At 37.4% G+C, this 144,179-nt stretch overlaps 5 protein-coding genes and 2 long non-coding RNA genes across 13 annotated transcripts; 4 read left to right on the plus strand and 3 right to left on the minus strand.

Annotated features, from left to right (window-relative positions):
- Positions 1 to 679: 679 nt before the first annotated feature.
- LOC119555453 (transcriptional activator cubitus interruptus) lies at positions 680 to 33,323 on the plus strand. 4 transcript variants are annotated; one of them, XM_037868932.1, is made up of 7 exons: positions 680 to 1,015; positions 1,369 to 1,509; positions 28,611 to 28,993; positions 29,066 to 29,718; positions 29,778 to 30,290; positions 30,356 to 30,520; positions 30,574 to 33,323. In XM_037868932.1, the coding sequence occupies exons 2-7, from the start codon at positions 1,484 to 1,486 to the stop codon at positions 33,046 to 33,048; spliced, it is 4,215 nt and encodes a 1,404-aa protein (XP_037724860.1). In that variant the 5' UTR covers positions 680 to 1,015; positions 1,369 to 1,483; the 3' UTR covers positions 33,049 to 33,323. The 4 variants fall into 4 exon arrangements, with proteins under 4 accessions (XP_037724860.1, XP_037723994.1, XP_037725665.1 ...); XM_037868066.1 differs by lacking the exon at positions 680 to 1,015 and adding an exon at positions 1,077 to 1,196; XM_037869737.1 differs by lacking the exons at positions 680 to 1,015; positions 1,369 to 1,509 and adding an exon at positions 16,896 to 17,415 and having other exon boundaries at positions 30,423 to 30,520; positions 30,574 to 30,843.
- Positions 29,564 to 40,632, minus strand: LOC119563015. The gene is made up of 3 exons (XR_005222095.1): positions 40,544 to 40,632; positions 29,757 to 30,063; positions 29,564 to 29,700 (listed from the first exon to the last, which is right to left on the minus strand). It is a non-coding gene; the product is annotated as an uncharacterized LOC119563015 (long non-coding RNA).
- Positions 40,633 to 48,436: 7,804 nt separating this feature from the next.
- On the plus strand, positions 48,437 to 49,669 carry LOC119560216. The gene is made up of 4 exons (XM_037873977.1): positions 48,437 to 48,499; positions 48,568 to 48,731; positions 49,218 to 49,487; positions 49,543 to 49,669. The coding sequence occupies exons 2-3, from the start codon at positions 48,595 to 48,597 to the stop codon at positions 49,444 to 49,446; spliced, it is 366 nt and encodes a 121-aa protein (XP_037729905.1). The 5' UTR covers positions 48,437 to 48,499; positions 48,568 to 48,594; the 3' UTR covers positions 49,447 to 49,487; positions 49,543 to 49,669.
- Positions 49,670 to 50,144: 475 nt separating this feature from the next.
- LOC119557675 lies at positions 50,145 to 83,453 on the minus strand. Of its 4 annotated transcripts, none has more exons than XM_037872196.1 (7): positions 83,219 to 83,453; positions 82,909 to 83,055; positions 82,724 to 82,843; positions 50,876 to 51,388; positions 50,623 to 50,806; positions 50,427 to 50,568; positions 50,145 to 50,363 (listed from the first exon to the last, which is right to left on the minus strand). In XM_037872196.1, exons 4-7 carry the CDS (start codon positions 51,147 to 51,149, stop codon positions 50,169 to 50,171), a joined length of 795 nt encoding a protein of 264 aa, XP_037728124.1. In that variant the 5' UTR covers positions 51,150 to 51,388; positions 82,724 to 82,843; positions 82,909 to 83,055; positions 83,219 to 83,453; the 3' UTR covers positions 50,145 to 50,168. The 4 variants fall into 4 exon arrangements, with proteins under 4 accessions (XP_037728124.1, XP_037727747.1, XP_037728705.1 ...); XM_037871819.1 differs by having other exon boundaries at positions 82,909 to 83,152; XM_037872777.1 differs by having other exon boundaries at positions 50,427 to 50,565; positions 82,909 to 83,453.
- A 2,442-nt stretch (positions 83,454 to 85,895) lies between these two features.
- On the plus strand, positions 85,896 to 115,824 carry LOC119562948 (plexin-B). Its single transcript, XM_037876113.1, has 5 exons — positions 85,896 to 86,712; positions 96,781 to 101,553; positions 101,612 to 102,198; positions 114,595 to 114,777; positions 114,846 to 115,824. Exons 1-5 carry the CDS (start codon positions 86,148 to 86,150, stop codon positions 114,951 to 114,953), a joined length of 6,216 nt encoding a protein of 2,071 aa, XP_037732041.1. The 5' UTR covers positions 85,896 to 86,147; the 3' UTR covers positions 114,954 to 115,824.
- Positions 115,825 to 117,356: 1,532 nt separating this feature from the next.
- On the plus strand, positions 117,357 to 120,039 carry LOC119562959. Its single transcript, XR_005222089.1, has 3 exons — positions 117,357 to 117,545; positions 117,850 to 118,187; positions 118,248 to 120,039. It is a non-coding gene; the product is annotated as an uncharacterized LOC119562959 (long non-coding RNA).
- Positions 120,040 to 125,024: 4,985 nt separating this feature from the next.
- LOC119555073 lies at positions 125,025 to 127,107 on the minus strand. Its single transcript, XM_037866318.1, has 4 exons — positions 126,393 to 127,107; positions 126,111 to 126,338; positions 125,609 to 126,046; positions 125,025 to 125,457 (listed from the first exon to the last, which is right to left on the minus strand). Exons 3-4 carry the CDS (start codon positions 125,896 to 125,898, stop codon positions 125,439 to 125,441), a joined length of 309 nt encoding a protein of 102 aa, XP_037722246.1. The 5' UTR covers positions 125,899 to 126,046; positions 126,111 to 126,338; positions 126,393 to 127,107; the 3' UTR covers positions 125,025 to 125,438.
- Between the last annotated feature and the right edge of the window lie 17,072 nt (positions 127,108 to 144,179).

The following is a 144,179-nucleotide window of genomic DNA, read 5'->3' on the forward strand; positions in this document are numbered from 1 at the left end:
ACAAACCCGTTCCCAATCCATCTCCCACTTTCTCAAGGCCAATGTTGGCGAATTGCGAGTCGGAACTGGACCGCAGGTGGCTCAGAGATCATGACAAAGCATCAGCGACACGAGAAGGAAGCCTTAAACTACTAACTAACATAAATAAAAACATCCTATAAACATACCATTTATTTTTATTTATTTGTGCACCAGCAGATTTGTATTTTAAAATTGGTCAAATTGTTCGTTTGCTAACAAAACAAACCCAGCTGCGTAACAGTAAGACTACATGGATTCGGGTGAACTTTAAATACTGCGGTCACACTACAAGGAATACGATTTTTCGACTAGTGAAACTCTAAGCCGACCTGAGTACTAGGTTTTATAACAGCTGGCTTGGGCTACTGCAGTGAAAATGCACTGTAAGCTTGTAAAAATACTGATTAAAAGTACCGAAATACTGCTTATGAGGTTCAACTTTCCTCTAGCCTCTTTCCTACACGCGTATTTTTTATGGAGAAAAAAGTCGATGAAGCGGAATTTGGTTGCGTTAATCTCTTTTGTGTGAATAGGGTATTACACAGACACTATCATAAGAATAAATGTTCAGGGTATTCCCTTAACTGTTTAATTTCTGAGTATAGGTCAGCTGTCTTTTAAGCTTATCTATACAAAATATTGCTAAAAATTTTAACAATTTTGGAACTTGTTAAATTGTTGAAAGCCAACGTTTGTCAAAATTCATTGAAAAAATTGACAAAAACAATAGGGTCTCTCCCTCTACTGGTTTAATTTTCTGATGCATTTTTAACATGTAAAGGAATATCCACTTGATACCTCTATATTTAAACCGTTGCGTTGCTGCTTTGACACCAATAATGTACACCGTACATTATAAATAAATTATGCTATTAAATAAAACTGAGGTCCGCCCTAATGCGAACACATGTACACCATTATGTACATATGTATGTATGTATGAGCATATGGTCGTCTTGCTTGGTCGTCTTTTCAAGAATGCATATGTATGAAGGTATGTATATGAATGTGTAAATTCATTCTGCTTATGAAAATACATACGTACATATGTATGTGTATGTTTGCAACATCCACTTTAAAGGCTTTTGCCTTCAAGGCTTTTACCCCAATTGAGGAGAAAACAACGTCTTCATTAGCAAAAGTAGATAAAAGCAAATAATTGAAGTTGGTAGCAAGTATGTAAATATGTGTGTAGTTTCTGTTATTGTGAAATTATTAAAATAAGTCGCATATATACATATGTATGTTTGTATCTATGAATACATTACTATATGTATATACATTAATATATATGTATATAAATGTGTAACTAACCTAAAAACACTTCCCTTAATTTTGTTATTTCAGCAGTTTGTATTTTTCCTTTTATTTTATGTTTCGATTGACAACATAATTTCAAAGGCCAACTTGGCTCAATTCTTGATAATGATGATGCTTCAATCTGTGCCTGCTCTGTCGCTTAATGGAGAAAGAAACTGGATTTTATGGGTAGGTATATATGTATGTATTTGTGTACCAGTACGTGTATGTATATGTAGACATGTACGCCGCTAAAGACGAACATTTTTTCCCTTTTGGGTTTCGATCCGCTGACTAATTAAGCCTTTAAAATTTGTACTGGACCAAGAAAAGGAGAAGAAAATAAAGTCATTGGGCTCCGCAGCGCTAAAGAGCTGTGATAGGAAAGCTGGAGGGGGAAGGAAAAATAAAATGAACTTATATATGTACATATGTGTACATACATACGTGTGTACGTACATACATATGTACGAATGAATGAATATTTATTGGTACATAAATGCCTTTTTGAGGTTACCTGAGTTTCTAAAGACGTTTGTAATCTAGTGTTACAATTTATAAGCCTGGTGTCTTATATTAAGTTATTTTGTATATTGAACAAGATAACAACTTTATTCGTCAGGGCAATTTTGTATCAGACTATAAGATAGTTAACTATTTAATGTACATGCATACATACATATGTATGTGCGTGTGTGTGTTTCGGACACACATATGTAATTACGAACGCTCCGCTGAATTTTAAGTATTGTCAAATAAAAAAAAACGTATAATTTTTCCCATTGTGTGAAAAAGATACAAATTTAATGTTTAGATATTTGCGTATATTTAGATGTCAAATTTTAGTTACATTTTAACTCAACAAGTCTGCAAGGGTAATTAAAATTGGTATTGTCAATCCCCGATTCCGTACTAGTTATACCCGTTACTCGTAGAGTAAAAGGGTATACTAGATCCGTCTGTCCGTATGAACGCAGAGATCTCGGAAACTATGAGCTAGGGTATTGAGACTTGGCATGCAGATTCCTGAGCTTCTTACGCGGCGCAAGTTTGTTTCAGCAGGATGCCACGCCCACTCTAACGCCCACAAACCGCTCACAAACTTCAAAAAATCGTAAATATGAACGCGGATATCTCGGAAACTATCAAAGAAAGGGGAGTTGGATTTCAGACTTAGATTCCGTAGCCTTGAGCGCTGCGCAAGTTTGTTACGCGAATATGCCACGCCCACTGTAACGCCGAAAAAAAGAAACAAAACTGTGGCGCCCACAATGTTTATGCTAGATACAACATTTTAACTGAAATGTATTATTCTCGTCAATACCTGTCGATAGATCTAAAAAAAAGTTTGCCACGCGCACTCTAACGCCCACAAACCGCCTAAGCCTGTGGCGCCCACAATTTCCCTGCTAGAAAAAAAATTTTAACTGAAATGTATTAGTCTCGTCAACACCTATCGATTAACTTACATTTTTTGATGCAAAAAGTTTCTCCAAACAAAAATATTAGTAACTACAAAAATAATTTTTTAAAAAATCAGCTTGCTTACATTTTTTATGATTTTTTGAAAATGTTTAGAAACATGCATTTGAGCCATATTTTTCTATTTGCCATGCAAATATTTTCCACATAGTAACCTTCATAAAATCATAAAAAATATAAGCAAAAAGATTTTTGAAAAATTCTTTTTGCAGTTACTATTATTTTTTTTTGAACAAACGTTTTGCATCAAAAATTTAAGTTTTCAAGAGATTGCAAAGCGCTATTTACACACGGTTTCAATATACGGTTATGTGGGCGGCAGACAGATGTAAGTGTTATGGGCGTTGGGGTGGGCGTGGCAAACTTTTTTGGGTATATATTTATGAAACCAATACATTTAGTTTAGCATAAAACTGAAAGCGCCACAGTTTTGGGCGGTTTGTGGGCGTTAGAGTGGGCGTGGCAAACTTTTTTTAGATCTATCGATAGGTATTGACGAGAATAATACATTTCAGTTAAAATTTAACGCCCACAAACCGCGCAAAACTGTGGCGCTCACATTTTTATACCCTTGCAGAGGGTATATTGATTTCAGTCAGAAGTTTGCAACGCAGTGAAGGAGACGTTTCCGACCCCATAACGTATATATATTCTTGATCAGCATGACTAGAAGAGTCGATCTAGCCATGTCCGTCTGTCCGTCCGTTTCTACGCAAACTATTCTCTCAGTTTTAAAGCTATCGGGCTGAAAGTTTCCCAAAAGTCTTATATCTTTTGCAGGTAGTATACAGGGGTGGTCAAAAGTATTTTTACAAAACATGATTTGAATATACTCATAATTTAAACTTACATCTTGTTAACTTTGGCATCAATGGAAAGGTAATTTAAATGCCGTTTGAATGATACAATACATTTCTTAACCCATTCAGTACTTATTGAAAAGGACGAATTTGTGTGAAAATGTCTTTTTTGAACTTTTTTCCTCGACTTGAAAACTTAAATTTTTATATGCAAAAAGTTTCTTTAAACAAAAATAATAGTAACTGCAAAAAGAATTTTTCAAAAATCATTTTGCTTATATTTTTTATGATTTTTTGAAAATGCTTAGAAACATGCATTTGAGCCATATTTTTCTCTTTTTCATACAAATTTTTTCCGACATTGTCACCTTCAAAAAATCATAAAAAATATAAGCAAAATAATTTTTGAAAAATTCTTTTTGCAGTTACTATTATTTTTGTTTGAAGAAACTTTTTGCATTAAAACATTTAAGTTTTCAAGTCGAGGAAAAAAGTTCAAAAAGGACATTTTCACTCAAATTCGTCCTTTTCAAAAAGTACTGAATGGGTTAAAAAATGTATTGTATCATTCAAACGGCATTTTAATTACCTTTCCATTGATGCCAAAGTTAACAAGATGTAAGTTCAAATTGTGAAAATACTTTTGACCACCCTTGTATAAGTTGGAACCAGCCGGATCGGACAACTATATCCTATAGCTCCCATAGGAGTAATCGGAAAAAAAAATTTTAAAAAATTATATCTTTGGTGTTTTTTAGCATATAACCTCCTGAGCTTGAAAATAACATTTTTTTAATTAGTTTTAAATTTTGAATTAAATTTTATCGAACTCGGACGACTATATCATATAGCTGCCATAGGAACATTCGGAAAATTGGTGGAAAAGTAATATGAATCAAATTAGAGCTTCGGTGTTTTTCAACATATAACCTCCTACGCTTGAATATAACATTTTTTAATTAGTTCTGAATTTCGAATTTAATTTTATCAAAATCGGACGACCATATCATATAGCTGCCATAGGAACAATCGGAAAATTGGTGGAAAAATAATATGAAAAAAATTATAGCTTCGGTGTTTTTAACATATAACCTCCTACGTTCGGAAATAACATTTTTTAATTAGTTCTGAATTTCGAATTTAATTTTATCAAAATCGGACGACTATATCATATAGCTGCCATAGGAACGATCGGAAAATTGGTGGGAAAATAATATGAAACAAATTATAGCTTCGGAGTTTTTTGACATATTATCTTATACTATTGGGAATATCATTTTTTGTATTTTTAAATTTAATAATTATAGCTGCAAGGGTATACAAACTTCGGCTTACCGAAGTTAACTTCCTTTCTTGTTAAATATTCAAATTTAAAATAAATGTATTTATTTATTTTAATTCGCGTGTTAATTCCTACCGGTACCCCGAAAATTGTTAGAACCAGACCACTAGTTCGTAATTAATAATTTTACACCGATATCTAGCAAGAACATCGTCACAGCCAGTAAATAAAATGTAAAAAGTATATTTATTGAGTAACGGGTATCTGTTAGTCAAGGCACTCGAAAACATTTATAGAAATATAATTTTCCTTTTTATTTTATACACAGAAGAATGTTAGACAAATTTTACAAGATTTAACAAGCTTTTTATATAGAAGGTCATTCCGATATTTTGTGAATAAAGTTGCGTTGTGATCTACGGATACGTTTTTTTTCGCGTGAGTAGAACCCAGAAATTTTCTTCGTGGAATAATATACATATGCATGTATGATATGTAAACAATTTTACTTGCTCAATGAGAGATTTTTTTTTAGTCATATTAACTTCTACTCTTGGGAATTTCATTCCTTAAATATTTCAGAATTATCATATATGTATGTAGCTGCCATAGAAAAGATCGAAAAAAACAATACAAAGAACAGTTTATTTCGTTTTCGGTAAGGATATACGGTAGTAAATGGAGAAGGAACCTTATCTTAATATTTTTCTAGTTAGTTTTTAGATTTCTAAATTCGAAAAGCTCTATACATACAATGCTTCCTCGGGAATGACCTGCAAGCTTATAGAATCTTTGCGAAGTAATGTTGCTTCCTTTCTTGTTATTTCTGATTTATAAATACAAGTAATAAAACCACAGTATAAAAGTCCTTTTTTTAAATAATAACTGTGCTGGGCTCGGATGTTATTCGCCACCTCCTGCTTACCAACAAAGTTATAAAAACGCAATTTAGAAATTAAAAATACATACATATGAACATAGGTACATATGTACATATGTACATACATATGTAGAGAGTTCTTGATCCACGCACTCCTTAGTCATTTACATATCACGCATGTATCTAAACATGTGCCGATAATGCAAAGTAAAAATCGTTGAGAAGTGTATATAGGTATTTATGGAATAAAGTACATATTTATATATGTATGTATAAATACATATACGTAAGCCTTTGTATGTAAATACATACATACGTACATACATAAGTATTATAAAATATCTGGTTTTGTTGTTTCTGAGAACCGACAAAACGTTTCTCATAAAAAGGAGTGGGTATAGGCTTGTGCGTACGGGCACATACAAATGTGCATACATATGTACATATGCACGCTTGTATATCTGTAGGAGAATGTGCGGATATTAATACATACAAAGGTCCGAACGTATTCACACAAATGCACGATCAACCACATACAGACATGTGTATGTATGTATGTATGTATGTATGTATAAACTACAGCCGCACAGCATGTGCTCGCTCCTTTCATAGAAAGAAGACTTGAGTAAGACGTTAAATTACAAAGGGCACATACAAAATACGAACGTAGAAGCGCACAGCAAGAGAAAAGTTTCAGATCCCAGATTCAATCCTGCTGTGCACTTGCAGGCAAAAAAGGTATTTTGCTTGTTTTCAGTCGGCTTGGAACATACATATGTACATATGTAGTTGTTTGTGACTCTTAGAATCGTATTGCCCCAGGTTAGCAAGAGGTTCTTTTATTATACACATTATGACCGCCCCTATTTTGACAAATTTCACAGGCGAAAGAGCAGGTATACAGAGTATAACTAACTTAGACTGTACATATGTATGTATGTAGTTTGTGTATAAACGGACTGGCCACAGAGATCGCTTTGGCGTTAAATTCGAGTAGAATTTATATATGTACATATATGTATTATATTAACAAACTTACGCTGCATACGAAGAAAAGACATCTAAATATGAAATTTCAACACCCTAGTTCTTTATAGTTTCCGAGATCACAACGATCAGACATACAGACAGGCGGACATGGCTAGATCGACTCCGCTAGTGACTCTGATTTTATGGGGTCGGAACCGCTTCCTTCTACCTGTTGCATACTTTCCCCAAATACATACACCCTTTTACTCTACGCGTAAGGGGTGTAAAAACGATTATTTTGTTTCTTAAAAAAATAAAGATTCAAACAATTTTCTTTAAATGTGTGAATCACAAAAATATTACTTGTAAATTAGCGTTTAATGCTCTTAATTATAATCTTTAAAAGGATTTTTATTTTACGATATCATTTACATATGTATTGAAAAACTGGGGCATCTATTCCCACGTCCCGCACAGACCCCATGTTCTTAATATTAACTTTTTCTGCTCTGGGTATGCATCCTTTCAGTTTTTGCGATACCTTTTGATTGGTCTGCCCCTCGTTAAGACCGGACCATCACAGCAGATTTGTATTTTTTCTGTATTTGTATGTATATAGTAGTTGCCTATGCACACTCTCGGCGTCGTCACTACGTGGACTGCCGTCCACAGCACTCTTTGAGTAAAAGGGTATACTAGATTAGTCGAAAAGTATGTAACAAGTAGAAGGAAGCGTTTCCGACCCCATAAAGTAATAATATAAATGTATTATAACAATAATAATATATATGATCAGGATCATCAGCCGTTTGTTCATGTGAACGCCGTGATCTCGGAAACTATAGGAGCTATAGAGTTGAGATTTCAGATTTACATATGTAGATTCCTTAGCTTCGAATGCAGTGCAAGTTTGTAACGCGTATGTGCCACGCTTATAACGTTTAAATCTGTCTGTCGTCCACATTTCCATATATTTACAATCTCGCTTTGATGCTGGTAGCTAAGTAACGAGTATTTTATAGTCGAGGCAGTCAATTGTAGCGTTTTTTCCTATTTATACCCTTGGAGAGGGTCAATTGATTTCAGTCAGAAGTTTGCAACGCCGTGAAGGAGACGCTTCAGACCCCATAAAGTAGACGAGTGTATCTAGCCATGTCCGTCTGTCCGCCCGTTTCTATGAAAACTGGTTTCTCAGTTTTAAAGCTATCGGGATGAAACCTTCCCAAAAGTCTTATTTCTATTGCAGGAAGTATATACGTCAGAACAAGCCGAATCGGACAACTTCATCAAATAACTTCCATATGAATGATTAAGAAACAAGGAAGTTAACTTCGGCAAGCTGAAGTTTGTATACCCTTGCAGTTATACGAAATAATCAATGTTAGTAACACAATGTTGCATTTTTAAGGATTGTTGCTAGCTTCAGTGATATTTGTGTAAAATTAAATTCGTATTGCTGAAGAGTTAAAATGTTCTATATCTCAGAGTAAAAGAAAATACGATGAAAATCAACAAAGCACAATTTTGTAAGAAATAATTATTTCATTAATTCTCTGACCGTTTTTTCGACAGCTATGTATATGTTAGAGTCGTTCGATTTTTGTTAAATTTAATTCGAAATTCTTTAAAATACAAAAAATGTTATTTCCAATAGTATAAAATAATATATCAAAAAACACCGAATGAATGATTATTTTCACTCCAATTTTCCGATCGTTCCTATGGCAGCTTTACGATATAGTCGGCCGATTTTGGAAAAATTAAATTCAAAATTCAAAACTTATTAAGAAACGTTATTTCCAAGCGTAAGAGGTTATATGTTAAAAGCACCAAAGATATACATTTTTAAATGTTGTTTTCCAATTATTCCTATGGGAGCTATAAGATATAGTTGTCCGATCCGGCTGGTTCCGACTTATATACTACCTGCAAAAGAAAAACGACTTTCGGGAAAGTTTTAGCCTGATAGCTTTAAAACTGAGAGACTAGTTTGCGTAGAAACGGACGGACAGAGGGACAGACGGACATGGCTAGATCAACTCGGCTAGTGATGCCGATCAAGAATATATATACTTTATGGGGTCGGAAACGTCTTGTTCACTGCGTTGCAATCTTCTGACTGAAATCATAATACCCTCTGCAAGTGTATAAATATATTGTTTTTGATTATTGGCATATCAAACAAAAACACCTCTTAGCGAGGTAAAAACTTAGTGACGATCGCACCTTCAGCAAACAAATGTTCTGATATCAACTTTTGTAACGAAAATGTATTATACGATCTACTAAATAAATAAAATGTCTTAATATCTGTACATTGGGCATGCTTTATCAAAATCGTACAGCTAAACCCAACGATATTGAATAGCAGCGTGCCGAATGTAAAAAAAATCGAAATAAAAAAAAACTTTGGCGCATCATTTTTAAACGGTGGTATCTATGTTAGAAACCTTTCTACCGACATAGGGCACAAACCGGTAGCTTCAGTTCACAAGTTACAGGAGTGCAAAATTGAGCTATTTATAGCTGTTTTTTCGCCAAAATAGCTAGCTTTTTTCAAAAGTGGTAGAACTAATTTTTCTAATATTGACCTGTTCAACACGTCCGGAATTTGAGGACTCTAAAGTAAGGGTTAGGTACAAACTAACAAAGAAAAAAATTTTCAAATTGGGAAGTCCCCCAAAATCTTGTTTTACGTATTACTTTTGAACGGAGCGTCTGATTTTGACAGTTGAGGTGTCATTCGACGCGGATTTTAAGTGAAAATACAGGTAGGTTAATAATTGGGGTATTTATGCCCACCGTCCCCAACCGATCAAATTTTCTACATTTTCACTTTTACACTTTCCCCGCTCTTTCTCCCAATCTAATTTATTTTTTTTAATTCTTTGTATGCAATCCTTTAAGTTTTTGAAATAGCTTTCGATTGATGTATCACTTCAAAAACTCGGACGATTACAGTAGATTTTCATTTCTTCGTGTATATATAGTACTCGCATTCGCACAACCTCTTGGTGCGCTTCGTCACTACGTGGACTGCCGTGATAAACTTCTACGCTGGGGAATGGCACTTTTTCAATATTTCATCATTTGTAATAAAAAAATTTTTTAATCGGACGAACACATCATATCTGCAATAGGAACGATCGGATACCACCGGTTTACAACCAAAATACCCCAAGAAAGGTGATGGAAGACCCTGGTACACTTGGATCTCGCGTTGCGCCCAACCAATTTAGGTGATATATGTTTTAGCTTACAACTATACTTTCACCCTTTAATGTTTCTGAATATATGAATAGGCTACATTGAGTATATTGCGGGCTACAACTAGGCAAACTTTGAAAATGTGAAATTTTTTTAACAACTTCGTGAACATAGGGCGTCTGTTGATATCGTAAGAAATTAAAAAGAATCCTACCACTAATTGAGACGTGTGCACCACCTTAAGCTTACCGTCCATGCGTACTAAGCAAGCCATATTTGGACCAACTCCATGGTATTTTATTTGTCACTAGCAAGGTCGCCTGCAGCTTCGCCTGTGGAATTTTCGTTAAAAGATCGTTATATAATCTTTTACTTCTTACTTGCTTTTATCTTTGCCACTTAAAGTAAATTTAAAACATTCCTCATATCCACACCACCATATAGGAAGAGGTTTTGGCCGGTTTTGTGATGTTCCCAAGGAACTTTTCCACAATGCAAATATTTTACTGAACTCTTACCTTTATTCTTCAAAATTTTTAAATTTTTGCAAGACATTTCTATTAACGACATTTTTAGAATCATTTTGTTTAAACACATATTTATTTGTTTAAATAGGAATGCAATTTCATTTTGAGAATAACAAAATTAGTTTGTAATTTGATATTGAAGGAAATGTGTTAAAGCTGTTTAATATTTACAATTGAAAGATTTGTTTACAAAGGGATATCAGTGGGTACTGTAAATAATTTATTTTTAAACTATTTATTACTTTGTAGGCTAGTGTTATTAATTATTATATTTATTAATTTTTGATTTTATTCTCTTCTACTTCGGTATATAATTTCATTTAATATTTCAAAATTACAATTTAATAAAAATGGGACTACTATTTCATATACAGCTGCGGCAACAAAAATAGCACCAATGTGTAGGCAATTTTTCGTTGTGCTACAAAATGGTCACTTTTTGCAATATTTTTATTCTGTTTGTAAGGGTAAGTAGGGTTACATATCTACTAACTAAAATAAAAGTGGTTACGCCCACAATGCGGATGGTTTTTAAAATTTCCATACATTTATCAAAAAAGTAGCAAAGTTATGCGGCAACAAAAATAGCACCACATAAAGAAAAGGCTTAAAAAACTTAAAAATAACGCGATTTCAAAATTTTTTTTATTGAAATGTATGATTTTATACATCTTAAGGTAAAAAAATATTGTTCTAAAGCTTGGGCTGCAACAACAACAACAAAAACGACCGACCTTGATGTCACTAGACACCAGAATCTTTCCTTGACAAATTTGTTGTGTGACTCTTTCGAAATAGCTCGAGGGCAGTTTTTTTTCTACGGTTTTGCATTAAAAACATAGTTTTTTAACATTTCTGCAGCGGCTTTCTTTGGTGTTCCTGTTTTAGATACCTACTAATCATTATTTTAAAAAATTCGACGATTCAACTTAACTTATCTTTTGCATTGCCTTTATAACTTGGCTTTTTGAATGTCCTTCTATTTTTACGATTACAGTGCGCTTAATGACCCATTGGGAACACTATTTTATTCATTATTTTACCAATTCACTTAGTAGTACTTATTCTTAATACAAAAAAACGAAAAACAACCGAAAAATCTGAGCAAATTAAGTTTTAAGCCGAAAGCCGTTAGTAGTGCTATTTTTGTTGCCGCATAATTTTCCTACTTTTTTGATAAATGCATGGAAGTTTTAAAATCCATCCGCATTGTGGGCGTAACCACTTTTTTTTTAGTTAGTAGATATGTAACCCTACTTACCCTTACAAACAGAATAAAAATATTGCAAAAAGTGACCATTTTGTAGCAAAAAGAAGAGTTGCCTACACATTGGTGCTATTTTTTTTGCCGCAACTGTAGCTGCCATAGGAAGGATCGGAAAGTTAATGTCAAAATATTTTAAAGACTATTATATTTCGTTTTCGGTAAACGCATACGGTAATAAATTTAAATGGAACATTTTCTTAATAAATCTGTAATTATTTTTTAGTTTTCTAAAAATCGGAAAGCTTTGTACATACAATGCTCCATGGGAACGAACTGCAAGGGTATAGGAACTTCGGCTTGCCGAAGCTAGCTTCCTTTCTTGTTAAAATTATAATCGTTAAGGTCCCTAATATTATTTAATGTGTTACATAGGGTTTTCAAAAAATGTTCTTTTTGTTTTTTTAAATTATTTAAGTTGTCTAAAGCTCACTCCAAAAACACCATTTCGATTAGACCTATACTTTGAAGGAGATGTAGTTTTTGAAAGTTATGTTCCTCAGGTCGTTTGGGCTGACGTAACGTATTTCAGTTTTTCTCGAAACCACTACTTGAAAGCCGGTGGACACGACAACTCAAAAAGTTATGTTTTCAGATTTCAAAAGCTAATGCTTGAACGAAAGGTTTTAAGATATTTTAATTTTTACTAAATTTAAAAATTATAAAACCAAAAAATATTTGTCGAAAATTCGTTAAAATGTATAATATAGTTTTCTGATGATCCTGTCTCCAGTTATCATGTCTAGCAGATCGCTACTACTATGAATGGTGGATTCTTAACAATTTCTTGGCCGTCAGCCATGGTTCTCTTTCAATCGAATTTTAAAGTAGCGGGACTTGAAAAAAAAAATGGATTTTCTATAACATGCTATAAAAAACATATATGCTTTTTATTCATTAAAAAATTCGAGAAATCTGATATATTGTGTTTTTTAGCAACCACGCCACAAACCCGCGAATAAAAATCCTCGATGGACAGAGTTTACGTGACCACGGATGATCAACATATAAACTTTTCAAGGCGAATCCTAGGAAATCGCGGTCCAAGGAGGTCCCTTATTTGCTTCTCTACGATATGGGCCGTTACACTTGCTATTGTGTATATTTTTTACAGCAGTGGAGGAATTTTATAATCCGGAGATCTATGATGAGAATCCTAAGGAGAAAAATTGCTAGGTGTGCCAAAATACAAATTTTTTTTAATTAGCGCGATTAAAAAACTGTAACTGTAAACTGTTTTTTGTATTTTAAAGAATTTCGAATTAAATTAATAATAATAACTGCAAGGGTATACAAACATCGGATTGCCGAAGAAACCTTCCTTTCTTGTTTTCATACCTCGTATACTTGTGTTTTGTTTGTTTAATTAATTAATTTATTATACCCGTTACTCGTAGAATAAAAGGGTACAGTAGATTCGTCGGAAAGTATGTAACAGGCAGAACGAAGCGGTTCCGAACCCATAAGTATATATATTCTTGATCAGAATCACTAGCCGAGTCTATCTAGCCATGTCCGTCTGTCTGTCCGTCCGGATGAACGCTGAGATCTCGGAAACTATAAGAGCTATAAGAGCGTGCCACGCCCACTCTAACGCCCACAAACCGCCCAAAACTGGGAACGGAATCTAAGTCTGAGATCCCAATTCTCTATCTTTAATAGTTTCCGAGATATCCACGTTCATATTTACGATTTTTTTAAGTTGGGGGCGGCTTGTGGGCGATAAAGTGGGCGTGGCAAATTTTTTTTTTGGTTCAATCGATAGGTATTGATGAGAACAATACATTTCAGTTAAAATCTTTATTCTAGCATCAAAACTGTAGGAGCCACAGTTTTGCGCGGTTTGTGGGCGTTAGAGTGGGCGTGGCACTCTGCTGAAACAAACTTGCGCTGCGTAAGAAGCTCAGGAATCTGCACGCCAAATCAATAGCCAAGCTCTTATAGTTTCCGAGATCTCAGCGTTCATCCGGACAGACAGACGGACATGTCTAGATCGACTCGGTTAGTGGTTCTGATCAAGAATATATATACTTTATGGGGTCGGAAACGGTTCCTTCTGCCTGTTACATACTTTCTGACGAATCTAGTATACCCTTTTACTCTACTTGTAACGGGTATAACTATATGGCAAAAAAAAAATAGTTCAGCAAGAAAACAGCTGTACAGCTGTAAGCAGACTTGTGCTTTATGCCATTGAAAAGGTATTTTAAATTCCTAAGCAATCCTTTTTAATGTAATTTGTCTTAATACCGTAGTTTAAAAGTACGTGCAAAAGTTTTTAAAACCTGTTTCTACCGCGTTTTGGTTGATTTCACAATAACGCGTTCTCAATTCATAACTTTATGAAGAATACTCATATTTATATATATTTCATATTTATCATTATTTATTTATATTTAATCATTCTTTATTTATTAATTAAAGATGATAGTAAAGTTTGCTAAAACTAAGACTAACATTATGGAGTAGTACTACCTGCGGTGCCTTCCACTATTTTTTTTTTAGTAGATTGCCTTAATTTTACAATGCTTATTAGTTTTGATTTTAGATTTTATTGTAATAATGGCTTTTCTTAAGGAAATTTATAATTGCTATGAGGGGGCTGGGCGATTTTTAAGAAAATATTGCTTGTCCTGTGTAATTGCTGGACATCCGTCTAGGTTGTGTTCCATGTTATTATTACCACAATATTATCGGCTTTAAAAATGAATTTTCCTGCAAAAGCCTATTTTGTAGGCAGAGTGAAAAAACGAAATTTGTGATAAGAAGTTCGCTCTAGCTCCCACTTGCTTGATGATTTTTTTCACTGAAAATTGAATTACTTTGTTTGAATAAATCTTAAGATTTATCAATATTTACGTTTTAGTTTTAGTGTGAAATTCATACCAGTTACTTGTAAGGTAAAGGTTAATATCACTAGCTGAGTCGATCTAGCCATATTTCCGAGCAGACACTGTGGTCCTGAAAACTAAAAAGCTAAAGATATGACATGTAAACTCCTGAACTTCTAATAAAGCGCATGTACCACGCCCACCCCAACGACACAGACTTAAGCATAAATAAGTGTAAATGGGATTTTGTTTTGCTTATTAATACTTATATACATACAATAATATGTGCACATTTGTAAAGCTATAAAGACACAATTTAAGCACATTAAATTATCATTTTATAGCTTTTTCCCGGCTAAACTATAGAGTTTTTAGAAGGGGTAAAACTAAAGCTTTATATATCGAGCAGCTTAACACAATTTCAATGACTCAAGGGCCCTAAAGAAGCGTTTGGATACGTACAAACGGCAATGAGAAACAAATATTCATTTTGAAAATTCTTCCAAAATCTTGTTTTTGATATAATTTTTAAAGGTGTCACTAGACGCGTATAGAATACAAGATTAGACGCAAGAATATACACATGCTGGGACATTTCTCCCACCATCCTTAACAGCTACAATTATCTACATTTTTAGTTGCTTACTTTCACCGCTCCTTCTTTTGAACATTTCATTTTACTAAAGTATTGGTATTAAATCCTTTTAGTGTGGAACCATCGCAACCGGTTATCAATTCTGGGGGTATTTGTAACAGTTGCCTTCGTAGCTATTTGACTATTATTACCTTTTTCTAAGGAAATGTATAAAATATCTGATATCAAATGTTGTTTTAAGCTTCCTACAATTTTCGTTTAAGGTTTTTAGTTGTTTTGCCTTTACAGGCATTTTCTATAATCACAGTGTGAGCAAGGAACACCAAAAGGGGACTCGTTTTAATGACTTCTTTCAGATTTTGAAATTCAACATGCAGCATCCTTAAGCGTGACAAATAGGTTCTTAAAATCTTAGTCGATGACGATTAAATCTTTTTTTATTTTTTTTTTTAAATCGATCTAGCCATGTTCGTCTGTCCGTATGAACGCTGAGATCTCGGAAACTATAAGAGCTATAGTGTTGGGACTTGGCATGTAGGTTCTTGGGGGATTTTTTCGAAACACAAGTTGTTTCAGAAATCAATTTAAAAAAATCGCCAGTAACGCTAAAACTCGTCTAGCGACCACATTTTTTTAATATTTTGTACATACCAAAATCTTTTCAAGTCGGACCATTCATTAAAAAGTTATACCCTAACAATAATATATAGTTAGCAATCTCAATAGAGTGCGGGAGGGATGGAGATATATTCATACAGAAAATCGGCTGCTTACGAAATTTCATTAGCGCCATCTAGGTTTCACGTTATGTGGCGTGTTAGTGAAATCTCGTAAACAGTCGATAGGAATAAACGATAGGTGGCGCTTATTTGTTAGCTGAGTTTCGGGTATCTGATAGTCGAGGCCGTCGACTATAGCGTTTTCTCTTTTTTTTAATTTCCTACAACCCACCTACCTTAAAAGGCCTATGCTTTGTGTCAAAGTTATCCGACTCCACAGCCTTTTATACTTGTGCCCTAACTCAAAAAAAACATGTGCAACGGATTCAACCAGTCAAAAGTGCGGGACTATAACAGACTTGCTTTTATCGGTGGTGATCGAGTATCCCCTTTGCAAAGGTATAATTAAGAAATCCGACGAACTCTATACAAATACTTGTTTATATACTTATGTACATTAATACGTATACACATACATAAGCCTACAAACCCTCTCCAAAACAATGGCAGAGGAGAGAACTGAGAACTGAAATAAGAAGTGAGAGATAAAATGTAGTGAGAGAAAAGGAGTGTAGTGTAAGTGACTGTGAGCGTAAGTGTTGTTCGTTGTAGGTGCGGCTAATAACTTGTACGCTTTCTGCATATCAAAAAATTGTCGAGTGGGGACGTCGAGGCAAAAATTTACCTTCCTCCTAAAACTAAAATCAAAATAAACGTGTAAAATAGTAACACCTTCGCCTTAATATACTAAAACTGGAAAATAGCTAAATTGTCAACACTGTAACAGAAATGTATCTTTGCTCATGTTTGTGTATTGTGTAGCCATCTTCGATCTGCCCGCCTTCGTCGACTGTTCGTGATCTGTAGGTACACACAGACACTGGAATCAGCATTACACTTGTTACTGTATTGTTTTTATGATGGTGTTTGTAATTCAATACGTATCTATGTTAGCATCTGTACCTGTATTTGTGCTCGGAAAAAGATATTTGTGAGAGGAGAGAAGATCCGAACTGCTCCATCTAAACTAACGAAGCATTGCAAGAGCTAGTGTTAATATCGCTCAGTCCACTCGCAAGAAACACAGCATTAAGACGCAGCATACACACGTTATTGACTTTGTCATACATAATTTATTTTTATTATTCGCTACTTGAAATTGGCTGATAAAAGTATAAATTTGCGACCTTTAATGTGAAAGATGAAATTTTATAATCAAATTTGTGGTGAAGAAAGTCGAGCGCATACACAGTAACAGTTAAAACTAGAAAATATACTTACGTATTAAAGGATTCAATGTTTACCATAGTTTTAAAAATATTTGCTAAAAATTCTAATAAAAAGTGAAAATTCGTATGATATATTAAAAATATTTGCGACAGTGCCATTAAACGTGCCCATAAAAATGTTTGATTCTCCGACGGTGAATCCAAAATAAAAGGATTTAAGTTACACGTAAAATTTAATCGGTCTTCAATATTTGGGGACAAACCCTAATGAAATGGACGCCTACGCACTGCCAACATATTTTCCCCTTGCGTAAGTTTTCATTTTGTATATTCTAAATATTACTCTTGGTCTTTAGTTGGACCATAAAGAGATCAATATTTAAACTATAATTAAAGAGACCGTATCGATAGTCTGTCCGTACGCCTACGCTAACTAGTCTTTAAGGCTTAAAATTAATTTCCGAACAAATTTTCATCTAACGCAGCTGGTAGGATCTAAAAATTAAGAGGAATACCTATACATATATAACATAAGATTGAATTGGGGTGGGTTTCTAATGTTCATCAATGTAATTTCTAGACGAAATCAATGCAAAGCGATTTAAGTGGCACCCCCAGAAAGCCTTTTTAAAAGTAAACATTTAACCAAGGCTAGTAACGGAAACCGACTTCGGTATATAACGACTGCTAATGGGACTAAATAGAAAATAAATAAATAAAATACAAATCTTTAAGAACAAAAAACTAGGCATATTGTACTATATTTGTCTTAGGGATATAGTCGCCCGAACGTGAAGAATTTCAACCTTTATCAGGTTTGATATAAATAATACAATTTTTTAAGACTAAGTTTATTACACTGCGCAAAACTTCTTTAAAAAATGAATTTTTTAAGTCTGATCGGATTGTTCCTAGGTATGTCCCAATCGGGGCCTTTTTATAGTCGTTACTCGTAGAGTAAAAGTGTATATTGTATTCGGAGAAAAGTGTATTACAGATATTAGAAAGATTTCCGGCCCTATGCAGTATCAAACAAAAAAAATATTAACGAGGTAAAGAAACTAGTGATGATTGCACATTCAACATACAATAGTTCTGATGTCAATGTATGTCCAACTGTGGCTTTTAATGGTAATAAAAATAAGTAATGGTAAATAAAATAAAGAATGATATATAAATATTAACTGAAATGTCTCCACTTCCACCCACAAACCGCCAAAAAATTGAAGAGTTGAAATTTAATATAAATTTTTATTATTCCGCCTATCAATCTCTACCGCCACGCCGATAATTATACCCATTACTCGTAGAGTAAAACGGTATACTAGATTCGTCGGAAAGTATGTAACAGGCAGAAGGAAGCGTCTCCGACCCCATAAAGTATATATATTCTTGATCAGGATCACTAGCCGAGTCGATCTAGCCATGTCCGTCTGTCCGTCTGTCCGGATGAACGCTGAGATCTCGGAAACTATAAGAGTTAGGCTACTGAGATTTGGCGTGCAGATTCCTGAGCATCTTACGCAGCGCAATTTTGTTTCAGTAGAGTGCCACGCCCACTCCAACGCCCACAAACCGCCCAAAAATGTGGCTCCTACAGTTTTGATGCTAGAGAAAAAATTTTAACTGAAATGTATTGCTCTCGTCAATACCTATCGATTGATACCGCCCACAAACTTCAAAAAATCGTGAATTTGAACGTGGATATCTCGGAACCTATTAAGGACGGATAATTGGGATTTTAGATTAAGATTTCGTAGCCTTGTACGCAGCGCAAGTTTGTTATGCGAATATGCCACACCCACTCTAACGCCCATAAACCGCCCAATCCTGTGGCGTCCACAATTTTCATGCTAGATAAAAAATTTAAATTGAAATGTATTGGTCTCGTCAATACCTATCGATTGATCCAAAAAAAAATTTGCCACTCCCACTCTAATGCCCTTAACGCTTACATCTGTCTACCGCCGGTAGGTTGCGCATTTCAATCTCGCTTTGCTGCTTGCATATCTCCATTTCCCTTTGGTCCCTTTAGCTGAGTAACGAGTATCTAATAGTCGAGGTACTCGACTATAGCGTTCTCCCTTCTTATACCCGTTACTCGTAGAGTAAAAGGGTATACTAGATTCGTCGGAAAGTATGTAACAGGCAGAAGGAAGCGTTTCCGACCCCATAAAGTATATATATTCTTGATCAGGATCACTAGCCGAGTCGATCTAGCTGTGTCCGTCTGTCCGTCTGTCCGTCTGTCCGTCTGTCCGTATGAACGCCGAGATCTCGGAAACTATAAGAGCTACAATACTGGGATTAGGCATGCAGATTCCTGAGAATCCTGCGCAGCGCAAGTTTGTTTCAGAAGAGTGCCACGCCCACTCTAACGCCCACAAACCGCCCAAAACTGTGGCTCCTACAGTTTTGATGCTAGAAAAAAAATTTTAACTGAAATGTATTGTCCTCATCAATACCTACCGATTGCCCTAAAAAAAAAAAAGTTTGCCACGCCGACTTTAACGCCCACAAAGCGCCCACAAACTTCAAAAAATCGTAAATATGAACGCGGATATCTCGGAAAATATCAAAGATAGAGAAACAGGATTTCAGATTTAGATTCCGTAGGCTTGAGCGCAGCGCATGTTTGCTACGCGAATATGCTCTAACGCCCACAAACCGCCCAAATCTGTGGCGCCCACAATTTTCATGCTAGATAAAAAATTTTAACTGAAATGTATTGGTCTCGTCAATACCTATCTATTGATTTAAAAAGAACTTTGCCACGCCCACTCTAACGCCCACAACGCTTAAATCTGTCTACCGCCGGTAGGTGACGCATTTGCTGCTTGCATATCTCCATTTTCCTTTGGCCCCTTTAGCTGAGTAACGGGTATCTGATAGTCGAGGTACTCGACTATAGCGTTCTTCCTTGTTTTTAAAATAGAACCATTGGATAATAAGTAAAGTATTATTTTTCTGAAAATGGTTAGCTGAGTAACGGATATTTGATAGTCGAGGAAGTCGACTGTAACGTTCTCTCTTAATTTATCTTGATCTGTATGTACATTTTTATGTTTTTAAATGGAAAGCGCAGTTTAGATTTCAATGTCATAACTAGTTCCTTTAGCTTAGATCCTGTTTGGATATCATGCCAATAATATTAAGAAATAATTGGCATTATCTTAATGGGCGATTGTAATGTTATTATTAATATCATAAGGAGTATTATATATACATATAAGGAATTAAAATGCAAAGTATAAAGTATATATATTCTCGATCAGCATCTTTAGACGAGTCAATCTAGCTATGTTCGTCAGTCCGTCTGTATGTACGTCTGTCGGATTCTACGCAAACTGCTCTCTCAGTTTTCAAGCTATCGGGATGAAACCTTCTCAAAAGTCATATTTCTGTAGTAAGTGTAGTATGTAAGTGAAAACGAGCCGGATCGGACAACTATATCCTATAGTTCCCATAGGAATAATCATAAAAATATTTTTTTTTTAAAAAAGGCAAACAATTTTAACTTTTGTGTTTTTGACATGTTAACTTCTACTCTTTGGAATATTATTCTTTTAATATTTAAGAATTTAGCTGCAATAGGAACGATCGAATAATTAATATCAAAATAATACAAAGACCGTTATATTTAGTTTTCGGTCAACATATACGATTGTAAATTGATTTTTAGTTTTCTAAATATTGGATAGCTCTATACATACAATGCTCCCAAGGGAACGGCCTGCAAGGGCCGGCTTGCCGAAGTGAGCTTCCTTTCTTGTTAATTATACTTGTGATCCAAAGAGACTCTTTTAAAACTGTTATAGCGAAGTCTCTTTATGTTATTGTGACGATCGCACCTAAAATATACAAAAATGATTTTACATGCGACAAAATATATAAACTATATATAAAATTAACTCATCCGGCCCTCTTCACCAAAATATTTAAGCTTCTACGACCACAAGCAATGCAAAGTAGCGTGCCGAACAAGCAAATTTTAGATAGTGTGTTTATTTTAACTGGGGAATTTCTTGTGGCATCCTTTTAGTTACGTAATACGATTCTACTGGTGTATTACCCACTACGATCGGACCATCACTGCAGATTTTCAATTCTGCGGGATTATCCTACGACAACCTATCACAGGGTTGGCCTCACATTTTAAGTTCCGATCATACCCAACTTTTCTGATTTCCACAGTAACTTCTATCGGGCAGATGAAGTACCTTTAAGGAAATGTTTCTTGAGCGACAATTTAAGAGTTAGCTCTAATAAGAACCCTTATTCGGCTCGGTAAAATTACACATAAATGAACATAATAAACAAAAACAAAAACCAAATATAACTTCTTAACTCTGTGATTAACAGCACTTTGACATTGTTACTTGTTCAGTTATATTAAAGGATACGAGAAATCTGATTCATTTTTACATTTTTATCTGACCCCGAACTTTTTCGGACAGATGTGACTTTTAAAGTGACTCGAGATACCGGCCGTAACGCTTGTAACCTAGTAATGGGCAATAGTAAGTTCTCAGTAGACTCTTTGGTATGGTTTGGTATATTTAGTTCATTTTTTCCAGTCGTCTGTTACTTATCACCACAGAATCTGGTTACTTATTTACATTTTTATACCCTTGCAGAGGGTATATTGATTTCAGTCAGAAGTTTGCAACGCAGTGAAGGAGACGTTTCCGACCCCATAAAGTATATATATTCTTGATCAGCATGACTAGACGAGTCGATCTAGCCATGTCCGTCTGTCCGTCCGTCTGTCTGTCCGTCTGTCCGTCTGTCCGTCCGTTTCTACGAAAACTAGTCTCTCAGTTTTAAAGCTATCGGGCTGAAACTTTCCCAAAAGTCTTATATCTTTTGCAGGTAGTATATAAGTCGGAACCAGCCGGATCGGACAACTATATCTTATAGCTCCCATAGGAATAATCGGAAAAAAAATGTTTACAAAATTATATCTTTGGTGTTTTTTGGCATATAACCTCCTAAGCTTGGAAGTAACATTTTTTAATTAGTATTGAATTTCGAATTAAATTTTATCGAAATCGGAAGACTATATCATATAGCTGCCATAGGAACGATCGGACAATTGGTGGAAAAATAATATGACACAAATTATAGCTTCGGTGTTTTTCAACATATAACCTACAACGCTTGGAAATAACATTTTTTAATTAGTTCTGAATTTCGAATTTAATTTTATCAAAATCGGACGACTATATCATATAGTTGCCATAGTAACGATCGGAAAATTGGTAGGAAAATAATATGAAACAAATTATAGCTTCGGTGTTTTTTGACATATTATCTTATACTATTGGGAATATCATTTTTTGTGTTTTTAAATTTAATAATTATAGCTGCAAGGGTATATAAGCTTCGGCTTGCCGAAGCTACTTCCTTTCTTGTTTTTTTTTGTTTTAGGACATGTTTATATGTGTGTTTGTCGGATTGTCTGTTTAGCGAATTTGTATACCGGTTACATGTAGAGTAAAAGGGTATATAAGATTCGTCGAAAAGTATGTAACAGGTAGAAGGTAGCGTTTCCAACCCTGTAACGTATATATATTCTCGATCAGGATCCCTAGCTAAGTCGATCTGGTCGACTCTTACGTCTACAAACCGTACAAAACTGTTGAGTCCACAGTTTTGTTGCTAGAACAAAGTTTAAACATAAATGAATTGGTTACGATTATACGTATAGACTGACCTAAAACAGTTTGCCCCGTTCAATGTAACGCCCTTTAGTCACCTTGCATTAAAAAACAAGGATAGTCGAGAACCTCGACTATCAGATATCCGTTTCCTAATCAGACTTTTTTACTAAAGTTGGTCTTAACATTTGAAGGACTGGTTGTCTTTTAAATCGCTAGCGCAAAATAATGTATACCATATTTTTGTGGTACTCAAAATCAAAGGAAAACCACCAATTACAAAAAAAGGTTTGAAAATGTAACTTCTATAGCAAATAACTTAGATAATTACTCGCATTATTTAGGTTTCCATGACTTATTTCAAATTTGAGCCTGTGCCCTTTTTGGGCGAATTGTTTCATGCAAACGACGCATAACGCTTAAATAATATTCCTTACTAGCAGTTTGGCCGGGTGGAAGGAATTCTAGCGCACCACTCCACGAAAATCGAAAGAAAAACAAATTCACCTTACTTTTTGCCCACAGAAGTATAGGATTAGATAATAAACAAAAACAATAAACAAAGTTCAACTTTGAGTTCTTGTGTTTTCCTTTTTTTCCTCATTAATTATCCGTATAGTCGTCCGTTACATGTAAACATTTTTTAAAACGTATTGCGACATATTTTTATATAAAAGCACGTATATTTAATGTCTTTTATTGATAACTTCAATAAATACAAATTAGGAAGCTATTGGATAAACTTGTAAGTCACATAAAATCCGAAGTATAGTTAATAAAACTTTTCTGGTAAATTAAAATTTTTTTAGGTTAATTTAATCAAACAACAAGAAAGGATGTTAACTTCGGCAAGCCGAAGTTTGTATACCCTTGCAGATATAATTATTTTATTTAAAAATACAAAAAATGATATTCCCAATAGTATAAGATAATATGTCAAAAAACACAATAGCTATAATTTGTTTCAAATTATTTTCCCACCAATTTTCCGATCGTTCCTATGGCAGCCATATGATATAGTCGTTCGCTTTTGATAAAACTAAATTCGAAATACAGAACTAATTAAAAAATGTTATTTCCAAGCGTAGGAGGTTATATGATAAAAACACCGAAGCTATAATTTGTTTCATATTATTATCCCACTAATTTTCCGATCGTTCCTATGGCAGCTATATGATATAGTCGTCGTTTTTTTATAAAATTTAACTCGAAATTCAAAACTTGTTAAAACATGTTATTTCCAAGCTTAGGAGGTTATATGTTAAAAAACACCAAAGATATAATTTAAAAAAATTGTTTTTTCCGATTATTTCTATAGGAGCTATAAGATATAGTTGCAAAAGATATAAGACTTTTGGGAAAGTTTCAGCCCGATAGCTTTAAAACTGAGAGACTAGTTTGCGTAGAAACGGACGGACAGACGGACAGATGGACATGGCTAGATCGACTCGTCTAGTCATGCTGATCAAGAATATATATACTTTATGGGTTGAATTGATCCAAAAAAAATTTGCCACGCCCACTATAACGCCCATAACGCTTAAGTCTGTCTACCGCCGGTAGGTGGCGCATTTCAATCTCGCTTTGCTGCTTGCACATCTCCATTTCTCTTTGGTCCCTTAAGCTGAGTAACGGGTATCTGATAGTCGAGGTACTCGAATATAGCGTTCTTCCTTGTTGATTTTATTCCCTTCTACTTGGGTATATAAATTAGATTAATATTTCAGAATTACGAAATCTTTTTAATAAAAATCTGACTACTATATCATATAGCTGCCATAGGAAGAACCGGAAAGTTAAAGTCAAACTTTTTAATTTTGAGTGAGAATAGAGGTAGGTTAATAGCGGGGGGTATTTATCCCCACCGGCCCCAATAGATCAAATTTTATAAATTTTCACTTTTACACTTTCATTGCTTTTTATACAAAATTAATTAAAACTTTAATGTCTTGGTATGTAATCCTTTTAGTTTTTGCAATACCTTTCGATTGATGTATCATTCGAAACAATCGGACGATTACAGTAGATTTGCATTCGTGTATATATAGTGGTCTCCTTTGCACACCCTTCTGGTGCGCTTCGTCACTACGTGAACTGCCGCCCAAAGTGATAACCTAAAAAAAGCTGCAGGTGGGGCGGGAAAGATAGCGAACCATCGGTGAAACGAGAAGGAAGCTTTAAGCTACTAATTTACATTACTAAATACATTCGTTGAACATTCCATTTATTTTAATTTTAATTTCATTGTGCATCAGCAGAGTCTTCTTTTTTATATTGCTCTAATTAATTTGTTTTCCGGTTGTCAACAAACCCAGCTGCTTGACAGTCAGACCATGCTACGTGAATTGCGGATAAGCTTCAAAATCTTCAGACACACTTCAAAGAAAACAAAAAAGGAAGTTACTTCGACAAGCCGAAGTTTGTATACCCTTGCAGTTATAATTAGTAAATTTAATTCGAAATTCTTAAAAATACAAAAAATTAAATCACCAATAGTATAAGATAATATGTCAAAAAACAGCCACCAATTTTCCGATCGATCCTATGGCAGCTATATGATATAGTCGTCCGATTTTGATAATATAAAACTCGAAATTCAGAACTAACTAAAAATGTTATTTCCAACCGTAGGAGGTTATATGTTAAACAAGAAAGGAAGTTACCTTCGGCAAGCAGAAGTTTGTATGCCCTTGCAGTTATAATTATTAAATTTAAAAATAAAAAAAAATGATTTTCCCAATAGTATAAGACAATATGTCAAAAAACACCGAGGCTATAATTTGTTTCATATTATTTTCCCACCAATTTTCCGATCGTTCCTATGGCAGCTATGTGATATAGTCGACCGAATTTGACAAAATTAAATTCAAAATTTAGAACTAATTAAAAAATGTTATTTCCAAGAGTAGGAGATTATATGTTAAAAAACACCGAAGCTATAATTTGTTTCATGTTATTTTCCCAACAATTTTCCGGTCGTTCCTATGGCAGCTATTTGATATAGTCGTCTGATTTTGATAAAATTAAATCCGAAATTTAGAACTAATTAAAAAATGTTATTTCCAAGCGTAAGAGTTTATATGTTAATAAACACCAAAGAAATATTTTTTTCCGATTATTTCTATTAGAGCTATAAGATGTAGATGTCCGATCCGGCTGGTTCCGACTTCTATACTACCTGCAAAACAAAGAAGACTTTTGCGAAAGTTTCAGCCCGATAGCTTTAAAATTGAGAGACTAGTTTGCGAATATACGGACGGACAACGGACATGGCTAGATCGACTCGTCTAGTGATGCTGATGAAGAATATACATACTTTATGGGGTCGGAAACGTCTCCTTCACTGCGTTGCAAACTTCTGACTGAAACCAATATATCCTCTGCAAAGGTATAAAAACACCAAAAATGTTTTTTACGATTATTCTTATGGGAGCTATAAGATATAGTTGTCCGATCCGGCTGGTTCCGACTTATATACTACCTGCAAAAAAAGAAGACTTGGGAATGTTTCAGCCCGACAGCTTTTCCGACCCCATAAAGTATATATATTCTTGATCAGGATCACTAGCCGAGTCGATCTAGCCATGTCCGTCTGTCCGTCCGGATGATTGCTGAGATCTCGGAAACTATAAGAGCTACAATACTGGGATTAGACATGCAGATACTACTATATACTATACTTATCGATTGACCCAAAACAAAGTTTGCCACGCCTACTTTAACACCCACAAACCGCCCACAAACTTCAAAAAATCGTAAGTATGAACGTGGATATCTCGGAAACTATCAAAGATAGAGAATCGGGATCTCAGATTTAGATTCCGTAGCTTTTTACGCAGCGCAATTTTGTCACGCGAATATGCCACGCCCACTATAACGCCCACAAGCCGCCCAAACCTGTGGCGCCCACAATTTTATGCTAGATGAAAAATTTTAACTGAAATGTATTGGTCTCGTCAATACCTATCGATTGATCCAAAAAAAAATTTGCCACTCCCACTCTAACGCCCATAATGCTTAAATCTGTCTTCCGCCGGTAGGTGGCGCATTTAAATCTCGCTTTGCTGCTTGCATATCTCCATTTCCCGTTGGTCCCTTAAGTTGAGTAGCGGGTATCTGATAGTCGAGGTACTCGTCTATAGCGTTCTGTCTTGTTTTCATGTATTGTGTTGGTGATTCATAACAAGGCGCCAACAAAGAATGTGACGTTTGTCTAGAGATGTACAATTTATTCGCATGAGCCAGCGAGTCAAGAATATTTCTAACACTATCCAAGCTAAAAAAAATAATTCAATGACGTTAACGCCGTAAACACTTTTTCTGAGTACACTTGTATATATTCTCCTTAAAAAGTGGAGTTCGTACCAACGTAAAAGGTGCATCTGCAATATGGCGTTAACTGTTATGCCGATCATCCGGAATTTGAAAACTTTTTGGCGTCGTCTGCCGTTGTCAAGGTCGGCAGAAAACAAACAAAAGGATTTAATCATAGATTGCCCTATCTTCGTCTCGCGTATAAATATAATTCCCGGATAATTCCATCACACAAAATGTCATGAGTGCCACAATTACCTGATGAATGTCTAGGGATTTTTGGAACTGCGGGGATCTAGTGTTTAAATGTAGATGCGTCAAATCGACGAAATAAGTTTTTAGCTATAAGAAGGCGAGAGGCAAATATGTGACGGACCCTTTTGTTGAGAACTTATCTCCTGGTACTTAGATTGACGAATTTGAATATATATTTAAATGGCTCATTATGATATTTTATAAATTGATAGTTTGAAATTATAAGAGTTTTGAGGAGAATATTTATACACGTTACTCGTAGAGTAAAAGCGTATACTAGATTCGTCGGAAAGTATGTAACAGGCAGAAGGAAGCATTTCCGACCCCATAAAGTATATATATTGTTGATCAGGAACACTAGCCAAGTCGATCTAGCCATGTCTATCTGTCCGTCTATCCGTCAGTCTGTCCGTCCGGATGAACGCTGAGATCTCCGAAACTAAAAGAGCTAGGCTATTGAGATTTGGTGTGCAGATTCCTCTAATTCTTACGCAGCGCAAGTTTGTTTCAGCAGCGTGCCAGGCCCACTCTAACGCCCACAAACCACCCAAATCTGTGGCTTATACAGTTTTGATGTTAGAATACAAATTTTAACTGAAATGTATTGTTCTCATCAATTGACCTAAAAAAGTTTGCCACGCCCACTTTAACGCCCACAAACTTCAAAAAATCGTAGGTATGAACGCGGATATCTCGGAATCTATCAAAGATAGAGAATTGGGATTTCAGGCTTAGATTCCGTAGCCTTGAGCGCAGCGCAAGTTTGTTTCGCGAATATGCCACTCCCACTTTAACGCCCACAAACCGCCCAAGCCTGTGGCGCCCACAATTTTCATGCAAGAAAACAAATTTACTGAAATGTATTAGTCTCGTCAATACCTATCGGTTGACCAAAAATTGACGCCCAGTCTAACGCCCATAACGCTTAAATCTGTCTACCGCCCACATAACCATATATTGAGATCAGGGTTAGGTGGTGACGCATTTCAGTCTCGCTTTCTGCTTGCATATCTCCATTTCCCTTTTGTCCCTTTGAGGGTAACGGGTATCTGATAGTCGAGGTACTCGACTATAGCGTTCTTCCTTGTTTTGAACTTTACTATCCTCTTGCAAGACTAATGTCAACATGCTTTTACAACGTTTTTTGAGATTTTTTAATGTAAACTATGCAATAATGATATATTCAAAAATGGCAATGGAACTAGTTTTAAGTAAATAAAATAATATTTACAAATGAATAATTAGTAATTTAAAAACTAAATGTACCTTTTTGTAGATATTCTGAACTGCAGTTTCTAGCATCCAGGCGAGCTGCTGCCGTGGCTGCCGCGGCAACAGTTTTACCAGTATCTCCATGCATTAACCACGTACACACAACAGACGTTTCCAGCTCAGTTGGAGTTTCATCTATGATTCAAACGGTTGAAGCTTCCGATTCCCATAAAACAGCAACGTCAGTTCAACCACCCATATGTAATGGAAACACTCTTCTTGCTAATACTTCTGGTCACCATCAAAATCATCAGCATCAACACGTTCATAGTTTAAATGTTACTGGACAGCCTCATGCACATGAGTTTCACCCAGCCTATAGAATCCCCGGATATATGGAACAATTGTATTCTCTTCAACGAAATAGTTCAACTACATCATTTCATGGTATTGCTTTTATTATATCTCTACACAGTATACTTATTAAACATTTTCAAATTAATACTTTTAAACTTCTAGATCCTTACGTCAATTGTGCGTCAGCTTTCCACCTTGCGGGACTAGGTTTGGGATCAGGAGATTTTTTGGGCTCCCGAGGATTGGGCTCCCTAGGTGACCTCCATCATGCGGCTGTAGCAGCAGCGGCTGCGGGATCTCTCGCCAGTACAGATTTTCACTTTAGCATTGATGGCAACAGGCGATTAAGTAGTCCTCGGCCGCCAGGCGGTAGTATTCGTGCAAGCATCAGCCGCAAACGAGCCCTTTCCTCATCGCCTTATTCGGATTCGTTTGACATCAATTCAATGATTAGATTTTCACCAAACTCCTTGGCCACAATTATGAATGGCTCTCGAGGAAGCAGCGCGGCAAGTGGTTCATATGGTCACATTTCAGCTAGTGCCATTAATCCCATGTCTCATGCACATTCAACATTGGCACCACGTCTACAACAGATACAAGCTCATTTGTTGCGTGCAAGTGCAGGTCTTTTAAACCCGATGACTACACAACAAGCAGCTGCCACCGGGTTTACTATGAGCCACGCTGCAAGCGCTGCCGCCTTAAGCCTAAATGACGTTCATGCTAATCTAAACGATTTACCTGGACAAATAACACCATCGTCAACAGCAAGAGTAGTTACTGGTGAACATAAACTGGGGGCAGCACTCTCGGTAATTTTGAATTGTTTAATAAAATTATACATACTTACATATTTATTTAATGTTTCTAGCAAAACAACTTTGATGACGGAAACCATAGAAATCGACAGCAGAAAAACACTGTGTCTGAGCAGCCCTCATCAACATCGGGTAGCGTGGCCCAAGTGGAAGCGGACAGTGCATCATCGCATTTGTCTGACCGTTGTTATAACCACACAGCAAACAAAACCAGAAGTATTGCTGGAGATGTAAAAACAAGCAGCCGCTGTGAAGAGTTTATTAATTGTGGATCAGCGTCGACTCCATTGAATGAATATGATTGTGCCAACGCTGATACGACGGATATTAAGGATGAACCTGGAGATTTTATAGAAACAAATTGTCATTGGCGAAGCTGTTGCATTGAATTTATTACGCAAGATGAACTTGTTAAACATATAAATAACGACCATATCCAAACCAATAAAAAAGCTTTTGTCTGTCGATGGGAAAATTGTACCCGTGGTGAAAAACCATTTAAAGCGCAGTACATGTTAGTTGTGCATATGCGTCGTCATACCGGCGAAAAGCCACATAAATGCACAGTAAGATTAATTTTATTTAATATTGTTGATTCTTGTATGCCTTATGGTTTGTGTTTATATTTTAGTTTGAAGGCTGTTTTAAGGCATACTCACGCTTGGAAAACCTAAAAACTCATTTACGGTCGCATACAGGCGAGAAACCCTATACGTGCGAATATCCGGGTTGCAGCAAGGCGTTTAGTAATGCGAGCGATCGAGCAAAGCACCAAAATCGTACTCACAGCAATGAGGTAAGAGCACAACCGTCCTCAAATAATAATAATTTAAGGTTGAAATCTTTTAGAAACCGTACATTTGTAAAGCTCCTGGCTGCACGAAACGTTACACCGACCCAAGTTCTTTGCGTAAACATGTTAAAACAGTTCATGGTGCTGAGTTCTATGCAAATAAAAAACATAAGGGCTTGCCACTAAACGATGCCAACTCTCGGTTCCACAGAGACAGTGGTCAAGGTCGGCATAACCTCCAAGAGCATAATATTGACTCAAGCCCTTGCAGCGAAGACCTGCAGATGGGAAAACTTATAGGCATGTCTAGTCCCAGCATTAAATCTGAATCTGATGGAAGTTCGCCACATCACCAGTTGGTAAATGGAGTACGAGCTTCAGACTGTTTTTTAACATATTCACCCGATGGTGCCGCCGAACATATAGCTTTAGATGACGGCTGGAATTGTGACGATGACGTAGACGTGGCTGACCTACCAATTGTCTTGCGTGCTATGGTAAATATTGGCACCGGAAATTCGTCGGCCTCGACTGTTGGAGGTGGTGTTGTTTCAAGGCAACGATTCAGGAGTCGTTTGCAAACTAAAGGTATAAACTCTAGTACGGTTATGCTTGGTAACATTCCCGAAAGCAATCGCACCATTGGAATTAGTGAACTTAACCAGCGTATAACAGAACTCAAGATGGAGCCTGGTACCACTTGTGATATTACAGTTCCAATGCCCCTGAATACGGGTATGGGAGGGTTTCCAGAAGACCTATCACAAAATCAATCAAATATAACATTCAATAAGCAAAGCTTTCCCACCGCATCCGGTTTTCTGCAAGGACATTTTCGTCGCGATAGTCAAAACTCCACTGCAAGCACATATTATGGTAGTATGCAAAGTCGCCGTAGTAGTCAATCATCACAGGTGTCTTCAATATCTACAATGCGCCCAGGCCCTTCGTACAACACAGCCACAGCTTCCTTCTATGATCCAATTTCCCCAGGATGCTCACGACGCTCTAGCCAAATGTCAAATGCAGCCAACTCCTACGCCCTTACTTCAACATCAGGATTGACTCCAATAAACAAGGACTCGAACGCACACTGCAGCCCAAATGCTTCTATTAATAAACCGAGTTTTGGTTTTTACAATAACAGTCTTCCTCCACCTCCATCGTCTCATTTAATTGCCACCAATTTGAAGCACCTGCAGGCGACAGACTCTGGGAGTTGTTATCAGAACCCAACTGGCGGCCGATTTTCCATTCCCAGTTTTATGCAATCTCTACATTTAGGCAACAACGGACCGGTTGAGGAGGTTGAAATTGATAAAGGAATGCCTAACAATATATTACGACGTCAATCTGAGCCATTGCCAAACATAAGTTTGAATACAGTAGCTAATGTTCCTCGCTTAAATAGCCCACTTCAAAATTTGCAAATTCCCATTGGAAAGACTAGGAACATAAATATAACATACTCTAGTAACGAGAATAGTTTAAGAAAAGGACCATGCCATGTTCCAATGAAGGCTGAAATGACTATGACCAGTGAGCAGCATCCAAATGAGAGAATAAATTTGGATGAAGTTGAAGAGCTTATACTTCCTGATGAGATGCTTCAGTACTTAAATTTGGTGAAGGACGATCAAAATTATATGGAGAAAGAAGATGCAGGTATCAAGTCAATTGTACCTGAAATCATAACATCAAACGACAACCGATTACTTTTAAAGTCAAATTCAAATCCAATAAATAAACAAATTATACTACCGACTTCCAACTTTGATGTCTCAATAGATATACAACCAAATACATCAAACTTGTCAACGCATAAAGGGCATACAATGACAACAACTGGGGGCTTAATTAGCCAGAGAGATACGAGTATGGGAGCTGTGCCACACCAGCAGGAGCAAACTAAATGCAGTTCCTTTCCCCAAGAGACAGATAAAACTTTAAATATTGATATTGGTTTCAAGCAACAGCAGACCCCATTATCAACCTATCACCGACAGATAACTAAATCAAATCAGAATGAAATCATTGACTCATCAATGACAAGCTTGCCAGATCTAAATGTAGTTCCAACATTTTCAAGAATAGACTCAGGAAATGTTTCCAAACTAAATAGAGACCAAAATAACGAGATTCAATGTGGCATCATAAGCCAGTCTCAAATGTCTCCTTCTATAAACATAAATAATGATGGCAAGATTTCCACATTAGAGAATCAACCCTTAACTTATTCAAATTCAAACACACAAAAAACAGTTGGTGCGAGTAATACGAGTTCAATGCAGTCAGATACATACCAGCGTACTTTAGAATACGTACAAAGTTGTCAAAACTGGGTGGAGACAAACAATACATCTGCTGATCAAATTCAAGGATTGTCTGGAGTGCAATCAAATAATATATTGTGGCCTGATGTTAGCAGTTCTACACATCCATATTCCGGGACAAATATGGTGATCAACGATATGACAACATCCCTGACATCTTTGTTGGAGGAGAATAGGTATCTTCAAATGATGCAGTAGAAAATTCCAAGAAAAGAAACTAATCTATATGCGAAAGTCAGTTACAATGTTAACCTTATTTTTATAACAACAAGACTACGAATTATAAACCGTGTCGAAAGTTCTTATGTTTGTATCTGCAATTCTAAAATTGTCTAATTTTCTTATATAAAATTGATGTTAAACGGAATTTTTATCGACCGAAATTTGTAATAGTGTACTCAATAATTTCGCCAGTAAATATTTCAGTGTCATCCCAAAAGAGATATGAGCAATAAATATGTCTTCCGAACTATCATTAATTCCTAAAATTCCATCTAAGTAATTAAATATGTTAGAGAATGGATATGTTTTTTATTTAAGTTAACTTCTTAATGTATTGCTATACTAGCGTACGTGGCAACTTAAATGTAAACGATTTAATAATAAAAAGCTAAGCCGACTTCCACTATTAGAATATCCGCTACTTAGCCCTAATGCTATCCGCAACAAGTATACGATTTTTATATCTGTTGCTTATAGAGTAAAGGTGTATATTAGATTCGACGGAAAGTATGTAACAGGTAGAGCATAAAATTTATACATCCTTGATCAGTATCACCAGCCGAGTTGGTCTAACTATGTCCGTCTGTCTGCTGTTCGTCCGTATGAACGCTGAGATCACGGAAACTAATAAAGAATGTTGGGGTAAAGCATGTACATAGAATCAAGAGCATCTTTCGCAGCGCAAGCTTATTTCAGCACTCCACTCAAACGCCTACAAACCCGCATAACGCTATAACTTGTCTAGCGCCCACATTTTTGAAGATTTTGTAAAAGTAATAGCCTCTTCTCTTGTTCACATAGAGAATCGCTGAAGACGTACAAATTACATTTTTCCGATAAAATGGAAAACAACGCAAAACTAAATATAATTTAAGCGCTACCATGTGGAATGTATTCAGCGCCACATGATATTTTCATTGCTAATAACAAATTGATCAAGGGTGAGATTTTACTCAGGCAAGAGTATTGAAAATTGAATAGCGACTATTGTGGTCCAACAGTGAAGCCACGATAATTTTCATAAGCTAGAACCGTTCTGACGCTTTTAGTATTTATAACACCTTTGATGACTATAATTTTTTTAAGCAACCATTTTGGGAGGTGGGTTAGCCTTCAAATGGCTTTTTTTAGACAACAAGAAAAAAAAGTTAGCTTCGGCAAGCCGAAGCTTATATACCCTTGCAGCTATAATTATTACATCTAAAAACACAAAAAATTATATTCCCAATAGTTAAAGATAATATGTCAAAAAACACCGAAGCTATAATTTGTTTAATATTATTTTCCTACCAATTTTCCGATCGTTCCTATGGCAGCTATATGATATAGTCGTCCGATTTTGTTAAAATTAAATTCAGAACTAATTAAAAAATTTTATTTCCAAGCGAAGGAGGTTATATGTTAAAAAACACCGAAGCTATAATTTGTTTCATATTATTTTCCTACCGATTTTCCGATCGTTCCTATGGCAGCTATATGATATAGTTGTCCGATTTTGATAAAATTAAATTCGAAATTCAGAACTAATTAAAAAAGGATATTTCCAAGCGTTGGAGGTTATATGTTGGAAAACACCGAAGCTATAATTTGTTTCATATTATTTTTCCACAAATTTTCCGATCATTCCTATGGCAGCTATATGATATAGTCGTCCGATTTTGATAAAATTAAACTAAAAATTCAGAACTAATTAAAAAATGTTAGTTTTAAGCGTAGGAGGTTATATGTTGAAAAACACCGAAGCTATAATTTGTTTCATATTATTTTCCCACCAATTTTACGACCGTTCCTATGGCAGCTATATGATATAGTCGTCCGATTTTGATAAAATTAAATTCGAAATTCAGAACTAATTAAAAAATGTTATTTCCAAGCGTAGGATGTTATATGCTAAAAAACACCGAAGCTAGAATTTGTTTCATATTATTTTCCCACCAATTTAACGACCCTTCCTATGGCAGCTATATGATATAGTCTTCCGATTTTGATAAAATTTAATTCGAAATTCAAAACTAATTAAAAAAGGTTATTTCCAAGCTTAGGAGGTTATATGCTACAAAACACCAAAGATATAATTTTTTTAAAATGTTTTTCTTATTATTCCTATGGGAGCTATAAGATATAGTTGTCCGATCCGGCTGGTTTCGACTTATATACTACCTGTAAAAGATATAAGACTTTTGGGAAAGTTTCAGCCCGATAGCTTTAAAACTGAGAGACTAGCTTGCGTAGAAACGGACGGACAGACGGACATGGCTAGATCGACTCGTCTAGTCATGCTGATCAAGAATATATATACTTTATGGGGTCGGAAACGTCTCCTTCACTGCGTTGCAAACTTCTGACTGAAATCATTATACCCTCTGCAAGTATAAAAATTGTACGCTTGTGTGCGATAGGTGCCAGGTGTTGCCAAGAAGGACACAGGTCATTTCCTTAAAGAAATCATAGCAATACTGCTTTTCAAGATGAGATCGAATTCTGGGTTCCGAGCCGATGGGAGGCTCCTTGCACCTGGACCAACAACCATTTCCTTATAACGGCGCCATTACAGTCCAAAAGCATTTCGTTCCCAAAAGAATCCCGAAACGCCAAGTACAAACTGGAATACTAGATCGATTAAAAAGACAAGCCTGCTGGTCTAATGGTTAAATAGCATGGTAGTTTATGGTAGAGTTGGACCCTAGATCACAAAAAAAAGAAGACTATAAAATGTTAAATAGATAAGTTTTTTTTAAAGATATTTTTAAAGACATTTTTTTTGGTATCTCCGTGTTTTTAATTAAATCCCAAGTTGGGATTAACTGATTTAGGTTATACATGTTTAAGTTTACAACTATAATGCCACCCTTAAATTATGCCGAATAAATGAATAGGCTACATTGAGTATATTGTGAGCTTTAAGTCGGCAAACTTTGAAATTGTAGAACATGTTAACTCAGTTGCGAGTTAGACAGCAACAGAGTCGGATGTGCGAGTGCGATTGTAGAGCAAGTGGAAGCTTTTTTGATTTTTTTTTTTTTTTGGTGCCAACTTCAGGAATATCGGGAATTCCAAGAAATAGTTATTTTTCCTAGAAGCACTGTACCAGTTCCTGAAACTTTGGGACTTCTTGAGCCATTTGGAGCTAGTTTGCCTCCAACATTTATGTGCAAACTCTGGGAAAGTTTGGATATCCAAGAAGCAGACGCTTCTCTCCAATTCACCGTGCCAATTCCTAGAACGTTGGGATTTATCAAGCCATTAGGAGTTAGTTTGCCGCCAATTTTTTTCGGATCATTTCCAGGAAAGTCGGGGATTTCAAGACGCACCTATTATACTCGGAAGCATCGTGCTAATTCCTGGAACGTTGGAATTTCTGGAGCCATTGGAGGCTAGTTTTTCCGCCAATTTCTTTGTTTTTTCTTGCCGGTTCCAGGAACTTTCGGGAATTCCAAGAAACAGATAGTTCTCTTGTAAGCACCATATCAATTCCTGGTACATTTTCGTGCAAATTCCAGGAGCGACGGGACTTCCAAGAAGAAGTCGCTTCTCTCCAGTTCGCCGTGCCAATTCCTGGATTGGGATTAATTCCAGGAAATTCCAGGAAATAGTTATAGTTCTTGGAAACACCAACGCACCAAATGGTTTCTAAAACGAGTCTAGCTGCAAAAAGCGGAAAGCCATCAATGAGTGGCACCAACCAGAAAGCAAAGAAACCAATACTCGCAACGTCTTCAATACAATACAACGGACAAGAAAAAGGTAAAGGTCAAGCTGCCAGCCAAGGAAAATATTCAGGTGAAGTCCAACAAACAAACTGTAAGTGCTATACAAAATAAATATGACTGCATCGACAAAGGCCCATTTATTGTCTGCAAAGACCAAAAAACGAACCAGCCTAAGCAAGCTTAATATCGGCGGGATATATGGGCTATGGGAAGGTCACGTGTAGCTCGGCGGATAGGGCGAATGAGTTGACAATCAAAAAAGATCGAACAGAAGGCTACATTCCGAAATTTTTTAAACACTTCATTAGCACGGCAGGCATAATTTTTAATATTCCAACTCACCTCTCAAAAGAAGAAATCTTACAGAACTTAAAATCAGACATCCCCATTATTGACATTAATAGAATCATGAAGAAAAACAGAAATAACAAAACAGAACTTGTTGCGACAGGAAGGTTTATCATATACTTCAAAGGGCAGCAACTCCCAAAAGAAATAAAATTCCTGTACTTCAAGGTCGATGTTCAGCTGTATGTGCACTTTACGCAATGTTACAGATGCTTCAGATTCGGTTACACTGCAAAACACAGTAAAGGACAAAATAAGTGTTTCAAATGCCGGCTAGAGCACAACGAGGAAGGGGAATGCACCTCTCAGGTATGACCAGCCAGAAAAAAAGCATACGCCAAGCATACAAAAAACAAAAACCTTAGAAAATCTAACTATTCAAGAGGTACGTAAGAAGCATCCTACCCTGTTCACCAGGGATGCGCCAATGATTGACGATCAACATCCCTTCCCTTCCACATGTTGGGCAAGCCAGCACGGTAATAGCACTCTAAACAGCTCGGTTGCATCAGTTAAGTCAATCCACTCCATTATCACCTATGCCAAGATAACAAAGAGAGCCCCAAATCCTGAACAAGCTCATGCCATCTTAGCCTCGGACAAATTAAATGTTATAGGAAAGAAAATCACTGAGTTTATTTTAAACAACAATAACAACTCAGCAACAAACTTAACAGTACTACATTTTCTAGGTGAGATTAGGGATTACATTAACCAAAGCAACGCAGATCTAGATGCACAGCAGAATTCGAGAACCATAGAAACTTTCTTTCAACCGATACTATCACAAGAAAAGTCTTACATATAAAAGTTTGAACAAGCTAAACAATAAACACCTACTAAATATGTATCTGGTAAATAACGATATCGATATAGCGTTCCTTTCAGACCGCTTTCAATGATTATAGCGACTGTTGTATCCCATATTATATATTTTTCTAGGGAGGACGGATATGGAGGTGTTGGAGTTTATATCAGATGCAAAATAAAGTTCAGAATACTAAAATTAGTAGATCTCATAGAAAATATAGGAGTACAGACCTTAAGCCTTAAGAAAAACATAAATATTTTTAGCGTACAACTCTCTATATTAATGAGCAGCATTTAAGAGAGCACTATATAATTTTTAAAGAAGCCATGAAGCTTTAAAAGCAAGAGCCGTTTTCTCTCGCAGAGGCCTTGTTCATGTCCGCTGCGGTGACAATATGTTGTACCGCATCGAACGCATAGATGAGCTTTCAGCGCTCTCTCGTGATCTGGGCGTACAAACACAAACCGCTCTACCCCTTTCTTCATTATCTACATCGGATAAATCTTCTGCTGCTTCATCTGGATCGCATGATAGGGCTGGTGCTCTTAACAGTGAGAGCTTTCGCCCCTAAAATTGTATCTTTATATTTATTTATATATTTATCCGTAGTGTTTATGCCTTTATTATACCCGTTACTCGTAGAGTAAGAGGGTGTACTAGATTCGTCGGAAAGTATGTAAGAGGCAGAAGAAAGCGTATCCGACCCCATAAAGTACATATATTCTTGATCAGGATCACTAGCCGAGTCGATCTAGCCATGTCCGTCTGTCCGTCTGTCCGTCTGTCCGTCTGACCGTCTGTCCGTCTGTCCGTATGAACGTTGAGATCTCGGAAACTATAAGAGCTACAATACTGGGATTAGGCATGCAGATTCCTGCGCAGCGCAAGTTTGATTGAGCAGAGTGCCACGCCCACTCTAACTCCCACAAACCGCCCAAAACTGTGGCTCCTACAGTTTTGATGCTAGAATAAAGATTTTAGCTGAAATGTATTGTACCCAAAAAAAAGTTTGCCACGCCCACTTTAGCGCCCACAAACCGCCCCCAAACTTCAAAACTTCGGAACCAGCCGGATCGGACAACTATATCTTATAGCTCCCATAGGAATAATCGGACAAAAAAATGAAAAAAAATTATATCTTTGGTGTTTTTTAGCATATAAACTCCTAAGCTTGGAATTAAAATTTTTAAATAATTTTGAATCTTGAATTAAATTTTATCGAAATCGGAAGACTATATCATATAGCTGCCATAGGAACGATCGGAAAATTTGTGGAAAAATAATATGAAAAAAATTATAGCTTCGGTGTTTTTCAACATATAACCTCCAACGCTTGGAAATAACATTTTTTAATTAGTTCTGAATTTCGAATTAAATTTTATCAAAATCGGACGACTATGTCATATAGCTGCCATAGGAACGATCGCAAAATTGGTAGGAAAATAATATGAAACAAATTAAAGCTTCGGTGTTTTTTAACATATAACCTCCTACGCTTGGAAATAACATTTTTTAATTAGTTCTGAGTTTCGTATTTAATTTTATCAAAATCGGACGACTATATCATATAGCTGCCATAGGAACGATCGGAAAATTGGTAGGAAAATAATATGAAACAAATTATAGCTTCGGTGTTTTTTGACATATTATCTTATACTAATGGGAATATAATTTTTTAATTTGTAAGAATTTCGAATTTAATTTAATTATTATAACAGCAAGGATATACAAACTTCGGCTTGCCGAATTTAACTTCCTTTCTTGTTTCTTTAAGTATCAAAGATACGGCAAATGGGCAAGATTTCGTGATTATGATACATATCAACCCAGTCACACCGGAATACTACAAAACTATCTCGTGGACCAGGCCGCCAAAAACGCCCCAACACACGGAACTTTTATAGTACTGGGATGGAGCATTAAAAATGCCACTGCCGAAATCCACCGGCCAATACAAAACGACTGGGAAAAGGATTACGCCAACTTTGTTGCAGAAAAGCAGCGGATTTACTGTGACGTCTTTGTGACAACAACGAAAAAGCCATGGTTTAATAAGCCAAATGGCAAACTAAAGCCAAACAGCAGTAAACCAATAAACAGATTACTCAGCGGCAACGCTTTCGCATCAAAAAATGAACGTAGTTCATAACAACAGATGTGACAGTTGTAACGACTTTGACAATGCATTGGATATTATCATACCTCGCAAATAACTGTTGACCGTTTTTCTTCTTGCGCTCTCGTTGCGAGCACAACCGCAAAAGTTCATACTCTCTCGCTCTCGCTCTGAGCAAGAGACTCTTGCTGTCTTCATTTATGTTTTCTGTTGAGCGCTTTTCGTTGAGCTCTTTATGTGTCGCTCTTTCAATGAGCAGTGCATAAAGAGCGGAACGAGAAACGCTTGCACAATGACATTCAGCAAATGACCGATTGACCGAAAAACTCAACGCAAACGGTCTTCACATTTACTTTCGTTGTTGTGAAATGGAAATAATATAATAATGTAAAAGAATATCAATTAAAATTTATTTTCAAATATTTCAATTCACGATCGTAATAAATATATTTCGTCTGCAAAACAGACGCTTAACGATTTGCTTACATACGCAAAAGACCTTTTGCTTCACTGAACACGACAAAACGGTCTTGGAACAACCAGAACAAAACAGAATAGAAAAAAATGGTTTCGCTGTAAGCGCGAGCGAGCTCATTCAAGAACCCATAAATCGGTTGCTCTCTGAGTCTTTTCGTAAAGTCAGGAAAAGGCACTTATTTGTAGACAACGAGAAACGGTCGACAGATATTTGCGAGCTCTGCATATTATCCCTTCAGTTCTGCAGCAGGGACGCGGTGAGATGGCTCAAGGCAAAAAGCTTTTTATTTTTTTTGTGCCTAAAATGAGGCATATATTCGGAAGTTCTCTCTCTTTTTCTTGTCTTATAATCTCCGCGCTCGCAGAGACAAATTTCGGCCGGTCCGTTATTTTTTTTGCGTCTCTCCGTTATGTTCGGCTAGCGACTAATATTTCGGCGAAAAAATTTTCGTTGAGCAGCGACATGTAAATGCCCTAATATTTTAGGAGCATTATTGTATATCGAAAAAAAAACCACTAATATTGTTTTATAAAATTAAATGTCTTCGTATGGAGATTTTGTTAGTAGAATCCTCCGGCGAACCTCAAGTGTTGGCTTTTCAGCAGTGATTGGGGTAGGCCAGTCAGCTTTGGGGCCACAGAGGAATTTTGGTCCGTGTGCCCAGAGAGGAGACTCGTTGAGCTCAGCAGGAAAAGCACCTCGGGAGAGAATGTCAGCTGGATTTAAAGAAGTTGGAACATATCGCCACTCCACTGACTCAGTTAGCTCTTGAATGGCTGCACAACAGCAGAGTCGCTCCAGCAGTAAAACTTTCCATCAAATGCACTCGTCCCAGCCACTTCTGCGATGAGCCTAGACAGGAGTTCCGCCCCACATAGCTCCAGCTTGGGCACAGTGAGTGTTTTCAAGGGGGCTACCCTTGACTTTGAGCAAAGTAGTTGAGATCGACCGTTGCAAACGATGTAGACACAGGCACCATATGCTTCTATGCTGGCATCACAAAATCCATGAATTTCACTCTCAGAGTTTGGAGAACGAACCAGCCGAGGAAATGACGCATGTCTAATCTGCCCAAAACTCGTACATATAGCACTCCATTCTGTATTCTGTGATTCAGGAAGGCTTTCATCCCAGGATAACTTTTCCTTGCACAGTTGTTGAAGGAAAATTTTCGATTTGGTGATCACAGGTCCAACCAACCCGAGAGGATCGTAAAAATGCGCTATTGCAGACAGGACAGATCGCCTGCAGGGGCTTGATGTTGACTGTAAGACCGAAAAGGAAAACAATAGTTGGTCAGAAACTGGATCCCAAGCGAGACCTAAGGTTTTTGCAAAATCAGTGCCATCATCAAACTTCAAATAGGACTCCTTATCCTTGTCTGCAACTCCATCCAAAACAGCTGACACATTTGAGCACCACTTTCTAAGCTTAAATTTTCCCTTGGCTAGAAGTTTTGATGCCTGATCCATAATGATGACTGCCTCTTCCTTGGACTTGGCTCCAGATATCAAATCATCCACATAAAAATCGCGACGTATGACCTCAGCCCCAAGCGGAAACGCTGTATGCTCGTCTGCTGCCAACTGATGCATAGCTCGCAGAGCCAGAAATAATGCTGGCTTCTTGCCATAAGTAACGGTGTCTAGCTTAAACACCCGCAATTGATCCGGGGGGGAATCCCACCACAAAATGCATTGCAAATGGCTGTCCTCAGGCTGAACCCTAACGCAACGGTACATTTTGCAAACGTCTCCTGTGATTGCTACTGGGTGTGAACGAAACCGTAGAAGAATCTGGAACAGCTTAGACTGAATAACAGGGCCTGCCATAAGAACATCGTTGAAAGAATAGCCTGAGGAACTGGCTGCCGATCCATCAAAAACTACGCGAAGCTTTGTAGTAGAGCTATCTTTCTTTATGACGCAATGATGATGCAAGAAGTATCGGCACAACCCGATGTCAGCGGCAGAAACTGATGACATATGTCCTAGATCGAGGTATTCTTTTATGAATGCTGCATATTGAGCCTTCAAAGATGGCTGACGATTCAACTTTCTCTCTAGGGACAAGAATCTTCGATAAGCTTGCTGGTAGGACTCTCCCAAAAGATCTAGATTGAACTTGGCAGGCAGCCGAACAGAATAATCGCCAGCTGGCAAACGAACGACGTGTCTTACGAAATGTGCTTCACAGTCCAATTCGGCTTGGCGCAGCTTTCCACTTCCCAAAATCGTCGAAGAAGATCATCTAACCGATCGAAACTATTCTCTCTACTATCGAGAAGTACATCTTGAGACGACATAAAAGCCGAGCCATTGGAAAGGCCATAGCCTCCGGAAACAACCCAACCCAGACGCGTCTTTTGAATTAGGGGTAATCCAGGTGGGACCTTGATTTGGCCAACGCACAATATCTCGAAAAAGAGGCTGGCTCCGATTAAAAGATCCACCCGCTGGGGAGCATGAAACCTTGGGTCAGCTAACTGTATATTTTTGGGTATGTTCCAGCTGCCAATGTCGACGTTGAAGCTAGGCTGTCGCTCTGTTATGCTCGGAGCAATCACCGCGATAATGTTGGCCGAGTATTCGGAAGTTCGGGACTGAATCGTAATATTGACCGAGTGACCGTCCGTCACAAAACTGGAATCTCCTATTCCAGTTACAGATGCTGAGGATTTTATTTTCTTTACTTGAAGCTGATTTGCGAATCTGGACGTTATTAGATGCAGTTGGGAGCCCGAATCGAGTAGAGCTCGACAGGGAACGAAAACCCCAGAACGGTTTTTTACCGAAATGCTAGCCGTTGCCAAGAGCACAATATCATTACTAAACTCCTGTGCAATAAGAGCAGTCGAAGTGGAAGGCAGTGCAGAGGGTGAAGCAGAGGGAAGTGCTTCTTGAAGCTGTGCTTCTTCTTGTGAAGGAAAAGAAGGTGAGTTTCCAAGGTGAAGCAGGGTGTGGTGTTTAGATCCGCATGAACGACAACTACTAGAGTTGCATTGCCGAACTTGATGACCAACCTTAAGACAATTTATGCAAAGACCGAGCCGCTTCGCTTCTTGAAGCCTATTCGCAGGAGACAGGATTTTAAAATTCTGACAATAAGGAATGGAATGCCCCGTATCATTACAGAATATACAAATCCAAGGGTTAGCATTCGAAGCAACAAATGCTGATCTACGCGCATTGGGTATTCTGTTACTTCCCACCTGATTGCCCGGCGCATAGTTTGCCATGGCGAAATCCATAGTCTCCAACGTCCTGCATCGCTGCTCCAGAAATTATGCCATTGACTCCCACGTAGGAATTAAATTGACGAAGGCAGGGTCCTCTAAACGCTCTGCCCACTTTGCCTGACTTGCCGGATCCAACCTTTGGAACAGGACTTGGACGATGATGCATCCTGCGATTTGTTCCGTCGTGCCCAGTCCTTTGAGAGCACGAATATGAGCGTTGAATTTATCGGACAGCTCCCGAAGTGTCGAGACGGAACCACTCTGCACCGCCTTTAGTCCCAGGATCTCAGTAATGTGTGTCTGAAAAACCAAACGTCGATTATCAAATCTATTTTTCAGCAAATCTAAAGCAGTTGCGTAGTTGCCATCCGAAATTTCCAATGAGCGAATAGTTTCCAACGCTGCGTCCCTCAGACATGATCGTAAATGCTGCAGCTTTTCTACGTTGGTGAGGTCCGGATGATTAAGTTAAGTCCTTCCCGAGGGGCCTCGGATGTCCCCGGGAAGGACCGACTCAATACCTAGCCATTCCGGTTACTCGTGCAGCTCCCAAGCGTAGCTCGCTCTTCGCGATCGGTGGAGTTGTCCTTTATGTGTCTCAGTGCTCCTCCCAATGATAAGCGTCGGCCTTTAGAGTTCGTTATAATTCTTTATTTGATAAACCTAATTTGATACGTCGTCTTGGTCTGCCGGTCCAATTGGCTCTGCCTCCAGTCTTCTGCGTCGACACCTGCTAGAGCCCGGTGAGTCCGGTCCCGGCGTCGACGTCGGCGTCAGCGTCAGCGGCCGGCTGAAGTTTTGCCGACCTTGCAGTTCTCACCGTGCTCCACTTGCACGGCGAACGGTCAGCGTTCCCGACCCAGGCCAGCGGATGTCGTTGTGCTGACTTGGCACGGGGTGCGGGGGGCAGTTAGGTCAGCGCCCGGCCGGCGCATGTTTCCGCGCTGCGTCGGCATCGCGGCGGGGGGAAGGTGAAGCCGGCCGGCCAGCCCGCTGCTGCTCCATCGCTGCTGGTACCATAACTTAGCGGCTGCAGCCACTCGAATGTTTTGAGGGTGAAGGGAAGGGGGCGTTTGGCCGGTGTTAACTTCTATGATCGTGGTAAGCATAGAATAAAAGTCAGACTAATTTGCATAACCTCCAGCGAATTTTGGAAGCTCCAGTGGCGGCAGCAATGCTGCCCTATGTCGAGGCTGACGCTGCTGGGGGCCGAAAACTCCCGGAGTGATGCCGTCAGCAAAGGTTGAATGCGAAAGAAGCTGTGAGGCGCGTTTTGAAATTTCGGATCGAACCGATGACTTCAGAGTTACGAGAATGTCATCAAATTTCTCACTTAAATCACTTTCAATTTCCTCGAAATCCAATCCTTCGAGCTCACCGAGCACCTTTTTAAATGACTCTTGAAGCTCATCGATCAACTCTAACCTCACATGAAGACCGGATTCGTCGCATGAAGTTAACGCCGCACTTGATAGGGAATCCACTAAGCGCTCCACTCTATTAAATAAAGCCGTTGCCTTGCGCTTTAAAAATGTTGCCCTGTTTGCATCAGCGGTAACATCTCCAAAAGTTCCCGTAGGCATGGCTACAACAACAACAGCAGACGAAATGCCCGAAATTCGGCTCCAGCGGGAAGATGAGCGCAAAGCAAACGAAGGAATAACAGCCCGTTACTTGGCTATGTACGCTTCTATGTATAGCTGATTTTGCGCCTTATATGTAAGTTTCCGCAATCACCAATCACTGCATTTAAGGCCTTATGATTGTTGCTCCGCCAATGCACCGCAGCAGCAAGAATGAAAAAGTCAATAAATAGACTTATATGATTTGCACTTAGTATTATTTATGCACAAATCACGTCGGGGTCACCAATGTTGAACTAATAAGCCTTTTTATTTGTTATTGCTAAATTATAAAATACGAATTTCAGGTTGCTTTAGCTTTATGCTTGCTAACAATTTATTAGCGAAAAAGAGTACAGCAGGCGAGACGAGAGTGCATTTAATGTCGAGATCAGAATTCGTACTGATTTACAAAGGGACGGCCAGCCGAATGCTGGGCCCAAGAATGCAAGTACACAAAAAACGAGAGAGCTAGAATGGCAAGAGCTACCTTTCGCGATGCAATTAATATAAGAGATCGAATTAAGACGTTAATTAGCTGCTGCGGCTGCGTGACCCGACATTATGTTTACTTATTATACATTTTTATTACAATATAATTTTTTAGTTTAGTTATAGAAGTTTAGTCCTTTAAAATTGATTTAAATATTTAAAACATTTTAGAATTAACATTTTTAAAAAAATTAACATTGTGTTTTTTACTCAAGAAGTAAAAATGTCGGATATTTTTCGCTTTAGAAAGGGTTTAGGTGCAGTGGCACGCGCCAACAACGAAGATAAAACAAAAGAAATCAAGTAAAGGGGTGAGCAAAAAAGACTTGGTGCATTCTGTTTGAGTGATTGAAAGGGAAGCATCCATTTTAATTGTGCGCAGCAGAGTTACTTAAATCGTTTATCTAAGTTAATATAATAAAGTCAGGTGAGGGCTACGTTAAGTTTAAGATGTTGTGCATTGGTCTTAGTTTAAAGTACGTACATTTTGAAGGTATTCAATGGGTTCCGTTAGCCGAAAGTGGATGACGAAATGTTTTGTGGCAAAAAAAAATCCCGCAAAGGGTTTATACACAGCTCTAAAAGGTAAATATACAAATAAGCAAGTAAAACGCATTTTTTAATCATATGCCCATAAATTTTTTTAGGAGCGTTGGCCAAGGATTCGGAGGACCCGGACAAAGGTTTAAGGAAAGCGATGACTTGCAAGTGATTTCATAGTGAAAACTCATGGAAAAATTCGGATTTTCACAAGTGATTTCACTTGGGACGTGTCACCGACACGTGACAGGCCAAACGAAACATTTTCATTTGAATTTTCACTTGTGAAAATTTTCTATATGGAGCGTCACTTGTTCTTCACTTGTGCAAGAGGACGTGCCCCACGTGATTCACAAGGTGATTCACAAGTGAAACTTTTTTTTTTGGAACTGAAGGAATATTATATTAAGCTGTTCCAAATACAACCTTACCCGACATCGCTTTCCAGCCCTGGATAAATACCAAGACATAACAAGTTTTCTCAAAGAAATAGACATAAACATATAAAAAGCAGCCTTATAACCGAAGTAAAAATAAAGATTGGCAATTTCCACGTTTGCGAGGGCGGCCAAATAATCCCGCGGCATTTACAAGTAGTAGTTTTAACAAACAAAAAAAATTGTGCTGGTCAAATTGTTAATTGGCATGGCGAAAAAAAAAACTAAAATATGTTAAATAGATAATTTTTATTTTAAATATTTTTAAAGACTTTGTTTGGTATATCCGTGTTTTTAATTAAATCCCAAGTTGCGTTTAATTGATTTAGGTTATACATGTTTAAGTTTACAACTATAATGCCACGCTTAAATTTTGCCAAATAAATGAATAGGCTACACATATAGTGAGCTTTACATAGGCAAACTTTGAATTTGTGGAATATTTTAACAATGTAGTAACTGTGAGGCGTCTGTTGATATCTGTATTGAAAACTAAAATCTTAACTCATTTTCTTCAGTCTTAGTTTCTTTTTCGTCTGTTTCGTCTTAATTTGATCTATGTACCTTCCTCGCAAACCGTATCGCCCTTCACAGCCTACAACTCTATAGAGCTCTATATAAAATTCAAAAGATTTCACAGCTTTACTAATATCATTTCATGAATTTGTCTGTGTTGTATAAATAGGGGCTATTATAATTTCATGTGTTGGAGAATGCATGATATTCATAGCATAAACATAGTAATATATAATATCACACCAACACACATAGGTATCGAAGTGTAGTATTTGTGAAAAAAAAGGTGAAAATGTAATTCAAATATTTTATTCAAGTAAAAATAGATAGAGGTGCGACTATTCTAAGAAGAGCAAGTGTTAAACACAAGAAAGAATGTTATGAAAAGGAATACAAAAAGTATAAATTCTGTGCACATGAAAATAAGTCTGAAATCCCATGGCGTGTTTTTCAGATTTATTAACGATTCGAAATTCATGGCGAATTTTTTATCGTTTGTTTCACAAAAGAAAAAGGGAAAGTAAGGAAAAGAAAGAAAGAAAATTCGTGCAAATAGTGAAATAAATCTAAAATCTAATAGCTAATAGCTAATAATTCAATTTATGGCAAATTTTAATTATTTATTTTTACTTTAAAGAAATAGAAGCTAGAGGAAAGAAATTAAAAAGATATATTCTAAAATATAAATGAAATAAAGTATCGTCTGCACAAACAAAGTAGAAGAAAACTCTTGACAAAGTGAGTGATAAATAAAGACGGTGGAGTGTTTTAGAGTTAAGCCTAGTACTCAGATCGATTAAGAGTTTCACTAGTCGAAAAATCTTATTCTTTGTAGTGTGACCGAAGTTTTAAGAGTTCATCCGCAAAGCATATTGCATGGTCTTGCTGTCAATCAGCTGGGTTTGTTGACAAACAAAAATCAAACAAATTGAACATTTGAAATTTAAAAGTTACAAAACGTGGAACACCAAGGACGCAAGCTTTACCTTTGCAGTTGGCATGGCGATGTGCATTGCCGCAGGAGAGCAGGAGGAGGCGAAAAGAAGGACACAGAGGCGGAAATATTGGGTGAGCCCGTATATCAAGGAACGCTCCTACAAAGGCCGCTATGCTTCAGACGTAAGTAATATTGTTGAAAAATAAAGTAATACTCTTTGCACCTGTGAGCATTTTCTTCTATTTTAAAGTTTCAGAACTTGGTTAAAACCCCATCCATGTTCTTCGAAAACTTCCACATGCCGGAGAGCACCTTCAACGCACTCTTTGGATTGGTGGAGCAGTACCTTATCCCGAAACGGAACACCCGGCCAGATGCCAAACCGCTAAAAGCGAAGTTGGCCATCGTTTTGGAGTAAATAGAATAAATATACATATGTCGGGTTATGGGTATGATTTTCCATATTTTTGCGCAGATTGTATACGGCGAAAATCCTTGAGCACACCACAGCCGATTTGAGAATGCGCGCCAGCCTTCTTGCATACCGGAAAAGTCCTCCCGAAAATGCTGCAACGAGCATACTTGTGTGTCTGTCTCTCGCAGTGGCTTAAGGATACACGCACAACAATCGTAGTGCGCATCTCTCTCTCAAACCTCTAACCTCTCACAACTTTCTTTCTCATGTTCGTATCAAACTATACTGACCATCTGGCGAATAGACGGAACAAAGCGTACTAACAAACAACCGTTAGAGTGCAGAGACGAGAATTGCCACTTGGTTCACGCATTTGATTTAATGCTTTTACACTGACTACCATAATTTGAGATCCGACACATATATGTTTAGACTTTGATACCATTATTGTATTTTAATATTGTGATTTAATATTCTTTTGTTAGATTTCTTGCTTCTGGAAATCTGCAACGCCATGTTGGATCTACTTATCGGATCAGCAAACAACACTTCGGAATCGTCCTCGACCAGGTTTGTACAGCAATTTGGACTGCGTTGCAAGGGGAATTTCCGAAGTGGACAACCGACAACATGCTGAGGTGGGCGAAAGACTTCGAAGACGAATGGAACTTTCCAAACTGTCTTGGGGCCGTCGACGGGAAGCATGGGCGATAAAGGCCCCCACTAATAGCGGAAGCCTTTTTTACAATTCGAAGGTATGTATTTTTAAATTTCAAAGAAAATCTAATAAGTAAATCTATTATAATGTAGGGATTTCATTCGATTGTTCTTATTGCAATCTGAGACGTTCACTACCGGTTCACTTATATAGAGGCCGGGGCGTTCGGAGCGAGGGTGACATGAACGCATTTTCCCACAGTACGCTTGGAAAACGCCTACGTATGGATGAGCTGCCGTTTCCCGATGACAAAGTGATAAACGGGCATAGAACTCCCTACTTCATATTCGGCGATGATGCATTTCCCCCTTCACAAACGCATTATGAAGCCATACAGTGGCAAGGACCTGCATCGGAAGGAGCGAATATTCAACTATAGGTTGAGTCGTGCTCGTCGTTGCATTGAGAATGCATTTGTATTCTTAGTGCACGGTGGATGGCTGTGCAACGTACTTTGCTGAGCAACGAAGTACCGAGCAACGTGCTTGTCGACCTGCGAGCCTGCCGACGAGGTCGCCCCCAGGATTTCAGTAAGGAAGTTCGAAACAACTTGATGGAATACCTGAATGGTAGTGCTGGGTATTCTCAAGTACCTTGGCAAGACGATTCTGTTGGTGTATGAAGAAAATAAAATAAAAATAATTGAAATGTTCAACAAATGTTTTTATTAATCTAAATTAGTAGTATAGGGATTCTTTCTCGTCCCACAGAAGCTGCGTCATCTTCTTCTGGCAGCATCTTCCGGACGCATGGAGTTCAGCTCCCCATTCCAATAGGTCAATATGGGCCTTGAAAGAGTGGTGTTGTTCCCCTCATGCTGCAGGAATTCCCCCAGCATGTTACACATGGCCACGGCTGGAGAGCCATCACCATCCAGCTTTCGCTTCTTTGGGGGTGGCTTTTTTCCTCCTCCCTATGAAAGTAAAAGTAAAATCATATAAATGTTACAAAATTAAACACGAGTAGAGCAACTTACGTAGGTATATAATTCCTCGGGTACCTCATCCTGTATCGCGGCCTCCAGCTCCGCTTCAGTTGCAGAGTAGCTGATTGTCGTGGAGTCCAGTGTCCAGTCTTCAATGGAGATCTCGTCTGAGATCACACTACTGGTGGTTCTGCTACAATTGAAATGATTAGTAAAACGTAACCAAATTCATTTGTCCAGAAGCTACCTTCTTTGCGAGGACACGTCCGGCAAGAAGTCCATGTACGGAGCGAATTCCCACTCGGCACACTCCTTTCCACTGGGCTTCTCCAGTAGATCTCCTCTAGCACTTCCACTCTTCTGCTTTCTGACCTTGTTGTGATACTTAAGGCTGTCCCGCAGGGACTTCCAAGCCAGCTTGCAACTATTATCTAAGCATAATAAGTATATATTATATACTTATGTTCACAAATATTTAATAACGCAAAATTATAACCTACAATCTTTGCCCATGACCAGCGCAATCTCCTCCCAGGTTCTCTTCATAAACACAGCATCGAAATGCTCTTTGTGGACCAAGTCCCACAACACTGGGCGCTCCTCCACAGCTTGGATTAAGCGCGCTTTTTCCTTAGAACTAAACTCTTGAAGGTGTTTTTGGCGTGGATTTTGAGTTTTATTTCCATTTTTGAATTTTGGTTTCCACCCGCATCTGCACGAACACAGCCAAAGATTAAATTTCTTATTCTTTGGGCCGCGGCTAACGGCGTTCATCGAAAAGTCACTCGCAAAATCTGGTATTTTTTCTGGTATTTCCTTAGCTTATCTGAGTACCGCGCTGAAAAACAGACCCGACGAAAAGCTTTAGCCGCCTGTTTGCCTCTCGCCCACTCCTATGGTTAGCTCGCGGTTTTCGTCGATGTGAGTACTAGGCTTAATCACGAAAATCCATAGCGCAATTTCGAGATAACTGACCACTTCAATGCGAATTTTCGGTGCAGTAACACGGCCCGCTACGAACGTGGAATAAATGAAAAAGAAAAGAACTTTTAAATTATATATGTTTGAAGGCGCATGTACTAATTTTACTTTTGATTGAATGTACTAAAAACAGTAGCTCCACAGGTAATGAACAACCATATGTTGGACTAACCTGAAGAACTTAATTTTACCTGAAAAGAATTTCGACAACGAAACACAGAGAGAAACGACGCAAATATTACTCTTACACTTACCCGTCACTCGGGGGATCCTCAAACACGTCTACACAAACAATTAAGTATACAATAAATTAAGATTTTGCCAAAAACTATTATTTATAAAGATAGAAGAAAATAAGTTACTATCTTACGAGTATCTAAACACTATTAAAGCCAACAAAAAGATAACAGATAATTTTAATGCCTAATCTCACCAAAGTAAAGAAGTAACACAAGGACACTGGCTAATAACGTTCAAGAAATACAACCTAATTCTCTTGTAATTCGATCGGAGGTAAGACCCTCAACAACAAACATTAATTCTAGTAGTAGCTCTTTTACACCGATCCCTAATGTAATTACTAACCTTACTGAACTTTTTGACTCTATGAGAATTCCAGACGTTATCCGTTTTACGCCTCCTTATTGCGGGGAACCGTTCATTTTACAAGAGCTTAGCAGTAATTTTGAAGAAGTGATGTTGATGATAAGGAAAACCAATAAGGGCGATCCGTCAAAAGATTCAGGGTAAAGCCAACGAGGCAGTCATTCCGTCTGGAACAGGTTTAAATTGGGATGAAATTAAGGCAGCCTTAATTTTACATTGTACAGATAGGAGGGACGAAGACACCCGATTGCGGAGCTATATAAGCAGTAGTAGGGAAACGCGGGTTCTGGGACAATTAGCATATTAATGGCCCCAAGCCCCCCCCTCCCCCTCATTAACCTATGCGGGTTCTGGGACAATTAGCATAATCCAATAAATTAAGTGATTTTAATGGATTTTGAACTCATAAAAATGTCACGATCATGTCTATAAATAGTATACTTAATTGCCCCCCCATCGCCCCCACATCCCCATGTGACAATATTGATCATGTATCCTCCCCCTCATTATGTGCAATTAATAGTCAGGTGAGAAAGGTGCACGTGAGAAAGGTCGCACAACCATAGTATCCAAAGGTTGTTATCTTACAGGAACATATCCGATCATGTTGGGGAAAGGTGTCATCACGTACCCTTTTGCCTCATTATCACAGGTGTTGCTGTGCACGTGTGAAAGGTCGCACACCCAAAGTATTCAAAGATGGTTATCTTAGAGGAACATGTCCGATCATGTTGGGGAATAATGTTTTCTATGATTGTAAAACTAATTAAGAAATCAAAAGAACCTCAATAAAATAAATCTCACAAGTTAATGATTCTCAGATGTGAAATATTTTCAAACACACATTTTTGTTTCCGCCCCAGAACGTTTAACTGGTAAATTCTCTAAGATTCTCTCCTTTCCACAAATGGGTCATAAACATGTCATAAAAGGGATTCAAGCAAGAGCTACCCGAACATGCGCACCTGTCCATTACCTGACCGCAATAAAAGGGACACATGCACAAGCCTGAAGGCGCACGCTCATTGACCAGCGCAATAAAAGGGACACATGCACAAGCCTAAAGGCGCACGCTCATTGACAAGATCATGGGCCTCACGCCAACGACCTCACGGCTGACTGCTAGCTCTAATACGTTCCCATAATAGGGGTTGAAATCACGACCGCGCAACAACTCGCAAGTAGCCGACATATCTCAGTCAAGGAAATATTTTCCATTCTCCATACCTGTAAATTTAACTCGAAATAAAGAGTCAGAAGTGTACTTTGTAGCATAATAATACATTTATTCATTTAATTTGGTATTGCGAACGTGTTGTTTACGTTATTTAATATTTTTCATTCTTTTTTCAAGATTATAGTATATATTCATAATGTTGAGTGCTTCCTTTTTGTAATCCGAAATTCGATGGCATACACAAGTATCAACTCCCTCGGTGGCTGCATTATTGCTCCACACGCAGGTGTTCATATGATTTCCATGAATAGATATTTTCATATTACCTCCATCACATTCAAAGAGTTTTGATTGTATGAACTGGAGCCGTACATAGTGTGCATTGAACAGAACTCCGTCAAATGCGTTCAGAAAATTATTTATTTTAACTGAATGCATGTTGTCTATCTAAGTCATCAATCTCGTCTTACACTTTTAAATATGGTTACAGAGATTATAAGGAAATTTTATATAGGTTTTCATCTTCATCTTTTTACCCAAAGATATGCATTCTCGAAATTCAACACATGAAAATCTTTGATTTTTCCCAAACTCGAAATGTTTTTTACCAAACTGTCCCCTATTGGCTACCTGAGTATGATTGTGTGTATAAATTGACAAGATCTTTCATTTCCCACCTGCAGCAAAGTATTTGCGACCTCCTGACCGCAATAAAAGGGACACATGCACAACTCAGAAGGCGCACGCTTATTGACAAGATCATAGGTCTCACGCCAACGACCTCATGGCTGACTTCTAGCTCTAATACGTTCCCATAATAGGGGTTGAAACCACGACCGCACAACAACTAGCCGACAAATCTCAGTCAAGGAAATATTTTCCATTCTCCATACCTGTAAATTTAACTCGAAATAAAAAGTCAGAAGTTTATTTTGTAGCATAATAATATATTTATTCATTTATTTTCGTATTGTGAACATTTTTATTATATATAGAAATTAATTTTCTGCTTTGATTCAAGCGATTTGCATAGAAGAAGCAGGCGCACGTTTCCGACGTCATTTCTGGATTACAAAATGTAAAGTGTTCACCATAATTCGTAGTTTTGAGATCATGTCCACCTCGATTCATGAACATAGTTTTTGTGTTTAGAAGGTATTGAAAATGCTGACCAATTATCTGTCCTTTAAATTGTTCAATAAATTGGTCAATTTCCTCATGAAATTTCATTTTGTTAATTTTATTTTCTTGTAGGTCTTTACACATCTAGTCTCAACTTTAAAATGATGTATAAAAATTATTTTATTGTTTTGGAGCTACTTTTAAAAAATGTCAAAATAATGTATGCATTGTTAAGAGCACAAACCCCGCCCTTAAGGTGTGTTTCACAATAGGGAAACCGGTTTCCTTTAAACCTGTTTAATGACGGACAGACCATTTCCTCGATATTAATGAGCTGACGACTCCCAAAAAACTTCTGTAGAAATCGTTTCTTTTCCACACCTTTACAAATAATTTGTTTTCCGCTAGTAATTGTCCTTAGATACTTTCGAGTTTGTGAAAAATTATTTTCTCCATCGTTCCAAAAAATTTTGTGATGTGTATTGGTTAACCAAATTGCAGTCTTTCGAGATTTTGTATTTAGCAAAGTAAAATCATATGGTGATTCTATTAAAAAACTATTATTCAAGTTTGGTTCTTTTTCGAATACGATTCCGATTTCCTTTAGAATAAAATTATTATTATTATCAAAGAAACCTTGAACATCAATCGAAACAGTATCTTTCAACATTTTTCTAATGTTAAACAACTCATTGTACTAGTCCGTTTAATGGGTTATATTCAACTAAGCGGTCATGTATAAGGAGACAGTAAGCTTGGGTATTTTCATGACTTGGTGTCTTCAGTTCTATTGAAATTCTCACATCAATAGGACCAGTTTTCACTGATTCGTTTAGATATGAAAGATCAACCACAACAATAGGGACCTTCAATTAAAATTCATTTGGGGTCAAAAATGGTTTTGATTCACGATTATAGTAACTAGATTGAAATCTTGTATACATTTCATATAGGTGAGCATACTAATTCTTACTAAAATCGACATTCAGATTATTATGGAAATGACTCAGAATTCATGTGAACTTTCAAGTTTGATAAGTTGTTTGTGATAAGTTCTCCATTTAGTGTAAATCCAATTATGGCAAATCTTGGTTTTTTTCAAGGTTAACCGACAATTTCACATTTCAGCTCTATTGATTCCCATACCCCAATTTGGGGTTAACATATAAATCCCAACTCTGGAATGCGATTGGTAGGTTTACACAACTTTTATTAACATCGTACATCTAAATTTTTGCAAAATAGCTCAGAGTTACATGGGGAACTTTCCAGGTTTTTTTCGTAATTTTCAGTTTAAAAGTTTTTTCATTTCTGGTTTGTTCATTCATGTTCATTCATTCACCACAATTCTTAGTTAGCATCAACACTAGTTCGTGTTTACAATTTAACAAAACTTTTTTATAAACCTCAGCCAATCCCAACAAAATTTGATTGGTACAGAAAAGATGAAGTTGGGTCCTGTAGAAATTTCATCTCCACTGCTCCATCCAGAATTTAATAGGTATTGACTTTGAAGATTATCCAGAGATATATAATTTTTTAGGGTAGTACTCATATTGACATGGACTTGACACGTTGAACACGTTGTATTTAGTTGTTACCTAGCAGTATTTTGATGGTTACTTTCTGTTTAGTCTTGTTTTTGGATGGTTACTTTTTGTATAGTACCTGTACAGTACTTGGTTTTGGATGGTTACTATCTGTATAGTATCTGTAAAGTACTTGGTTTTAGATGGTTACTAAATGTTAACAAGTATTATGAGATGCTATAGTCTCTTATTAAGAATTATCAAAGAACACAAGTTAAAGTTTCTAAGATGTGTTAGCCAAACACACTTTCAGTGAACTATCATTACCTGACCGTCATCAAAGTCACATGCCCAAGACCCAAGGACATTGAATAAAATACTTCCCCTTCATTTGTACCTGTCGTTTTAACTACAGTCAGAAGCAAAATTTGTAGGATAATTCAATATTTTGTTATATATTTAATTATTGTAAACATATTTCATTAAATTCATAATTAATTATATTTGATGTATATTTGTATATAATTAATTTTCTTACTCAATCCCTCTGTAAGAAACATGCCGGTTATTCCAAACGCAGATTTTCGCTTGGTTCCCATAGATAGATGTAAAATAGGTCTCACAATGTAATCTTTCTCAGATGTTGGATTATTTTTAAAGCATTCATTTGTTCTAACCCATAATAATATTATATCATATTTCGAAAGCATCATTAGCTAGCATAGGAGCGTCTTTCAATTTAATTTCTGATTCAAGTTTATGATAGAGGTGTTGGGACCTGGTAATATCGGTTTTTGTTGTCAACTATTTTTCTAGTTCTAGTTTTCTAGTTCTATTCTAATTGTATACTATTTGTATGAGTAAGGCATCATTGTGTAAGATTCTGAATAAGTTTAATAAACTCTTTTATTACAATACTCATCTCGTTTTCGTGATTCATGATGGCGGTTGAGCTGCTTGGACTTTGATTACTAGCTATTATTAGATGGTTACTATCTGCTTGGTAGATGTCTATTAGTTGCTTACTAGTTTTTATTAGCTGGTTACTATATGTTTAGTAGATGTATACAAGTTGTTTAGTAGATGTATACAAGTTGTTTACTAGATGTATACAAGTTGTTTACTAGATGTATACAAGTTGTTTTTAGCTGTTTAGTATCTGGTTTTATATGTTTAGTAGATGTATACAAGTTGTTTAGTAGATGTATACAAGTTGTTTAGTATCGGGTTTCTATATGTTTAGTATCTGTTTACTTGATATTTACTAATTATTATTAGCTGGTTACTAGTTGTTGTTAACGTCTACGAGCTTTTATAGTCTTTTGTTAAGAATGATCAAAAATTCTTGATCACTAGACGACTTTCGATGTGAAGTAAAAACTTACACTCTGATTTTCAATGTGTTTGCTATGTACATGAGAAAGATCGCAAAGCCAAAATATCTCAGGACTGATATATAAATCTTAGAGGAACATATCCGATTATGTTGGGGGAAGATGTATCCTGTGATTGTAAAACTAATTAAGAAATAAATTGTTCACAAGCTGTCTAAAAACTGTTTAGAAGCTCTTTTGATAAACAATTTTGATTCATAATGACAGATACTAAGAATATATAATAATATCATCCACTTTAACTAGTATATTGTTAAAATAAAACATTTTCATTTTTCATGTTCTTTCATCTTATGTAGGTTTAATAAATGTAATCTTAACTAGCTAGCCTTACATCCCATAACTATAGTTATAAGCTACAATAAAATGTCTAGAAAGAACAAAATATATGAATGTCAAAAACGATTTAAAACTAACTATAATTGGGAAAGTAATTGAAATCACTCCGGCGTAATACAGTAAAAAGAAAAAACACTGTGATTATCCCATTTTCTATCACCATAACAAATGTGTATACCCACACCTATATGACCAATTGTATCCTTTGTCCAAAAATGTCTGTGACTTTCACTTATAAATTTGTCACCGATAATTTAAATCCCATTAAGCAAACCACCCATTGCTAACCGTACCATAACCCCAGAGTAAAGTTGGTTACCTTCAATAAAGTCAGGTGATGGTGTAAGGGATTGCTAAAATACCTCGACGCAGGCGCAAAGGTCAAGGTAATGGAACAAATTCATAGAAATATTATCCCTTCATAAAAAAGGTCATAAAAAATATAATTGGGAAAGTATTTTTTATTTGCGAACCATTTATAACTGTTACCAACAACACAAATAGTTATGTTACAAAGGATTGCGAAAAGGTACACAGCGAAGGTGCAAGGGCCAAGGTAATATCTGTTTCCTTTATTTATTTATTTATTTATTTTTTTTTGTACTTATTATATATTTCTTTATTTGTTATATTTCTTATTTTTATAATTATTTTATTTATTTATTTATTTATTTTTTTTTTTTTTTTCTTTTGCTAAGTTACTTAATTTTCCTTAGAACGAAAATCGCCGAAATGTGCCTTCTCCCGGGAAGAGTGGCTCCTCCGCCTCTCTCTCAGCCGCCTGCTGTCTCCGCTCCTCGGTCGGGAATAAGGCCATACCTGGGCGGATGCTCCTCCGCCTGGTGACGGGAAAGATCGGGAACAATGGGTTGCGGAACAGGCCCTGGTACACTGCGGTATACCATTCCGTCTCTTCCTTCATCCTGTCGTGGGTCGCCATCCATACTTCATAGTTCAGCATGTTTTGCTCCTGGCGATCTAGCAGCGCAAGCAACCTATCCTCGTTTACCGGATGATTCGAGAGAACCCTCCGGAGCTGGAACGCAGTGGTCCTCAGCGCGTCTATAAGTGGGAGTTCCTCCCAATACTGTTGCTCTGCTTCATCCTGCAGAGCTTCCGCCTGTTGGCGTGCCCATTCTTCCGTCGGGTAAGGCTCTCCTTTCGCGGCCCACTCGCGCCTTTGCTCGCTCAGGCGAGCGCGCATTTCAGTGATGTCGCTAGGAATTTCGCTCATCCTTCTGCTGTGTTGTCTTCTGGTGTTCTGCCTGGGTTATCAAGCAGCGAACAGCTCTTTAAATATTGTTAGTGCTGGCGAAAAATTTATGACTAACCCTTGTATTAGTTTTGAGACTGTTATACCACTTAAATTTAAAATTTTGTTTTTTCCAATCTTCCAAGGATTTTTTATTGTTTGTGTTTACTTTTGCACCTTCGCTGTGTACCTTTTCGCAATCCTTTGTAACATAACTATTTGTGTTGTTGGTAACAGTTATAAATGGTTCGCAAATAAAAAATACTTTCCCAATTATATTTTTTATGACCTTTTTTATGAAGGGATAATATTTCTATGAATTTGTTCCATTACCTTGACCTTTGCGCCTGCGTCGAGGTATTTCAGCAATCCTTTGCATCACAACTATTTGTGTTGTTGGTAACAGTTATAAATGGTTCGCAAATAAAAAAATACTTTCCCAATTATATTTTTATGACCTTTTTTATGAAGGGATAATATTCCATGAATTTTTTCGATTACCTTGACCTTTGCGCCTGCGTCGAGGTATTTCAGCAATCCTTTGTAACATAACTATTTGTGTTGTTGGTAACAGTTATAAATGGTTCGCAAATAAAAAATACTTTCCCAATTATATTTTTTATGACCTTTTTTATGAAGGGATAATATTTCTATGAATTTGTTCCATTACCTTGACCTTTGCGCCTGCGTCGAGGTATTTTAGCAATCCCTTACACCATCACCTGACTTTATTGAAGGTAACCAACTTTACTCTGGGGTTATGGTACGGTTAGCAATGGGTGGTTTGCTTAATGGGATTTAAATTATCGGTGACAAATTTATAAGTGAAAGTCACAGACATTTTTGGACAAAGGATACAATTGGTCATATAGGTGTGGGTATACACATTTGTTATGGTGATAGAAAATGGGATAATCACAGTGTTTTTTCTTTTTACTGTATTACGCCGGAGTGATTTCAATTACTTTCCCAATTATAGTTAGTTTTAAATCGTTTTTGACATTCATATATTTTGTTCTTTCTAGACATTTTATTGTAGCTTATAACTATAGTTATGGGATGTAAGGCTAGCTAGTTAAGATTACATTTATTAAACCTACATAAGATGAAAGAACATGAAAAATGAAAATGTTTTATTTTAACAATATACTAGTTAAAGTGGATGATATTATTATATATTCTTAGTATCTGTCATTATGAATCAAAATTGTTTATCAAAAGAGCTTCTAAACAGTTTTTAGACAGCTTGTGAACAATTTATTTCTTAATTAGTTTTACAATCACAGGATACATCTTCCCCCAACATAATCGGATATGTTCCTCTAAGATTTATATATCAGTCCTGAGATATTTTGGCTTTGCGATCTTTCTCATGTACATAGCAAACACATTGAAAATCAGAGTGTAAGTTTTTACTTCACATCGAAAGTCGTCTAGTGATCAAGAATTTTTGATCATTCTTAACAAAAGACTATAAAAGCTCGTAGACGTTAATAACAACTAGTAACCAGCTAATAATAATTAGTAAATATCAAGTAAACAGATACTAAACATATAGAAACCCGATACTAAACAACTTGTATACATCTACTAAACAACTTGTATACATCTACTAAACATATAAAACCAGATACTAAACAGCTAAAAACAACTTGTATACATCTAGTAAACAACTTGTATACATCTAGTAAACAACTTGTATACATCTACTAAACAACTTGTATACATCTACTAAACATATAGTAACCAGCTAATAAAAACTAGTAAGCAACTAATAGACATCTACCAAGCAGATAGTAACCATCTAATAATAGCTAGTAATCAAAGTCCAAGCAGCTCAACCGCCATCATGAATCACGAAAACGAGATGAGTATTGTAATAAAAGAGTTTATTAAACTTATTCAGAATCTTACACAATGATGCCTTACTCATACAAATAGTATACAATTAGAATAGAACTAGAAAACTAGAACTAGAAAAATAGTTGACAACAAAAACCGATATTACCAGGTCCCAACACCTCTATCATAAACTTGAATCAGAAATTAAATTGAAAGACGCTCCTATGCTAGCTAATGATGCTTTCGAAATATGATATAATATTATTATGGGTTAGAACAAATGAATGCTTTAAAAATAATCCAACATCTGAGAAAGATTACATTGTGAGACCTATTTTACATCTATCTATGGGAACCAAGCGAAAATCTGCGTTTGGAATAACCGGCATGTTTCTTACAGAGGGATTGAGTAAGAAAATTAATTATATACAAATATACATCAAATATAATTAATTATGAATTTAATGAAATATGTTTACAATAATTAAATATATAACAAAATATTGAATTATCCTACAAATTTTGCTTCTGACTGTAATTAAAACGACAGGTACAAATGAAGGGGAAGTATTTTATTCAATGTCCTTGGGTCTTGGGCATGTGACTTTGATGACGGTCAGGTAATGATAGTTCACTGAAAGTGTGTTTGGCTAACACATCTTAGAAACTTTAACTTGTGTTCTTTGATAATTCTTAATAAGAGACTATAGCATCTCATAATACTTGTTAACATTTAGTAACCATCTAAAACCAAGTACTTTACAGATACTATACAGATAGTAACCATCCAAAACCAAGTACTGTACAGGTACTATACAAAAAGTAACCATCTAAAAACAAGACTAAACAGAAAGTAACCATCAAAATACTGCTAGGTAACAACTAAATACAACGTGTTCAACGTGTCAAGTCCATGTCAATATGAGTACTACCCTAAAAAATTATATATCTCTGGATAATCTTCAAAGTCAATACCTATTAAATTCTGGATGGAGCAGTGGAGATGAAATTTCTACAGGACCCAACTTCATCTTTTCTGTACCAATCAAATTTTGTTGGGATTGGCTGAGGTTTATAAAAAAGTTTTGTTAAATTGTAAACACGAACTAGTGTTGATGCTAACTAAGAATTGTGGTGAATGAATGAACATGAATGAACAAACCAGAAATGAAAAAACTTTTAAACTGAAAATTACGAAAAAAACCTGGAAAGTTCCCCATGTAACTCTGAGCTATTTTGCAAAAATTTAGATGTACGATGTTAATAAAAGTTGTGTAAACCTACCAATCGCATTCCAGAGTTGGGATTTATATGTTAACCCCAAATTGGGGTATGGGAATCAATAGAGCTGAAATGTGAAATTGTCGGTTAACCTTGAAAAAAACCAAGATTTGCCATAATTGGATTTACACTAAATGGAGAACTTATCACAAACAACTTATCAAACTTGAAAGTTCACATGAATTCTGAGTCATTTCCATAATAATCTGAATGTCGATTTTAGTAAGAATTAGTATGCTCACCTATATGAAATGTATACAAGATTTCAATCTAGTTACTATAATCGTGAATCAAAACCATTTTTGACCCCAAATGAATTTTAATTGAAGGTCCCTATTGTTGTGGTTGATCTTTCATATCTAAACGAATCAGTGAAAACTGGTCCTATTGATGTGAGAATTTCAATAGAACTGAAGACACCAAGTCATGAAAATACCCAAGCTTACTGTCTCCTTATACATGACCGCTTAGTTGAATATAACCCATTAAACGGACTAGTACAATGAGTTGTTTAACATTAGAAAAATGTTGAAAGATACTGTTTCGATTGATGTTCAAGGTTTCTTTGATAATAATAATAATTTTATTCTAAAGGAAATCGGAATCGTATTCGAAAAAGAACCAAACTTGAATAATAGTTTTTTAATAGAATCACCATATGATTTTACTTTGCTAAATACAAAATCTCGAAAGACTGCAATTTGGTTAACCAATACACATCACAAAATTTTTTGGAACGATGGAGAAAATAATTTTTCACAAACTCGAAAGTATCTAAGGACAATTACTAGCGGAAAACAAATTATTTGTAAAGGTGTGGAAAAGAAACGATTTCTACAGAAGTTTTTTGGGAGTCGTCAGCTCATTAATATCGAGGAAATGGTCTGTCCGTCATTAAACAGGTTTAAAGGAAACCGGTTTCCCTATTGTGAAACACACCTTAAGGGCGGGGTTTGTGCTCTTAACAATGCATACATTATTTTGACATTTTTTAAAAGTAGCTCCAAAACAATAAAATAATTTTTATACATCATTTTAAAGTTGAGACTAGATGTGTAAAGACCTACAAGAAAATAAAATTAACAAAATGAAATTTCATGAGGAAATTGACCAATTTATTGAACAATTTAAAGGACAGATAATTGGTCAGCATTTTCAATACCTTCTAAACACAAAAACTATGTTCATGAATCGAGGTGGACATGATCTCAAAACTACGAATTATGGTGAACACTTTACATTTTGTAATCCAGAAATGACGTCGGAAACGTGCGCCTGCTTCTTCTATGCAAATCGCTTGAATCAAAGCAGAAAATTAATTTCTATATATAATAAAAATGTTCACAATACGAAAATAAATGAATAAATATATTATTATGCTACAAAATAAACTTCTGACTTTTTATTTCGAGTTAAATTTACAGGTATGGAGAATGGAAAATATTTCCTTGACTGAGATTTGTCGGCTAGTTGTTGTGCGGTCGTGGTTTCAACCCCTATTATGGGAACGTATTAGAGCTAGAAGTCAGCCATGAGGTCGTTGGCGTGAGACCTATGATCTTGTCAATAAGCGTGCGCCTTCTGAGTTGTGCATGTGTCCCTTTTATTGCGGTCAGGAGGTCGCAAATACTTTGCTGCAGGTGGGAAATGAAAGATCTTGTCAATTTATACACACAATCATACTCAGGTAGCCAATAGGGGACAGTTTGGTAAAAAACATTTCGAGTTTGGGAAAAATCAAAGATTTTCATGTGTTGAATTTCGAGAATGCATATCTTTGGGTAAAAAGATGAAGATGAAAACCTATATAAAATTTCCTTATAATCTCTGTAACCATATTTAAAAGTGTAAGACGAGATTGATGACTTAGATAGACAACATGCATTCAGTTAAAATAAATAATTTTCTGAACGCATTTGACGGAGTTCTGTTCAATGCACACTATGTACGGCTCCAGTTCATACAATCAAAACTCTTTGAATGTGATGGAGGTAATATGAAAATATCTATTCATGGAAATCATATGAACACCTGCGTGTGGAGCAATAATGCAGCCACCGAGGGAGTCGATACTTGTGTATGCCATCGAATTTCGGATTACAAAAAGGAAGCACTCAACATTATGAATATATACTATAATCTTGAAAAAAGAATGAAAAATATTAAATAACGTAAACAACACGTTCGCAATACCAAATTAAATGAATAAATGTATTATTATGCTACAAAGTACACTTCTGACTCTTTATTTCGAGTTAAATTTACAGGTATGGAGAATGGAAAATATTTCCTTGACTGAGATATGTCGGCTACTTGCGAGTTGTTGCGCGGTCGTGATTTCAACCCCTATTATGGGAACGTATTAGAGCTAGCAGTCAGCCGTGAGGTCGTTGGCGTGAGGCCCATGATCTTGTCAATGAGCGTGCGCCTTTAGGCTTGTGCATGTGTCCCTTTTATTGCGCTGGTCAATGAGCGTGCGCCTTCAGGCTTGTGCATGTGTCCCTTTTATTGCGGTCAGGTAATGGACAGGTGCGCATGTTCGGGTAGCTCTTGCTTGAATCCCTTTTATGACATGTTTATGACCCATTTGTGGAAAGGAGAGAATCTTAGAGAATTTACCAGTTAAACGTTCTGGGGCGGAAACAAAAATGTGTGTTTGAAAATATTTCACATCTGAGAATCATTAACTTGTGAGATTTATTTTATTGAGGTTCTTTTGATTTCTTAATTAGTTTTACAATCATAGAAAACATTATTCCCCAACATGATCGGACATGTTCCTCTAAGATAACCATCTTTGAATACTTTGGGTGTGCGACCTTTCACACGTGCACAGCAACACCTGTGATAATGAGGCAAAAGGGTACGTGATGACACCTTTCCCCAACATGATCGGATATGTTCCTGTAAGATAACAACCTTTGGATACTATGGTTGTGCGACCTTTCTCACGTGCACCTTTCTCACCTGACTATTAATTGCACATAATGAGGGGGAGGATACATGATCAATATTGTCACATGGGGATGTGGGGGCGATGGGGGGGCAATTAAGTATACTATTTATAGACATGATCGTGACATTTTTATGAGTTCAAAATCCATTAAAATCACTTAATTTATTGGATTATGCTAATTGTCCCAGAACCCGCATAGGTTAATGAGGGGGAGGGGGGGGCTTGGGGCCATTAATATGCTAATTGTCCCAGAACCCGCGTTTCCCTACTACTATAAGCTACTGCAAAAATAGTACTCAGTGCAGAGACTCTATGAACAAGTTACTTAAATAAGGATCGCTCTATTTAGACTTTTCGAAACAGAAGAAACGAAACTAATAGCTATATCAGTAAGAAAGAGGTTTCTGCGAAATCGGTGCTAAAGCATTTGTAACGAGCCTAAGGGGAACCTTAAGTAGCACCGTCAGGGCTATGAAGCCGGAGACTTTAAAGGACGCCCATGACGAGGCAATTTAGGAAAGAAATATCTATCTGTCAGAAACTAACTCAGGCAGAACCCAAAACAGGTCACAGGCCGCTTTAGGAAATACCCAAATCAAGGTCAAAACAACCAGAATAGATATGTTAATCGCCAAGAGCTTTAAAATCCTTCACTGCGCTGCAAACTTCTGACTGAAATCATAATACCCTATACCATATACCCAAGGTTATAATTATGCTTGCATGAACATCCAATATAACAGATGGCAATAATGCCCAATTTTCAGAATAGGTAATTTTTATTTTTGCTATTCAAATTTTATAATTTTTTTGACGGCTTGAGAGGTATGAATATTCTAAATCAAATAGAAGCAATTATCAATATTCCAAATCTCACAGTCAGCACGTCATACAATAAATTTCCCCTATTGCTGGAACCTCATAATTTTTCGGAAATTCAAATAGTGGAAGAAGAATCGAAAGCCTTGGTAAAGGTCCTTGCCAACATTAAGAATGGGCCATTTACTTAAATAGGGATATCTATAACGCCTATGGTAATTATTGATTTCTCGAAACTAATAATTTTTCATCCAAACCAAAAAAGTACTTCTAGATGCGAGCTTGGAAGTGAACAAATTTAATGAGGATGACTTCGCTCTCATTCACGTTGTAACTGATTATCCCGAATACAAGGAAAAATACCTAAACTCAATCTTCAAATCGTTCTGTACCGAACACTTAAACACAGAGGAAAAGGAACAACTGTTCCAGCTGTGTTAGAAATTCACGAACGTGATACTCTTCGAAGGGGATAAACTGTCCTTTACTAACAACGTAAAACACAAGATCAATATTATTGATGATAAATCTGTATTTTGTAGACCGTTTAGATTTAGCCCCACGGAGGGGGCGGAAATTCAACGTCAAATTAACAACCTACTTAACCAAAATATTATAAAACATAGTTATTCCCCTTGGACTTCTCCAGTTTGTCTTGTATCAAAGAAAATAGACGCATCAAAAAACAAGAAGTAGAGAATGCTAGTGAATTTTAGAAAATTAAACGAAAAGACAGGTACCCTATGCCTAATTTCAATGATGTTCTGATAGAATCGGGACCTAGGGACAAACCAAAGACAGCCTTCACGGTACAAGGAGGGCCGTTTGGGGTCACAAACGACCCGGCGACATTTCAAAGAGGTATGGACAATCCGACTTAAATGGTAAATGTTGTCATATATCACAGATCTAAACACAGTTTTCTCAAGATTAAAGCAAGCAAATTTAAAGATTCAACCGGATAAATCCGGTTTTTCTTATGCAAAGGGATTGAATATTTAGGTCACATTGTTACGGAAAAAGGAATCAAACCTAATCCCAAAAAGATCACGGCAATAAAATCATTTCCAATAACCACCACAAAAAAGGTACTACAGAAAATTCACTAGGGGTTTTGCTAAAATCACAAAGCGGTTGTACAGATTAACGAAAAGTATAAAAAAAACGTTTAAAGTATGTAAAACAATACTGTATAACGACCAGATACTAAAATACCCGGATTTTAAAAATCCTTTCATATTAACAACAGACGCTAGCACCGGGCAATAGGGGCGGTGCTGTCACAAGGAACGCGAGGTTCCGACAGACCAGTATCATTTACTAGTACCGTCGAAAAGGAGATGTTAGCGATTATTTGGGCAACCAAATACTTTCGTCCATATCTATTTGCGCAAAAATCCGAAATAGTCACAGACCATAGGCCGGCCGCTGACTTGGTTAATGAACTTCAAAGAACCGAACTCAAAACAAGGGAGAACGCTATAGTCGAGTACCTCGACTATCGGATACCCGTTACTTAGCTTAAGGGACCAAAGGGAAATGGAGATGTGCAAGCAGCAAAGCGAGATTTAAATGCTCCGCCTACCGGCGGTAGACAGATTTAAGCGTTATGGGCGTTAGAGAGAGCGTGGCAAATTTTTTTTTGGAACAATCGATAGGTATTGACGAGACCAATACATTTCAGTTAAAATGTATTATTATCTAGCATAAAAATTGTGGGCGCCACAGGTTTTGCCGGCTTGTGGGCGTGGCATATGCGTAATCTGCATGCCTAATCCCAGAATTGTAGCTCTTACAGTTTCCGAGATCTCAGCGTTCATACGGACAGACGGACATGGCTAGATCGACTCGGCTAGTGATCCTGATCAAGAATATATATACTTTATGGGGTCGGAAACGGTTCCTTCTGCCTGTTACATACTTTCTGACGAATCTAGTATACCCTTTTACTCTATAACTATAAGGCAAAAAAAAATAGTTCAGCAAGAAAACAGCTGTACAGCTGTAAGCAGACTTGTGCTGTATGCCATTGAAAAGGTATTTTAAATTCCTCCTTTTTAATGTAATTTGTCTTAATACCGTAGTTTAAAAGTACGTGCAAAAGTTTTAAAAACCTGTTTCTACCGCGTTTTGGTTGATTTCACAATAACGCGATCTTAATTCATAACTTTATGAGGAATACTTATATTTATATATATTTCATATTTATCATTATTTATTTATATTTAATCATTATTTATTTATTAATTAAAGATGATAGTAAAGTTTGCTAAAACTAAGAGTAGTGCCTTCCACTATTTTTATACCCGTTACTCGTAGAGTAAAAGGGTATACTAGATTCGTCGGAAAGTATGTAACAGGCAGAAGGAAGCGTTTCCGACCCCATAAAGTATATATATTCTTGATCAGGATCACTAGCCGAGTCGATCTAGCCATGTCCGTCTGTCCGTCTGTCCGTCTGTCTGTCCGGATGAACGCTGAGATCTTGGAAACTATGAGAGCTAGGCTATTGAGATTTGGCATGCAGATTCCTGAGCTTCTTACGCAGCGCAAGTTTGTTTCAGTAGAGTGCCACGCCCACTTTTACGCCCACAAACCGCCCAAAACTGTGGCTCCTACAGTTTTGATGCTAGAATAAAAATTTTAACTGAAATGTATTGTTCTCATCAATACCTATCGATTGACTTAAAAAAAAGTTTGCCACGCCCACTTTATCGCCCACAAACCGCCCCCAAACTTCAAAAAATCGTAAGTATGAACGTGGATATCTCGGAAACTATCAAAGATATAGAATCAGGATTTCAGATTTAGATTCCGTAGCTTTGTACGCAGCGCAATTTTGATACGCGAATATGCCACGCCCACTCTAACGCCCACAAACCGCCCACGCCCACCCTAACGCCCATAACGCTTAAATCTGTCTACCGCCGGTAGGTGGCGCATTTCAGTCTTGCTTTGCTGCTTGCTTATTTCCATTTCCCTTTGGTCCCTTTAGCTGAGTAACGCGTATCTGATAGTCGAGGCACTCGACTATAGCGTTCTTTCTTGTTTTTTAGTAGGTTGCCTAAATTTAACAATGCTTATTAGTTTTGATTTTAGATTTTATTGTAATAATGGCTTTTCTTAAGGAAATTTATAATTGCTATGATAATTTCAGATATTGGGTTCTTAAGATATTCGGGGTCTGGGCGATTCTTAAGAAAATGTTGCTTGTCCTGTGTAATTGCTGGACATCCGTCTAGGACGTGTTCCATGTTATTATTACCACAATGAATTTTCCTGCAAAAGCCTATTTTGTAGGCGGAGTGAAAAAACGAAATTTGTGATAAGAAGTTCGCTCTAGCCCCACTTGCTTGATGATTTTTTCACTGAAAATTGAATTACTTTGTTTGAACAAATCTTACGATTTATTAATATTTACGTTTTAGTTTTAGTGTGAAATTCATACCAGTTACTTGTAAGGTAAAGGTTAATATCACTAGCTGAGTCGATCTAGCCGTATTTCCGAGCAGACACTGTGGTCCTGAAAACTTAAAAGCTTAAGATATGACATGTGAACTCCTGAACTTCTAATAAAGCGCAAGTACCACGCCCACCCCAACGACACAGACTTAAGCATAAATAAGTGTAAATGGGATTTTGTTTTGCTTATTATTACTCTACGAGTAATGGTTATAACTAGTACGTTGGATACTCCAACTACTAGAATACGACTACGAGGTAATATATAAAAAGGGATCTCAGAACGTGGTGTCGACGTAAACTGTATCGCCAACCTCCAGCAGGCCGAACCTTCAAGTCCAAGAGACATTATTATATCGAACAGACCACTAAACGAATTTACTTCTCAATACATTTTTGAAATTGGAAGTGAAAGAAAAATTAAAAGCTATATTTTATTCAAAATGAAGTTAAGGCAAACAATTTCGGGACAGTCCTTTGACGCTGAAAAAATCGGTCAAGTACTAAAGGAGCGACTATAACAAAATAAACTACATGCCATTATGGCCAACGACCAAATACTTGAATCTATAAATGCTGCTTATGAAAAATATTTCACAGATAGCAATAAGTAAAAATTAATCAAATTTAAATTTATGCTAAATGATATGCTGATATGATACCGATCGGGGTATTGAGGAAACCTTAAATCACCTCAAAAGAACGTTTTATTTTCCTTATAGAATGAGAAAATAACTTAAATAATAAATAAATGTGAAACATTTCAGATATTAAAGTACTATAGAAATCCACCAAACCCATGATACCAAAAGACAGAATTTCCCGATGCACACATGCAAATGGAGCATATCGATATCTACACGATCAATGGACAGACAATTCTAACCATAATTGACAAGTTTACAAGTTTGCTTGAGCGTACACAATTCCAGCGAGAAGTTGTGTGAACGTAGTGGGGTCTTTAAAGAACTATTTCAGTCTGTTTGCCATTCCTATAAAGCTTGTTTGCGGCAAAGTATTTGTCGACTTCTGCAAGCAGTACGACATAACAACGCACGTAACCTCCTTCCAGCAATCCTCAAGTAATTCGCCAGCAGAGAGACTTTATTCGTCTTTGACTTAAATTTACAGGATCATTCTGTAAAACAGGAAGGGCCAAAAGCTTGACTGTACTCACGAGGAAATATTATCCGAAACATTAACCACTTACAACAATGCCATAAATTCTACCACAAAACATAAATCTTTCTTGCTATTTTCAGGAAGAACATACATTTTTTCTAGGGAAGTAGAGTTCAACACAGAATACGACTACTTACACAAATTAAATTAGTTCCAAAGCGTACTATATCCCAAGATCAAGGCTCAGTTGGAGGGAAAGATGAGCGCTGGAATTGATAAGTTAATGGAAGACAGAACAGACCCAATACCGGTGGAAGCTGGTGCGATAATTTACAGAAAAGAAAATCGTAGAAATAAAGTAACACCTCGATTTTCAAAACATAAAGTGTTGGTAGATAGCGACATTACACTCACTTCGACAAGAAAACAAATGCTACAAAAAGCCAAGATCAAGAAGAATATTAAGAAGAGAAGTAATAATATCCCTATTAACTTTGCAGATGTACCACCATTGCAACCCAGTGCTTCAACGTACAACCGTTGCATAACAATAATTCCCTGGTTAGAATTAAGCTAGGTCTAGCTAAAATAATACAATCTCCCAAAATTCTTACACACCAAATCAATTTACAGGATTTTATTGAATCTGTTGGTTCTGAACAAGCTATTGAAGAACTCAACAAGATATTTTATGCCATTGTCGCCATTGAGGCATTGATACCAAACAGTCGACAAAGGAGAGTTTTAGGTCTAGGTCAACAGGGAACTTATAAGAATCAGACGGACAAAAATTTAATAACCATTTTATAGCTATTGCGGATAATGAAAAGGAAATCAAACAAACAACTGATTTTCAATTATAACGTTAAAACTAGTTTTAAAAATATAACGAATCACATCAATAAAAAGCAAAAAATTATAAGTAACTTTATAAATGATTATAAAGACAAAGTATACAAAAAAATTAACTGAGAACACAAATTATTACACGCTATATACAATACATTACTAGAATAAGTATGAATGTCGATATCTTATCAAATTATTTTATCAATATCGAAAAGAGTATTTTTTTATCCCGACTAAAAATTGTACCAACCTTTAAATTATCACAGGAAGAAATTTTCCATATAAGACAAGAGATAGAGGATGTAGAAATAAGAGAAATGTCAGACGACAACATTTTTAAACTATTAGAATTTTAAACATTCATTGTAAGTGTAAAAATTGTTATTAGGATCAGGGTCCCAACATTTAACAAACTTTATTATGAGTTTTTACACGTTGTTCCGCTACCTATTAATCAAACAAAATTTTTATAAAAAAATGGGTAAGGGATGTGGGTAAAATGGAAACTATTACGGAGGTCGAACCAGCACATGTCTTGATTATTAACACAGTCAGCACTACAATAGAATCAAACTGTTCCGACACACTCTCTTTAAAAGGATCAGCATTGGTAACGTTTGAGAACTGTTTAATCGCCATCAAAGAAATCCCTTACGATAAAGAGCTACCAGCACTGCAGAACAAGATGGAAGTTTCCGTGTCTAACGGTTTTAAAATAAATATCAAGACAAACCTATTAAAGTGCAGGAGTCAATAACCAGTCAGAGAAACATTACAACAACCAATTTCACAGCTGTATACTTCTTACTACTTGTTGGTGTACTAATCGCATCCATAACAATTGCCAGAAAAAGGAGGAGACTTGTTTCGTGTCGTCCACACCGTCGTTCCGGCCGTCACTGCAATCTAAGGGGGGAGGAGTTACCGTACTGGCACAACACTGCGAGTCACCGGTCCACAGTGGTTGCGCCCATAGGCCAAATATAAAAAAAGTCATAACAACAAAGATTTATGAAAAGTAAACATATCGTTTCTAAAATGTCCAAGCTTCTTTATGGCAAGCTAGATTTTTCTGGAAATCAAACGGTTCTTTCTAAAAATAGAATTTAAGTTGTGAGCAGGTGTTAATTTGCACAGCGCCGTTTGCGCGCATCGCGAATATTTCACAACAAAACCGAAGTGGTCAGTTCATTTATTACGTACCCAAACTTAAAATATTTGTATTTGATTTTGAAGTCGAAGGTATTTTCTAAAATGAGATATAAACAAGAAAGGAAGTTAGCTTCGGCAAGCCGAAGCTTATATACCCTTGCAGCTATAATTATTAAATTTAAAAACACAAAAAATGATATTCCCAATAGTATAAGATAATATGTCAAAAAACACCGAAGCTATAATTTGTTTCATATTATTTTCCTACCAGTTTCCCAATCGTTCCTATGGCAGCTATATGACATAGTCGTCCGATTTTGATAAAATTTAATTCGAAATTCAGAACTAAATAAAAAATGTTATTTCCAAGCGTTAGAGGTTATATGTTGAAAAACACCGAAGCTATAATTTTTTTCATATTATTTTTCCACAAATTTTCCGATCGTTCCTATGGCAGCTATATGATATAGTCGTCCGATTTCGATAAAATTTAATTCAAAATTCAAAATTATTTAAAAATTGTTATTTCCAAGCTTAGGAGGTTATATGCTAAAAAACACCAAAGATATAATTTTTTTTCATTTATTTGTCCGATTATTCCTATGGGAGCTATAAGTTATAGTTGCCCGATCCGGCTGGTTCCGACTTATATACTACCTGCAAAAGATATAAGACTTTTGGGAAAGTTTCAGCCCGATAGCTTTAAAACTGAGAGACTAGTTTGCGTAGAAACGGACGGACAGACGGACAGACGGACAGACGGACATGGCTAGATCGACTCGTCTAGTCATGCTGATCAAGAATATATATACTTTATGGGGTCGGAAACGTCTCCTTCACTGCGTTGCAAACTTCTGACTGAAATCAATATACCCTCTGCAAGGGTATAAAAAACGTACTTGTTAAACGGTTCTTGTTATATTAATTTGAAATAATACATGTTTTTTGTCTATATTTTGAACGTCTTTTTTATGTTTAGCTAATGATTTAGTAGTGACCCCACAATAAATCCACAATTAAGTTGTATACCTATGTGTTTGCCTGGCTCTAAAAGTAATAAATGTGTAAAAAAAATTTCCAGAAATTTGCAGATATGCATAAAATTGTAAAAATTCTAACACCGTCCTAACTCTTTCAGGGTCTGTTTTGCACTACAAAAATTTGTTTTCGCTAGTGCTTGTTGTGCTGTTGCTCTGTCTTCGTCTTTTGAGTTTGTGTTTATTAATAATTTTTCGTTTATTATTAGTTTTGATTTCTTTTTTGTTTATTCCCTTGCTTTAAACTTTAATAGGTTCTTCTTATAAGTGTGTATTCTCACGTATATATGTTTTTAATGTATGGTGCAGCGAAGAGGGTAGCGCCATTGAAAGACGAACAAAATTGATTGAAGGTATAGAAGCGAATATTATTAAAAACGGCTTTATTGTTGACAAGAGTGAAGTGACAAAGTGAATTGGATACGATTGTAAAGGATTGTTACGTTTTGGGTAAATTACAATTACAAAAAAATCATGACCGTGGACGACCCAAAGCAGATTTTAAAGAAGCTTCTGGCAGGACAAAATGACGTAAAATTGTTGAGCTGTCAAAAACCGACGAGTCTATTGCTACTATATTACGCTCATCCAATTCATCTCAACCAACAGTTACAGAATTTAATGTTGATGAAGTCTTATCACTCTTTCTTGATACAAATATGAGTAAACACGTAGTTTGGTTAATAGTAAGACTTCCTTCAATTTACTACCAAGTTACGAAAAACTTCTGGCGGCCAAAGAATCATCTTTTTTTATTTATTTATTTTTTTTTTTATTTGTTGAACGTTGATGTACTAAGAGCAGTGCAAACAAGTGGCCCAAACGACACCAAGCACGTGCTTGTTACGCGCGGGCCCATTTTTTATTTCGGGCAAATACGGTTCGCGAGGAAGGTACATAGAACAAACAAAGACAGGACAAAACATAGATCAACAAGACTAATCTTATCCCGAAAATATCAGTGTCAGCGAATCCCAAGCAGAAGTTGAGCTGCAAAGCTTATTGGATCACACGGCGTTACGAATTGTAAAACTTTAAGCTAATGTCCTTGAGTCCATTAGTGATGAAAGCGTGGCCGACTTGATTTTAATTGGCAAGTGGAGAGTTGACGGCAGTACTGGTCATACCGAATATAAACAGAAAACATTGAACAATAATATTGATGATTCGAGTTTGTTTGTGACTTACTTTAGAGACAAAATTTCTGCGCTGGAGCCATATACATGTAAAGTACTTACCAAATCTATAACAATTTCACATTGTTTGCAATTAACAATGGTTGACGGAAGTCTGTAGTGCTATAAGTGAAACATCTACTTGTAAATGCTACAAATGTGACGCAAAGCCGAGCAAAATAAATGATTTGGAAAAATGCTTAAAAAAAAAATTCACAAAAAACATTTCGAATTTGGGTTGTCTCCATTGCACTCGTATATAAAAAATTATTTAGGGATAGGAAAACTCAAATTCAAGCAGTTTTGCGCGCCCAAATGGGATTACATGTCGGCCAACCAAGAAGTAGAGGTAGTGGAACTTCTAATGATGGTAATACGGCGAGAACATTTTTTAGCGATTCGAAATTGTCTGCTGATATTACATGATTGGATGAAAATGTTATAATTAGTTGTGCGACATTACTGCAATGCATGGCATCTGGCTATAAAATCAATTCGGAAAAATTTGGATGCTTTGCACTTGACACCGAAAAAATGCTTATTAAATTGTATCCATGGTACTACCTCCGCCATCCGTTCACAAAGTTCTAGTCCACGGTTCTAAAATTATAAGCTATGCCCTTGTTTCGATAGGAGAGTTGTCGGAAGAAGCTGCCGAATCTAAAAACAAGGATATAAAAAATGTCGAGAGTTTAACACTGGAAAAATGTTTCGAGTAGATACAAATAGGGATTTGTTTAATAGATTGCTGTTAACCTCAGACCCATTAATAAGTGGGCAAAGAAATTTACAATGCACAAAAAAAACAAAATTATTAAGCGGTGTGCATTTGTTGCTCTATTAATAAAATAAGTGTTAAATGTGAATTTATGATTGTTTTACTTTTGGGGATTACGATTTAACCAACGTTTGTATTAAGAGGCCAAATGTTTAATTTAGTCTTGGAAAAAAATTATTTTATGAAAAGTCGCGCCATCCGTTTGTATGGAAGCTATACGATACGATTTTTTTATTTTATTTTTTTTTTTTTTTTAGTATAACAAATTCATTTATTTAACGTTGATCAGCCAACCTAATGGCTATAAAACGTTGTGTACGAAGAGAAATAAAAACGTGGATACATAACAGAAAAGGTGATTAACAATATTTACAATAATTGAACAAAAACAATTTTATTGCTTTAGGACTCGAGAGACCTGACGTCCTCTTGTCCAGAGATCACCGGGGTGCCTTCGCTTTAATCATCTTCTAGTCCTTGGGTGGGCCAAGGAAGCTGCTAGGTGGTTTTCGTGTGCAGTGAGGCGATCATTGTACCGACTAGAGTGCCGGTTTATCTGCTCCCTGACTGAGGGAACATGAAGGTCATTTGTTAGGGCGTCATTCCTGATGTACCACGGCGCGTCTGCAATCATGCGCAGCGCACGGTTTTGGACCCTTTGCACTTTCATGACGTTCGAGTCTGAAGCCATGCCCCACAGTTGGATGCACGTCATTGAGGGCACACAATTGCTTTGAACAGCAAAACTTTGTTGCCAAGGCTGAGTTTGCTTGTTGGCTTAAGCAACCAGTTCAGTTTTCTCAGCTTAGCTCTACATGAAGCTGCTATTTTGGTAGTGTGCTGCTTCCAGGTGAGTCGCTTGTCCAGGATCAAACCCAAATATTGCGCATGGGGTGATTGTGGTATGGTGATATCCAGGAGCTCTACTCTGGGAAGGATCTTTCCTCTCAAGGTGAAATTGCAGTGTTGCGACTTTCTTCCATTTATGGATATGTTCCACCTATTTGTTCACTTCCCGTAAGAGTCGAGGAATTCCTGGGTAATCCTTGACGCTTCGATTGGGCAAGAGGAGTTCGCAATAAAGGCCGTGTCGTCAGCGTATGTAGCCAGAATCGTGCCCGGCTTGTTAGGAGACGGCAGATCTGAAGTGAACAGAGTGTACAAAACAGGGCCCAGAACGCTTCCCTGAGGAACGCCAGCTCGAACGATTCTGATTGTTGACCTTTCCCCTCTCACCTCGACCATGAAACTTCGGTCAAGCAGGTATGATTTTAGTAGGAGGAAATGGCTAGTCGGGAGTAGGGACTTCAACTTATAAAGTAAGCCATCGTGCCACACGCGGTCGAAAGCTTCCTTAACATCGAGAAAAATTGCAGAGTTGTATTGCTTGTTTTCAAAAGCATCTAAAATGTGCTGGACAACTCGATGTGCTTGCTCTGGGGTTCCATGATGATGCCTAAAACCAAACTGATGGTCGGGAATGGCATCCTGCACGCTTCTTACTCCCATGATTCTGCTAAAAAAAATATTCTTTCGAATATTTTAGAGAATGTGGGTAGCAAGCTTATCGGTCGGTAAGACTGGACAAGGTTCTCCGGTTTTCCTGGTTTTGGTATCATCGTTATCACATCACACTTCCATTGAGAGGGAAAGTGGTGGATACGTAGCATTGAGTTAAACAAGAGAACAAGGAACAGGATTCCCTTTTTAGGCAAGGCCTTGGCGATTCTGCTATCAATGCCATCAAAGCCCGGATGAAGCTTTTGGATATGAAGATAAACTTCTTCTGGGCTTACGTGTTGAATCGGTAAGGCATCCGGGGAAGGGGCATCAAGGAAGGCAAGAGTTTCTTGAACATCCTCGCGGCTCGCGAGTTCAAATGGCTGGAAGCGTTTTTCAAGTTCGTCTGCAAAAGCTAAAGAAATTTCTGAGTCGGACCTGCACTATGTGTCATCAGATTTCTTTATGGGGATCTTTCGTAGGGGCTGTCGTTTCATATTCCGTGTGCATTTCCAGAGGTTAGAGCCGTAAGGTTTGGTGGGGTCAGCATTCAGGAGCATCTCATCAAAGTATTTCCGTTTGGTTTCATAAAGAAGCTTTTTAAGATTATCCTCCGCTCGTCGATATGCACTCTTGTCGACAGGATCTTGAGATCTCATATATCTCCGACGTAGGGAGCGTTTCAGATCCATAATCTCAGGTTTTAAAGGAGCCTGAGGTGGACTGGAGGGGCTTGAGCTTGAGGTTGAGGACTCGGCAGCGATATGGATGTTCCGGACAAATAGCTCGACGGCGTCGTTGATGGCGTCAGGAGAGCGTAACACCATATTTAGGTTAACAAGCCGATTGACTGCTTCTTGAAAGCGTGGGAGGCTCGCATTCCGAGGAAGGATGCAAGGCCTACGGAAAACTTTTTGCGCAGCGACTCTTAGTTTCACTATCAATGGAATGTGATCAGAGCTTAGTTCAAGACTTTCTGAGATGGAGAGACTCTCGGCCGAATCCCTCTGTAGACAGTAAAGTCAATGGCGGCTGGCGTTATAGTGTGTAGGCCTTCCGGTTGCAAGGACCTGGACATTTGATCTTTGAATATAGTCTGCTAGTGCTCTTCCGCGGGTGCTTGAGTTACGGGATCCCCAGAGACGGTGGTGAGCATTCCAGTCTCCTGCGATTATGAAATTTGTTCCCAGATCGTCGAAGAGTTTTTCAAAGTCGTCAGCAGTACATTGAAAGTTTGGTGGACAATAGATAGACGCAATAGCTATTTCACTAAGGTCTGTTTTAACTTTGACGGCGACACATTGAACATTTGGGCTTTGAAGACTATAGAACTGGTAAGATTGAAGACAGGATTTTATAAAAATTGCGGAGCCACCGCGTTTCCGATCAGCCGGATGGGTTGCTTGATGAAGATTGTATCCGTGCAGCTTGTAGTACGACCTCGAGCAGAAGTGTGTTTCACTAACCAACATAATGTCAATATTATGACATTTTACAAAGAGCTCAAGCTCAAGGGCTTTGTTGGCAAGTCCGTCGGCGTTCCACACACCAATGTTGAGGCCGATTTGACTCATGGTTGTGCAACATTGACTGGGAGAAACTCAGCGAATGCTTGAGCAGTTGCAGGAGAATTTAGAGGCAAAAGCTTTGAGACAAGTCCCATCATAGACACCATCATTTGGAACAGCTTGTCCATCTGAGCGACGAGGACCGAGAGATTTTGGTTGGATTGCAAAAACATTTGCTCTTGACGCTGCCATTGCTGGTCGTTGATCAACTGCTGCGAGCTGCGTCCCAGTTGTTGGGGGGAAGACTGCTGCTGGTGACTTGGCTGTTGTTGCTGTTGTTGAGGCCTTTGTTGTTGCTGTGATAGCTGCTGTTGCTGCCGAGGTGGTACTACTTGATGGTGTAGCTGACTTTGCTTTCTATTGTTGCTGCCCAGTGGCGGAAACTGTTGACTCTGTGGGAAAGTCATAGGGGCTTGTTGGTGCTGGGGACGACTAACTTGACCACGGACGGCGTTTGCGTAGGACTTCTGACCCACAAAGTTTGACCGAACATTCGAATTAGTTGACTGTTGGGGTACAGTGCTACGATGGGATGCGATACTTTTTCGTCGATATGCAACTTGCTGATAGACGACACAGCCTTTATAGCTTGCTGTATGGTTTCCGCAACAGTTTACGCACTTAACTGGGTGATCATCCTTTACGCAGGCCTCCAAACTGTGTTGTAGGCCACATCTGACGCAGTTGAATAGCTTTTGGCAATGATTTTTATTGTGTCCAAATGCTTGACAGCGGTGGCATTGGACGACATCATCCTTTTTATAGGGGAGTTCAACTTGAACCCGTTGCCGACAAAGTGTCTTAATTTCGTGAATTTCTTTGTTACTTGCTGCCGGTTCTAATTCTACAAAGACTAGATTCACGAACTTGGTCTTGTCGAAGCGGCTTCTAGGTCTATTCACAAATCGAACCTTGTGGCCAGTCAAGGTAAGACTTCATTAATATTTTCATCCGGGATGGAATGATGAACACCACGGATGACTACTCGATAGCATCTCTCTTCTTTTAGCTGCCACGAATGGAATGGCACTTTTTTAAGGGCAGCCGGAATAGAAACAGAGTTGTTCGGGTGGCATTTCAGGGAGTACTTGGACGGGTCAACAATCTTGTCAGTGGATCTAATAAGTCCGTTCAGATTCTCACAGTGATCAACCACAATTGGGGGTGGTTTGTGGGAGGGTAATTTTACCTGACTGCCAGACAGTTGGCTATGTTTCTTATTGTTGCTAGCGGGGTTGTTGCCAACATTAGTGTTGACTACGTTGTTGTTGCTGGTAAAAGTACTGGCTTTTTCAGTGTCGTAGGGGCTGACCGTTTGAGAAACTTCGACGTCGATGTCCATGTTCGACAGTTCTGAAAAGCGGTTAGCAGAGACGTTCTTTTTTGGGCTATTGGAGTTTCTTATTATTTTAGTGACTGAATTCGGTGATCTGGAGTCAAGACGGCGTTTGCTATTTAACGAACTTGGAGTCCACCAGTCCTCATCCTCGGCATTTATGGCTGCCAGTTCCGGATCAACTTTATTGGTTGGTACAGGTGGGTTGATGTGAGACGTGGCATTATATAAGCGACTAAATTTTGTTAATGAGCAATTAAGTGCATCACTCATTTTCTTCTGTTGTAAGGCCACAGTGTTTCGGATGTTTAGCTCATCTTCGGAGTCTGAAAGACCAGCCATTTTTGCTATTAGGCACTGGTGTGCACTGCTTTACCGACTTATGGTATACAGAAGGCCTTTGACCAACCTGCTTTGAGGCGATCGTGGCCTAGTGGGTAGGGTGCAAGTCCCGCAATCGGGCGGTCCCGGCTCGAACCCACCGAGAGGCGAACAGATTCAAATTTATTTTTTCTTTTATTTGGAAGAAAATAATGAATTCAAATATATTTCGAATTCGAATTTGAATCAACTAGCGGTGATTTGTACGTACAACAAATACAACTGTTAGTTTTTAATTTCTGTTCCACTTGTTTTGTTTTCGCGACAAGGCACAACTAACGGAGCATAGAAGCACTGACACCGCGACTTTAGAAGTCGGATTCACAAAAAAAGTAGGTTTTGCCACGGAGGTGGACTTGTCCATAGACTCTTCACAGGGAATTTCGTAGCGATGCAAAAACGCGTCTGCACTCCACGAAAGCATGATCGAGACAACGATTTTTTTAGTGCGTTTAGAATATTTTTTTTATATTTTTGGACAAAATTTCATTGCGATATCACCACTAGAAATATTTTTTAACCGCGGCTCCATACAGGCCCATCCACTGTGCGGTCGAATCTCCCAAAGCTACCCTGGGAATCAACACAAAAAATACTATGTTGCAACTTTGTTGCCCGAAAACATTCAAAACAAGAAAGAACGCTATAGTCGAGAGCCTCGACTACCAGATACCCGTTACTCAGCTAAAGGGACAAAGGGAGGTGCAGATATGCAAGCAGCAAAGCGAGATTGAAATGCGCCATGTACCCGCGATCTCAATAAATGGTTATGTGTGCGGTGGACAGATTTAAGCGTTATGGGCAAACTTTATTTTGGGTCAATTAATAGGTATCGACGAGGCTAATACATTTCAGTTAAAATTTTTTATCTAGTATGAAAATTGTGGGCGCCACAGGCTTGGGCAGTTTGTGGGCGTTAGAATGGGCGTGGTATATTCGCATAACAAACATGCGCTGCGCTTAAGGCTACGGAATCTAAATCTAAAATTCCAATTCTCTATCTTTCATAGTTTCCGAGATATCCTCGTTCATACTTACGATTTAAAATTTTTATTCTAGCATCCAAACTGTATGAGCCACAGTTTTGGGCGGTTTGTGGGCGTTTAAGTGGGCGTGGCACTTGCGCTGCGTAAGAAGCTTAGAAATCTGCATGCCAAATCTCAATAGCCTAGCTCTTACAGTTTCCGTTTCTCAGCGTTTATCCGGACGGACAGACGGAAATGGCTAGATCGACTTGGCTAGTGATCCTGATCAAGAATATATATACTTTATGTGGTCGGGAGCTCTTCCTTTTGCCTGTTACATACTTTCCGACGAATCTAGTATACCTTTTTACTCTACGAGTAACGGGTATTAAAATGCAACTGATGAGAAATGCAAGAGACAAGAAAAATCGCGCTCTTCCTTGCATGTTCCGTTTTGTCTTAATTATTTTTATACCCTTGCAGAGGGTATAATGATTTCAGTCAGAAGTTTGCAACGCAGTGAAGGTGACGTTTCCGACCCCATAAAGTATATATATACTTGATCAGCATCACTAGACGAGTCGATCTAGCCATGTCCGTCTGTCCGTCAGTTTCTACGCAAGCTAGTCTCTCAGTTTTAAAGCTATCGGGCAAAACTTTCCCAAAAGTCGTATATCTTTTGCAGGTTTTGCAGTCGGAACCAGCCAGATCGGACAACTATATCTTATAGATCCCATAGGAATAATCGGAAAAAAACATTTTTTTTAAATTATATCTTTGGTGTTTTTTAACATATAACCTCATCAGCTTGGAAATAACAGTTTTTAATTAGTTTTGAGTTTCGAATTACATTTTATCAACTTCGGACGACTATATCATATAGCTGCCATAGGAACGATCGGAAAATTGGTAGGAAAATAACATGCAACAAATTATAGCTTCGGTGTTTTTTAACATATAACCTCCTACGCTTGGAAATAACATTTTTTAATTCGTTCTGAATTTCGAATTTAATTTTATCAAAATCGGACGACTATATCATATAGCTGCCATAGGAACGATCGGAAAATTGGTGGGAAAATAACTTGATACAAATGATAGCATCGGTGTTTTTTAACATATATCCTCCTACGCTTGGAAATACCATTTTTTAATTAGTTCTGAATTTCGAATTTAATTTTATCAAAATCGGACGAATATGTCATATAGCTGCCATAGGAACGATCGGAAAATTGGTGGAAAAATAATATGAAACAAATTATAGTTTCGGTGATTTTTGACATATTATCTTATACTATTGGGAATATTATTTTTTGTATTTTTAAATTTAATAATTATAACTGCAAAGGTATACAAGCTTCGGCTTGCCGAAGTTAACTTCCTTTCTTGTTTTGTTAAGAGAGCAGAAAACGATCGTAAAAAATCGAGCATAGGCAACCTCGGGTTTTATTTTTGTTTTTTTACATTCCCAGCAAAATAAACCTGGGATGCACTATATTGAAACACACCCAGATGGCACCGCGATAGAATGCACCTACTACTCACATTTGACCTAGAACCTTTGACGACCTAGAACTATTTTTTTGGAATACGTTCCCAAACTTACGACTGGTCTCGTTGGGTCACTTTTTTTACTGGTCTTAGTGCATCAACGTTCAACAATAATAAAAACCAATTGATTGGCTTTTAAAATAAGAAGCAGCCTCTACATGCCATTGACCATACCTGCATATTGACAAAAGCGCTCTGCTGGTGCAGAAGAAGGCAACGGGGTGCTGTATTTTAAAAAAGTGGCTCTGATGACCAGATATTCTTCGGATTTTGGAGATCCTTAAAATGGAATATCTATCGAAGAAAAAAATTATTACATAACTTTGCTTTGTCTATATTATATATTAATATTGAAATACCTTCAGTTAATTCTCCGAAATCTAAAAGGGACACTTATTGGGCTTTGGAGGGATATATTGGTTGTATCGCCTGAAAATTTGCTTGCATGATTTAAAAACATCGATCTAATTTTTTCTCAGTCCTCTCGGCAGCAGCCTGACGTATTGCTGGAAAAGTTTAAGTTTTATAGTTGGCCAAGAAACTGCTGCAACGAATGCATCAGGGCATTTGGGATCCATCTCAAAAATTTCCCTTGGACCGTTACTGAAGAGCAGCCAGTAAGGATTAACTGCAAATGTACGTTGTCTGAAGCAGCATATCAATAATTACGAGCAGTTTGATGATGAAGAAACATCGAGACAAGTTCACTAATATCGTCCGAGCACGATCGTATACAACTTTTAAAAATGTACATGAAAACTGGTAACCCGACACTTTTATAATAAAAACGGCACGAAAAAATGATATATGTACGCGACAATGGCTCCTTTTCATCTGAAAACTTTGTTCTGTTAACTTTGAACGATAAGCCTAGTACTCAGATCTGCTAAGAGTTTCACTAGTCGAAGATCTTATTCTTTGTAGTGTGACCGACGTTTTCAAAGTTCACGCGCAATGCATGTATCATGGTCTTACTGACAAGCAGCTTGGTTGGTTGCCAAACGGAAAACATATCAATTGGAGAAATTTAAAAAGGAGGAGTCTGCTGGTACACAAATAAATTATTTAAAAACTGAATAGAATGTTCAACGAATGCTTTTATTTATGTAAATTAGTAGTTTAAAGCTTCCTTCTCATCCCACGGATGCTTCGCCATCTTTCCCGCGCCACCGCAGTCCAGCTCCCCGTGGCCAATCCGGCACCCACTTCCTCAAGGCCCAATATGCGCATATTGCCGGATTGGCCACGGGGTTGATCCGCTGATGCTGCAGGAAGTCGCCCAGGATCCTGGCAATGCCTGGCTATGGCTTCTCAAACTGCTCTTTAGCGGGCGCCCTATTTTCCTCCTCCCTATAGAAGCCAGCGCGTCCTCCACCTCCGCTTAAGCTGCCAACTAGCTGGTGGTGGTGGTCTACGAAGTCCATGTAGGGAGCAAAGTCCCACTCTGCATGTTCCTTCCCACCAGGATTCCCTATCGGATATCCTCCAGCACCGCAACTGTTCTGCGGATTTGCCCAACAGCTTAGGCAACAGCTTGGATTAGGCGTCCTATTTCATCTGCACTGACCTCCTGCAGTCGATTTTGGGGATTTCTATCCATTTTTAATTTTTAGTTTCCACGTCGCCTTTGCACGAAGACCGCCAAAGATTAAATTTCTTATTCTTTGGGCCGAGCCTAACGGCGTTCATCGAAATTCACTCGCTAAATCTGGTATTTTTTCTGGTATTTCCTTAGCTCATCTGAGTACCGCGCTGAAAAACAGACCCGGCGAAAAGCGTTAGCCGCGTATTTGCCTCTCGTTCACTCCTATGGTTAGCTCGCGGTTTTCGTCGATGTGAGTACTAGGCTATAAGTTTTTAGTGAACTTTGAACAAAAATAAGATAGGAAGATTCCGTGACTTATTTATGCATCATCTTCGGGTTAAAATACCTACTCAACTTTAAAAATGTACCAATTTTTATAAGGAATAGGAACCCTCGACTTCTTGAGATCCTGTTGTGGGCCAAGTTAGAACTGTTTGGTCCTTTTAAGTATTTATAATACCATCATCGAGTATTAAAAATCCATCTTTAAGGCAACGATAAATGAATGCGCCAAATTATGCATTTATCCTTATAACAGAACCATGAGACTTCAAATGCCTTTCCTTCTCAAAAAAATACCGAAACGCCAAGTACAAAAATTACCTAACCTCGAAAAAAATGAATAAAAAAACACTGAAATATTGAATTGCTTTGCGTGTGTGGTCCCATTTTCCGCTGAACAGAGTTATTTTGACTTTTCACGTCTTTTTCTAGCACGTGGATTTCGCTGAAAAGGAATTTGGTCCCTGAAGCGGAAACTATTTCTGTGTGAATAGGCTATTATGGAACTTCCGATAAGATGTTCTGTGGGAAGAGACTATTATAGTATTTTATAAAATTAGGAAATTTTAAAATAAAATTATTTCTCCTCTTTGAAATCTCCCATTATACCCCCTTTCCGTAGAGACCATCCTTCGAAACGGTTGAAATTTTTGACAAATATGAAACTCCGGTTCCCACAGAGCATATCCACCATCTACCTTCCGATAACAGGTGATCTGAAGACATGTGGCTAATCAAACCAAACCTGTTGCCTTGCGCCTTCCAATTTCAAAAAAGCCCTGTCATCAATTTTTAAGTTTTAGTAGGGAATGTTTTAATTTTTACTGTCAAGAACAAGAATTAAGAGTTGCACCGAAATAACCTCGCCTAAGTATCGCATAAAAGTGTCTCTTAAAGTCCATCAAATATGGATGGGAACTTTTCGAAACGGAAAACCATGGACAACCCGTTCAACTAATGGTAGATCGTGACTGGGTCTGTTGAGCTAATACCTAAGTTTTACATTTATATATCAACTATTTTCCTAGCGCTAAAGTTATACATTTCACTTAAGTAAAAAGCACTAGTAACAAAAAAAAATCCAATGCAAAGAAAGTTTTAAAAATTTACTTTAAACATATATGTTTGGGTAACTCATGGGTAGTAGTTTAAAAATAATGAATGAAAACAAATAATTTGGTTCCTTGGTCGTGACTATTTTGTGAAGAAGAATCAGTGTCAAGTTTTTCTTCATTAGTCGAGTCATGCAACTGCTTTTATGATCAGCTGATATTAGATGGCTGGTGGTGGGTGTCCTCTTTGAGAATTTCCCAAACATCCCAAATGTTTTTTAAGGTTGGGCTCTGTGAGAAAAGGTTTAATAGAACTTCGAAATTGTTGTGCCAAGTATTAATATGTGAGAATCGGATATTACAAGTAATAAGTATTCGATAGATCGATACATCCGATATAAGTTTTCCCTGCTCTAGGACTAATAGTGTACACACTAAGCGTTGCTTCGGAAATTTCTAAATAATAACTAAGTGTTTTTTATTATGTCAAGCAAACGCTCTCAAAAAAAATCGGAAGATTTACAAGACTAATTCTAACTAAAAATTATTTTTGTTTATAAACCTGGAAAGTGTATCGGTTAAATACAAAATAAATCGCCTTTTAAGTTTTCCCATATTATTGGAAACTTAGTTACAAAAGAGCTGAGAATGTAATTGTTTAAAATGTTATTGAGAATTAATGCTCAAAATCCACTTAAAGTTGACCGGGAACTTATACACAAAAACAATAAATATGATGCGAAAGGGCTTGTATTGTGCGGACTTATTTTATATGTTTTATGGACTGTGCGTTATTACCATACTCAGTTCGCTACATCATTCAGTAAACGGCACCAAAGAAATGCCGGCTCAGATATCTTCTCCCTCAAATGATATTGTCGCCCAGTTTAACCTGCCTTCAATATCGGTTCAATCGTCAGCATCCAACTATGGAAATCGCTCAAAAGGATATAATATTGAAAACGTTGATGATTCTCAATCTAAGAACTATTTTACGCATCTGAGCTTCGATTTTATGAACAATGTCTTGTTTGCTGGTGCCACAAATAAAATACTTAAACTTAACGAAAACCTTCGTGTGCTGTCTGAGGCTGTTACTGGACCCGTTAATGATTCACCACAATGCCATGCAGGAGGATGCCCGGAGGACATAGAGACATCGCTGGTCAACAATTACAATAAAATTCTCGTAGTAAGCTACGCTCACGATGGCATTCTTATATCGTGTGGAAGCATTCGACAAGGTAATATCCCTGAAACATATGTATAGAAAGCGAAAAATGGCACCTCTTAAACGAGTCGTGACGATAAAGTATCAATCTTTTTGAAGAAAATTTAAAATTCCACTAAATTGATTCTTACTCGAACCGCTGCAGGCCAATATTTAGGCTTCTTGCCTATACAGGTACTTTCTCTCACAAATGTCAATGTTTGTATACTCTATACGAGGGTATAAATATGTATAGCGTTCAGAAGTTTCTTAGATTATATTAAGTCATTTTTAACGATTTCAAAATCAAGTTCTTAATTTTAAAAAAGTATAAAGTATCGAAAAATTATTTATAATCAACGAAATAAATCGAATGGCTTTGGCATTTTTTTTGGAAAAAGTTTGAATAGGGGAACGTAGGCTTGAAAGGATTCAAAGCAATGATTTATCACTTCTTTCGGCCCCAAACATATCGACTCGTCCCAATATATATACTCTTGATCAGGATTGCTAGAAAAGTCGATATAATTAATTTTTATGGTCATATGTGAATTGGCGTGAACCTTATGTTTATATGTGTACCGTACAGGCATATAGGGCGGACATTTTTTACCCTTGCAGAGGGTTTAATGAATTCAGTCAGAACGTAGTGAAGGAGACGTTTCCGACCCCATGAAGTATATATATATCTTGGTCAGCATCACTAGACTAGTCGATCTAGCCATGTCCGTTCGTCTGTCCGTTTCTACGCAAACTAGTCTCTATTTTAGAGCTATCGGGATGATAACTTTGCAAAGTCTTACTTCTATTGCAGGTAGTATATAAGTCGGAACGAGCCGGATCGGACAAATGTATCCTATAGCTCTTATAGGAATGATCGAGAAAAAATTTAAAGCAAGGAAGAACGCTATAGTCGAGTAACTGGACTATAAGATACCCGTTACTCAGCTATAGGGACCAAAGGGAAATAGAGATATGCTAGCAGCAAAGCGAGATTGAAATGCGCTACCTATCGGCGGTAGACAGATTTAAGGGGGGAAATACAATTAAAAGGCCTAAAATGAGGCCTATCTTTGGGAGTGGATTGCAAGTAGGGAATTAAATGAATCTTAGCGATTCTTTTTGCATGTTATTAGGAAATTATTGGGCAATGAACATCAGTCAAGTTTTTTAAAAAATATTGTAATTAAGCCCATTTATGATCAATAATGTGGAGTCGTGTTTTGAGGGATGAACTTTGCGCCGTGCAGTCTCCAGGCCCAGGATCACGTCTAAAACAAAAAACAGCAACTGGGCATTAATCTTAGAGGTACAGCGCACAACATGAATTATTTCATATGTAAAAAAATGGTTTTTCCATTAAAAATGTGAAGTTGGAAAAAAAAATTTCAAAAAACACACTTTTTTTTCGACTTTGTTCGTAAAAAAAACATGTTATAACAAACAAATATGAAAAATCCTTTTATTCATGTTGTGGAAAATTTCATTTCAAACATAAAGCAAAAAAACCGCATTCGATTAAAATGAAATCTTTGACCTGTACATTGCACGGCGACTTTGAAAACACGACTTTTTAGTAGAAGCGTTTAAAGTTTACCTTTGTGAAAAAGGATTTTCCACTTACTCAAATTGGATGAAACTTCAGTCAGCTATTCCAGGACCATAAAATAGTTCCTCCTCGGTAAGAATAATTTTAGGAACCTACGTTGCCCGCAGTAGGTTCGTGTTCCTACTGCAGATAAAGGCAGATGCAGTACGAGGCCGGAACATGGTAAGCGCGCCTCACGCGCATTTCAGCTATTTGACACGCACTCACTAAATTGCGTATTACTTTGAAAATAAGTACCGGACGGCTTTATGCTTTTAAAGGCTTATTCCCAGACATATTTAGAGTACATTAAGACAAAAAAATTTTTTTCGAAAAAAATAAATTTTCAATTGTATTTCCCCCCTTAAGCGTTATGAGCATTAGAGTGGGCGTGGCAATTTTTCGGATTTTGGATCAATCGATAGGTATTGACGAGACCATTACATTTCAGTTTAAATTTTTTATCTAGCATGAAAATTGCGGGTGTCACAGGCTTGGGCGGTTTGTGGGCATGGCATATTTGCGTAACAAACTTGCGCTGCGTACAAGGCTACGGATTCTAAATCTCTATCTTTGATTGTTTCCGAGATATCCTCGTTTATACTTACGATTTTTTGAAGTTTGTGGGCGTTAATGTGGGCGTGGCAATTTTTTTTGAGTCAATCGATAGGTATTAATTTATTCTAGCATCAAAACTGCAGGATCCACAGTTTTGGGTGGTTTGTGGGCGTTAGAGTGGGCGTGACACATTGCTGAAACAAACTTGCGCTGCGTTAAAAGCTCAGGAATCTGCACGCCAAATCTCAATAGCCTAGCTCTTATAGTTTCCGAGATCTCAGCGTTCATCCGTACAGACAGACAGACGGACTGACGAACATGGCTAGATCGACTCGGCTAGTGATCCTGATCAAGAATATAAATACTTTGTGGGGTCGGAAACGCTTCCATCTGCCTGTTACATACTTTCCGACGAATCTAGTATACTATTTTACTCTACGAGTAACGGGTACTAAAATGCAACTGACGAGAAGTGCAAGAGACAAGAAAAATCTCGCGCTTCCTTGCAGGATCCGTGTTGTAATTTAGCTTGAGTAGTGAATAATAGTTTTATTTTGGATAATTGATACAGAGATTAAGTTTTACATATTCGTTGGCGATAGCGGTGGGCAGAAAAGGGGAAGAAGACAATCGTTAGAGAAGTTACATTATACGATGACTTTACTATTGATAGTTCGGCATACGATATGTGAATGTAGATCAATACGGTGCCAATTGCATTTCCAATACTTTCCCTCAATTGGTAAGGCGTTGATCGACTGGACGTATACCCAAGGCTGTCTTGCAGGTATTGTGTTTTGAAGCACCGAGTCCCTTTGTCAATATGTCTGCTGGCATCTCGGTCGTTGGAATGTAGTTTACTGAAATAGTTCCTTCTTCAACCAGCTCTCGGATGAAATGGTGGCGTTTGTGGAACACGGGGTTTGCTTGTAAGTTGGCCAGCTCCTTGATTGTCGTTGTAGATGATGGTCGTCTTCAGTTGGCCCAAAACTTCTTGTAGAAAGCTTCTAAGATGAACACCTCCCTTTGAGGAGTCAGACAGAGCCATATACTCTGCTTCTGTGCTTGACAATGCAACCGTCCGTTGCTTTTGACATTCCCAGGATATTGCTGCACCAGCGAACTTAAAAGCAAAACCTGAAAAAGATTTGCGATCATCAATGTTGGCGGCCCAGTCAGCATCGGCGTAGCCTACAAGGTCTTTGCCACTTCGTTTGTAAACCAGGCAATAGTTCTGAGTGCCTTTTAGGTAACGTAATGCCCTTTTCGCAGCAATCCAATGTTGTTTTCCAAAGTTAGTATTGTATTGACTCAGTGCACTCACTGCAAATTGATACTGCCAACCACATTAGGGCTCCAACTAAACTCTGATAAGGCACGTTGGAAACATCTTCTTTTTCGTCTTCGGTTTTTGGAAACATTTCAGTTGACAATTTTTCATTCGTGTTGATTCACGGTCTTACAATTCTCCATATTGAACCGTTTGAGAATATCTGCGATATATTTTGGCTGACCCATGGTAAACTCTGTTTTGTCTTTGTTTTGTTTAAACTCGATGCCCAAGCAATACGATAGCTTACCCAAATCTTTCATCTGGAACTTGTTGGACAATTCGCGCTTCAATTGTAAAAGCATTTGGGTGTTATTGGTCGTAACTATGAGGTCGTCTACATAAAGCGATACGATCAGGACTCCGTTTTGTTCATTTTTCAGGTACACGCATTTGTCGGCGGCCAGTGGCTTAAGGTTCAGTTCTTTGAGTTTACTATCTAGCTTTTTGTACCACTGGCGTCCACTCTGCTTTAGGCCATATAGAGCCGTTTTTAGCTTACACAAGTCCATACATTTTTTCTCTTTAGCTGTCAAGATTTCTTGGAATTCAGGTGGGACGCTGATGTAAAGTTCTTACAAATCGAATCGAGCTCATTCTGGACTCTGGGGAGAAGGTCTCATTATAGTCAATGCCTTCGCTTTGGGTGAATCCTTTAGCAACCAGTCGAGCTTTACGCCAATTTACCCTTCCGTCGGGTAAGTATTTTGTTCGAAGTACCCATTTCGTTTCAATAACCCTATGGTTCTTCTGCCGATCAACAACATCCCAGGTATTGTTCATTTTCAATGACCTGTACTCGTTTATTAACGCCACCTTCCATTCGATGGCATTTGTACCTTTAAGTGCTGCGCTCGCAGTTAGTTCCTTTGGGTTCGTTCCAAGTGAAGTGGCTTCGTGGAACACATCTTCTGAGTCGGACTCAAACTGCTGATTGGGTGTGTCGAACTGGTCTGCAAGTATTTGATTGTAAATTAATCTGGGTCTTCCTGGCTTACCTGTTAACAGCTTCCTTGGCCTTCCACGACCACGTTTTACTGGCTGTCTATCGTCTGGCTCATTGTCCTCTGACTCAGGATCTTCTGGTTGGATGCTTTCGTTGTCATCTTGGTCATTTCCCGATTGATTGTCTGCTACCGGCTCAATTTTGACATCGATCTGAGGTTCAATGAACTTTTCGAACTTATACTCGTGCCCAAATAAATTTGTTAAAACGACGTCTCGGCTTTTAATTAACATTTGGTTTTCCACATCGTACAGCCCAACGAATACGCATTTCTTGGATTTTGGGCTGAACTTACTCTTCGATCGTTTGTCCAGTGAATATGCAATTTGACCGAATTTTTGCATATGCCTTACAATTGGGATGCGATTGTTCCACAGCTTAAAAGGCGTTTCTCCATATAGGCTTCTAGTTTGCTGTGTTTACTGCTTCAGCCCAGTAGCTCGCTGGAAGTGCGGCCTGCAACATCAGGCAGCGAGCCTTTTCAGCAAGGGTCCGGTTCTTACGTTCGGCTGTACCATTTTGAGGAGTATATTCTACGGAATACTCGTGCTTTATTCCCTGGGCTGTAAGATAACTTTAGAACTCATTATTAGTGTATTCTGTACCGTTATCTGACCTGATTGTTTTTATCTTCTTTCCAGTTCGCCGTTCAACATAGTTTTTGAATTCCTTAAATTTCTGCAACACTTCAGACTTGCTTTCGATAGTGTAAAGCTCGCACCATTTTGAGAAATCATCGATGAATGTCAAAAAATAGCGGATGCCGCCGTGGCTATTTACACGCATGGGACCGCATACGTCGCTGTGGATTAGTTCTAGTACGTCTCTTGCTCTTGAATTTGATACTGGGAACGGCTTTTGGGACTGCTTCCCCATGATACATACTTCGCAAATAGAAAGAGTCTCCTGAGGTTTATTTTGGCTCCTTGTACTTTACCTTTTCTTATTAGTTCCCCGTAGACTGGTAAGTGCTATGCAGCTTCTTCCAGACATCGTTTGAAGTTTCGCAGTTTTTTGTATGCCTTAGTTCCGATGTTGACATGGCCAAAATGAGATCGGACTTAGCCTTTGCATCTTCGTTTATCCACTGCGTGTCGTTTGCTTCGGGTTTTATATGCGTCCCGTTCACATATTTCCACGAGTCGTTCTTGATTAACAAAGGCCTGCATTTGTATTTTTCAGGTGTCGAAATTATCTTTGCCCAAGGGCTCTATGCGTATACTAGCAATACGCATTTTTCTTTATAATTTGCGTTTAGTTTTGCTACACAAGCAACTATTTCACGAAGCTACACAAGCAACTATTTCACGAAGCTACACAAGCAACGAACACTCTTCTTTTCTCGATCGCCAATTAGACGCCTTCAGTCTCGTCCCCAGAAGTCTCAAATTCTTGCTCATGCATAAGTATGTGTATGTATGTGCGCGTCGGTAATTTCACCACAAATTGAAATTTGCCTTTTAATCTCACTGTTTGTTCAATATCTTTCTGCTAACTATTTTCTGGCGCAGTGGAAGCGTGCTGGGCCTGTTGTAATTTAGCTTGAGTAGTGAATAATAGTTTTATTTAGGATAATTGATACAGAGATTTGTTGGCGATAGCGGTGGGCAGAAAAGGGGAAGAAGACAATCGTTAGAAAAGTTACATTAAACGATGACTTTATTATCGATAGTTCGATATACGATATGTAAATGTAGATCAATACGGTGCCAATTGCATTTCCAATATTCCGTTTTGTCTTAGTTATTTGTATACCCTAATGATTGCAGTCAGAAGTTTGCAACGCAGTGAAGGAGACGTTTCCGACCCCATTAAGTATATATATTCTTGATCAGCTTCACTAGACGAGTCGATCTAGCCATGGCCGTCCGTTTTTACGCAAACTAGTCTCTCAGTTTTAAAGCTATCGGGCTGAAACTTTCCCAAAAGTCGTATATCTTTTGCAGGTAGTATATAAGTCGGAACCAGCCGGACAACTATATCTTATAGCTCCCATAGGAATAATCGGAAAAAAAAATTTAAAAAATTATAGCTTCGGTGTTTTTTAACATATAACCTCCTACGCTTGGAAATAACATTTTTTAATTAGTTCTGAATTTCGAATTAAATTTTATCAAAATCGGACGACTATGTCATATAGCTGCCATAGGAACGATCGAAAAATTAATGAGAAAATATTATGAAAAAAATGATAGCTTCGGTGTTTTTCAACATATAACCTCCTATGCTTGGAAATACCATTTTTTAATTAGTTCTGAATTTCGAATTAAATTTTATAAAAATCGGACGATTATATCATATAGCTGCCATAGGAACGATCGGAGAATTGGTGGAAAAATAATATGAAACAAATTATAGTTTCGGTGTTTTTTGACATATTATCTTATACTATTGGGAATATCATTTTTTGTTTTTTAAAGAATTTCGAAATCAATTTAATAATTATAACTGCAAGGGTATACAAACTTCGGTTTGCCGAAGTTAACTTCCTTTCTTGTTAAAAATAAATTTTAAAAATGGAGCGAGTAAATTAATTCTCTTGCGAATAATTTACGGATAAGTACCGGCAAAACACCATTAAAAAACATTTTGGAAAAGTTCAAGTTTAAGGAGTTGTACTGCTAAATTGATATCAACATATCAAAACCACTTATAATTAAAAAAAAAAATTAGGCGGACAATTTTTTTTTTCACGAATAATTTACGGATAATTAACGGCAATTGTCAATAGGAAACAAGAAAGGAAGCTAGCTTCGGCAAGCCGAAGCTTATATACCCTTGCAGCTATAATTATTAAATTTAAAAACACAAAAAATGATATTCCCAATAGTATAAGATAATATGTCAAAAAACACCGAAGCTATAATTTGTTTCATACTATTTTCCTACCAATTTTCCGATCGTTCCTATGGCAGCTATATGATATAGTCGTCCGATTTTGATAAAATTAAATTCGAAACTCAGAACTAATTAAAAAATGTTATTTCCAAGCGTAGGAGGTTATATGTTAAAAAACACCGAAGCTATAATTTGTTTCATATTATTTTCCTACCAATTTTGCGATCGTTCCTATGGCAGCTATATGACATAGTCGTCCGATTTTGATAAAATTTAATTCGAAATTCAGAACTAATTAAAAAATGTTATTTCCAAGCGTTGGAGGTTATATGTTGAAAAACACCGAAGCTATAATTTTTTTCATATTATTTTTCCACAAATTTTCCGATCGTTCCTATGGCGGCTATATGATATAGTCGTCCGATTTCGATAAAATTTAATTCAAAATTCAAAATTATTTAAAAATTGTTATTTCCAAGCTTAGGAGTTTATATGCTAAAAAACACCAAAGATATAATTTTTTTTCATTTTTTTGTCCGATTATTCCTATGGGAGCTATAAGATATAGTTGTCCGATCCGGCTGGTTCCGACTTATATACTACCTGCAAAAGATATAAGACTTTTGGGAAAGTTTCAGCCCAATAGCTTTAAAACTGAGAGACTAGTTTGCGTAGAAACGGACGGACAGACGGACAGACGGACATGGCTAGATCGACTCGTCTAGTCATGCTGATCAAGAATATATATACTTTATGGGGTCGGAAACGTCTCCTTCACTGCGTTGCAAACTTCTGACTGAAATCAATATACCCTCTGCAAGGGTATAAAAAGTTTGGATATCAAAAGTTGCTTTGCTAACTTGATGCATATAGCTTATGGGTTTGTTGACACACAGAAAACAAATCAATTGTAGCAATTAAGACAAGAAAGGAAGTTATATACCCTTGCAGCTATAATTATTAAATTTAAAAACACAAAAAGTGATATTCCCAATAGTATAAGATAATATGTCAAAAAACACCGAAGCTATAATTTGTTTCATATTATTTTCCTACCGATTTTCCGATCGTTCCTATGGCAGCTATATGATATAGTCGTCCGATTTCGATAAAATTTAATTCAAAATTCAAAATTATTTAAAAATTGTTATTTCCAAGCTTTGGAGGTTATATGCTAAAAAACACCAAAGATATAATTTTTTTCATTTTTTTGTCCGATTATTCCTATGGGAGCTATAAGATATAGTTGTCCGATCCGGCTGGTTCCGACTTATATACTACCTGCAAAAGATATAAGACTTTTGGGAAATTTTCAGCCCGATAGCTTTAAAACTGAGAGACTAGTTTGCGTAGAAACGGACGGACAGACGGACATGGCTAGATCGACTCGTCTAGTCATGCTGATCAAGAATATATATACTTTATGGGGTCGGAAACGTCTCCTTCACTGCGTTGCAAACTTCTGACTGAAATCAATATACCCTCTGCAAGGGTATACAAATGTTATTTCCAAGGAAAGGAGGTAATATGTTAAAAAACACCAAAGATATAATTTTTTAACATTTTTTTTTCCGATTATTCCTATGGGAGCTATAAGATATAGTTGTCCGATCCGGCTGGTTCCGACTTATATACTACCTGCAAAAGATATAAGACTTTTGGGAAAGTTTCAGCCCGATAGCTTTAAAACTGAGAGACTAGTTTGCGTAGAAACGGACGGACAGACGGACAGACGGACATGGCTAGATCGACTCGTCTAGTGATGCTGATCAAGAATATATATAATTTATGGGGTCGGAAACGTCTCCTTCACTGCGTTGCAAATTTCTGACTGAAATCATTATACCCTCTGCAAGGGTATAAGTATAAGGAAGGATAGGAAGTCTTCGACGCTGCGCCTACTTCTTTGCTGACGTCGACAGCGGGAGAGTGATTTTGCCTGCTGAGATGACACCCAGAACTGACTACAGAACTAAAGGGATTGTAAAGAGTACCAACACAACCGAAAGTGAATACATCTTTTTAGAGTTTAAGCACTTTGTGGATACAATGACCGCGTTCAGCAGAACTATTCTTACGTAAGTGACTACAGTATTTGGCATTACAGTCAGAAATACAGTATTCACTTATACTTACAATAATGAGTACAGAAAAAATTGTACATATTTTTACAATGTGGTATTTTTTTGCTGCTTTAACAGCATTCATGCTTTAACGTGAGACATAGGTTTCAAACAAGCTTTTATGGATCCGAAATTAAGTAGAGGTATTTTCTATTCTTAATCTCAAAAACTATAAAAGCAGCACAAGATTGTTACAGCCACGCCCACAAACTCCCATATCGCTAAAGTATGTCCACACTATTCAAGATTTTATTTTAGTGTAAATTAAAATGGATTTAATTGAGCAATAATTATCTAAATGCTGAGGATCGTAACAATCGCACTGTTAATTAAAGATATGACTAACTACGTTAAGAAAGCCACGCCCACTCTAACGACAACAAACTGCGCAACATTTTAACGCTCACAGTTGTGATGCTAAAAAAAAAATTATTTGAAAGGTATTGGTTTCGTCAATACCTATCAATTGACCTAAAAAATTGTCACGTCCACTCTAACGCTCACAAACCGCCCAAAACTGTGGCGCCCACAGTTTTAATGCTAAAATCAGTATTTTAACAAAAATGTTTGTCAATACCCATCGATTTGATTAAAAATACATTTATTGTCAGATTGGTAATTATGATAATAAATGATATACTCTTATTTTTTATTTACAGGAGCCTGCGAAATTTACAGCCTGCCACGGTTTCCATCAACGCCTCAATTTGTCGCAGTTCCATTAGCTGCAAATGATGAAAATGCATCCACATATGCATTTGTAGGTCCTGCACGATATTCATGGAAAGAAGAGGATATTTTATATGTGGGAACCACGTTCACGAACGTTGGTGATTATCGCCATGACGTACCTGCCATTTCGTCCCGTCGCCTTGATGATTTAAACTACGCAGAGTTTTCAATACAGCAGTCAATTATAAATATCGATGTCAAATATCGGGATCATTTCTTGGTAGATTATGTTTATGGCTTTAACTCTTCTGAATATGCGTACTTTATTATTGTTCAAAAAAAATCGCATTTAGCTGATGAGGCAGGTTATGTAACCCGTTTGGCTCGTATATGTATTACAGATCCCAATTATGACAGTTATACTGAAATAACAGTTCAATGTACGGCAACTGAAAACCATATTGACTACAATATACTACGCGATGCCAAAATAACTCCTGCGAGCCAAAAATTAGCTCAGAAAATGGGCATAAAAAAGGATGATCACGTGTTAGTAACTGTTTTTTCGCCCTCGAAAGAGATAAGCAATCAGCCAGAAAGCAAATCAGCTATGTGCATATATAGCATAAAAGATATTGAGGACATGTTTATTGAAAATATCCATCTGTGCTTTAACGGAACCATAAAGGATCGAAATTTGGGTTATATATCGGGCACTATTAATGACGGCAGGTGCCCAATAGTTGGCTCGCTCGGTAACATATACAACTTTTGTTCTGTAGGACTTAAGATAAGCGGAGTGTCCCCTATTACAACACAGGCTCTCTTTCATTTTGATAATGTGTCAGTTACGTCAGTGACTGCAACTTCAACGACTGATCAACAGCATTCCCTTGCTTTTCTTGGAACAGACAATGGAGTGATAAAAAAAGTTTTATTATCTGGTCAAAGTCCTGGTGAGTACGAAGAAATAGTCGTGGACGCTGGAAATCGGATACTACCTAACACTATGATGTCGCCCAAAAAAGATTTCCTTTACGTTCTATCTCAGCGTAAAATAACTAAACTCCGAATCGAGCACTGTTCTGTATACACAAATTGTTCAGCTTGCTTGGAGTCTCGAGATCCTTTCTGTGGATGGTGTTCCTTGGAAAAACGGTGCACTGTGCGGTCAACTTGTCAGCGAGATACGTCAGCATCGCGATGGCTTTCATTGGGCAGTGGACAGCAGTGCATTGAGTTTGAATCTATTATCCCGGAGAAAATACCAATTACTGATCTAACACACCTGCACTTAATAATTCGAACGCTGCCCGAACCTTTTAATGCAAAATATCGATGTGTCTTCGGAAACTCTACCCCTATTGATGCCGAAATCCTGGAAAATGGACTTGGATGTGCTACGCCCCCACTAGATGAAAGACCAGTAATACCAACTAATACAGACCATGTTTTGGTGCCACTGTCCGTAAGAAGTTCGGAGACAAATAAGGACTTTGTATCAAGATATTTTGCATTCTTTGACTGTTCGCATCATGGAAATTGCCAGGAATGTCTGCACAGTTCATGGGGCTGCAATTGGTGTATTTTTGACAATAAATGTGTTCACCAATCATTACAATGCCGTAATATAGAAAATGCTGTAAGTAGTGTTGGTCAATGCCCCCATTTAAAAAACAATCGTCCGGCGATTCTTCTACCGGTGCGGGTGCCAAAAGAAATTCGTTTAGAGATAGAAAACTTACCAAAACCCAAAAGCGCTCACGCTGGATTCTTATGTACAATCCATATTGAAGCTGCTCAGATGCTATTGCCTGCGCACATTGAGTCGAACAAGATTGTTGTTTGTGAAAAAACACCGTATTTCTACGAGACTAATACACATGAATACCAAGCCAGGGTTGTAATTACATGGAATTTCCAGCACTACGTGGACACCGCAAATGTTACATTATATAAGTGCGACGTACTGGGCTCACATCGTGATCATGCTGATTGCAGCTTGTGTGTCACTCGTGATCCAAAATACCAATGTGCTTGGTGCAGCAACTCATGTGTATATAATGAGACTTGCATATCAGACAGTGATCGCTCTATTAGCGGACGATCAAAAACAACTAAAGAAAACGAGTGCCCTCTACCAAGGATCGATATTATTAAACCGTTATCGGGACCTATTGAGGGTGGTACCCTTATTACAATCGAAGGCAGTAATTTGGGTATTCGCGAAGAAGATGTGCGTGGGAAAATATTTATCGGGTCTGTGCCTTGTGAACTAGTCAACTACCAAATATCGGTAAAGATCGAATGCCGCACTGGAGCAGTGACGTATGAAATGTCAGCGCCTATAAAGGTTGCCAATGATGCAGGGTATACTGAATCTAGTGTACAGTTTCATTTTAAAAATGTGTTGTTAACAGGATTATATCCCACGATTGGACCCAGGTCTGGAGGAACACAATTGTCATTAATAGGAAAGTTTTTGAACATTGGATCAACAATGCGTGCATTTTTAGATGAGTATGAGTGTCATATAAATGTTACACAGGCTTCGTCATCTCAAGTAAGTTGTACTACATCAGAGGCGACCCAGCCAGAACCAATAAGGTCTCTGCACCTGGTTATTGACGGTGCCAATCGAACTTTAGAATGTCAGATCTCACCCGGAAGTATTACCAACAAAAATCCGACACGAAGTAATTTTGGTACTTACCAATTCCGTACGCCACCAAGGCAGCCCTGTTCTATATTTAACTATACCCAGGACCCGCGCATAATGCAAATCAAGCCTCTACGCAGTTTTGTAAGTGGTGGTCGCGTCCTGACCGTTCATGGAATATATCTTGATTCAATTCAAAAACCTGAACTTGAGGTTTTTTTTGATAATGAAAGAGTAAACAAAACGTCTTGCGTAGTAATCAATTCAAATCAAATGGAATGCCCATCTCCTCCAGTAAATAATAAATTTCAAGCCTTTAAAAGTTCAAACAGAGTGATGGATTCGGAATTCGACTTCAAAAATTCTTCTCATTTAACTGAAAGTGGGCTTCAAAATGAATTTATTAGGCAAAAGCGAAGAGCGGACTTCGTAGACAACTTTCACATATACACAACAGGGGGAACTGCGCCCAGCTATTTCGTCAATAATAACATGGATGTTACAACTTTTGTAAAAGTCCATGAAACGCAACTGAACTTACAACTTAGTTTTGTAATGGACAATGTACAGCTTGTTCGAGACTTAAATAAATATTTTCATGATATTAGGAGCACTATTGTTTATTTAGCTGATCCCAAGTATTTACCATTTCCAAACGACGGCATTAAACTATACAAGGGTGACAGCTTGGTTATTGAAGGTGAGCTACTAAATTTGGCAGCTGACGAATACGACGTTAATGTAACCATTGGTACCACTCAATGCAATATTACCAGTCTAGCACTAACTCAACTTTTATGCATTCCACCGGAGCATCAACCACTCCCAACTGATGAAAATGGTGTGGATCAATCAACAGATTTACCTCTAGTTGTGGTTAAAGTAGGACGAAATCTGCGTTTCGTCATAGGATATCTGAAGTATGATTTAAATAAACCCTATGTTTTTTCTCATGCCCTGTTTGTCGTTATGTTGACGGTGGCAGTACTTGTCATTGTTCTGGTTATCGTTCTGATAATATTCAGGAGGAAATCGACACAAGCAGAACGTGAATACAAACGCATTCAGATACAGATGATTACATTGGAAAGCAACGTCCGTTCTGAGTGTAAACAGGCATTTGCTGAACTACAAACGGACATGACCGATCTAACAGCTGATTTGGAGAGCACCGGTATACCAACGTTAGATCACGTCAACTATATTATGAAAGTGTTTTTTCCCGGTGTATCAGATCATCCTATTCTAAATTCTCCAAAATTTCGTGGAAGTAGCCCGCACACTAACTATGATGCAGCTATGATACAATTTGAGCAACTTATTGGTAACAAGTATTTTTTACTAATGTTCATAGAAACTTTAGAAGCTCAAAGGTCGTCTTTCTCAATACGCGATCGAGTTAACGTAGCCTCATTACTTATGGTTGTTCTAATGAATAAAATGGAATATGCAACGGAAATTTTAAAGTCCCTTTTATTGCGATTAATTGACAAATCGCTCGCCAGCAAACATCCTCAGCTAATGCTTCGACGCACTGAGAGCGTAGTTGAAAAAATGTTGACTAACTACTTAGCAATTTGTATGTACGACTACCTAAAAGAATATGCTGGATCCAATTTATTTTTGCTGTTCAAGGCAATTAAGCATCAAATTGAAAAGGGTTTGGTGGACGCAATAACAAACGATGCTCGCTATTCACTTTCAGAAGAACGGCTTCTCCACGAACAAGTTACCCATTCTGTTGTAATATTGCACATTTTACAAGATGATCTTGATGAAAAAGTCCAATGTCGTGTGAACGACTGGGATACCATATCCCAAGTTAAGTTAAAAATCCTCGACGCGATTTTTAAAAATACTCCGTTTTCTATGAGACCATCTGTACACGAAGTTGACTTAGAATGGAGGCATGGAAGAGGAGGTCATCTCACATTACAAGATGAAGACCTAACTACAAAAACAATTAATGGATGGAAACGCCTCAACACATTGGCCCATTACGGAGTAAAAGAATCGGCTGTGATGTCACTTATAGCAAGGCAAAATGATAACTACCATATACCGTATGGCAAAAACCAAAATCCGGCACCTTACCACAATTGTAAGTTTTAAACTCAACTTAATAAAATAACTAACATAGCTATTTCCTTTTATTGCAGTTTATTTTATAAATAATTCGCAAAGCCATATTATAATTAATAATGACATCGAGTCAGGATTGCAGCAACCTCGACTTTACCATCTTATCAAGCCCATTATACCTGATCATTATATGAACATTAAAAACTCTGCCTTATCTGGAGCTTCACCAGCAATGCAATCATCGCATTGCGTAAATAATTGTAATGAGAGGGTAAACAAAACGATACCAGAGGTCTACTTAACACGTCTTTTGGCCACTAAGGGAACTATTCAAAAATTTGTTGACGATTTCTTTTCAATTATTTTAACCGTAAATGAGGAGTTACCACCTGCAGTGAAATGGCTTTTTGATTTACTAGATGAAGCTGCGCGACGTCATGACATTGCTGATACGGATATTGTACATGCTTGGAAATCAAATTGTTTGCCCCTTCGATTCTGGGTTAATTTTATAAAGAATCCAGATTTTATATTTGACGTAAATAAAACGTATTGTGTGGATTCTTGTTTGAGTGTCATTGCGCAAACTTTTATGGATGCCTGCTCAACTTCGGAGCATAGACTTGGAAAAGATTCTCCGTCGAATAAGTTGTTATTTGCAAAAGTGAGTATGAAACTAAAAATAATTGCTTAATGTTTTTACTCGTAGCTTGTAATAGTTAGCTCATTGTATGTCTTTGCAGGTGGTATTATTATTAATGAGGGTTGACCCATGATTCCGCAGTGTTTTTAAAGTTTATTGGGTACTTTTTTTCTTTGTTTTTTAACCATTTATATATTATTTTACTAAGTAAATTTATTTTTTGTTTTAACTACAAAAAAATTAGGGCTTTTTATACCCTTGCAGAGGGTATTATGATTTCAGTCAGAAGTTTGCAACGCAGTGACGGAGACGTTTCCGACCCCATAAAGTATATATATTCTTTTTTTTTTATTGATGGACGTTGATGCACTACGAGCAGTACAAACAAGTGGCCCAACGACACCAAGCACGTGCTTGTTACGCGCGGGGCCCTTTTATCAATTTGGGCAAAAATACGAGTTCGCGAGGAAGATACAATAAACAAATAGAGACGGAACACAAATGAAAATAAAAGAAGCATCTAAGAAAGAAGCAAATGAGTTAAAATATTAGTTTTTAATACCGGGATAGAAGTTGAAGTGCAAAGTAAATGATAAAGGTTATTATAATTATTACATAGAACGCGAAAGGGCTCGTGCAGACAAAAATTAGATGTACATCGTGGCAAATTTAGGGGATAATAATTTCGTGTAAGTCTAACAGGAACATTGAAAGTTAGGCGGTTTACAAGTTCTACAGAATCAATATCACCTCTTATAAGATTTTGCATAAAAATAGTACCAAGCATTGTTCTACGATTTGCAAGGGTAGGTAAATTAAGCAATAGTAATCTACTCTGATAGGAAGGTAGCCTTACGTTTTGATCCCAGTTCAAACTACGAAGGGCAAACAGAAGAAATTTTTTTTGTACCGACTCAATACTTGATATTGTGGACTCCAAACTGAAGAACAGTATTCCAAAATAGGACGGACAAGGGAGGTAAATAATAATTTGGTTGTATAAGGGTCATCAAATTCTTTTGACCAACGCTTTATAAACCCAAGAACACTCATGGCCTTGCTGACAGTGGACATTATGTGGCAGTCAAATTTAAGTTTTGGGTCCAGAAGAACGCCTAAGTCATTAACTGAATATATGCGGTCGAGTGGCGTATTTTTAAGAGAGTAACTAACAAAAGTAGGAGTACCCCTATGAAAAGTCATAACGTTGCATTTAAGGCAGTTCAAATTTAAAAGGTTATACTCACACCATCCCTGAAAACAATCAATATCTGACTGTAAGTTGAAACTCGACGCTATATCATTATGTGATAAACAAAGCTTAACATCATCAGCATACATTAGTACACGAGAGTGTGTTATGATAGAGGGAAGATCGTTAATAAACAAAGTAAACAGCAAAGGGCCCAAATGACTACCCTGAGGCACTCCAGATGTCACATAGATCAGTTTTGAGGCAAAGTTCTTGAATGTAACCCTCTGAGTCCTACCATTCAAATAACTTGAAATCCAAGTTAATAGATTACATGGAAACCCAAGCTGATTTAATTTAAACAAGAGAAGAGAGTGGTTGACAGAGTCAAAGGCCTTACTAAAATCTGTGTATATAACGTCAGTCTGCATTTTATTCTTAAATCCATTAATTACAATAGATGACAATTCCAGAAGATTGGTGGTGGTCGATCTTCGCTTAACAAAACCATGCTGACACGGTGATATTAGCGAGGAACATAAATGTTGCAAATAAGAAGTAATAATACGTTCAAATGCTTCAGGAATTGCCGACAATTTAGAAATACCTCTGTAATTCTGGGCATCCGCCTTCGCACCCTTTTTGTGAAGTGGAATGATAAAAGAGTCCTTCCAGATAGTAGGAAAAACTGATGATGAAATAGACAAATTAAAAAGTTTAAGAATCGGTTTACATATGGTTGACGCACAAAACTTAAGCACACACCCGGGGAGTCCATCTGGACCGGGAGAATAAGTTGGCGTTGTTGTTGCTAAGTCTCTTAAGAGAGAACTTTCCGTAATTTCAGGGGTAAAAATACAATTTGCCCTATTTAAGGGATTAGGGTAGTTAGAATTTGACCAAGCAGCCGAACTATAAGTAGTTTGGAAAAACTCGGCAAATAAATCAGCAATTTCAGAATTCGTCGATGCCTCCATTGAGTTAAACCGTACCGATGAAGGCAATGCCGACGACTTACGCTTGGCATTAACAAAGTTATAAAACTGCTTCGGATCATTTGAAAATTCGAATTTACATCGACTTAAATACATAGAATAGCAATGACTATTGAGAACATTAAAGTCCGATCGAGCCACCACATATCTTCATCAGCATCACTAGACGAGTTGATCTAGCCATGTCCGTATGTCCGTCCGCTTCTACGCAAACTAGTCTCTCAGTTTTAAAGCTATCGGGTATGAAACGCAGTGAAGGAGACGTTTCCGACCCCATAAAGTCGATCTAGCCATATCCGTCTGTCCGTCTGGCCGTCTGTCCGTCCGTTTCTACGCAAACTAGTCTCTCAGTTTTAAGGCTATCGGGCTGAAACTTTCCCAAAAGTCTTATTTCTTTTGCAGGTAGTAGTATATAAGTCGGAACCAGCCGGATCGGACAACTATATTTTATAGCTCCCATAAGAAAATTTGGAAAAAAAATTTTGTGTTTTTTAACATATAACCTATAACCTATGCTTGGAAATACAATTTTTTAATTAGTTTTGAGTTTCGAATTAAATTTTATCAAAATCGGACGACTATATCATAATGTGATACAAATTAAAGCTTCGGTGTTTTTATACCCTTGCAGAGGGTATATTGATTACAGTCAGAAGTTTGCAACGCAGTGAAGGAGACGTTTCCGACCCTATAAAGTATATATATTCTTGATCAGCATCACTAGACGAGTCGATCTAGCAATGTCCGTCTGTCCGTCTGTCCGTCTGTCCGTCCGTTTCTACGCAAACTAGTCTCTCAGTTTTAAAGCTATCGGGCTGAAACTTTCCCAAAAGTCTTATATCTTATATCTAATATGAAACAAATTATAGCTTCGGTGTTTTTTGACATATTATCTTATACTACTGGGAATATCATTTTTTGTGTTTTTAAATTTAATAATTATAGCTGCAAGGGTGTATAAGCTTCGGCTTGCCGAAGCTAACTTCTTTTCTTGTTTATCATATAACCTCCTATGCTTGGAAATAACATTTTTTTATTAGTTCTGAATTTCGAATTTAATTTTATCATAATAGGACGACTATATCATATAGCTGCCATAGGAACGATCGTAAAAATGGTGGGAAAATAATATGAAACAAATTATAGCTTCGGTGTTTTTAAACATATAACCTTCTACGCTTGGAAATAACATTTTTTAATTAGTTCTGAATTTCGAATTTAATTTTATTAAAATCGGACGACTATATCATATAGCTGCCATAGAAACGATTGGAAAGTTGGTGGGAAAATAATATAAAACAAATAATAGCTTTGGTGGTTTTTGACGTATTATCTTATACTATTGGGAATATTTTTGTATTTTTAAATTTAATAATTATAGCTGCAAGGGTATACAAACTTCGGCATGCCGAAGCTAATTTCCTTTCTTGTTTAACATATAACCTCCTACGCTTGGAAATAACATTTTATAATTAGTTCTTAATTTCGAACTTAATTTTATCAAAATCAGACGACTATATCATAAAGCTGCCATAGGAACGATCGGAAAAGTGGTTGAAAAATAATATGAAAGAAATTATAGCTTTGGTGTTTTTTGACATATTATCTTATTCTATTGGGAATATCATATTTTGTATTTTAAAGAATTTCAAATTAAATTTAATAATTATAACTGCAAAGGTATACAAACTTCGAAATGCCGAAGTTAACTTCCTAGATTGTTATTGTAGAGCTCGTCATTATTGTAGAGCTTCATAAAAAAGTAACCCAAAGTTAGCTGAAATTCCGGCCAACTGAGTGATCGCAATTTAAAAAGAAATTATAATTTTAATCGAGATGAATGTAGTGTTTGTATGAACTAAAATAATTTGAAAGACTAGGAAACGAGTCCATCGGCTTGTATATCCCCGTTACTCAGCTAACTAATTTAAACCATTTTTGGCCGCCGATAGCTAAGCAAATTAAATTTACACTAAATCAAACATTGCCCAAATAGTGTGTTTCGGCAAAAATGTTTGAGATAAGTCCAATGACGTAGGCCACATAATTCAATATGTGGACAAACATCGGTTTTTTGTATTCTTAGCTATACCACGGAGCCTGTGGTGATGAAACACAAGTTTGTAAGGGACTTTTACTCAGGAAGATCCAATTATCATGGAAAAATATAAATGGTTTAAAGAAAATTTCACAAAGTTCAATTTTGTGTTCCTTTGTAATAAACCCATAATTTTGAATGTACAATGTATATTGTACAAGTATGTATGTTGTAAAACGAGTCATCTCATAGATCTCATTTATTGAGACTATAACTTTCTCTGTCACCAAGAACAACAAAATATAGTACTTTATTTTTAAAGTTATGAAAAGTAGAATATGATCAAACATAATTTCTATGGCACCTATATGATATAGTCAGCCGATTTTTCAAAAATTGTATTCAAAAGTGTGAAATTTTTAAAAGAGTGACACTCCTAAGAGTAAAACAAACAACAAGAACCCATTTTTTTTATAAATATTATTTTATTATTTTCCCAATAATTCCTAAGGGAGTTATAGGATATTGTTGTCCGATCCGGGTCGTTCCGACTTATATACTACCTGCAATATAAAGGTATTATCCCGATAGCTTTAAGACTGATAGATCAGATTGCGTAGAATCTGTTTCCTGACATTTTGAATTATATAGCTCTTGTAGTTTCCGAGATCTCAGCGTTCATACGGACAGACAGACGGATGGACATGGCTAGATCGACTCGGCTAGTGATCCTGATCAAATGTGTATATACTTTATGGGGTTAGAAACGCTTCCTTCTACCTGTTACATACTTTCCGACGAATCTAGTATAAACTTTTATAATGACAGATGACAAATTTCAAGACGTAAATTTCTTAAATTTGTATCTATTAAAAGTTATATGATAAGATTTACTGTAGCTTCTGCATAGTAGCGGAATTATATTATTTTCAATTCAATGTTTCTGCCCAAACCAAATATTCGCATTTCTAGAACACTGGGTTTCTTACCATACCATGCTTGGTAAGAGGTTTTGTCAATCAAAGTAATATGTTGTCGACCTATGTACAAGCCGTTTCGAGCTTAACCTTGGGCGGCTGCTACGGAACCATGCTTATTTAGCAAGTAGTTTGGATAGCTTCCGCCTATCGGCCCTGTATGGCCGCAAGGTTCGGAAGTGTGTAGCTCCCTAGGGCTTGAAAACGTTTGAGGGTATGCGCTGGGCAGAAGCATAGGAGGTGTTCGATGCTCTCCTTTTCGTCTGTCTGCTTACAGCTGCGGCAGTAGTCGTTGTTGCTGAGTCCCAGACTAGGTGCGTGAGTCCCTATAAGACAATGGCCCGTGAGGGCATTTATGAGAGTGAAAATGAGCCTGGAGTTGTGGCAAGTTAAGGTTGTGTTCCATTATGAGAGTGGAAATGAGCCAGGAATTGTGGCAAGTTAAGGTTGTGTTTCATCGGTTGTTGGAGAGGGTGTACATTCTCTGCCAAAGGAGGAGCTTACAGGTAGCCATGGGCATACCCACCGTGTCCTTATCGCGAAGGATATCGGCGGTTGTCCCTTGTCTTGCTAGCTCGTCTGCTACGCAGTTGCACTCATATTACGGTGTCCATGCACCCAGATGAGGTTGATTCTCAGATGAGTGAACATCTCGTTCAGAGATTTGCGGCATTCAGAGATAGTGGCTGAGTTAGCTGTATAGGAGTCGAGGGTCCTGAGGGCTGCTTGACTGTCCGAAAAGATGTAAATGTCTGTGTCGTGATGTTCTGATGTATCTAGGAGGGACTTGGCTTCCTGGATTGCTATGACTTCCGCTTGGAAAACTCACTGATTTGTTAGTATACTGGAGTGACTCTATGAGCCTGTTGTCCAGGCCGCTGCTTCGCGTAGCCTCAGCGCTGTTGCTGATGCCCAGCTTTTAGCAAGTATGTCCAGGGGATGAAGGTCGAGGATTTTGTTCAATGCTTCAGTGGCTGTGGTGGGGAGCGCCTACACTGAGCTCTGCGCTTCCTTAGATCTTGTGAAGGATCTTAAGGTTACAATTCTTATCTAGGGAAGGCCACCAGACGATGTTTCCGTAAAAAAGAATAATCCTGACTATTGCAGTGTATAGCCAGTAAACTATGGCGGGGGAGAGATCCCACTTTCTCCGTATAGCTTTTTTACAAGCGAAGAGTGCAATGGCAGCTTTACGTGTGCGGTCTGTGATGTCGTCCGTCCAATTGAGTTTTTTTTTATCAAGTACTTTGCCTGGGAGAGGTAAACTTGGTATCTTATACTTCCTTGTGAATAGAACTAGTTCGGTCTTTTCTGGGTTAACTCCCAGTCCACATTCCGATGTCCACCCAGAGAGGGTCGATTGGGCTGTCTCTATCAGATTGCAGTGAGCTTAAGAACATTTTCCTTGCAATAGGATAACCAAGTCGTTCGGGTCCGGCTGACACTTTAGTACCCATAAAAGAGGTGAGAGTACACCCCTTTGCGGGGTTCCTCTACTGACAGTCCTGGTCGAGTGTGCAGATCCCAGTGATAGCCGTTGGGGTGACGTTGTTGAAGGCGTCTTCTATGTCTAGAAAAGCTGCCAGAGAGTATTCCTAGTTGCGGAAACCCCTTTCTATACAAGATACTAGGGAGTGGAGGGGGGTATCTGTTGATCTGCCTTTACGGTACGCATGTTGTGCGTTGGAGAGTAGGCTTGGGTTGGTAGTTAGTCTGATGTGGGTGTCAATTAGCCTTTCCAGGGTCTTCAACAAGAAGGAAGAGACACTTATCGGGCGGAAGTCCTTTGGGGTATGTGGGAAGGTTGGCCGACCTTTGGTATAACTATTACTTTAACGTCCAGCAACCAGGATGGAATGTGGTTTAGTGCTAGGCAGCCGTGGAAGATGGCTACCAGCCAAGGGAGGGATGTGTTTGATGTGTCCGTTGTAGTTTGCCCGGGAAAAACCCTTCAGAGCCGGGGGATTTGAAGGGCTTAAAAGAGTTAATAGCCCACTTGATGCGGTCAGGGGTTGAGATATTGGCTATGCTCTGATCGTCGAGGGTCTCCTCTATGTAGAGGTCATCCACTGGTTGGGTATTTTTAGGGAAGTGGGTGTCTAGCAGGAGTTTAAGGGTTTCCTGGCTGTTTTCCGTCCAGGTGTCGGCATTGGTTGCTGGAGATTTTACTAAGATTTTTCTAAGTCTGGGGATGCCTCCGCAGTAGATGCTATGCTACTGCAGAAGTTAGCCCATTCTCTTTGCTTCGATGTTCTTATTTCTTTTTTGTATAGGCTTAGCTTCGTATGGTATATGTTCCAGGATGTAATATTTAGCTCTAATGAAGTAGGTTCTGCATTCGCTTTTAAGGTTCGTCAGGGTTGTGTTCCACCAGGGCGGCTTGTGCTTTGTTTTGTGGAGCATGTAAGTTTCTGTTGAGTAGTTATTTGTAATAACCCCAGATGGTTAGTCTTAGATTTGTAATGTTTCGGTGGGTGGACAGTTTAGAGTTATTGTAAATTCTATGTACCGGTGGTCTAAGAATGAGTATTCGACCCCCACTTTCCACGATTCAAGCTGGTTAAGCAGGGGATCAGATATTAGGACAATGTCTATTACTTCCCTCCTATTTATAGTGATGATAGTTGGGTCATTACCTTTGTTGCAAATAAATAAGTTTTATTAAATGAGATAGTCATAGAGTAACCCCTTTCGTTTGTGTTTGTACTTCCCCATTGCATGTGGTGAGAGTTAGCGTCCCCTCCCAGGATGAGTTCCTTAGATGAGCGTGCGTGTATGAGTTGTTGTGTTATAGGGTTTGGTATTGGCCCGTCATGGATTAGCTCCAGTCTGACCGTGATGAGGTCGCCTTCGCTAAACTGTGGAGTAAGATAAGCGCTAATGTGTGTCTTGGTAAGAACGCAGATCCTGGTTTTACCCATACCCTTGGTGTGGGATAGCTTGTATTGGTGGGTTGATGAGCCTCAGATGTTGTTACCAACAATCCATGGCTTTTGGATGAGGACTACGTCTATTTTGCCTGATGCCAGGCGGGTGGGGAGGGCAGCAGATGCTGCCTTGCTGTGATGCAGATTAATCTGTAGAAACTGCACCATCTTTAGGGCTGAGCTCGGGCTGGGTACCCTCCGCTTCCTACACTATGTCCTGGAGTACAGTGCGCCCCGGTCGGGTCGTGCCCTGTGTGCACAGCTGCTTCAGGCTTTCGGTGAGCTCTGAGTCAGTTGACACGTACCCTGTATGGTTGGCCTCCTCGTGTTCCAACTCGTCGTCACTCGGGGGCTCAAAGGACGCGCAGGCAGACAGGTTGTTTTCGCTAGTTTACCCGTGTCGTAGATGCGGAGTTGCACCTTGTCGAACCCATAGTTCAGAACCCATAAGTTCAACCCATAAGCATGCCTGATTAAGGACCGGGTGACGCGTTCATGGTGACGCGCTCGGTTTTCTCCACCTTAACCACTTTCCACCATCTGTCAGAGGGTTCAGACGGCACCCACACCCTCGCTCTCGGTCGAGACGGGATGTCTGCAGCCTCGCAAACCGTCAGCTTGGCCCCGGGGTAGAACTCGCCAACCTTGGTGATGGCAGCCTTGTAAGGGCGGCCGATCTTTCGTCCTCACAGGCGATGAGCTTTACGTTCCCCTGGTACCATCCTGCATCTGTGCAATCGGGGGGCGGACCAGACCCCACTGGTTTCGTGGGATCCTTCCGCCTTCATCGTTTTGGTCGATGACGCCAATGATCTACCGACATATTGCCACTTCCGCAAAGGACCCCGACCATGTGCCGCGGTTGGTTGTCTTGGCCTTCTTACTCGCTAGTTGCGCTATCTATCTATAATAATCTAGGATTTTTTTTTATCCTCAGACGCTTGGTCCTCTCTTATGGGGTTGGTTTGCCAGCTGTTTGAGGATGCGGAACGCCTTCTTCCGCTCAAGAGGCCCTGCCTGGTTAGGTGGTGTCCTCTTAATCTCCATGGCCCTGGTGCTTACCACAAGATCAGCCTTGGTACGCCCTCACGTTGGACTGGCTGGTTAGCCGCTCCTACGCTGGTGGAAGGTTTGGGCTGATCATTGTGGGGTTTCGGGGCTAGTCGGCTGCGTTGTTCGCTGACCTTGACAGGTGTAGAAGTTGCGTGGACTTGGGCTTTCGGAGCAGTGCTCTTGCTCTTCTGATCGTCGCTGGTTGCGACTTAAGACTTTTTATGAGTATCGGACTCAAGATTTGATTTGTGCGTGTTCTTAGTACTCTCCATAATAGATCCTGCGAGCTGCGGGGAAAGGACTGGTCCACCCGGGCATAGATCCGCTGTACCCGGGTAAGGCTAACTTAGAACAGGCGGTCGCCAGTTGCCTGAGCCCACCGCTTGAGACTAAGTTATTTTTTTGACTCGTGCTCTTAGCCAGATTTACTCTCGGCACGGTACGAGTTACACATTAGTCAAGATGAGATGAGTGTTGGGGGGATAGGGAAGAGGTAGAGTAAGTGTGAGGTATTTGTCGGAGGCGGCAACACAAGCGCGACGTTGGTACTGCTACGGCGCAGATACCCGCTGACTGTCCGGGACTATTTATTTACGATTACTGTTGGGGGCTTAGCGGTTGCCGGGCCGTACCAACTTCCATGCTTATTCATAGCTATCCTGGAGAACCAGGGCGATCGCTATACGCAACCTGCGACCCGTTCGGTTGCCTTCAGCTCGGCGCCCTCCAGCCATCTCACTAGCTCTTTGGCCAACTGTACAAGAGTAAACTTTACGCTTTCCAATTCAGATACCATTCCTTGTTTCAAGAGAATCATCAGGCTAGCGTAATTTAAGTGGCCATTCCTATTACGCCAAACACTTGCATCGCTTCGCCTGGCTCTTGTTTTTCTTGAAAGCCTGCAAAATGTTCTTGCCATCCTGACTTAGTTGCGTTTTCTTCGACAAACATTACTGTGCATCCCCGCTTGATGGCCCGCGTGACTGAAATTAAGTTTTCTTTCATTCCCGGAACCCAGAACCGTGAAAGATTTAGTGTTATGCTGTTTCTCCGTTTTTTTCTTGCTCTTGACTTTGCATTACCTCTTGTAAGGACCACGATATCCACTGTACATTGCCTTCGCTTCCTGTGAGGAAGCCTCCGGAGCCTCACTTTGGAATGTCTCTCGTACGTTTCGGAAAGGTCCTAGTTTGCTTGCCCTGTGCTTTCCTTTTTCTAGTAGATTGATCTAAAACCCATGGCGATGACAAAGTTATCATAATCAAAGTTATAATTATCAAGATTATGACATCCAGCTTCAAGAGCTTGTCCTTAGTTGAACAAAACGTATACGCACTCGCACCTCCCGTCGTCACTTGTCGTTTTGGACCATATTTCCCGACCATTTTCACAGCCATCGGTCCTGAATCGGGAAAATTGGAGACCAAGTTTTATTTTCAATCAAAACAAGAAAGGAAGTTAGCTTCGGCAAGCCGAAGCTTATATACCCTTGCAGCTATAATTATTAAATTTAAAAACACAAAAAATGATATTCCCAATAGTATAAGATAATATGTCAAAAAACACCGAAGCTATAATTTGTTTCATATTATTTTCCTACCAATTTTCCGATCGTTCCTATGGCAGCTATATGATATAGTCGTCCGATTTTGATAAAATTAAATTCAAAATTCAGAACTTATTAAAAATCGTATTTCCAAGCGTAGGAGGTTATATGTTAAAAAACACCGAAGCTATAATTTGTTTCATATTATTTTCCTACCAATTTTCCGATCGTTCCTATGGCAGCTATATGACATAGTCGTCCGATTTTGATAAAATTTAATTCGAAACTCAGAACTAAATAAAAAATGTTATTTCCAAGCGTTAGAGGTTATATGTAAAAAAACACCGAAGCTATAATTTGTATCATATTATTTTTCCACCAATTTTCCTTTGGCAGCTATATGATATAGTGGTACGATTTTGATAAAATTTAATTCGAAATTCCAAACTAATTAAAAAATGTTATTTCCAAGCTTAGGAGGTTATATGTTAAACAAGAAAGGAAGTTAGCTTCGGCAAGCCGAAGCTTATATACCCTTGCAGCTATAATTATTAAATTTAAAAACACAAAAAATGATATTCCCAATAGTATAAGATAATATGTCAAAAAACACCGAAGCTATAATTTGTTTCATATTAGATATAAGATATAAGACTTTTGGGAAAGTTTCAGCCCGATAGCTTTAAAACTGAGAGACTAGTTTGCGTAGAAACGGACGGACAGACGGACAGACGGACATGGCTAGATCGACTCGTCTAGTCATGCTGATCAAGAATATATATACTTTATGGGGTCGGAAACGTCTCCTTCACTGCGTTGCAAACTTCTGACTGAAATCAATATACCCTCTGCAAGGGTATAAAAACAAAGTCATGGAAGAAGTAATTTTTATACACGTTGCTCGTAGATTAAAAGGGCATAATAGATTCGTCGGAAACTATGTAACAGGCAGGCGTTTACGACCCCATAAAGTATATATATTCTTGATCAGGATCACTAGCACAGTCGGACTAGCCATGTCCGTCTGTCCGTCCGTCCGTCCGGGTGAACGCTTAGATCTCGGAAACTATAAGAGCTAGGCTATTGGGACTTGGCATGCAGATTCCTGAGCTTCTTGCGCATCGCGAGTTTGTTTCAGCAGGGCGCCAAGCTCACTCTAACGCCCAAAAACCGCCCAAAACTGGCTCCTACAATTTTGGTGCTAGAATAAAAATTTTAGCTGAATTGTATTGTTATTGTATTCTGTCTACCGCCCACATAACCATATATTGAGATCGCGGGTCGAGGTACTCGACTATAGCGTTATTTGTCAAGCGAAAAATAAAACTCAAACAAAGATTATTCATCGAGTTATGAATTAAAATTTAATAAAAAACAAATTGGATATTGAAACTATGATGCATAAAAAATATACTGGTATAATTTTTTAGGATTAATCTTTGACAGATTTTTTTGTTAAAAGACAATTAATAATGATTATTTACGGTCCTTGGTTTCAAGAGAATAATAATATCTTTTCATTGGTGTTACTTGTTTCGATACCTATCGTAGCAGAATTTCAATTCTGCAAATGTATATAGTAGTCTCCCTGCGTATACTTAAAGCGCGCGGCCTGCCGTCCACAGTGATACTAAGTTTCTTTAAATTAAAGACTAATTAATAAAACCTTTAAAATTTTTCTGAATGCAGGATATTCCAAACTATAGAATTATGGTTAAGGAATTTTACCGAGATGTGTCAAGGCTTCCACAAATAAGCGACCAGGAAATGAGTACAGCAATGCAACAACTATCAGTAAGGCAGAATGATGAATTTGACACCATTTCCGCGTTAAAAGAGTTATATATTTATATAACAAAATATAAGGATCAGGTAAGCGGATTTCTTTTATCATGTATTTTCATTTTTCTCTAATCTATTGCTTTTAACTATTATTAAAGATTATGGAAGCACTCGAAAACGATATAAATTGCCGGAAGATGCAACTTTCTCGTAAATTAGAAAATGTTGGTGTTACACTTGACGGTGACGGAACATCTAATTGCTGACACACATATGATTTTTTAGGAATGGTTTTTACTATAAAAAACATTAACATTTACTTTCCATTTTTTCTTTTAGCGAGAATAATATTAATTTATTGCTAATTGTCAAAATTTAACTTTAAGAAAGAGAACATACAAGTACAAGAAGCAGGCTTTGTAATATAAGAACAATACCCAATCGCTTTTATAACGAAGAGAAAATACACAACATTTTTGTTAAAATACTTAAAATGATTTATTTTCGTAAATACTTACTTACTATTATGACAACACAATATGTGCAGCCTTAAATTCGAAAGTCGTGATAACATTTTGCGATAGTTTAGTATGAGAATTATTAAAATTAGTAATAGTCTACTTTAAACACAAAATATTGATTTCCAATTTTCGTAATTTTTTTTTAAGTGGACAATGTTATGTTGGTATTTTTTAATGATCTTTCAAGAAAAATGCGGAAATTATTGGTTAAACACGCTCAAATGTGAAGACCTACACCACCCACTCATGCTTCCAATTACCATATATTTTAAGTGACGCAACATTATCAAAAAAATGAAAAATAGTTAGCAACGGCCAATAGAGCGACCAAGACTCAAGAACTTTCAAGTCTAAAAAAATTTTAAAGTATTATTTCTTTGCCAGAAGTTCGACCATAATTAAAAATCGAATTTTGGTAAATTGTATATAGCAAAATTAGTGTATTTGCGAACGTGTTGTGCATTTTGCCTTCGTGTTACTAACGTTTGTAAAATTTTTCAGCGAGTAAAGAACTGATCAATGTATCTTTATCATAATTAGTTCTGTATTCAAATTAAGCTCTTAAATGTTTATAAATATATGTATTTATATTGTATATAATAAGTTCTTAAAAAAATATAAAAGAAGTGGTAGAAACTTTCTCTGCATCAACGATAAACCTCTTTTTAGAATAACTCTGCGAAAGATAATATTTATCTTCCAACCACGATTCTCTTTTATGTCAATTAAGATTTATTTAAATGGGACATGTTTTGGTACACTGAAAAAAATATTAAAATAAATAATAAATACTCTAAACAAAGTTTTTATACTTTGCAGTTTTAAAATAAATTGAGTTGTCAATATACTTAATTTCTAATCTTAAGGGGGTTGACGCATGTATCGGTCGAGTTTTGTATTTTTTTTTTTTTGTGAAGAGCCACAAAACTTTGAACGCAATTTAGTCCGAAAATCCTTTTTTTTAAGACAATTAGTTATTTTCAAAATGTAAGATCTTAAAAAGCTTTCGAGAATTCTATTCCTGGAATCTGCATGCTCAATCCCAACATCATAACTCTTAAAGCTCTCAGCGTTCAGACGGACATGGCTACTTCAACTCGGCTAGTGATCCTGATTAAGAATATATACACTTTACAGGGTGGGAAACGCTTCATTCTACCTGTTAAATTATTGCGTCCTGCTTTTCGCGCGGTGTATATCTGCATACGCAGCAGACAACAATAAAAAACGGAATTTAAAACTTTGACAACGTTTTCTTTCATGACGGATTTAGAAGCTACATGGCTGTACTATACGGTTGGAATCAAAGTCCCAATTTCTCTTTGTGGTTCATTTAAACCCGTTTAACATCTTAACCCCCTAGAATCAATCTCTACTCACGCAAATTCATTTCGCTAGCAAATTGTATTTTCAAAGTATGTTCTTAAACTGTAACTTTTACGTTTACAAGAAACATAATTAAATATATAATTAAACAATAAGATTGCCAGTATTGATAGGTAAAATAAATAGTTTAAATAAATATGACACTTAACAAATAAAAGTATATGGACATCAATTTTATTTTTATATTTTGGCTCTTGCAGATTTTGGCTCGACGTGTAGGTAAATTGTGGATGATCAGCTAGTTACCTGTGGATAAGAACCTGAAGCCACCCAGGAATCAGTGCCCAATTTTCTTGCTGAAAGCTTGTCTTCCTGCTGGCTCTGCTTCTTCCTCCACTAAATGTCGTTTCCCTTATTCAGGTCTATTCACTTCCGAATATCCTATATATATTATAAAATGTTTACACTTACTCAAAAAAGTGTGAAATTAGTTTTATTTTTTAAATTTTAACTGATCGCCAATTTGACTGTCTGCAGCCACTGCGGTTCACCTTCTCTCTCCCTAGAGGCCATTAGGGCCCGTTTCCATTACGTACGCGTCGAGCTTGCATCCATTTACTGTAGGGAAGAGGAGAGAGGTAAAACCCCCGATTTAGGTATGCAAAGTAGATTTTGTGTTATTTTCCATCACCAATACTCATCACTTTTCATCAAGCATGCCCGGAACACCTGACAAAAGCGAAAAAAATGTAATACGAGCAGGTAATTGTATTCCGTTTTATTTATTTACCAATTTTAATCGAATGATTCTCTTCACAGCAGAAAGAAAAATAACTTGGTCAAGGGATGCCAGCCAATTCCTGTTGTATTTGTGGGGAGAGAACATGGAATGGAGTTTAGCAATTGCTCTAAAGCATTGTAGAAATCCTAATTTCTCAAATTCTCTCACACATTCTTGAATCTTCTCTTTGTTCAACAAGTTTGGGGACAAGTACTCGGGGGCCATAACAGGTATGACTTCGATGCTGAATTTGCATACTATGGTTGCCGAATAGTTCTGTGTTCGGGGATGACTCAAGCGAATATTGCCCTCTATCTCTTGAGTCCTTCTCGGAATACAGAACTATCAATCAACCAGCAATACTTTTATCCAATTCCTTGAAGAACACACCGGAAGTTTGCTGCGCTTAGTCTCCCAAAAGCTTAAACTTTGTTTCTATCCGTATATAAAAGGGAATTAAATAACAATAATTGTTTGATTTCTAGCTCATGTGCAAATACATAGTATATTCTTTAAAAATATTGTTTACTTTAGCTCTTGCAAACCCGATTGGCAATGGAAACTCCACCGCCTTCTTCGCGTCGCACGGATGTTTCGCCATCTTTCCCGAACCAGCTGCAGTCCAGCTCCGCATCCCAATAGGCATATAGGACCTTGAGGAAGTGGGAGCCGGATTCCGAACGGGGTTCCTTCTGATGCTGCAGGAAGCCGCCCAGCATTCTGGTAATGGAGTGTCAAGGCTCCATCAGCTGTCCTTTAGCGGGCGCCCTTTTCTCCTTCTCCGCTTTAGCTGCCAAGCTGATGGAGGTGAAGTCCTGTGGTCCCCCAATGGAGAGCTCGTCGGAGACCGTTCTGGGGGTTGTGCTACAAAGGTACTTCTTTTAGTACAACTTAACTAAATTCTTTTGGTCAGAACTTAATTTCTTTCCTAGGTCACGCCCGGCTGGATGTCGATGAAGGGAGCGAAGTCCCACTTGGCAGCACTTCAAATTCATTCCATTTTTAATTTTCAGTTTCCACACCGCTTTCGCACGATTAAATTTTTTATTTTTTCGGCCCCGGCTAACAACGTTCATCGACATTCACTCGCTCAGTCTGGTAGTTTTTCTTATATTTCCAAAGCCCATCTGAGTACCGCACTGAAAAACAGACCCGACGAAAAGCGTTAGCAGCGTATTTGCATATCGCTCACTCCTATTGTTGGCTCGCGGTTTTTGTCAATGTGAGTACTAGGCCTTAAAATTTTCAAAATTTTCCTTGGTTCACTTTGGAGTCATCCGGTTTAGAAAAATTAGTTCTTTATACCCTCTGTACACAGCCGCTTAAAAATCGCTATTGTAACTTAAAGCGGATTCCTATTCATTTAGATAATCGCTGGAGCCAACAGCTAATCGACTTAAGCAAATCGTATCCGAATGCGGAGGACGCAAAAATTCAGTTGCTGAAAAAAAAATGAAAAACAACGCAAAACTAAATTCAATCTAAACACTAGCATGTGGAATGCTTTCAATGCCAAGTGACCAGTTTGCCCTTCATTGACCAGTTTGAGCTTTTTAGAGTGTATGGCCGGCTGAGGAATTCGTCGCTAGATTTTATATAATGGCGGATCTTCTAAAGGAGCGAATTGATGGATTTCATGCATTGATTTTTGCAGGCCATTCCTCCAGTAAAATGTTACGTTTGAGTCTTCGTTTGCTTTCCCACAAGAGCTATCTATTTGGAGCTGGTCAAGGATATCTCAACAAAGTCAGTTTTTCATGGCGTGTTACGTACGCCCTCCACATAAAAAGATTCTAGTACGGAACAAACGACGAGTCTTGAGACGGGGAGAGGGGTGCATTTGATTAACCAGACTCAGACTGGTAAACGCAGAAGAAAATGCAATTCGCCAATTTGCGGGTGTCGCGTGGCCAGAACAACGGCCACGATCGACCTACTGGTAATCATACTCAGGTAGTGGCAAAGTGCAACAGCCGGCCGTTGAGTCCCAAGATAGCAGATTTTAAGAAACAGGATGCCTAGGTGGGAACACCTAGTTAATACGATCCATGCCGGCAACCAAGTAAAAGCTCTAGTCTTGTATAAAAGTCTTTAGACAGTTAAAGAAAGAGGGAGAATCCATTTGGGTGTCTTGCTGACGGAAGACGGCAGCTCCGAGGGAAGGTGACTTTCCCTGAGGTAGTCGTCCACGGAGTCTTCTGCCACCAGGACCCAACAGTCTATAGGGAGGAAACAAATCGCAGCTCGAAAGAATCTTATACCGCCATAGTCATCAAAGAACGTGGAGAGGATCAACAATAAGGACGACATCCGACATACTGTGATGATTGTTCAGCTTTAGGAGCCATCCGTTCAGAGGCGTATTGACCAATAGCATACTTCGGCGAAAGTAGTGATCAATCAAAGCTAAAGTGACCCTATGCATAACCAAAGACCAATATCCTTAAGCAATACAATTGGGGAACAAGTTAAAATCAAAAAAACATTGGAAGCATTCAAAATTGCATTGAAATACATTTAAACAAACCGAATCGATAGACAAAGTCCGAATTATGATGAACAGTTAGAGAAGACGTGTCTCCATCAGCCGTTGATGAAGTCGCATGCCTTTGGAATATATATATATAGTGACGTATCTGCACTGCGATTTCTCAACGGCCACCAGTTCAAAGAACGAAACCGTTTACAAATAAACAGAATCGCCAATTTCGGCTTTGATTAAAAACGATACAGAAGCTTGAGATCCCGCAATGCAAACAAACAAAGAAAATTTATTAAGTCCGAACGTCAACAATGACGTAATTCCATAAACGTAAAAATCCAAAAAGATCGCAAGATCTAATAAGACCGAATTATGTAAACATAAACGAAAAAGTGTCGATCGCATCATCCACTTGCGATTGCGTCACCTAATGCACTAACAGTAAATTCTAAGACGCAATCCGAGGTTTCATTCTAACCAATTCTGTAACATACAATTAGTCTTTTTCCAACGTTCTAATAAAGAATAACCAACAAATATAAAAAATCTCCTGATTTTTTATTCGGGCGAAGAACGACTCATGTAAATGGCGCGCGCAGTCGGTAGGATCTCTTCAAAAAAATATCCTTGCGAAAAAACAAAGTCGGGAGCTTACTGATCAATTAAAAGGATAGAAATATAGCTACTGGGATAACCAGATCAGCGCGTGGAATTGCCCACAAGTAAGCAATTCAATCGACTAGCTCGGAAGTGCAACTAAGAGATCCGCAAAAGAACCTGCAAATTAAAGGCACTGAAAAAATATAATAAATTAAATTTCAATCGACTACTGATTAAATCCAATTCGGTCAGTAATGAAGTTGAGTGGAATTTAATTAAACACAACAAAATGGACCAACAACCACCAGCTCAAGGGCAACCACAAATTGGTGTGGCACCCAATCTATCTATCTTACAACCAATGATCCACAGACAAGCGTTATATTTGGAGCAATTGAACTTCAAATCACCGGTGATGCCCAGAGGATTCTGCAAGTTCTACAAGTCAACAACTGGCCAGATCTTAGAGCAGCCCTAATCGACGAGTACAAAACGCAAACCCCTGTGGAACTATTATTATTAAATTAGAACTTGAGGGAAATCCAAATGAATTAATATTGTACACAGAAGCAATGTTTAGGAATACAAAGAACCTAACACAACGAAAATTACCTGACAGAATTTTTATGACATTAGCAAGAAGCGATTTTCAACAGTACTTAAACTGAAACAAGCGGCTCAGCAAGAAGGACTATACGAAGAAAATGAAAATTTAAAACATTATAACATCAATGTTAATAAAATTCAAAAGCAACAACAAACAAATTATACACGTAACTCCTACCCTTACACTAATTTGTACAACACCCAACAATTTAATCCTGGCCCAGCTCTTTCAATTCAACCACACCCCAATCAACCCCAAAGAATGGTTCCACAAAATTATAGCTTCCAATCGAATAACAGAAATAATACTTTTGACCAAAATAGGGGAAGTTACCAAGAGTTTCGAAGAAATTTAATTCAGGGACAGCAAAATAATACAATGAATAAAAGCCAACAGCCAAGTGGACGATCGGGCTCAGTACCAAACCAATCACAAAAGAGAGTCAGAGAAAATAACAGTGGACAATCAAGAATGCAAGTAGACGAAAATTATCAACAAATAAAAGAGTGCAAAGAAGAAGATGTTTTTGATGAAAATGAAAATTTTCCAATGCAAGCTTCGGACCAATTACTTACATAGAAATAACTATAAATAATCATAATTATCGTTGCCTCGTCAATACCGGTTCATCAATTAACTTAATGAAAAAGAATTTTCTTAACGGGAGCATACATAAAGATCCGACAATTATACGCACTATGACAGGTCATTATGAACTAAATGAATTTGTAAAAGTTGCACCTAATAGTTTATTTACTCAAGAACAAATATTTTATATTCACGACTTTTCTTCCAATTATGACATACTACTAGGACGAAAGTTACTAGAGGCAAACCAGGCAAATATTGATTATTTAAATAATTGCACTACTATTAGTGGGCGCATTTTTATACACAAAAACATTAGTTTGAAAAATCCAACACAAATAAATGATTTTGAGGCATTGCTAAAATCTAAAAATTATACTGATGAAATAAATTATGCTGTTCAAAATGAATTAGCAGAGGGAAAAAATTATCGTTTAGAACACTTAAATGAAGAAGAAAAAGTTAAATTATTAAAATGAATTAACCAATATAAATGCATTCAATATCGTGATGGTGAAAATTTGACCTTTACGAATGTTGTTAAGCATGAAATAAAAACTCATCATGAAAATCCAATTTATAAAAAACCGTATGGGTATCCTTTTTCATTTGAAAATGAAGTTGAGTCTCAAATACAGGATATGTTAAAGTAAGGAATAATTAGGCACAGCCAATCAATCACCTTATTGCAGTCCATTGTGGATAGTATCAAAAAAGAAAGATGCTTCAGGTAAACAAAAATTTAGACTTGTATTAGACTATAGGGGCTTAAATGAGTTATAAATTTCCCATTCCCAATATGGACGAAATACTAGGCAAGCTAGGACGGTGTCAATATTTTACCACCATTGATTTGACTAAAGGTTTCCACCAGATCGAAATGGACCAAAATTCCATAAACAAAACAGCGTTTTCCACAAAGTACGGACACTACGAGTACACACGAATGCCATTTGGATTAAAAAATGCACCTGCAACTTTTCAGCGATGCATGAACAATGTCCTTCGTGAATTAATAAACAAGCATTGCCTTGTATACTTGGACGATGTAGTTGTTTTCTCTACGTCCCTTTTCGAACTCCTTACTTCATTAAAAATTGTTTTTGAAAAACTAAAACGCTAATCTAAAATTACAACTAGACAAATGTGAATTTTTGACTATGAATATGACTTCGAAATAAAATATTTAGAAGGAAGGCAAAATCACGTAGCCGATGCATTGTCAAGAATCAAAATTAACGAAGTATACTATGGCAGTAACAGAGCAACAGCACATAGCGCTGAGGAAGATAATGAAAATTTAATAACAATTACTGAAAAACCAATCAATCATTTCGCAAGACAGGTAGAAATGATTTGAAGCAATACAGAAGGTGAAGAAAGTGAAATTTATTTTAAGAAAGTCAAGATTAAAATAATGTTTAATGAATTAAACATCGAAAAAGCTAAGCAAATATTAATAAAACACTTTTATACCAAGTCAAGTGCACTTTGAATCGAACACGACTCTGATTTTGAAATCATTCAACAAGCTTTTAAACAGGGCATGAACTCTACTACAAAAATTGTAGGAGCAGCAATTAAATAACAGGACATAAAAACTTACGCTGAATCTAAAGAAATTATTGTTAGCAACCACGAAAAACTATTGGACCCAGGAAATGAAAAAATGGTAAGGCTTTTCAAAGAAACCTATTATTATCCCGACTACCAGAATTTAATTCAGAATTTAATTAATGAGTGTAATGTTTGCAACCAAGCAAAAACTGAACATAAAAACCTCAACTTGGCTTAGGTTAGATTCAAACGAAAATTTAATTATATCCCACATACCCAGAGAAATAAAGAAACTTCCCGTACACGAAATATTACGTTATCCAGATGAAAATAATACAAAACAAGGAAGAACGCTATAGTCGAGTACCTCGACTATCAGATACCCGTTACTCAGCTAAAGGGACCAAAGGAAAATGGAGATATGCAAGCAGCAAATGCGCAACCTACCGGCGGTAGACAGATTTAAACGTTGTGGGCGTTAGAGTAGGCGTGGCAAAGTTTTTTTTAAATCAATCGATAGGTATTGACGAGACCAATACATTTCAGTTAAAATTTTTTATCTAGCACGAAAATTGTGTGCGCCACAGGCTTGGGCGGTTTGTGGGCGTTAGAGTGGGCGTGGCATATTCGCGTAGCAAACATGCGCTGCGCTCAAGCCTACGGAATCTAAATCTGAAATCCCGTTTCTTTATCTTTAATATTTTCCGAGATATCCGCGTTCATATTTACGATTTTTTGAAGTTTGTGGGCGGTTTGTGGGCGTTCAAGTAGGCGTGGCAAACTTTTTTTCAATCGATAGGTATTGATGAGAACAATACATTTCAGTTAAAATTTTTATTTTAGCATCAAAACTGTAGGAGCCACAGTTTTGGGCGGTTTGTGTGCGTTAGAGTGGGCGTGGCACTCTACTGAAACAAACTTGCGCTGCGTAAGAAGCTCAGGAATCTGCACGCCAAATCTCAATAGCCTAGCTCATAGTTTCCGAGATCTCAGCGTTCATCCGGACAGACGGACATGGCTAGATCGACTCGGCTAGTGATCCTGATCAAGAATATATATACTTTATGGGGTCGGAAACTCTTCCTTCTGCCTGTTACATACTTTCCGACGAATCTAGTATACCCTTTTACTCTACGAGTAACGGGTATAATTACAAGATAACACCCAAAACAAATATTACGTATACAGAAACAGCTTGTATAACAAAGAAACAAGAAAACCTGTTACCAACACATGTCTTTTAGGTCTTGTTAATCAATCAAATACTAGTTGCAGGTACACAAAAACGCTCTTAACTACCCAAATTAATTACGTCGAACCAAATATTATAGTTACATGGAATTTGTCAAAAACTATACTAAATCAAAATTGTATTAAAAATGAAATTGTAATTGAAGGAAACAATATGATCAAAATACACAATTGCCATTAACGATTAATCCATAAGCAATTATAATTCTGACTACACACAAAGCATATACACAAGAAATAATGTCACCGAATTAGACCCAATATCATACATACAAGCAAAAGAAATATTTTTTGAACAAAATAAAGAAAACCAGATTTACAAAATAATTGTAATTGTAACACTGGGTCTCTTAATATTAAGTATATCACTGTACCTACTTTATAAATTTAAGGAAATACTTAAAGGAATACTTATAAAATACAATAACACAAAAGGGGACGACCCAACAATAGAAACACAAGAGTTACAAGAAATACCAAAGCTATACCCCAAAATCACATAAATAACCATATGATTTTGTCTAAGTGATGGGGGAGGGACGTATCTGCACTGCGTTTTCTCAACGGCCACCAGTTCAAAGAACGAAACCGTTCACAAATAAACAGAATCGCCAATTTCGGCTTTGATTAAAAACGATACAGATCCCGCAATGCAAACAAACAAAGAAAATTGATTAAGTCCGTACGTCAACAATGACGTAATTCCATAAACGTAAAAATCCAATAAGATCGCAAAATCTAATAATACCAAATTATGTAAGCATATGTTGAAATTGGAGTCGAGTGGGCGCGACGTTATCGATAGGTTAGGTCTATAGGGCGATAGCTGCAGCAGCGGGATGAGTCTGGCGGGCGATCTGGCCATTTGAAGATTAATCCCGATTCGCTCTGGGATTACTTCTAATGGCCCATGTATCCAATGACCCAATGCTGAGAGAGGCCATGTAATATGGCGGGGGGCGATGATCAGCAGATATCGTGATAGTCGCGGCCATACTGTCCAACAATCAAGGCAGATGCAGCCAGGTAGACGGGAAACTACAAATTTGTCTTTGTGCTTAAAAATCAAATAGTGAGTGAGGTTAATGTTAGATAGTAGTTCAGTGTTTAATAATTATAATTTATAAAGGCAGCCGGGGTCCCAATAAAAAGGGCCCCGGAAGATTTATTTGGAGTTTTACCGACATCGCATACTTCGCCATACCTACCAGCCCGACTTGGCTGCCCAGCAACCGGTGTCCGTTCGACCTGTGCCGACGACCCTCCAGGAAGGCCTTGCACAGTCGACGCCGACGACGTCAACATTTCCCGGTGAGTCCGTTCCGGTGTACCGCGTCATCCTCCTCTCGGGAACTTCCAGCGGTCGCATTGCGGCGCTGAGAAGGATCGCCATTTTGTAACCTGCCATTGCATAACTCACCGGAGAGCGCCTTTTTCCTGTGTGGAGATCCGGATCACTGCTGGCCTCCGGCGAAAGGTCTTCCGCCCGGGCTATCATTGCCTCCAGGCCCGGCCCAATAGTGGCTGAAATTCAGGAAAATTTAAATACATGTGTACCTTTATTATATATATATTGATATCTAGTTCACTGTTTGTGAATTTATCCGGAGTTAGTCCCGAGAGCCTTATTTGTCCTCGTTGTTTGTCTAAAATTTAAAAAGGTCGCGAGCATTAGTTTTATATGGTATAGCTTACAGTGCAGTTACATACCTTTTTGGCCTGTCCCTTCTTTTCCCTTGGAGCTCCTCAGGATTAGGTGACCATACACATACGCATCGCGTATGTTCCTTTGAGGGCCGCGTTTCCATGCGAGCTCTACCAATACATGACTGGTAGAGCATAGTTTCCGCGGCGCCTGTACCCTTTTCCAGCAAAACAAAATCCTCTGCTTTGACCGCGTAAATGTTGAAGACGGCGGCCAGGTTTCGGTCTTAAAGGCTGAGGAAGGATAGATCTGTTAAGAGGAGCATGTATATAAACGATTGTACTTACGATATTTATTAAACCTTTGTAATACCCACTATGTGTGAATAAGCTTTCCCAGTGGGGGAGATGGAACCGTAGCCGTAGTCGCGAGGAGGGGGCTCCTGCCGACGGCGAATGGGTGGTGCCCTGCAGCATCTTGAGGGCATCCATGGTTGGGTGGGAGCGCTTGGCTAGGACACCAAATGTAATCCATTTTCCCGTCAATACTTGTAAATTTTTGCTTTGTTTACATTTTTGTCTTAGTGATGACCGATAGTTTAGTAATGTGAGACCGTGAAGTTATCGATTTTATGTTGCGAGCTGTGGCATTAGGGGTACTCTGCCCTGAGGAACGACTGAGCTAGCGGCACTGCCACCGACAAAAAGCAGTTCGTAACATATTGGCGCCCAAGTTAAACAAAATAAATTGTCGAGGCGACGACGTCTCGCCCATTTATGACCCTGACGCCCCCGCCATCACGACCTATGTCTTGCAACATAGATTGCAATTGCTAGGGAGTGGCGAAGTCAGCTGTGGGGGAAGTCAGCTGTGTAGGGAAGTTGGAAGTGGAACGGGAGGCGGGTCGGCGGACATTGCCGACGATTTGCTCCTGGTCACAGGTTTACCAGTGAACCGGTGATGGCATCTTGGAGCAAACCAAGATTTGCATCACGGGATGCACTGATGAAAATCTGTGATAATTTCTGTGATAGAGTAGTTTTAGAGCTTGTATTTTGTTATTTATTTATTTGAAATGTTTTTTTGTTAGGATGTTGGGTTCCTGGGTTTTTCTCCCCGTCCTGGATTTCTAATTTTATGTCGGTTGTAAACTTAATTGCGTAATCGTGACCCGTAGTAACCCTGCACGGTTACCTCGACTTAAAATAGAAAAAGAGGGCGGGAAAGAAAAGCCAACAGTAGCCAAACCATCCGATGTCCTTAACTGGCGGCTATCACCACGGGTGATAGCTAGTCCAGTTGACGAACGGCTAGGCGGTGACGGGAAAACAGGAGTTTGGAGAAAGCGCAAGAAAGTTAGGTCGGAAGCCCACCGGCGAGGGTCAGTTCCATCTCCCCAAGTCAAGAGTAGTAGGAAGAAAAAAAAATAATACGAAAAAATAGGAGATTTTGAAAGGTGTTGGAAAGTGAGGAAGATTTGTTTATTGTTATTTATTTTTGCTATTAGTTATTTTCGTATTTATTTTGATATTTATTATATTATTTATTATTGTATTTATTTGTTGTCCTAATTATTTATTTATTTATCACATTTATTATCGTATTAGTAGCTATTAAGTATTTATTCAAAATTTCTCGGGAAGTATGTCCGAGGGTAAGGACGTCAGGGATAGGCACGGCCACCAGCTCAGATCGATGGGACCTCCTGGCGACGACAAGGACGATGTCTGGTCCACGGACGTAGAGGGTGCTGCTGGGTTGCCGCGGATATCGCTGGCTGGGGGTTTACCCAGAACGCCGGTAGGCGGTAGTGCGGTGGATCGGATTCGGGATCAACCGGCGGATCTGGAGCACCATCGGTCGCCCAGGGTCCTGGACTTCAAGGCAATCGTCAAGGCGCAGGATCGACTTCTGGTTCTGGAGCAGACGGCACCACAAAAGCTGAACACGGAACGGGATACAGCGGCGGAGTCGGCGATGAACGCAGCTCTGGCACAGGCTGCCCAAACCTATCGCGCGTCACAGGAGGTAGGAGTGAGCCAGGCGTTGCGGGAAGAAATCAGGATCGGATTCATCGACATGATGAAGTTGTTGAACGACGTCCTGAGGCCAGCCGAGAGCAAACCGCAGCCGCTCCAGGAGGGCGCGAGTCGCCAAGTGTCAATGGTGCCCACTCCGTCGTGTCCGGAAGGCGGCGCAAATGGTCCAGCGGAAGTTCAGCAGCGGCAGGAGTCAGGAGGAGGCTACCGAAGACCACCGGAATTACCACCCAGGCAGCGACCTCGACTGCCGGTAAATGACTCTCCAGGGATCGACAGCAGCCTGAGCCAGGAACCCGAGTACCATCAGACAGGCAGGAGTGATCGCCATGCACGGCCGTGGCGCGAGGACCGAAGGACGGTAAATTTTCGGGACGAGCCGCGGTGGTACGCAAACGCTGGAGCCGGCAACGGGAACCACTACACCAGAGTGGACCGCTGGAACCTCTCTTTTAGCGGCGAGGACGATGGCCATTCCGTGGATGACTTCGTGTTCCGTCTGGAGTTCCTGCAGCGGCAGCATCAATGTCCGTGGAGTGAAGTTCTGCGCAACTTCCACGTACTCTTATCGGGCAGAGCGAAGGAGTGGTACTGGGTACATGTACGCCAGTCCAGAGTGGACACTTGGGCCCAGCTGCGCAGGGCTCTGATGGATCGGTTCCGTGGCCACCAGACGGAACACGAAAGGATGCACGAGCTTCTTCAACGTGAGCAACAGCCGGGAGAGAGCGCGGATGACTACATCCATTCGATGCAGCAACTCGCCTCACGCCTGAAAAAACCAATGCCAGAGCGGCAGTTGGTGAAGGTAGTCAAAAAGGGCTTGAGGGACGGCATCGCTAGGTATGTTTACGCGATGGACGTACTCACAGTAGACGAACTTCGGGAGGAGTGCGTCGAAGTGGAGAGGAGTTTCGGTCGTCGAGGGCGTGCTGCTTACCTGCAGCAGAACAAAGTACGGGTCAGCGAGGCGCACGTACAGGACGAAGTCGACGAGCAGCGACGCCTGGAGGTGGACGAGCTACGTGGGCGAGTCCGAAATCCATTTAGGCCAGGTTGCTGGAATTGCGGGGCTGCGAAGCACGGATTCCAAGATTGCGAGGCCACGGAGTGGAGGAGATTTTGTTTCCGGTGCGGCAAGCCGGGCGTTATTTCTCCGAAATGTCCCGATTGCGCGGAAAACGGTCGGCTGGGCAGTCCGAAAGCGGGAGGGACTCGCCCAGGTTGGAATCCCGCGAAGTAGTTCCGAAGAAAGAAGAAGAAAAGAAAGTACATAGTCCATCTAATAGTAATAAGTATTTATTAAGATACCTACCGGAGGATGAGAGGCTTCGCCAGTAGATAGGTAATACGGGAGCTGGCTCACTAGGTAATAAATCATGTAAAAAAGGAGGTGGGGGTGACCCTAATTAGTCACGCATGGTTGCACACAGGTGTTCTAATGACCTAATTAGCATAATTAAGTCAAAAAGGGGGGTGTTGCTGACCCTAGTTAGATGAGCATGGTTGCACACAGGTCACTTAATGAGGTTAGAAAGTGGTGTGTAGGAGTGTGAGAGAGTGGTGTTTTGATATGTCTTGTTTTGTCTTGTCTTTTTCTCACGCTAAAGGTGCGTGTGTGATAGGGGTGTCTTGTCATGCGTGGGATTTTGTGGAGTGCAATGGTTGCACAGAGGTCACTATGTTGCTTCTAACTTGGGTTAGAACGCGTTATGCGTGGGCGTTTTGTAGAGTCAATTAGGGTTGTAGGTGACACCTGGCTTGCGGGTGTGATATGTGTTTTGTCATGCGTAGGATTTTGTGGATTGCAATGGTTGCACACAGGTCACTATGTTGTTTCTAACTTGGGTTAGAACGCGTTATGCGTGGGCGTTTTGTTGAGTCAATTAGGGTTGTAGGTGACACCTGGCTACGGTCTTGTGGTCAAAAGGTGTTGGTTTGAGGGATATAAGACCGCATACTTTTGTGGTGTGAAACAAGCGTGAGTTCGGTAACCTCCCCCTCTTTAGCGAGCATTAGATGGGAAAGTGAGCGTGGGAGTGTAACAAAAACGTTGTTTTGTTATGCGTGGGCGTTTTGTTGATTCAATTAGGGTTGTAGGTGACACCTGTTAGTGTAACCTGCCTACGGTCTTGTGGTCAAAATGGTGACTGTGGTGGTGGTTCCTAACAGAACAAAACCAAATGAGATCGTTTATTAAGTCAAATACGTTTTTCTTTAATCATATTTGAAAATTTTTTCTCATGCGCTTACATGAGAGAGAAAACAGTTACCTTCTATGTTTTGAAAAAATGTATGTGTTAAGGAGAAATGTGGAAAGTAGTTCAGTTTTAGAAAACTATTCGTTTTACAAGGGGTGTTTTGTCATGCGTATGAATTTGTAAAACTATATTTAGGCGGAGGAGGAGGAGGAAGGGAAGTTGTTTTGTTATGCGTGGGCGTTTTGTTGATTCAATTAGGGTTGTAGGTGACACCTGGCTACGGTCTTGTGGTCAAAAGGTGTTGGTTTGAGAGATATTAGACCGCATACTTTTGTTGTGTGAAACAAGCGTGAGTTCGGTAACCTCTCCCCTCTTTAGCGAGCATTAGATGGGAAAGTAAGCGTAGGAGTGTAAGAGGGATGTTGGTGGTGGCGGTGCTTGTGGTGGTGGTTCCTAACAGAAAATACACAAAAAACAAATGAGATCGTTTGTTTAGTCAAATACGTTTTTATTACTATATATTCGTCTTAAATTAGTTTACATTGAGTCTTTTAAATAAATGAATGTATCTTTCCATCAATTTTAAGGCGTCTTCTTCTCTCTTTTCAACATGCATACACCTGCAAGTGTCAGGTCCAACTTTACAATCATCATATGCCCATGCACAGGATGATAGGTGTTCTCCATACTTTGAATGAATTAGTGGGGTGGCTTCTACATCTTTAAAAAATGTATGAAATGATTTCAATTTCGTAGCATGTTCCTTGAAGATCTCACTTCCATGCTCCCTTAAGAACTCTTCAATTTTTGAGGAAATCATTTTTTCTTTCAACGTAATAGTCTGAATGTTTATCTTAAACTAAAGTTTGGTAGAGATAACTCGTTGTATTATACTTAGAAAACAGATGTTAAAAAATGCAACAGCTGATGATAGACCCACCCTCGAAAACAAATTCAAAACAGTAGAAATTTTTTTTTAGGTTTTCTCTTTATTTTAAAATTTTAATATATGATGAAATTAATTTTCTAACTCTATATTGTTGAATTACAAAATGAAAACAAGCACAAGTTTCTATATTATCATTAGAAAATGTACATAAATTTAAATGTTCTCCAAATGTTGTTTTTATAAACTCCTTTACGTCAGTACCCATGAACATGTTCCTTGTCTCCAGTAGTAATTTCAAGTCCTCTTTTGAAATCATATTTCCAAATATATTAATAAAAAAATTAATTTTATTTATTAAAGATGAATAAGTCGGTATATTAAGATTGTTATTAGAATCAGTCATTTCGTAAACTTATTTTCCCGACTCTCAAAATGTGAATGAATGGTTAAAAGGTGTTTAGGAGTTTTCGTTTGTGTAAAAGTTTAAGATTTTATGAGCATTGTTCAGAGAGCAGACACCATCCCGAGCATGTAATGAACAATATGGAAAGTGCTTTCCATCCATTATTTTTAGAGAGGGACAACCAATTTCATCAATGTTAATTACATTATCAATTTTTAAAAATTTTTTTAGGAATAACCTTTTTTGATATCCCTTACAAATTATTTCCTGTTTTCTAATTATTTCTCTTAAATACATTTGTGTTTCTTTGAAAAAGTATACTCCATCATTCCAATAAATTTTGTGATGTTTTTTTGTTAGCCAAGTAGCTGTTTTTCTAAATTTCTTATTCAATTCAATAAAATTATGTGGAGAGTGTATGATAAAATTACAATTCAAGATTGTCTCGTTTTTGAATACGACTCCAATTTCCTTTAGAATAAATTTATTGTTGTTTCCAAGAAATCCTTGAACATCAATTGCAACAATATCTTCACTCATAATTGTTTAATTGCTAGACAATCCGCTGAACTAGACCATTCACGGGTTATATTCAACTAAACGATCATGTATGAGCACGCAATATACTTGAACATTTTCGATAGTGGGCTTGGTAAGTTCAATTGAAATCCTAACATCAATGGGTCCCGATTTAACCATTTCATTTTGATATGATAAGTCAATTACGATAATAGGAGCTTTAGTTTTAAACTCTGTAGGTGATAGTAAAGGAGATTCACTTCGGTTATAGTAGCTAGATTGAAACTTGCAATACATTTCATATAGGTGTGCAAATCGATCTTTTTCAAAGTCCAAGTTTAAGTCATCGTTGGGATATGTTTCAGAGTTTAAGTAGACCTTTAGATTTCTTAAATTGTTTGTAATCAGATGGTGGTTATCTTTAAATCCAATTAAAGCAAATCGTGGACGTTCTCGGTTAGCAGCTAATTTAACATTCCAAACATGATTTGTTCCATTACTTAGTTTAGGATTAATGTATGTATCCCAACTACGGAATGCAATCGGTAGATTGGTTCCACTTTTTATAATATCATACATTTTAATTTTCGTTGAATCGCTGGGTGTTATATGAGGAATTTTCCATGTAATATTAGTCATATTGAGATGATACTTTCCGACTAATTGTGCACTCTCAAATTTATCTTGCTCAAGTACATCATTAAAATTTTTTGATATTAATAGTACTAGTTCATGTTTACAATTTAATAATACTTTTTCTAATCTTCAGCAAATCCAAGTAGATTTTTAAGGGGTATTGAAAAGTTGAAGTTGGGGGTTAAATTGAAATCGGGTCCTCCGCTCCATCCAGAATTGTAAAGTCTCTTGCTTTCAAATTGATTTAAAGAAACAAAGTTTTTTATTGTAGAAGTAATACCACTAAATCTTGTTCTATCTATTTCAACACCATTGATTTCATAGCGTATTTCATCTAAAAAGTATGCCATACAATTATTTCTTATTCTCGCAATAACATTTTGAGTTTCTACCGCTCCCCCTTCCTTAATTAGGGTAATATCTCCTTGAAAATTTAGAAGACTCTCATGGGGGAGTACATATAAATCTTGATTTTGGATTGTAATTCTTATCTCATCATTTGGTTTAAATGATTGTTGATAGAGTTGATAGCTGTGATATTCCTTCTTTGATATACTTTCATCAGAGAAAGGTTTTTCCCGTACTGCCAATATTTCATTCAACCCCATGACTTTAGTTAAACTCGCACTTTGAAGCCCAATGATTTAAGAATTAACTTTTTTTTTAATGTAAGTGTGTGTCTTTTTGGTTTCGATCCTCTTCCTATAACTTTATGTTTTAAAGTGTGCTGATGATGGTAGGTATCACCTCTTTTATTGTATATAATCATTGTATTAATCTTAAGTGTAAACGAATTGTATAGTTTTCACCGCGTAAATTTATTCATTCACCGTTCTGATCAGTTATGTGTATAGAGAGTGTACTTATTTCTCTAGTGTTGACTGGTAAGTAAATAAGATTGTGTGGTGTGATATTCATTTTATAGCCTGGTGGAACATTAATTCCAAACTCGTATAATGAATGATCTTGTCTACTATCAATATATGACCCGCTTACAATATTACATACTAAGCGTATTGTGTTTATTTTTAAAATGTTGACAGGTTGATCAGATATATATGTTTTTTTCAAGTCGGGGTAAATTATTTTTTTATTGAAACCAAGCAATTGTCCAATGGAGTTGTTTCTATTAAAATAAATAGGTTCTTTGGTAGTTGTAATATGAACTTGAAGTGTGTTATTATTACTCTCCATTTGAAATGTTTTCTCAAGATCATAATCTTTTAGTTTATTTTTAAGAAAATCATAAATATCATTGAGTTCATATGATCCGATTGGAAGTTGAATTACTTTATCACCAATATGAAATAGATTATTATTTATATCAACATTGGGTATAGAGTTGTACATATGAAAGTCAATGAGTGCACACTCATATTCACCATTTGTCAGTTCAATGGGTGGGAAATAAAAAAAGGTTTGTAATGGGTTCATTACCATTTAATGTAAGAGTGAATGATCTACTCATTTTGGGGTCTAATAATGTACTGTGAAAATATAGCTTACAGAATGAAACTTATATTCTCAAATAATTATAAATTCATTAAAACCCTTCCTGTATCTTCCCTTTTCCATATCGTTATCTTTACTTATTATGAGGAATCCGTATTTATCACTCCAACACTTTTGTCAAATTTTCATAAATGAATCATAGGACATATCAGCATTTACATGATCACGATATATATGACGCATATTTAAATCATCTTGTTTAAACATTATAATCATATTCGCGTTATCACGTATTAGAAGTTTTGGAATATGAGTATATGTTTGGCATAGGTAAAAAGAATCTATATTTTTATGACGCCCCATACAGAAATATGAACGAATGTTGTTTTTTTTTTCACAAGCAACATCATCAAAAATCATAATAGAGTTTTCTTTAGCCTTAGCGGGTGGTAAAACTTCATCGTTTTGTGAGAACGTATAATATCCCATTCCCTTTATCGGTTTAATTAGCTTCTCTAAATACTCATACTTTGGTTGATATAAACTCTTTGAGAATACATATATATTCTCAAATTTTAGCCCGTTTGGACTTTCAATAAGGCTGAGCATAACATTTGTTTTTCCACAGTTTGAGGGACCGACAACCAATGCTCTTATTGTATTGGGTAATAAAGAACTATGTCGTGAAACTGAATTTGTTAATGAATGATCACCACCCTCGATATTTCTAACACAGATTTCTTGTTTTTGACGTATTAAACGCATATTCACGTGTGTAATGTACTTCATTCGATGAGAAATGCTCCTTGATTAAACATTATATAAAATGGGTAAAAGTTTTTATAATTGTTGCAGTCAGAGTTCAAACTTGAAACGAGGTAGTGGTATTATCAACAAAATAATTAACACATTTCCATTTGAAGTACATATTCCTGGTTATAATTTTTGTGGACCTGGAACAAAGCTAAAACAAAGGTTGGAGCGCGGTGATCGTGGGGTAAATCATTTGGATGAAGCTTGTAGAGTACATGATATTGCATATTCACAATATAAGGATCTAGCTGATCGACATAAGGCTGACGCAGTACTAATAAATAAAGCGTGGGAACGTGTTGGTTCAAAAGATAGTAGTATTGCAGAGAAAACAGCAGCATACTTGATTACAAATATTATGAAAACAAAATAGAAATTCGGAATGGGTGTGAAAAAGGGAACAAAGAGAAAGTGTAAGAAAAGGAAATCAAAGGTAAAGAGTTTTTCAAATGTTATCCAAACAGGAATGCGGGCATTGAAAACTCAGAAGCCACTAGATCTAATGAGTGCGATTAAGGTTGCACGTAAAACAAAGTCAATAAATCAATTGGTAGAAATAAAAAAAAAATTAAGATTCCTCGTATTATTAATGTACCGAAAATTGGTGGTTTTTTACCTATTGTACCCATTTTGACTGCACTAAGTGCATTAGTCTCGCCTCTGGTAGTGCAGCTATTGCTAAAACTATTAATAATGCAAACATGGGGAAAAAACAATTAGAAGAGAGTAAGCAACATAATAAGAAAATGGAAAGTATTAAGGTGGGTGAAGGTATGTTTCTTAAACCTTATAGAAAAGGTTATGGATTATATCTTAATCCATTTAGAGGAAATCCAAAAAACTAATTACTGAGCTACCTAAAAAACCTCTTTCAAATTTCGAAATTTTGAATTTTGCTCAAAAGTACATTCCACATTTCCGAGGTGTGTTTATGAGAGACTCACTGCCCAAATCTCCTTGGAGAGAAGAGTCAGGAATTATAAACCTAGATGATAGTTCATCAAATGGTACACATTGGGTAGCTTATAACAAAAATAAAAAAAGTATACATTACTTTGATAGTTTTGGAAATTTACAACCCCCAAAAGAAATTGTGAAATACTTGGGGAATAACATTAACTATAACTATGAGAGAAAACAAGACTTTAATAGTACCAACTGTGGACACCTGTCCCTCCAATTCTTACTCTCTCTATCCCACCCTAACTTTTACACTATGATCAAGTAATTTCTCTATGATTCTTGAAACCCACCCTATTTACATGCTATTCACTGCTATGATTGGTCGATTCTAAATCAAGAATGAGAGAGAACAGGGAGGGTTAGTTTACCTCAAGGTATAAAAACTCGATCAAAAGTTATTCTAACACACATTTAAAAACCACCTGCAAACAGTCTCAACCTAAAAGTTTCAAGCTAAAACGTTCTCAGCCTAAAGTTTTAACCTAAAAAATCTTGCAATCATCAAAATCAACAACAATAAGAACAACATAAAAAACAGTTAAAACAGTAAGACAACAACAACAATTAAAACAGATACAACTGCTAAAAACAGCTGAAAACAACAACAAAACAGCTACATCTGCTAAAAAACAACTAAAATTAACAACAAAAACAGCTACAACTGCTAAAAACAGGTAAATTCAACAACAAAAACAGCTACAACTGCTAAAATAACAACTAAATTCAACAACGAAAACAGGTAAAAGCAACAAAAACAACGAAAACAACTACAAGAAGAAACAACTACAAATGGTCAATCCGGGAATGATGAAAGTACTCAAGGAGTTTAATGGTAACGCACCAAAACCTCTCTTAACAAAGACGAAGATGGAATCGGAGGTGTGCTACCCTATTCGACGTGCTCAACGTAAGAAAACCAGCTTTGGGATGGCCCTCACTCTTGAACTTGAAGAGTATATGCTGTACTTGCCGGAACGATACTCAACTTTAGAGGATTCAACAATTGATTATATAAAAGATAATCTTTTTTGTATTATTAAAAAGAATGATAACAATCTCTATTTAGAATTAAATAAAGCTTAAAATGTTTTCATTTTTAATATTATTAATGTATCTATTTTGATAAATAAAAATAAAAACAAGGGAGAACGCTATAGTCGAGTACCTCGACTATCAGATACCCGTTACTCAGCTTAAGGGACCAAAGGGAAATGGTGATATGCAAGCAGCAAAGCGAGATTTAAATGCGCCACCTACCGGCGGAAGACAGATTTAAGCGTTGTGGGCGTTAGGGTAGGCGTGAAAAATTCATTATTCAATAGAATAAGTTAGCCGCGCACTTTGCTTTCTCTGAGCGCCGGCAGTGCTTTTTTCTTTGCCGCTAAGTTCGGCTGGCAACTATGTATTTACATACACACACATACACGCGTAAAAACATTTCGCATTGTCTGGCTCTGACGTCATAGCTTCTTCTTGGGAGGTTTGTGGGCGTTAGAGTGGGCGTAGCAAAATTTTTTTTGGGTCAATCGATAGGTATTGACAAGACTAATACATTTCAGTTAAAATTTTCTGTCTAGCATCAAAACTGTAGGAGCTACAGTTTTGGGCGGTTTGTGGGCGTTAGAGTGGGCGTGGCAGTCTACTGAAACAAACTTGCGCTGCGTAAGAAGCTCAGGAATCTGCACGCCAAATCTCAATAGCCTAGCTCTCATAGTTTCCGAGATCTCAGCGTTCATCCGGACGGACAGACAGACGGACAGACGGACAGACGGACAGACGGACAGACGGACAGACGGACAGACGGACAGACGGACATGGCTAGATCGACTCGGCTAGTGATCCTGATCAAGAATATATATACTTTATGGGGTCGGAAACGCTTCCTTCTGCATGTTACATACTTTCCGACGAATCTAGTATACCCTTTTACTCTACGAGTAACGGGTATAAAAAGTTTTATAAAACTCAAACTCAAACCCTTTGTTATAAATATTTAAATTATACTACATTTTTCCCAGTCGCACATGAGTATCAGAGAAAACGACAACAATGAAGCGTAAACTTTTAGAACAGTTGACGAAAAGTAGAAATTCATTAAAAAGAAAATTTGATGAATTGAGACAAATAAAAAATGAGAACGTATCAAATTTGGAGGAAACTTTTAAACCTATTACAGAACCTTTACATGAATTACTCACTGAAAATAAAAAATTGAATAAAAAAGAATATATTAATGATACACATGATATTAAGACTAAGTTCAAGAAAGAGAAAATAAAAGTACCTAAAAGTAAAAAAGAAAAAAGGGTACACGAGAGAGTAATCGAAAGTGATAGTGAGAGTGATGCTTATGTTGATGCTTTTTCACGACAGTCTCTTATAGATGAATCTGATGTTTCACAACAGTCTCTTATAGATGAATCCGATGTTTCACAACAGCCTCACACAGATGATTTAAATGAAAGTGTGTATGAAGAAGCCGGGGTGAAGTACAATCTTAACATTAATCAGTTAAAGCAAGAAAAGATTTTAGACAATAGTTATGGACCAAGAGAAGAAAATAATATCTTAATGTTGGGTAATACAACACTTAAAATTAAAAAAAATTTAATGAAATTAGGAAGTGGAAATTTATGGACTCTATCACCAGGTCTATACTCTTTAATTTTTCATAATAGTCCTATGGATTATACTAAGAATGATTTAGAATCATATAAAAACATTTTAATTGAAACAAGTGCTCACAAAAGAAACTATCAACCAGGTGGTCAAGTAAAGGGTAATTGTTCTAAAAAATATTCTTCAATTATTAAACCATTAATATCATCTTCAGTAAATAAAGAATTTACTGGTTCTGGGTATATGAGACTACAAAAAATACCACCAAACTATGTATATTGGGATAATGTTAATGAACTTGTTGAAAGATTGCAACTCTTAATGGCATCGAGAGCTGCTGGTAATAATAACCATACTAATGAAATTCTTTCAATAATAGAAGAATTGCGGGAAGCAAAAATAATATATTAATAAAATGGAAAACATTTTCTCATTTTGTTTAATAGTAAAATGTCTATTGACAAGTTTGGTCAATTTTCAAATGATAGAGATTTTTCCTCGCTTTTCAAAAGGGAAGCTGAGAGTCTTACAGGTATATATCTAGACACTGATGGTCACATAAATGTTCAGAAAAAAAGAATTAAAAACTCATCAAAACCAGTAAATGGAAATGATTTGGCTATTAAATTTTATGTTGATGATAAAATTAATGAAGCGAAATCATATCAAATGGAAACTATAACTAAATCATTTCAACTACGAAATAAAAGAGTATCAGAGCTGGAAAGTAAAGTAATAAAAATGATAACTCAAATGGAGTATATACGTAATTCAATAAAAGAGCTTCTAGATAAATTGGAAAATCTTAACAAATTCATAAACCAACATTTAAAAAAACCTCCACCAATCATTCGTTCTAATCAGACACAAATAGATGGAATAATACTTCGGAAAAGTCCATTTGCACATCGTGAAAACGAAGAAGAAGTTTTAACAATTAATGTGGATCATACATAAATATACCACTCTTTCATTATTTATTTTATAATTAAAATGTCAGTTGATAAGTTTGGTTGTTTTTTAAATGAGAAAGAGTACTCAAGAGATATAACAAAAGGTCTAGAAAAATTTCAAAGTGTACTTAATGATTATGATGGACATTTAAATGTTCAGAGGAAACGATTTAAAAATTCCCTACCCCCCATTCATGAAAATGATATTGCAACAAAGATTTATATTGATGATGAAATAAGTAAACTAGTACAGAATACATCTAATGAAATTTCTAAGCAACCGCAGAAACAACAAATCTTTAGATTAAGACCTCGAATCAATAATATTGAGGGAAAAGTGAGTGAAATTTCTAAAAAATTGGAATTTCTCATGAAAACTTTTAATAAGGTAGTGGAGGATATAAATGAAATAGAAAGTAACATTTTCAATTATATAATTGCACCAACCTCAGTTTTAAAAGGTGAAACTGAATCTTTAGAGAAGAAACCTTTTATACCAGATAAAATAAAGCTATGAGTAAACGAGATATTGTAAATGAGTTACATCGCCCATCATTCAAGAATTTCCCAAGACGTAGAGTTATAGTAAAGGGTATAAATGATTTATGGCAGGCTGATTTGGTTGAAATGGGGGCATATGCATCATCAAATAAGGGGTATAGGTATTTGTTAACAGTAATAGATACATTTTCTAAACATGGATGGGGTGAAGCAATAAAATCAAAAAATGCAGAAGAAGTTACAAAAGCAATGGAAAAAATAATGAAATCTGGTCGTGGAGTACCAAAGAATTTACAAACAGATAATGGAAATGAATTCTATAATAAACAATTTAGAGAATTGATGAAAAGATATGAAATTAATCATTACTCAACATTTAGTACTCTTAAAGCATCTATTGTGGAACGTTTTAATAGAACAATAAAAGAACTTATGTGGCGTGAGTTTAGTTTTAATGGAAAATATACTTGGCTTCAAATATACAAAGAGTTGATTAATAATTATAATAACAGGAAGCATAGAACGATTAAAATGAAGCCTATTGACGTCAATGCTAAAAATGAAAAACAGATTTTGATGAGATCATACAATCATCTAAAAATATTTACAAATGGGGACTTTAAAGAGGGGGATCATGTACGAATAAGTAAATATAAACATGTCTTTGAAAAAGGCTATACCCCAAACTGGACAACGGAAATTTTTCGAATTCGGAAAGTACAAAATACATCCCCCACCACATATTTACTTGAGGACTTAAAGGGTGATCCAGTACAAGGTGGTTTCTATAAACAAGAAATTAAAAAAACAAAATTCCCTAATACTTATCTTGTTGAAAAGATTGTGAAACAAAAAGATGATTATGTGCTTGTGCGTTGGCTAGGCTTTTCAAAATCAGAAGATAGTTGGATTCATAAAAACGAAATTCTATAAAGAACAAGTGGAAGCATAGAACAATTAAAATGTAGGCATTGACGTCAATGCGTGAAAATAAATTATGTTTCTTCTTCACAAGCACGCAATTCCTATTTATAAACGGAACGGAACTTGATTATGAGCTTGTGCGTTGGCTAGACTAAAAGAGTATATACAGATAAGAATTTTGGGGTGGAACTTGATTATGTGCTTGTGCGTTGGGTAGGCTTTTCAAAATCAGAAGATAGTTGGATTCATTAAAACGAAATTCTATAAAGAACAATTAAAATGTAGACATTGACGTCAATGCGTGAAAATAAATTATGTTTCTTCACAATCACGCAATTCCTATTTATAAAGTGTGAAGAAAAGCATGTACAGATAAGAATTTGAACAGAACGTTATATATTTATATATACAAATCTGGAGGGTATAAAGGCGGAAGAATTTCAAAAAGTATTCAGTTTCCATCTATTCGTTCACGCAAATCAATTTCGGATCGTTTGCTTATTCATTCATTCGTTCGTTTGTTCGATTGTCAAAAAAAACAAAATCAAAATTAAAATGACGGTTTTTATAATATTTTTTGTGATACTTTCCCTCTTTAATCCGATGGTGAAAATGGTACCACTCCCCAATGAAATGACTTTAATTGAAAACCCATCGACTTCCAATAATTCGATTGGGTTATTTATCAATGTTCCAAAACTAAAAAAAAATCATTAAAATTGACTTAAAATTTGAGATCCTAGAGGACAGTCATATTTTTATGGATCTCATAAACAAGACAAGTGATGAAAGTGAGATACCAAACTTAAAAAGTGAACTCGATACAAAAATATTTAATGCTATTAATGGTAGCATTAATGAAAAAGACTTAACAACAAGTACAAGTGCAAGTACAGTTGAAGAAGAAACATTTATATTATCATCTACTACAACTACATCTGCCTCAACTACAACAAGTACAACTACACCTACAATGAGAAGGGAATTCTGGAGGAGGAGGAGAAGGAAGAAACAACAACTACAACAGCAGCAACTACATTAAAAAAAGAACTTCTGGAAGAAGATACAACAAAAACAGCTACATCAACAACTACAACCCCAACCAATCTTTTTGATTTTAATAGCGAAAATGAAAGTGTTGATCACATAGAAAATAAAACCATAGGAGATGAAAAATCAGAAAAAATTGATATGGGTATAAATGATAGTGAGAGAGAATTTGAAAACGTAAGTCGAGCACCAACATTAAGTAATACGTCACAAGAATTAATGTTTGGGATCAGTGATAGTGATACAGAATTTGAAAGTGTAAGTCGGGTTCCAATAAAAAGGAACACTACTCATAAATTAAAAAGCACTGAAAACATACACAACTCTCAAATCGAATTCACAAAGAGAGGTATAATTGATAATTTTAAGCAAAAATTAGTTGAAAATGAAAGGAGAATAGGAGGGCATATGGATTTGGGAAGAAGGGGTCTAAACAGATTCTTTACCATCCAATACAAAACTGCTACAGTAGGAGTTAAATGTCATTACAATAATATATATAGAAGAACACATTCTAGGCGAAGTTTAAGTAAATCTAAGCGTATGAATTTAAAATATTTATCTAATCGCCACCGCCACCAAAAATCTAAACGCAATACTAATACCCCCTTAGCAACTTTAAGAATAAATTGTTTTGAACTTGCAGAAGTTTTATCCCAAACAGTAATTAATGCAGAGAGACGAAAAGATAGGATTGTCTATGAAAAAATATCAAAGGATGCTGATCTTCTCTCCAAACAAGAGAGTAAAAGAGAAGAGATAGAAGAAGAAGAAACAGGTTATCTTAGTGATGGTCCACAAATCCATGAAATTGAAATCGATGAAGCAGAAAGAATTAATGGGATATATTTAAGAAAGAGAAATTTAGCAGCTCAAATGATGGTTGAATATTTAAATAAAAAAGAAAGTCAGATTAGCACAGATAAAATACCAATTAACGATATTAACGATTTCAAAATAACTAATAGTGATATTATATCATAATCTGATTGAGTAGGGAAATATGTTTGTTTTTGCAGAATATAAAAATAGAAGATGAAAATAATAATTCGAGTAAATTAAAATAAGGTGAGTTTAATATATATATATATATATATATATAATTTTATATACTAATAATATATATATATATATTTTCAGAACTCCAAAGCATTAATAAAAAAGTTGAAAATAATATTTCGGATGGAGCTCAAAAAGGTTGGTTGAATACATATAAAATAATATTTGTTTATATATATAGTAAAATATTTATATTTTCAGAACTCCAAAACATTAATAAAAAAAGAGGTTGGCAAATTTTCTCATAATTTGTATGGTGATGACGATGATGATGATGATGATGATGACCATGATACAATCCTTTATGATGATGAAAATCCGGAGCCATGTATTCCAAGATCATCTAGTGAGGATGAAACTATTCTTGTTGAGGGTGGTATGTTCAAACTATACCGTTTAATTTAGATGAAGATAATGATAAATACTTTAAATCAATTCCTTTAAGTAATGATGATAATAAAGTATATAGATTACAGGGTGGTATAGATAAATATAAACAAACTGTACCACTAAATATAGAAGAAAGTAAGCAAATTGAATGTAATTCAAAGAAAATATTGTAATTCTTCTGTTAAATTCAAATTTTCATGTTCTGTTAATTCTCATTAATTTTAACATTACCCTGTAAGTAAAAGCGATGTTTGTTCTGTTAAATAAAAATTGTATAATAATAATATTGTGAATTGTAATATTTGGTTTATACATTACCTTACATTTTACCCTTTAAATAAAAAAGCGTTGTTTGTTCTGTCTTATTTACAATTATAGAGTACATTTATTCATTTTTTTTATCATTTAGTAAATTTAATTCTAATTCTGTACAAAACATTTCAAATTCACATTCATATATATTTTTGTGAAATTTTTCTTTTTCATTCTCTTGATAATTATTTCTATTAGGACAATTCTCTCTTTCTTTTATTCTTTGTTCATAAACATAAATATTTGAATCCATTTCATTAAGTTTATTTTCTAATCTTTTTTCATCTATTTTATAATGGCCATATTGTAGTGTATTAATTTTATTGTCTTGTATAAGAATCTTTGTGTCTTTATGACTGAGAACTACTTTTTTACATTTAATTGTTGATAAAAGATGATTTTTAGATCTAA

Source organism: Drosophila subpulchrella, chromosome 4 (genome assembly GCF_014743375.2).
Source record: "Drosophila subpulchrella strain 33 F10 #4 breed RU33 chromosome 4, RU_Dsub_v1.1 Primary Assembly, whole genome shotgun sequence".
NCBI lineage: Eukaryota > Metazoa > Arthropoda > Insecta > Diptera > Drosophilidae > Drosophila > Drosophila subpulchrella.

Excerpts from the sequence above, each read along its gene's own strand:
- LOC119555453 (XM_037867266.1), top strand. The coding sequence starts at position 17,378 with ATGGACGCCTACGCACTGCCAACATATTTTCCCCTTGC. Across the intron at positions 28,994-29,065 it reads TTCAACTACATCATTTCATG|ATCCTTACGTCAATTGTGCG; the intron begins GTATTGCTTTTA and ends TTAAACTTCTAG. Across the intron at positions 30,291-30,355 it reads AAAAGCCACATAAATGCACA|TTTGAAGGCTGTTTTAAGGC; the intron begins GTAAGATTAATT and ends TTTATATTTTAG.
- LOC119560216 (XM_037873977.1), top strand. The coding sequence starts at position 48,595 with ATGTTCTTCGAAAACTTCCACATGCCGGAGAGCACCTTCAACGCACTC. Across the intron at positions 48,732-49,217 it reads AAGTTGGCCATCGTTTTGGA|ATTTCTTGCTTCTGGAAATC; the intron begins GTAAATAGAATA and ends TTCTTTTGTTAG.
- LOC119557675 (XM_037872196.1), bottom strand. The coding sequence starts at position 51,149 with ATGAACGCCGTTAGCCGCGGCCCAAAGAATAAGAAATTTAATCTTTGG. Across the intron at positions 50,807-50,875 it reads GCTGGTCATGGGCAAAGATT|ATAATAGTTGCAAGCTGGCT; the intron begins GTAGGTTATAAT and ends TATTATGCTTAG. Across the intron at positions 50,364-50,426 it reads CCGAGGAATTATATACCTAC|GGAGGAGGAAAAAAGCCACC; the intron begins GTAAGTTGCTCT and ends TTACTTTCATAG.
- LOC119562948 (XM_037876113.1), top strand. The coding sequence starts at position 86,148 with ATGCTCAAAATCCACTTAAAGTTGACCGGGAACTTATACACAAAAACA. Across the intron at positions 86,713-96,780 it reads GTGTGGAAGCATTCGACAAG|GAGCCTGCGAAATTTACAGC; the intron begins GTAATATCCCTG and ends TTTTATTTACAG. Across the intron at positions 114,778-114,845 it reads TAACAAAATATAAGGATCAG|ATTATGGAAGCACTCGAAAA; the intron begins GTAAGCGGATTT and ends CTATTATTAAAG.
- LOC119555073 (XM_037866318.1), bottom strand. The coding sequence starts at position 125,898 with ATGATAGCCCGGGCGGAAGACCTTTCGCCGGAGGCCAGCAGTGATCCG.